Below are 144,179 nucleotides of genomic sequence, written 5' to 3' on the forward strand. Positions count from 1 at the left end.
TCACTGTTGCAAATGTCACTCACCATCACATATACATTTGGACAGCTCCTCAACATGTAAGCTATGTGGCGCATGCAATAACTCCATAGATGTGTAATAATAATACATAGTCAGTCAGGGGTTTGATACCCTGTACTGGTAGGTGTGTGACACAAACATGCTTAGGTTTTACTCTCCCACCCCCTCCCTGACTTACTTTGTCTCTGTCTGCCTCTCTACCTCCCTCACTGATGGATGTAGAGAACTGCACCTGCTTTGTTTAGGCAGCAGCATGTGTTTTGTAAGTGATGCTCATGATCAGCTGATGGCCTCTGCATGAATTGCAGCCCTCCTCTAGCTGATTGCATGTGGAACAGCTGTGGTAATACCCCCATAGCCAATTGCAAGGAAACACACTCCGATATCTAGGAGCATCATGTTGGTATTGGGCCTTTTCATTCACTGTGAGCAAGACCTAGATCTGGTGTTTGGCAAACAGCATCACAGATGGATTGGGGATTTACCTCTAACAACATACACTGTGGAAACAGGCCACCACACAGGAGGGGGATGTGCCTGACATGACTACAGAATGTAAGTGTTGCTATTCTGCATTTGGAGTAATGTCGGTTTAACAGGGTGTGTGTGGATATGGCTGGGCTGCATGTTTAATACCTGTCATGACAGTGCTATGTTTTTGAGGAAACCCCCATCTGTAGGGTCATCTGCAGACTGGACAGTGTGTGGTGCCTTTTGTTTCTTGTGTTACTCACAGACCACCTATCTGAGAACTGCAGAAGCATAGTCTGAGGATTGCAGTCAGTACATGGTGACAGCCATGAAAGTTACTGACTTCATATCCCTCATAGGACATATGTCACAACAAACCCTGTTACAACAGTAAATGTATGAGGTTATCACAGCAACATGTCAATATTGGCCATGTGTGCCTCCAGCAACAACTCTGTCAACCTTTGTACATATGTCATGCTGCAAGAGGTGCATATGTTCTGTACACCATTATTTATTCACATCATATCTGATAACAAGCCAGTGAGATATCAGACTGCTACACGTTATGTATAGTAGGGGTTATATTTGAGGACATAACCTGGGCATTCTGTGCTTGTGTGTACAGTACTGAGGTTTGTGTACTTATGGTGATTGTCAACAGTGTGTATATTGTAAAGATGTACCTTGGCCTGTGTACAGACTGTGGTAGATGTCATTGTTCTTGGTCATGTTCTATCTGATGTTACATGCTGCTCCAGTGTATGTTACCCTATCGGCTTACATGTTTGTAGGCCTAAACACACACATGTCCCATACCACAGACAGGCATCGGGCTACACTGTGTAGTGGCACAGTATATGTAGGGTTAGTGTGTGAGTGGTACATGTGAGGATGGTGTTGATCAGATAGACCATATACTGTAATATTAAGCTAGCTTACCATATGTGGCTGTGGCTGTGCTCACATTGGTTGTGGTTATGCGCTTTCTCACAGGTGTCTGTTACTCTGTGCTGTGACATGCCTGTAGAGCCTGCTATATATGCAGGTACATGTGTATTTCCCCATAAGAAATGTAGGCCAGTGTTGTGGCAGTCTACCTGTAGCCTGCACAGTGCTTTGTTACTTGCCTAGCAACTTAGTGTACTTACCGAGTGTGATCTTATGTCCAGATACTTGCCAGATGTACTGCTGCCTGGCCACCATAACAGTCATATTTCTGACAAAGCAGTGGGATGCTGTACGGGTGTATGTTACTAACTAGTGGGTAGTATGTGGCCATGTCTCCTCTGTACCAGCGGTTATGTGTCAGGACAGACAGGGGTGTGTGAATGCATAGCCTATGGGGGCAAATTTATACCAGTATTTACATGATATACCCATCTACATGGTTGTCAACATCCACATTGTCAGGCTTGGTTCACATGTCTTGCACTAAGGGGTTCTGTGCATACCTCTGGACTGGCCAGAGTGTGTCAGACTGTCCACATTTATTGGCCATATCTTTGCTGTAGTCCACAGAATCATTACTGTGCTAGCAGTGGTACTGTACTATGATGTCCTTAGGGTGCCTGTGAGTAGCCAATGGCGCACATGTTACAAGCAGATGTGACCTCCCACACACGTCTGTTAGGTCAACCCCTATTACAGTAGCAATAGTCTACATATATACCTGCAATACATACCTGACATCCCCTTGCCCTAAGAGGTTGGGACTACTGGGGCTGAGGTAGGACTCCACTCCATGTTCTGGACATATGGTGGACACATATTGACTTACATAGATGAATATGTATATGTATAAAGATATATATATATATATATATATATATATATATATATATATATATATATATATATATATATAAACACTCAGATATATACATATACACAGCAATATATGTCTACACATATACAGATAGAGATACATATGCACATATACTTATGGATATCTACATATATATTGACAGTAATAGGTATATCAGAATAGATATGTATGCACATATAGTTATAAATATCTACATATATATCTACATAAATAGGCATATCTGTACACATAGGATGTGCATACATATGTAGCAATATATATATATATATATATATATATATATATATATATATATATATATATATATATATATATATATATATATATATGAAGAGATCTACACATGGCCATATATATGATGCACTATACAGATGTGTATACAGACATATGTATGAATATACATGTGTATGTACATGCAGACATATATCAACATATTATATGTATATATCCATATTCCTGTCATGTGTAAACCTCACGGCTGTGTATACCCTCCCAGATGTATCTCACCATATGTATCTGATATGTGTACATTATGATAATACAACATATGTGATGCAACAGTCATATTAATAACCAGGACTACACAAGGACTACACAATTGTGGAAGTAAAGGCAAATTTTCAATATTAATCAATATGTGTATTGACAGATATAGTGGAAAAACAACAGCTGTCTTCACAGTGGTCATGGCATAGTGGTTAAGTGTTGTGACTGTAGTGTACAGGGCCCTGGGTTAAGGACTTACAAGGGCTGTTCATTTTGTTGCTGGGCAGAATAAGGGCTGTTGGATACAGAGTGGTTAAGGTAGTTCTGAGCAGCTTTAAGCACGTTTGCATGGGTTTGCACGATGGTAAGTGCTGCTAAGCTATGGGTAAGCATATGGGCACTTACACAGTGCAGGCTTCACTTACCAGTGTGCATATCAGCTTAGCTGTTATATTGGAGCAGTGTTGATACCTGCTAAGCATGGCTTAGCCATGGTAACCAGTTCACACCACCCAGTTTGATAACATAGCAGGGTAATGACATCTGTAATAAGTGTATGTAACGCCATGTACAATACATGCACCTATGTGCTGTCATTACAGTAGCAAGGGGTGTGAGAGTCATGTCTGGGACACAGATGTATATGAGGCCTGTGCAGCACTGTTATCTATGTGAATGTGTTACATACAAGGGTAGCATCCCAGGGTATGTGCTGTCACACTGGCATGTAGTGTATCATGGCGGTACTACTGTCAACTGTACTTTCCCAGGCAAGAGTAGAGTGCTAAATGTAGTACTGAAAAAGGCACACCAGCAGGCATAGCTAGACTCTGAGGCCTCACTGTTTTATCCCTGGTGTGTGAGCTGTGTCACAGTATGTATCCCCTACTGGATAATGATCCGACATGTGGAATGTAACTGTAGACTACTGTTTGTACAGCACATGTTAGTGAGGGCTTCCAACATATAGTTATGGCATACATATTGTTGGCAAACATTTGTCATCACATTCATCCTACTGCATAGCTACTTGCCAAGCTGATGCCTGTCAGTCCCTGTACAGATGTGCAGATGGCAGGTATCCAGCTGGGATATGTACAGGCAACCTATGCTTGATTGACACTTACATATCTGCCCAGCTGTGTAAGAACTGGCACATATATGAGACAACACCCTGTATGCACCACATGCCACGGGTACCTACACTACACTTCCACAGTCAACAGAACATGCTTGGGTACAGGTCTCCATCACAGACACTAACCATGTGTTGTAATACATGCTGCATACATGTCAACTTGATCATCTCAGTGGCCATGTGCAGGAGGCAACCAGAGGATTGGCTGATGCATGTCACTCTCTCCCTGAGGGTCACCACAGTGGTATCTGTTGATAGATTGCCTGCTACCACATGGCAAGTGGCAGGATACCACTGTACACACATCCCCTACACAACCCATCTCTCCATGGACAATAGCTAGGTACACAGCTATGACCACCTGCAGCAATGCACCCCAGTACTGACACATGTGTATGTGTGCATTACTGAATATAGCAGTGTCTGTGTGTTAGCACACCTGTACTTGGGAATTCCATGAGGGCCTTCACAACCACCGCAACACTCATTGCCATAGTCAGTTCTGGCTGCTGCTGTATGGGACATTACATGTACCCCATTACACTCCTCTCCATACCGGCTACATGAGCCTTGCAGTACCAGCACAACAGTGTTGTACAAATGGGTCGATAGGCATGGGATAACCATTGAGTTTTGGCAAGTGTGTGTATATGTGCATGTCCATATATTTGTACGGTACAGCAATCCGAGGCAACATACTCCTATTAGACTACTCATTGCCACACAGTAGTACAGATAGTGTTGTTGCTGTCCATAGGTGAGGCATGACAATGCAACACCCTACTATGCCTGTGACATGTGCATTAGATGCATATCCCTGTAGTACCACTGTTGGGATATACAATGGGTTGTATCGCAGTCGTGGGCAATGTGTGATGGTGGGTATGTCGGAGTGTAATCATGTGTTTCAGGGAGCACAATACCCACTGGGGGATGTGCGTATCGTGTACACTGTCATTACACCAAGGTAGACCTGGTATATGTCCCATGTACCACTTTATGGTTACCACTGTAACCATCAACGATACAGGTAACTGAAACCACAATTCAGCCAGTTATGCATGTGCTGTGTGCAGCCTTTCTGTAACACATTGGACACATGGTCAAATTAGTTAGCAGTAATAGGCCCAGGTCTCTTGGATGTGTGTCTGCTTGTTAGGTGTCTGTTAATGTGTATATGAAGGTATGTCACACTATGTATTGTTCATATACACCCATTACATCCCCCATTAGCATACTGTAAATGTCTGGGGATGTTCTGCATGTAACATGTAACCTGGAACACACCCCACCCTAAACGCTGTGTGGTGTGTACAATGAAAGCCACACACTTCAGTAGCACTACCTACCTAGGTAGAGGTCTAGTCCCAGTGTTGCCAAATAAGAGTGTGCGTGTATGTGAATGAGTCTACATCAGGTTGCAGATTATACATGTCCCAGCGGGTCACCTGTCTATGTGGAACAGGCAATAACTGTTATACAAACCTGTGACATGTGTTCAACTGTACCCCAGATATGTCACAGCCATGGTGTCACCACAGTGCCATACCCCATTGTGGAATATGACTGCAGACCATCCTCATGCTGACTCATGTACACCTATAACACAAATGTTTAATATTATGGAGACGACAATCAACCAGTGTTACTAACAGCTATAATGCATCATTGCTGGACAGCTACACTACCTGACATATATACATTAAACTTTACTCCTGACAACATGTTACTCTGCAGTACTTTGGTACACTGTAGTTCAGTTACCATGGGCATCAGAACCATATTAGCCTGTCCCTGTATCGATGTTATGGATGACACGGATGAAGCACAGGTATCACCATATACACAGGGTGTGTTGTTGGTTTGCCAGAGCCCAAGGGTGGGCCATACATTTGACACCATGTGTGTGGGTGAGGGGTGTAATGTGGTGAACTGGGTGTGGTGATGTGGTGTGTGTAGGTATGGCGTTACCCTAGGTGTGTTTGTATAGTGTGTGGGTAAGCATGCGCACAGTTCTGACATGTGGCTGCCCTACACAGGTGTTTATGGACAGCTGTAGACCATACCTGGCAGAGTGTGCAGTTCACTGCCTCTGGCCATGGACATGTGGACTGTGCCTGCCAGGGGTTCCATGGGCACGTCCAGGTACAGGCCTTGATGTGCTACTCTCCCCTGATGTTGACAGATGTCCGCTGGATCCAGGTCTCTCCTGGGACTGGCCTGCTGTGGTGTGGTGTGGTGTGGACAGTGCCGGGGCTGGTACTGCCATTACGGGAGCCCCTTGGTGTCCTAGCATGTCCATGTTGACTGCCAGCTGTTGGCGTCGCTGGCCTACATCCACGTGGCCATCGCCACACTCCCACAACACGTTCAAGCACAGGACAAACCACGGTCGGTGAGGGCCATCATCTCACCAGACCATCTACCCAACCCAACACCCTGATAATTGGCGATTTCAACTACACCACCATTAACTGGGAAAACTACTCATGTACCAACTCTTTTGCTCAACATTTTCTGGAATTCATAAATTCCAATGCCTTAGATCAACTTATCCACACTCCCCACCAGGGGCAGCAATATCCTAGACCTGGTCATTACCAACATGGGTGACTGGTGTTCCACACCAGAGGTCAATTCTTCATTGGTCAGATCCAACCACAAGATTATCAGCCTAGACATCCACATCCCGCCCCCACCCCCCATTAGGGAAACCACCGTAGAAAATTTCTCCAAAACCAACTTCATGCTTCTTAAGACAGAAGTGTCAAACTTCATGACACCCATGCAGACGGATAATAGATGTACGACTGCTGAATCCTACACAAATGCACTTTCTAAGCACTTACATGAGTGCATGGATCGTGCTATCCCTAACAGAACCAAGATGCTATCCTCCAAAAAAAGGAAGCCAATCTGGTGGTCCCCTTCCATAAACAAACTCTACAACAGAAGAAAGAAACTGTTGCAAAAAAGAGCAAAATCCCATGACTGGAAGAACTCCCTGGTCAGCCTCAGTAAGAAGCAGAGATCTCTCATAAAATCTTCCAAAGCTAGTTATGAAAACAAAATCGCCACTGATTCTAAAGACAACCACAGATCATTCTATAACTATGTCAAGAATATCAATGGCAACACTCAGTTCTGCTCTGTTACAGCACAATGGCACTAAATATACAGAACCAACTAATATTGCCAACATCCTGGCAGATAGGTTCGGTGTTAACTTTACCCCCCACGCCCTAAAGGGCCCATCTCTATACCGGAAGAATGCAAAGTTCCTGTAATCACGGCTGCACAGGTAAAAACCACACTCACCAAAGCCAAGAACACAGCATCCATAGGACCTGACAACATCCCAGGCTGCATTCTACATGAACTACAGAATGAACTAGCACCCCACCTAAGCACCATGTTTAATCATAGCCTCACCTCAGGCTTTGTGTCCACTGAATGGCACACAGTGACAGTTATCCCACTCTACAAAGGGGGAGCCACCATGGACCCTGGGAACTACCGTCCCATTAGCCTAATGAGCCTGGTCTGCAAAGGCCATGGAATGCATCATCATGGAACTTATAAACAAAGACATTGGTAATCTCCATACTCTGGACCCCACCCAGTTTGGGTTTGGAAAAGGCAGATCATGTCTCCTAAACCTGATTGATTTTATTGAAGCAGTCACCAAAGCCGTAGATGAGGGTAAGGTGGTTTGCACAGCCTATCTAGATCTCGCTAAGGCTTTTGACACCATCCCCCACTCTGGAATTATAGATAAACTCACTAAACTAGGTATAAATCCCTATGTCACAAGATGGGTTGCCAGCTGGCTCACTGACAGAACCCACACTGTGAAGGTAGCAGACTCTAAATCCAACTTCAGACCAGTGACAAGGGGAGTACCACAGGGTTCAGTCCTAGGTCCTCTCCTGTTTGGTATCTACTTCTTTGAAGTACAGGCTAACACAGAATGTCTTTGGCTAACAAAGTTTGCAGATGACTGCAAACTAGGAGCCATAATTGAAACTCCTAATGATGTGGACATCCTACAAAAGGGCCTCACTGAGACAGATACCTGGTGTCAACGTCATGGCCTCAAGCTCAATGCCAAAAAGTGCATTGTCATCCCCTTTGGTAAAAACTCTGTACCCATAGGCTACCACATAGGTGGTAGTCTACTTAACACTGAAAGTGTGATAAGAGACCTTGGGACACAGGTGGACAGTAGTCTCTCCTTTGATAATCACATTGCCACAGTAGTCAGGAAATCCTTCTACATGGCACACCTCATCACAAAAGGTTTCCCATCCAGGAAAAAAGAGGTCATTGTTCTCCTCTACTAATCACTCATTTAACGCATTATAGAGTACAACGTCCCTTTTGGTATGTGCCTCACAAGACATCTACAACAACTAGAAAGGCCGAAGAAATACCTCACAAAGAGGTTTACTGGTCTCAAACAGATGCTCTACGCAGACTGTCTCAAAAAACTCCAGCTTTACTCCGTTGCATATCGCCTACTCAGAGGTGACCTCTGCCTAACATACAAAGCTATGTCAAACCCAGAGCTGTTGGGCATGCTCCACTTAAAGAAATCCCAATCCCTCTGAGCTACACGCTCTAGGGACCTAAACCTTGCCACCACAATAAACAAAACATGCTGGAGGGTTAGATTCCTGTCTCAGAGACTTCCCATACTCTGGAACAAATTACCTATTTATATCAAAGCTCCTCATAAGCACTCTTCAAGAAAAATCATGATGACTGGATGGGAAATAGGAAATTCACCCCGGGGATCACCTCTGCGGCTCTGCTTGACAGGGGCACAGGAAAATAATTTTCTTGGGTGGTGAAAGCCAGGGTACCTTTTTGGCTAGGCTTGTATAGGTCCTAGGGCCTATAGCCTAGTACCTACCTATGAACCTATGAACCTATGAGCTCGGTATAAGCACGGATGGCACCAGACAGCTCAAGGAAGTTGTCACTTGCAGATGTGAGAGCAGCCCTCTGCAGCTTCAGGCCTTGTCTGGTGTAACATTCCATATGTGCCTGCACCGCTAAGACAGCCTGAAACATGTGCCTGGTGGTACCAGTTGTGGTGTGTCTGCCAGGGGCATGATGACCAGCGGCCCTACCACGAGCACCCTGGACATCTGTCTATGTGGTGCCCTGCTGGACATCCGGCTATGCCTGGTGTGACCAGACACAGTAGGCATAGTTACCACACTCTCCTTTGCACTGCCACCAAATGCCATCTGTCACTCCGCTATGGCCACTGGTGATGGGGTATGTATAGGCACTGAAACTGTGTGCAGGGGTTGGGGTGATGGTGCTGTTTTTTCCCCTGACAGCCCCACCTCTGCCTCAACAGTACTATCATCATCTTTGATGTCTGTATGGACACTAACATCAGATTGCTTGCAGGAGGGACCCTGACCCACCTCGCCACCTGTGGGGGAAAACAATAAATGCACTTTAAGACCTGTACAGCATTGCATAACAGTACACACAGCCACACACACACACACACACACACACACACACACACACACACACACACACACACACACACACACACACACACACACACACACACACACACCATCTTAATACCTACCTATTCGTGACATTACAGACAGTCCCACGTATATTCCCATGCTTTCTCCACCCTGCATCACACTTGGTAACATACACTCATTAATACTACTCATTAATGTTTTATTCCTCTAAATGCCTAGACAAGTGATCACAACAAAAGGCCTGTTACTCCATTACCTCCCTGACCTGAGTGGAGTGGTTTTACATGGCCTCACTGCTGTCATTCAGTGTTCACCCTGTGTATGTCCGGACATCATGAGCATGGCCCCATATGTGAGGGGCTACTATGTTCACTCCATAATATCACACACTGCAGTGTCATGTGTATGTATTGCTCTGTGCATGCTAGATATGCTGCTCAATCAGCCTATCATGTGACAACTGTAATATATGGATACACTCTGTATTGCTCAGTACAAGCCAGATATGCTGCTCAATCAGCCTATCATGTGACAACTCTAATATATGGATACACTCCCTGGTGTTGTCTAGTAATTCCTCAATGCATCTGTAGTGCTGCATACATGGGTTGTCAGTCACCTCTCTGCTGAATGCGATATTAAGAGTATACCTGGTGTCTACCTTCCCTCCCAATGCCTGTTCCATGCTACAGACCTTATTATACTATCAGCTGTCCTGTGATTACATACATGACAAGTATTCCTGGTGTGTCATCTGTCAGTCCATGTCTATGTACTCCATAATCCCAAAGGGAAGTACTGCTGTATGAACAACCCCACAATCACACATGTGCATACATGGACACCCATACAAACACACACAAACATGCACACATGCATCCTACATGCATCAACCTCCCTCCACTTCACCAGAGTGACCCTACAGACAAACTAACCACCCACCGAGACACACACACACACACACACACACACACACACACACACACACACACACACACACACACACACACACACACAGGTGAGGTTGCACAATGATAGCGCACACAGTCCTCCTATTACCCATCTGTCAACATGCATAACATATGGTACACAACAGCATGCAATGCAGCTATAGTCAAGCCATGCTAGCAACAGTATACATGTGTGTGATGCATGTGCTGTGCTACTAGGTGATGCCCCTTCCCCTGGATACCACTGCACCCATGTACACAGTATTGCTGTGCACCTGTTCTGCACTCTGCCGTGTACTGTGCACCACACCTCACAGGTGTAAAACCCATTGCTGAATGTGTAGTACTGTGTCAGTTATGTCAGCTTTAATGCTCACAGCCCCTATGTTTCTCAGCAACACATAGCTGGGATGATATGTGGACAGATGTAATTTGTGAATGCCTGATGTCTGGTTTACAGCTCTCAACATCAGCGGGCCATGGTTGACCAATCCAGTACTATTACACTGACAACTGTCAGAGCACACCGTGGCTATGGGGAGTGTACACCCCCTTATTGATATGCTGCACCCTTCCTTGATCTGCCATGGGACCACATCACCACATATATTAACAGTACGAGTCCGATATGTGACATATGTTCTGTACATTCACATGCAGTGTCTACAGAATGTGTTAGGTGTGTGGATGCTGACCGTGATGCATACACTCCGTGTGTGCATATGTGTGCAGACTCTTATCATGATGGTTTGTTGCACCTATTGTTATGTGTACTACAGCAGTCACTACTCCTGGCAGGGGTATACTACCATGGACCATCTGCATTTGCCAGTATATGTTCAGTCTGCCCTATACATGTCCCCCTAATCTGCATTATTGCAAGGTCTACTCATGTGCACATCCCTTGGTGTTCACTCACTGCTGTCACTTTTGCTGTGGGGATAGGGTTATGTCTGCCACAGTTCCTGAACATGACTGTGTGCAGATATAGCAATTCTTAGCATCCTTAGGATCCCTGCTGCAGCGCACTGGTGTGTCATGCTAACATCCCCCCCACCTTCAGCCTTTTTGCAAATGCTTGACAAGTAAGGCCTACATATGTCTGTCAGTTTGCAGTGTCCCATACACTGAACACCACATGTTACAGCCTAGTCCCAGCTGATAATGTAGACCACAGTAATATGTTATGCCATAGTGTAATTCTGCAACAGTTGCCATTGTATTACTGGTATATACACTGGTGTTGCACTGTATATGGGTGATGTTTCAAACATGTTCCTACTGTAGGCCATGTCTCCCACCATTATGTTACTCCCTGTAGACATATTCTGCAATGACAGGATGTTAGTTATCTTACAGGTGTCTGACATACCCTTCCAGTACCACATCATAGTCACCACTGTGATGCCATGCATTCAACAGCAACCATACATGCACATGTACAGCATGCATTCTGGCTAGGTGTGTTAGATGTGTGCATGGAATATACCATAGCCATTACATGCCCAGTGTATTGGCAAGCATCAACATAACCCATACTCACCAGCTACAGGCTGTTGCCTTGGTGGTATACCGGAGGGACCTACATAACAGGGTGAGAGATGCAAAGTTAGTGTACACACCTGTGGAATTGCTACCTGGTGGGTGCAGCATTACAATACATCAACAGTACATGTCCACAATACTACCACATATGCACATATGTTTATCGCTACTATGCAGCAACAAACTATATCTATGACATGTCAGATATGCATGATCTACCTGTACAGATGCAGATGCATATGCAACAGTGGTCTACTGATGTGCCCTGTGGCCTTACCTGCATGCTCCTCAGCCAGTGTTTGGGTAGCACCCACCTCCATAATGTTGTCTGGCAGTTGTTGGCTATGTGGACAGGCAGGTGCCACAAGGCTGGCTAGGAGCTCCTCAACACATGTCGGGGAGTGGTTGGCATGGCCCCCCCCTGTTGTGAGATGATCCCCCTGGACTGCAGCAACATGCCGACGGGCATTGAGAAGCAGGTCAGAACAATGATGCTGGACCTGCTCATAACTGTGGTTGTACAGTCTGATATCACTGACCCTGTGGACTAGGTCGTTCCACAGGGCAGTCCACTCATGCTGCTCATGGGCAGCTCAGCCAAACAAGACAGGGTAGTGCTGGATTAGGTGGTTTACCACAATTTCATTCTCAGCAGCTGAGTAAGCCGGGAGCCTTCCATGTGACATCTTGCCTGAAAGACATAAAGATGGAAACAGGTGTGAGCAAGTCATACAGCAAGGTTACCACAGTTCTTAATACACATCACTGTCACCCCTCCACCATATCAGTGACAACAAACTGTACACACAACTCAATAGGTATGGCTACAGCTTACCTACCAGTGGGACAGATACTGTATTGTACCACACTTTGTGTGATGTGTTTGTAGCCATGTTCCCTGTGTGGACATTATCATTGCTGGCCTGTTACAGACTATTCACCTGCATGCCATTGTCAGGACCACTATAGTTCCATATATGCCTGTGGTAGGCTTGCTATGTGATTGCTGCACATCTGACATTCTGTGTTATTGGGGATATCTATGCATGCTGTTGGACATGTTCCAGGATTGTATAGACTATTGTTACCCACATATGTTCTATAACAGTGACACAATAGCATGTTTATGGACTATTGGCCAGCAGAACCACCACTCCAAACTCATCTGCCCATGTTACCAGGCCATATCACATGTGGGACCCACCCTGAGGCCTCCTCATATACTGGTCCAGCAATTCCTTCAAGTGGAACCAACTTAGGGAATGTTGTCTCCCCCCCATGGGGGCACACACATACATGATCTTGTCACCCAAGGTCAGGTCCAGGGTCTGTTCCATAGTGGGCTCCACAGACACATGTGGGATGTGCTACATCATCTTGAGGCAACAGTACCCATTCACAGGGTCCACATGCTCCTCCTGCTCAGCCTCCAGGCCAAGCACCTTCAAGACATGGACTGCTGTTGTGAGGAGCAGTGGGTGGGAGGCTTTTTCCCATTGTGTCCATACTGGGCCCATGGGGCTTCCAGATCACAGACCACACACACCATCCAGGGTGTTTGCCAACCACATGTGTTACATACTACCCCTGTAGGCTGTCCTCTATATCTACCAACCCTGTCCACCTCCACAACTATACCTGCCATGCTTCCCCATATTCCCATTCCATACTTCACAGACAAGGGCAATGTTGTCCCAACAAGGGGTTCACATGTCACATACCTGTCCATATTGCACACACTGACAGCTGTAGATATCTGTGTGTATCGCTATGTGTGCTGTTCCCTCACACATAGCATGGAGCACTGTGGTGGTAATATAGGGGACATGTATTTACATACATATATGCTTGTGTGTGTGCTTGTATATATGTAAACATGTGCATATAGGTACATATCTATATATGTGTAGATATATATGATATATATATATATATATATATATATATATATATATATATATATATATATATATATATGTGTGTTTATATATATATATATGTCTACACATGAGTATCTGTATATTTGTGGACATACATGTATATATGTATATATATATATATATATATATATATATGTATATATATATATATATATATATATATATATATATATATATATATATGTATATATGTGTGTGTGTGCGTGTGTGTGTGTACACATATACATACCTATATATGAGGTACATTCAGACATCAGGTCCACAATCTCACAACACCTTCCTGCACAGCTGCACTGTTCTTCCTTGCTACAACACAGACAGGTGCCACATATGGACACAGCCTGGCATTAGGGGGGGTATTTGTGCGGCCAGATTGCAGGCAACTGTATCACACACCTATGGCATTCCATCATGCTACAGTACAGGTTAACCTGAGTATCCTGCAAGTGGTGGGCTGTGGAACCCATGTATTCATCATTATGGCATTACATCCACCACCAGCTATTGGCCACAGTAATATACATGCTTCCCATTACACAACACACACTATGATGGCTTACATCTTATCAGTCAGTGCTGCTCTGCACAGTTGATGGGTATGGCCCACTACCCACAGGGACAGACTCTATTGTCCTTAGCAGTTGTTCAGCTGAACATCATTACAACAACAACACCTGATGGCACATATAAATCATTCCACATCATCTATCCCATTAATATGGATCAAGTACTACAGTCAGTTACATGCATATATACTTCACATACCTGTTGTGGGAATGATGTCCCTCCTCGATAGTTTGCTGGATGGATGTTTTTTCTTTTCTGTTGTTTTTTTTTTTTTTGTTGCCTTTCACTTTCTCTCTCTCTCTATCTCTATCTTGGTCTCTCTCTAGTAAATGGATTGAGCTGCTTTGGATAGATTGCAGCATGGCTTTTGTAGGTGATGCACATGATCATGTGATGGCCTATGCACCAATCTGTGTCCTCCACTTGCTACCTGTATGCAGCATTCTGTGTAGTACTTCCAATTACCACTGTCATGGCAACCCACTACTATAAATCCCTATATCATGTGGGCGTGGTCCCTTTACTTTTCCTGTATGGTGGACATCCTTCCTGTGTGTGGGCAGCAGTGTTACAGACAGCAGGTAGCAATACCTCTTACAAGAGAACTTGCACACTCAGGCCAGCTACATATTTGTATGAGGTTCCAGAAATACAGACAGAGTGTGAGTAGTGTTGTTGTATGCATTGTATAGCACTGGTGTTACAGGGTTTGTGTGTACATACTAGTTTAACATGGAATGCAGTCTGTCTGCATAGCTCTCAAATGTCGGCCTATCCACTTGATGGCTAGAGGTGTGCCTGTTATGTTTTGTCTGTCCACCACACAGATCTTGTGTCAGATATATCACTGGCAGTGTGTGTATTGAGTGCTATCAGTACATGGCTACATCCATTTGTGTTTCTAACTTCATATTCCTGCTAAGGATATGTTGCAGCCTATCCTGTAACACCAGTTTCTTGCTTAGTGTATGACAACAGTATTTCACATATGGGCCTGTGTTCCAGCCTCTGTCCTCCACCTACATTCCAGGCTTTGTCCATATGACATGCTGTCAGGGGTTATATAGTGCTGTGAGTATGTCATGCTGCCATTCCTGCCATCAGTCCACTGTTGTTGTGGCCCCCACACATATTGTGGGGTTGGGTCTATATATGTGCAGCTTTCATCTACACAATACATGTGTGCCCATATGCACTCCAGAGGCCAGTGTATGTAACAGTGATATATGGCCCTGTACATTATATTATATGCTGTTTTTTTTATATATTGCCTTGAATTAAATTTTGTGTTTTTTGAGTGTATTTGCATTTTGAATGTACTTGTTCTTTTAACTCATTTAATTAATTAATTGGTCATAGTCATGTGACACAGGATTCAAGGCCTTTAAAGCTTGGGATGCAGTTTTTTTGTAATCTTTGGTCTGAGGAAGCAACCAGGGCTGGTTGCAAAAGCGCTTACCTACAATAAAGGGCATTGGATTTATACCGGATTTTACAGTGGATTTTTGCTCCTTCAGTGTGGTTTTAGCAGTATTAGGAGTTTACATTTTTTCTGGACATTTGCCTTGGTGTGTTTACTCATACTATACTATACTTCATTAATGGGCCTCTTCTTCTTTTTTACTGCACATTTCTTGTACTGTTGAATTACTGTGCTGGATGATATGTTTGTGAAAACATCAGGGTTATGTATATCTGACAGAGCTTAGTGGTAAATCACTATGGCGTGCAGGGTCATGGGTTCTAGCCTTGCATAGGGTGTTTATTTTGTTGCTGGTCAGAACAAGGACTGTTGGATACAGAGTGATTAAGGCACCTTTAAGCAGTTGTAAGCAGGTTTGCATGGGATTGCACAGTGGTAAGCACTGTTAACCTCCGGTTACAATTTCTTATACTGATTTGTCTTCCCAATTGCTTAAACTGTGTAGGCGTTGCTTACCTCTGTGCAATCAGGCTTAAACCTGCTTATTGCTGCTTAAAAGTGCTTACTCCCACTTACCCCTGCACTAATTTCTTTAAAAGAAAAGAAAAAAGGGTTTATAGGAAAGTGGTGAAAAAGGGGCAGAAAGAGGGAAAGACAGTAGGGAAAATAGCTAGGGATGTGCAGGAAGAGTGTAGGGAAGGTCCATAGCTGTCCATTTCTTCTACAGCAACAGCTGTGCATATACACTGAATTTGGAGGTAGATTTGGACACTCAAACCCCTGAGAGAGGGGTGAGGACAACAATAATATGTTGTGATGCCAATTAGACCAGATTATATGTGTCCAGTGGACACGTGTGCGAAATTGACAGTTATGTATGGGGCATGATTTTTTTTGGGAACAGATTGCCCTTTTTTTTCAGGTGAGAGTGGGATGTTGGGGAGGGATAGTAGGTATATTTGGGGAGGTAGGATGGGTAGGTTAACAGACAAGACAGACAAGATGCATACAGGAGTGGTATATGACACATGTGGGGGGGTAAACACCTTGATGGAGAGGGGTGTTTGGAAATTGGAAGCCCATGAGCCCCCTAGTGGAAACAGTGGGACTGAGGTGCCCACCCATGGGCAGTCAACACTGCACCTTCACAGCCCCGAAGGTGGCTGTGCTGGGGGCTGAGTCGGAGAGCCAGGCCAACCATCTAGTTGTGACATGTGGCCCTAGAGCTGGCGTAGCAGATCTCCGACCTCCCGATGGAGGTCGCTACACACAATGACCCGGATCTGGTGACAGGTGACAGGTTTCTGTCACAGGACCAATGGATGAGGAGGTCCCGGGTTGGGCCCCAGATGTGCTGGTGCCAGGTGCCATGGCCAGCTGAGGTTGGACAGGTTGGGACCCGCATTCCCATACGTGCTATGGTGTTTATTTTTTATCAACATATGTGGGTTAGTAATAGTCAGCACATTCCAGGATTAGGCATAACAGCATGCATAGATATTCCCATTAACCCAGACACCAGATATGAAACAGTTGCATAGCAAACAGAACACATGCATATATGGGACCACAGTGGTAATAACAACAGCATGCAGGTACATTGATGGCACCATGCCACCAGTGTTGGAGTATTTCAACATAGCACATGTATAGAAACAGATTTAAATAATTATCAGACAATAGGACATATGTCCCAACGTTGCAGTGAAGTCATCACATACCAGTTGAGTTGGGTATTTAGTGTATTGTTGGAGATATGGTGGGGGGGAGAGAAAGATGTCAATTAACAACTAGTATATTCCTATAGTTTGCATTACTTTCCTAGTAAGTGCTGTTATCTGTACCTTACAAGTATTACTAAACTACCCTATTGCCTAAGTTTGGACAGTGATATGGCTGTCAACAAATATATACATGAACTAGTTTTACCTGCAGTATACACCTCTTACCTGGTATACCTGTGGAGGAATTGTTTGTTAACACTGACTAACTGTTTCTACACATGCTCCCAGATTCCAAGTTGATGTTATGCACATACCTGTCCATCTCTTTTTGCACAGACTCTGGCCATGTCTTGACCACATGCAGGTGAACTGGGACATATGTAGACTATTGCCCTCTTCAACCTTTAGTGACTTACAACACTCTTATACAGGATTTCCTAGACAGTTATATTATGTAGCACAGTGTGGGTGACAGTGATGAGTAAACCTTATTATTCAGAGCAACTGCAACACTAACAATGCCATACAATACCAAAGTAAACAGTGCCAGTACAGGGTATCACTCTTTTATTTCTGGGGACAGTGTTTGTTTCTGACGGACCTGTGGAAGCAATGTTTGCTAGCACTACCTGAATGTTGCCACACAAAGTACCAGATTTCACATTAGTATTATGCACTTACTTCTCACTCTGTTACTGTACACACTCTGGTCACAGCTTGACAACATGGGAGTGTAGATGGGACATACTTAGCTTATTATTCTCATAACAGTTTGGGGAGTTGCTACAGTGACAGGTTTGTTCTTATAGTGTGTGACAATCAGTTGTATTTCTTGTTTGCAGCCTATACATCTGGAATCATCCCACTGATTTCCCAGGGGGACACAGTGACAGGCAGCAGATATGGGCCAATATACTGGACATTCTCGACATATCTGTACAGTTGTGGGGTATAATTCTGTATGCAGACCACTACTGACTGTGTGTGCTCAAAATACAACAGTTCACGTCTCAGTTGCGTGTGCTATTTGGATTTTATTGTCTGTTTTTTCACTGTTTTCTGTATATGTCTCTCTTAGTTGTACTAGCTGACCTCTGGGGATTACACCAGTCATATACAGACATTCCTAAGCATTTTTTATTTATGTTGCACAGTGTGGGTAACAGTGCTTAATACAACAGTACTATTAAGTGATTGCAAATCTACATTACCATATGATACCAGAGAAAACACATGCAGTATAGCAGTTAGACCTTCATTGTCAGGCTGTTATGCTTTTATTTACATACAACCTATATGAGACTCCTCCTGCCATATTCTCTAGAGTATGCAGTACTTGCCTTAAACAATACAAGTTTTATACAGGCAATTAACTTACTAATACTGTTAGATTTATTTCCTATGACAGTATATGCCTCGGGTCGCAACCTCTCCATGTGACATCCATGGGCCTCCTGGTTCACAGCCCGCTCACTTGCTGCTGTAAAGGACATAAGAGGAATATTTAGCCACACCTATCCATAATATCCATGAGCTGGCAATTATTAAACAGGTAGTGGAGTGATACTTACACACTACTGGGGCCTCCCCTGTCATCCTAGCCTCTTGGATCCACTGATCCAAGAGATGCCCCTTTCGCTGCTTCAGGTCAGCATAGTGATGCCTGACCTGCTCACTAGTTTGGGGTATGCCACTGGCTCTGGTGAAGTCACAGGCGAGATGGTCCCAGGCTTCTGCTTTATATTGGGAACCCTAGTACTCATCCTGCAGCAGTCTCCACTCATGGTCTTTGACATGGAGTCCTGCCATAACTCTGGACTCCTGGATGCCCCAGCACTGCACCCGAAAGCGCACTTCCTCTCCCATTCCAGACATGGTGCCTGCAAGGGGAAGCTACAACCAGTTATGAGATGTATTCCCACCTGTTGGGTTTAAATAGGGCCAATTTCCCACACTTTGCAGTGATTGGACAGTTTTGAAAAGGCTAAGCTATGGGCAAACCTGCTTACCTAAGGTTGGCATTACTTAAAGGGGTATACCAATGGGCAAATTGAGTTAGCTGGCCTACACATTGCTTACACCTACTAATCTGGCCTGTGCAATGCTTAGCCTTGATTACTATTTACTTTGCATTATATTTGCTTTTTGGCATTGATTTATTATTCATTACATGTTATATATATGACTGGTATCCATGATTCATGTGTACGTAGACTGTATAGGGTCCTTGTGTTTATTAGGGGACTTCAACACTTTATTACAATTACACCTCACATCTGGGCTTACTGCAGTACTCCAGTTCACATATTTATGTTATGTAGTAGGTTATAGAACATAACACTGTATATAGATTCCTTTCGCATGTTCAGTTTGATTTTACTATAGTGAGGGTTTGTTTGGTGATACCTCAGTCTTATGTACTGCTGTGATGGCTTAGTGGTTAACCACTATGACTATAGTGTACAGGGTTCTGGGTTCAAGACCTGCACAAGCTGTTTATTTTGTTTCTGGCCAGAAAACCGGCTGTTGCATACAGAGTGATTAAGGCACTTTTAAGCACTTATAAGCAGGTTTGCGTCAGTTTGCATGAATGTAAGCATTGCTAACCTCTGGTTGCATATGCCTACAGAGAGTTAGCTTCAATATTGCTTAACCTGTGTGTGCATTGCTTACCCCCACACAAACAGGCTTAAACCCCCTTACTAGTGCTTATATATGCTTACTACTACTTAATTATGCTTACACTTGCTTACTTGTGCTTACTCCCGCTTACCACTGCACTAATTTAGATAATAATGTCTAATGGTTCTTGGGAAGGTGGGGGATTTGGAAGCTGTATGGAGTTATCATTCATTACACATTTTACCTTACATTTGTAACCCTGATTCCTGTGTACATATACTGTATGGGGCACATATGATTATCTGTGGACATTGTAACATTATGACACTGACACATCACATCTGCATTTAATGCAGTACTCCAGTTCACAAATATATGTTATTTTGTAGGTTATGCAACTAAAAATATTGGTCATAAAGTGATTTGACATGGAAAATGGAATGTGCTGCAGTGGGACTCAAACCAGGAATGACTGCTCGTAAGGCGAATGCTCTGTCCAATACACTACTGCTGTACTTCTTCATTTGCATATATCTTGCTTTTTATCCTCTTGTGCCATTTCAGCTATATTAATCGTAGCTAAGCAATGGGCAAACCCGCGCACCTATTGTTAAATTTCACCTGTTTCATAAAAAAATCTTTCTATTTGTTGTTTTAACTATTGCTCTTGCACATGTGGGGGGATGTTGCTGCTGGGGCTATGCATACACCTATGAATGGTCTCACTCATTCTTTTTGGACTTGAATGCTGATTTTCATTGCAGGGGCATGTATATTCTGAGAGCTCTGTTCTCAGACATGCCCCCTGCACTCTTACATGCTCCGTGTAAGATTAAGAGCTCGGGCAGCACGCCTTCATTAATATGCATGGCATGCTTACATCATGCTCATAAACTACCACTTCCATGTAGGACTAAGCTAGTCCTGCATGGAAGGACAGTAAATTTGAGGGAAGATGTCAGAATGGTGGAATAAGGTAGTTAATAGAGCACTGATCCTCAGATGAAAACTAGAATACTTTTTAAGACAGCCAACACCACATCATACACAGTCAGTGGGTCAAAAAATTACCTTTAAATAATTCTGTACCTGTAACATGAACTCTAGTCTGTCATTGTTATGAAAAATATTAGAGGACAATACTGGTGCAGACCAATTCAAGATAACGGCATGTACAGTCATATGGCTGCTGACTTGGAAATGTTGAACATTTATTGACTATTGCCAGATGTGAATGATTTTCAAGTCTACAGCTAAAACAGCTAACTTGTTTATGGGATAAGTTTCTGAGGAAGAAGAGATACAGATGTGTGTTATCAGCACAGTAATAATATTGCAAACATCCTCCCCATAGAACAGTTCCCAGTCAACCCAAAATGGAACCCTTTTGCACTCTAGAGGTCATAAAGTAGGAGAAAAAAAGAGTGAACTGCTGAAACCACTTTTTGAGTTCATCCAGATAAATAGAGGGAAAACAGTCCTGGAAATCTACTAGCCAAAAACCTTGCTGTGATTACATGGCAACATACATAGATACTCCTCATCTCAGTATGGTTAATCCTCATCTCGGTATGGTTAACTTTCTAATCATACCCTAAAACTCCTAAGTGCCCTTCTTTGGGACACACCAGTAGATATTTTAGTATTGGTATATGCCAATGTGTTGAAATGCCCTGTACCTAGGGCTTCTAGACTTAAATGTTGATAACTTTCAGTGAGTATAGACGTATGCAGATTGGCTATTAATGAAGATATGTCAACACTGTCAAAATGTGTCAATTCAGAATTATCTACGATATCTCCCACTTTTGTCACACCTCATATAAAATTCTGATCTGGGTTTATTTAACCATACCTGACCTTCACCCCCCCCCCCTTAGTTTAAGGAGCTACAGGCTTAGTATCAGCTGCCTGTGCCATAAGGTTATCTAGCTTGGTTCTGCTAGAAGTTCTAAAGATGTGTTACATCTTTGTAAGCTTTACTGAGATGATTAAGAATATCCTTGCTGCTTACTAGTATTAAATTGTCAATTAAAACTTAGCTTGTTTAATCTGCTTTTGAGCTTTGATCTTTTCCTACAATATAGCATGGCATTATTGTTTTAAGTAGTTTTACCTTGTTAGTTTATTGTATTATTATTGCATCTATTGATTATTTTGTTTGAAATATTTACAGTTCTTTTACTGTACTATTGCTTAAGCACCCACATATGTTTGAAATTTTAGAGAAAACATATTTTTAAATTAGGTTTAGTAAGCAAGAATAGTTGTTTACTCTTGTTCTTTCATTTAATTGACCAGGACATAATAGATAGGCTATTGAAACATAAGGTCAGTTTCTGTGTGACGTCCTCACTCTGGGCCAATAATCAAGGAGGCTGAATCCTCACCACTGACACTGGAGAGGGACATTCACTTGGAATACAAATGGATACACTCAGTATTTCCAGAGGCAGACCTCTATGCATCAAGCACAATTTCCCTTAAGAGCACACAGGGAACATAGGCAGCCTGGGGTCTGGATTTCTCTCTCTGTCTTTCTCCAGGTCCCCAGTAAGACTCCCCACTGGCACAGCTGTAGGTTAAGTCCTCAGCTGGGTAGCTAAGCCAAGTCTCTATGAAAACAGTGCTTTGTATTCCTGCTCCAAGTAGCTGACACACACGCTATTTGAGATTTAATTTTCACATGCACACACAAAGCTGGGAAAGGCTGGCACAGATTTATTAGCTATGCCCCCTTCTGCCCAGACTATAAGGTAGATTCACTGCCACCAGTAAATTACTATAAGGTTCTTAAAAGGGTATCCAATTATATTGAGTAAACTTAATATTAATACAAACAGCCAGGCTTTCAAGAGTGACCACAGTTATCACCAAATAAATATATGAAAATACTCTCAAAACTTAAATATTTTTCTAAAAGGACCAGCCATAATGAGAAGTTTAAATATATTTAATAATAAACAATAAAATAACATGAAAATACTACATATCTATTTACAGTAAATACCAGAATTTCAGTCGCAGGAAATATTAAAATAACACAGATGAATAGATTCAGACAGCTACAGGAAAACAGTATTTCTAATCTCACTATATTTTCCTTACTAATCTAAAGAGTATTACTGTTCCTACTTATTGAATAGAGCAAGGCAATATGATGTGGTGTTGAGTGGTCCTTGTCAGAGCCAAGACAAAATACATACTACTGAGAGCAATCTCCTACTAATATCTAAATATCATTTCTGGCTTACAGAATGACATCACATACATCTGGTCATCTGACTCTGTTTCCTGCACTATCCCCCATCACTAGAAGCTGCCAGGATTTTAGCACCTACATTTAACCATACACACTGATAGAGTTTTGCTCAGATCTGCTGCTTCACCTGCAAATCATAAAAAACATTTTAACACTTCTACTCCTCCTACAGAGCAACTATTCTCTAGCACAGGCATTGCGTCTCTGCCTCTATTCAAAACTGTGGGATAACATTTTTATGGCTTAGCCCATAAAGTAATTTAATTTCAGATATATTTTAAAATTTGCTGCACCTGGATTGTGATTAACCTCTGCTTTTCCGGTGTCCTCTGTTGAAACATATACATTTAATTCAGTTACAATAATGTATGTACATTTCTTTTCTTTCCAGCAGGGCACACTGTTTATACATTTTAACATAAGCAGCTTTATAGATATATTTTCAAACACAAGCATCTGTGCAAATCAGTTTAATACACAAATGACATATAATTATTTACTAAATTCTAGCTATATTTGCTGGCATATGTTACACATCCACTGCCCTACTTTTCCTAGCATGGCTGGCAATAACTCCTATCATCACACTGTGCATAAAGAGCACATGATTTTCTGAGCCAGTGACACAGTTACAGTTTTTTTTGGTGAGATATATGCAAAAAAGTAATGGAATCAATATGTGTTGGCAATATGTGTTGGCAAAGAGAATAGGTAAAGTATGACAATACAAGAACAGCTATATTTTTTCTTACATGATATGCTATGTTGTGGCTATACATATTAAACTATTAAGATGAACTGTTAGTTATGGATTATACTTAGAAGTAAATGACATATCTGGGTCAATGTGAGGAGATGCATAGGGACATCTCTAGACTTGAATGAGAAGTGAAAGGAATGTTGCAAATCCTGTTAACAATAAAAGTAATAATGATCCTATGGTGGCTGGGTAGTATGGAACCACAATAAGAATTGCAGTATAAGTGGAAGTCAGTCAGGCTCCATGTCATTGCATACCACAGATTGTACAACAACAGGCAATGCTGTAGAGGAATGAAAAACAAGCTATGCTATGCACTCTGCAATGCTAAAAGGTAAGTTTAGGTCTAACATGGTAACTTCTTGTTATCACTGGAAAATAATGACAGCATGTTCAGTGATGTAAAGATGACATTGATGCACAGCTGTTCACCATTGCTGTCAGAGAACAAACCATGGTACAACCATCACTAAGGAAAGCATGAAGGGCTTATGTGAGGGCCTACTACATCACCCCCTGTGGGTGTTGACTTTCTTGCACATGCCAGATGAGGAGTGCGTATCAAAAGCAGTTTTGCAGAGTTGACCATGTGGTCAGCCCCTACTGGTGTATGCCATGCAACTCTTTCTGGTAGGTATGGGCAACACTGCAAACTAAACAGCCTTCCTCCCCAAGAATGAGTAAGTCAATGTCAACTATAACTCCCACCATCCTTTGCCTAGATCCTTCAGCAACTGAGACACTAATTCATCTCAGTTCATCTGGCATGTATTCAGTGCTTCATCTCTCTATGCCATAAAATGCATCATTCAACAGAATGTGGAGTACAGGAAGGACTCTACCATCACAGGTTTAGAGAGCCAGCACCGCAGAATAAGAGAGGAAGGTGCAGTAGAAAGTGGGTACTGTGTACAGTCCTGAAGAGCATGCAAGAAAAGGGACATCAGGATTGTGGAAGGAGAGCAAAGGAAAGCCAAAGGAGAAATGCATGAGACCCAGGGTGAGGAGATATGACCAGAGCTAAGAGGAGCTATAGCTTTTCTCAGACAAGACAGGATATACAAATTAGTGTACAAAATCTGACAGGGAGATATCAAAGAGCTATTTTTAAATACCAAGGCAGAGGATGGAGTAGGGAGTTCAGGTGGAAGATTGCAGTGACTGATTATTCCCTAGATTTTCAAAAGTAACTTGTGAGAGATGTGGTTGTGGACTTATGAAATCAGCTTCCAGGGTAAGTGGTGGAGAGAAAATCCACATAACTTTTTAAGAGGGCATTGAGAAGTAAAAAAGGGGGGATAGGGATGACCAGCTTGTAGAATTTTAAATTCACTTAAAAGGTAAACTCTATAGATAAGTATATCAAAAACACATCCACTATATCCACCACACATAGTGTCCACCACACACATAGACCAACTTATACTGAAACACTAAGAAGCAATATTTTCAAATCTCAAAAATCTCCTAAGCCTATAAATGGCAATGTCTATCCTCAGCAGTCTTTAAGGCACTCACCAAAAGCTATATCAAACACCACACATATTGCTTCACCCATTGAAGCCCCAAGAGCAAAGTTCATAAGGCAAGCAACCACATTACCTAGGACTCTTGTCATAGAGAACTTCATTGTATAACACATAGATGCCCCACTCAGCAGAATGAACAAGGAGAAGATAGCAGTTAGTTGCTGGAGCCAGGATTCACCACGTTATGCATGTACTAAAGTCACTGCACCACAGGTACCAGTATGATTCTGTCATAGTCCATGTGGCCATTAATGACTAGAGAGGTACTACTCTGGACTACATGAAGAGTGACATTGTTGATTTCTCTGTACATGTGTTTCAGGTAGGTATGTGCCTTGCACTGAGCAGTATTCTACCTTCACCCAGGATAATGCCACAGTCCAAACAAAATACAATTGGCTTCAATAATTGGCTTATTTTCTGGTGTCTATCCAGGGGAATTCAATATTTATCAGCATGAGAGGACATGGTTAACAAAACATGTTGCTTTGCAAAGGATGGTCTGCACCTGTCTCCTCTAGGCTTCTGAATATTGGCTAAAACTTTATCCTCCCCTTACAGCCATTTTAGGCAATGCCAACTTGACAAGTGTACTGACAGCAAATAAAACTCAAAGAAGCCTAAAGGTGCTATTGTTCAGTGCTAGGAGTCTAAACAAGAAACTCTATACCCTACAAGCTCTCCTCATGCTAGAGAATATAAACATCTATGCCTTTACTGAGACATGGTTTAAATTTATTTTATTTTTATTTATTTGCAGTTTGTTAATCGGGAAAGTCAATTGGGCCGATGTGAGCCCATTTTCAGTGGAAGCCCAGGGAGAAAAGCTCCTTAATACAGTAACTCTTTGCCTACATTAAAACTCAAAATGCAGCATTATTTTATTTACAGTAATGACAAGGAAGAAATGAAAATACATTTCAAATAATACACAGTGTGAAGAAGACATAAATCAATAGTTCAACTTGAAATATGCAAGCAACAGTTTTTTTGTGAAATATGAGAAGTAAATATATTGAGCAGGAGTAGGTTTTAGGATGATTTAGAGGTAGGAAGTTGCGAAAAATGTTGGAAAGTATCAGGTGGGGCGGGAGCAGGAGCATTCCCAGAAAGAGGAGAGGTAAGTGTGGAGTAAGGTCTTAAAGGTAAACAGATTGTGGGTGGTTCTAATATGGGTGGGGGGGGGGTGAATTCCATGACCTGGCAAGGGGAAGGATAGTAAAGTTGCCCTGGAGTATGTAAGGGTTTGTAAAGTTCGAGCAGATTTTGATTGTTGGATCTGAGTACTCTATGAGACTGATGCATTTTTAGGGTGGAGGAAAGGCCAGTTAGATGGTTTGAAAATGAGCTTATGGGCTGTTGTTAGTTGAAGATATGTCAGATAGTTTGGGAGCTCTAACCAATTTAGAGAATGGAGGGAGTTACAGTGATGAGAAGAGGATTTGGATCCGGTGGCAAATGTTGATATTTTATTATAGCAGGAAGATAGTTTGGTTTTGAGGGTTCATTGAAGATTAGTAAGGAGAGGGGCTCCATATAGGAGAAAGGGAATGAGGTAAGTGGTGGATAGAAGCTGTTTTGATGCAGGAGTAAGGTTCCCACTATGGCGGTATAGCATTCCAGGCTTTTGATGTTTTTTTTAATATTTGTTTGTAGATGTACGTCAAATTTTAATTGGTCATCAATAAGGACACCCATCAGTTTTGTATGGGGGACTATTCTGATGGAGGTCTTGTTATGACTGAAAATAGAGAATGATGCTTTGTCAATTTTGGTGTGTCTAGAGGGGGTGAATATCATAATTTTAGATTTTGATGCATTAAGAGCTAGATGATTATCAAGCATCCAAGACTTGGTACAGGAGAAAGCTTCTTGAGTTAAGTTCATAAGTTTGGGGAGAGATTTGGCGGAGCAGATTATGGTTGAGTCATCTGCATATTGGATGAGTTTAGCATTACGGATGTATTGGTGGAAGTCATTAATAAAAATGTTGAATAATAAGGGGCCCAATATAGAGCCTTGTGGAACTTGAGGAAGGAAGAAATACAGTTGTTCCACTATACGTCTTGTTCCCTGTCTGAGAGCTAGCTGGTGAACCAGTTGATGGAAGACGAGGAAAGGTTGAAATGAGAGAGCTTCTACACGAGAAGAGTATGAACTACAGTATCTAAGGCCTTAGATAAGTCGAGAAGGAGAGTAGATACTATCTTGCCAGTATCATGAGCAGAGTTAATGATTTCGAGAAAGGAGAGCAGGGCAGTAGTGCTGCTGTGACCAGGTCTGAAGCCATGTTGAATAGGGGTAAATAAATGATTATCTAACTGGTAGGGTAAGAGTTGGAGATGGATACATTTTTCAAGAATTTTAGAGATAGGTGGCAGGATAGCTATTGGGTGAAAATTGGAGATGGTAAAGTTGTTACTCCCTTGGTGGAGGAGAATGATGAAGGCTTTTTTCCAAAGGAGGGGTATGTAAGACTCTTGGATGGAGCGATTTATTGGGATGCATATGGGAAGAGTTATGCCATCAGCGGCTAGCTTTAGGAAGTTAGTTCGGATATTGTCAGGGGCATTAGAACATGTTTTTTATTTTATTTAAGTAAGAGTTTTTTTATGGTATGCATAGGAATAGGCGAGACTAAAAGGAGGGAGGTGAGTATTATTGGAGGATGAGGGGGCAGGATTTGGTGTGATGGGTGTTTATTGTTTGGGAAAAATTAGGCGAGTTTGGCTATGGAGTCAGTGAAGAAAGAATTGAATTGAGTAGCTAGGTCATGGTCAGGAGAGTTTGGGTGAGGGCAGGGGATATCTTTTTTTCCAGGACAGAGGACTGAGGAGATACTAGTCCAGGACTTTTGGGGTTGGATTTATGGTTATTTTGAAGTTTAAAATAGTAGGATTTATGGTCAATGGCTATTTGTTTTTTCACCTGATTACGAAGTTGCTTGTATTCGGTCAGGGAGTTGGGTGTTTTGAATCTTTGATAGTATTTCCATGATTTGTCTCAGAGATGCATAAGGGTTTTGGTCTGTTTGGTTAGCCAGGGGGGAGTTTTGAATTTGACTCTTTTAGTTCTGGAGGGTGCAAAGCAGTTGAGTAGATTAGTGAATACTGTGTTGAAATAAGAGACAGCAGTATCCAGAGGAAGGGTTTTTAGAGGGTTCCAGTTAGTCTATTTTAAAGAGTCAGAGAAGGTTTGAGGGTTGAAATTTTTTTAAAGTGCAGGTAGAGATGCATTTGTGCTGTAGATATATGGGAGAAGGACAGTGGTATGCAAAAGAAGGAAGATGATTGCTGAGGGAGTCAGGGAGGGTACCACTATCAGAAATAGTGTTTGGGTGGGAGACTAGTATCCAATCTAGGATACTACCTGTGGTGTTATCTTTGTTTAGTCTGGTAGGGGTGTTGATTAGCTAGGTAAAATTATATAAGTTGATAGACTGAGGCACAGGTGAGTGTATGGAAGACCAGTTAATATTAACATCACCTAGAATAATTGTTTCATTATTTATGTTGTTGGTGATCCATGATAGGATGTCCTCTAGACTAGAGATATTGTTACCTGGAAGTATGTAAAGAGTGGCTATGCATATACTTTTATGGTTATTAACTTTTAGGTGGGCCAAGGTTAGCTCAGCAGTAGCAAATTGGGGTAAGGGTTTAGTATAGGGTGTTACTGTTAAGGAGGAGAAGAGTAGGGCTACTCCACCACCTTTCTTCCGGACTCTATCATTTCTTATGAGTCTATAGTTGGGTGGGGTTATTTCAGTGTCTTATGTGTGGTTTTAGCCACGTTTCAGAGATGGCGAGAATTTTTGGGTTATTATGGGAGATCCAGGCATGAAAATCAGGAATTTTATTGCATAGGCTTCGAGTATTAATTGTAACAAAGAGTAGAGTTTTATTGCTTTCTGTGTAAATCCACAGAAAGTACTCCAGCTGTGCAAGTCTTCCATGCCTTCCACACATTTAGGCCATCAGCTGCACAGACAGGGGCAATAGTGGAAGAATCTCAGTCTATATTAGCAAAAAGCAAAACTCTACATTGGTTAAACAGGATGATGCCCTGGAACTTATCCACATGCAAATTACCAAAGACAAAATCCCATACCATATCCTAGCAAGCTATAGGTCACCCTTTATATCCATAGAATCCCATACCTCATATCTATACCAACTGAAGGCACTCACCATTAAACCAAATATCCAATTCATGGGAGACTTTAATTACCCCTATATATACTAGGAAGTATAGACTGTCTCATACTCACAGACACAATGATTCCTGGACTTTATTAACACATTTATTACCCTTGAGCAGATAGTGTGCACACCCAACAGAGGTTCAAACATACTGAACCTGGTACTCACCAATATGGAGAGCGCTGCACCCCCTCACCAGTGTCATGTCCTCACTGATGAGATCACACCACAAAGCTGTCTCCTTCAAGATAAAAATCAAGTCAGTAAGCACCAGTAAAACCCTGTGACATTTAGGAGCTACTACAAAGCAAACTACATCCCATTAAGTGACAGTTTGCCAAAATTCAGTGACCCACCCAACCCCCACAGCAACCTATGCAGCATTGTTTACAGAGACCCTGTACAATAATGTAAATGGCTTTTTAGAGGCTTCTGTACCTACTAAGCCAAACTCTAAAAAACACTAGTGGAATCCTAACCTTAATAGGGTATATAACAAAAGGAAAAAAGTAATGGCTAAAATCAGTAAGAGCAACTCTCATAATGATAAGAGCTCTCTAATTAAATTAAACAGGAAACTAAGAGGACCAATTAAGTCCAACAAAGCCAGTTATAAGGTCAAGATAGCCTCACAGGCTAAAGACATATACAAGTCATTCTACAGCTATGTAAAAAACTTCAAAGGCAGTGCACATCAGTGTGCCAAACACATGGTCAATGGTGCCACCTACAATAAGCAGAGTGACTTAGCAAATTTGCTGGCTGACAAATTTATCTCAAACTTTACCACCCACTCTCCCAGCCTCCCCCAGTGTAATACATATTTGCATACCCCCAACTGTTATCAGGGAGCAGATCCTGGTGGCTCTTGCTAAGGCCAAAAACACAGCCTCAGTGGGCCCCAACAATATCCCAGGATGCCTCCTAAATAGCTTGAAACATGATCTATCAGGATCACTTCAGTCACTTTTTAATTATAGCCTCAAAACAGGCCTTGTGCCATGAGAATAGAGGACTGTAAAGGTTATCCCACTTCACAAGGGTGGACCATCAACTGACCCTAGGAACTGCAGACCTATTAGCCAGGCTAGCCTAATATGAAAGCCATGGAACAAATTATCATGGAAATGATCGATGAAGACAGTGGCAACCTTTAGACACTGGACCCAACTCAGATTGGCTTTGTTAAGGGAAGGTCATGCCTACTAAACCTGGAGGACTTCTTTGAAAAGGTCACCAAGGTAATGGATGAGGGAAAAACAGTGTATACTACCTACCTGGACTTGACTAAGGGATCTGATGTAATACACCACTGTAGTATAGTTGCCATACACCCCAAACTGGGCATAAACCCCTACAATAGATCACTGGATTGCCAGCTGGCTCACAGACAGGTCTAAGGAAGTCAGGACTGGTGATACCACCACCACTAAAAGACAGGTCACCAATAGGGCATCTCAGGGCTCTGTGCTGGGACTGCTTCTATTTGGCATCTACTTCTCGGCAGTAAAGGATTGTGTCAAGGGGCTTTGGCTAACCAAGTTTGCAGATGACTGCAAATTGGGAACTGTCATGGATTCTCCCATGACAGAATAATCTTACAAGAGGCTCTAACACAGACAAATGACTGGAGCCAAAGTCACAGATTAGTGCTCAATGCCAAGAAATACTTTATAGTGCCTTTGGGGAAAACAGCTACTCAGGCTAATTAATCCATCAATAAGACACACCTAAGACTTGACTCAGGACTCAGGGATGTAGGAACATATGTAGACAGTAATATGGCCTTTAACCAACTTTTGGCCAAGGTAGTAAGAAAATCATTCTATGTTGCCCAACTTATAATTAAGGGCATGGCATCTAGGTCCAAGGAAGTCATAGTGCTACTTTATTCGTCCCTTATCAGACCCATCATTCACTATAATGCCCCTTTTGGCATGTACCCGACTAGACATATGCAACAGTTGGAATGCCCACAAAGATTCCTGGGAGAATTCAGGGTATAATCACATTATCCTATATGGATTGCCTTAAGGCTCTATCTCTATACTCTTATCTCCTACAGGTTACTGAGAGGTGACATATGCCTGGCATACAAGGTGTCCCCGGATCCAGTTCTGCTGGACCTTTAGCACATTGGTAAAATGAGCAGCATCAGAACCACTAGATTAAAGGATTTAAATTTTGCTTGTGACATAAATAAGACATGTTGGCAAGACTGATATGTGTCTCAGTGAATGCTCATGCTCTATAACAGGCTCTGCATCCATGTGAATCCGAGTCCACTCCAACCCCATGTAAGGGTAACCTTGACCAGTGGATGGGAAATTGGAGCTTCACCTTGGGTCTCGTCTCATGTCTCTGATACACAGAGGCAGACAGTAATGCCCAAACTAACACACCCCCATAACCTCTAGGAGCATTCTAACTAGCATAACCCCTCCTAATAAACTCCCCATGATACATAGGGACACACTTGAGTGAGACTGCACAGCTAGCCTTATAAAGGCTGTGGTAGTCATTAGCCTAATATATATATCTATGAACCAACAGACGTATGTTATCAAGCAAATATAATGCAATGTGTTGCTAAGAGAATGAATGAAAAGGTGACAGTGAAATGACAGAAAAGACAGATGAGTGGGATGCTCTCTAGAGAGGTAAATGCAGAAAAATAGTTGGGAAACATCAGAGGGAGAGAGAGAGAGAGAGAGAGATTGTAAAGTAAAGGAGAGGGATAAATGGAAAATATTTCTATAGTGGTGGCATACAAAAGGGGAGGAGGGTGAAAGTGAAAGAGGCCCACGGGAATCCATCTGAAATGTGTATGCAGAAGAAAGACTTCTATGTTTGTGCAGCATACACAATGATGCCTGAATGATTTTGTTTTCAACTATAATGGACTGGTAAGTAAATGGGTCTTTGGAGAAGTTTCTGGTCCACTCCCTATATTCTTTGTGAAGTTCTTAGTGACACTTTATTGAGCTTTTGCAATAGCAACTGTGGTGTTTTGAAAGGATTCACAACAGGAGGAGAGCATATTTTCTCCTTAATTTCCAATTACGTGCACAAACTCAGAACTCACATTTATTCTTTATAGCTCACAAAATTACCTTTAAGGCTGGAAGAGGAGACTTCATATCAGTATCTTATGTACCCTGTAATTCATTTCCTACCTATTTATAATATTTAATGTACCTCTGAACTTTAGTAGAAGTATCTAGGGTCAGTTTTCAAAAACATTCTAAAATTTGATGAGTGGTATAATTGCACAATCCTGTACTCCAAACTGTCCATTAATTAATTTATTTTTGTAATTTCTCTTTCACCCTATCACCTTTGTGTATTTCATAGCCTTGGGACCTTACCTCTAATACAAAGCCAGTTCTGCATGGTGCTATTAATTTTGAAAATTAATGTTTTAATATTATTTTATTTGTATTGCTGGTGAAAGTCAGGCTACTTGTTAATTAACTTTTCCCAGATTTCCCTTCTAACGACTGGGTACCTCAAAGCTGTTATGTTAACAAATTATGTTACTATAGATTGTAGTGCTGCCTAAAATTCGTAGCAAGTATGATCACTTTACAGTGAGTTTTTAATTTAATAGGTAGACAAGTAACATTTGAATTGTATAATGTTGCCACTCATTTATTGAGATACAAATAGTTATATTTATGTATTTATTTTACCAGGGAAAATGAAAGCAGTATTTTGGCAGTCATAATATATGGAAGCAAATCAACTGTTTGCTGTCAAAAGCAAGACATAACATAGATATCAGTCTAGTAACTGTCACTGCTTTTTTAACTTCATTCTTTTTCTTAGATAGTAAGTAGACTGATCAGGAAAGATGAAATAGTTACAAGTGCCTCTTTCCAGGAGTGATTCAGGAGGTTTGTCTGGTAAAAAAAAAGTATTTTGACAGTCATACTATATGGAAGCGAAGAATGAAATAATAAAATACAAGCCCAATGGATATAACTCAGTGATATAATCCTAGAGGTATAATATGTAAACTGATCACAAAATATACCTTTCATTATTTTTTTGGCCTGCTTTACACTTGCCAGTCATATTGCAAGTTGCTACAGCCTCAGCCTTTAGGATGAGAGCTGGTTCAGGCTGGACTGTCATGCACGCAGCCACCAGGGGATTTTCTTGTGCAGCCCTACTGCCATCTTTGCACATTGCATAAGTGCTCAGGGAAGTGGCATTCATTGGGTGTGGTGTGAGGATGTCATATACTTCCATGAACGACACACCCCCTCAGGCAACCCCACCTTCTCATTTCAACAGATAGATTTTAACAGGTCACCAGTCCCCATAAGAGATTTGTTAGTGAGAAACTAGCTCTGTGATGTGACCCTGAACCTTTTTTTCTGGATTATTCATTCAGGCAGTACTTAATTACGTCTCTCCTTCCCATGCTGTTTCTTCCAGTTTCAGAATCACTATCCAAACCTAAGTTACATAGATCATACTCAGGGATCCATCTGTTTATGTTACAAATTTTACTACTGAGTTAACAAATATATGTGTAGCTATATGACAATAACATTTATTTTATTTTGTCAAAGCCTCATTTCTGCTAATCAGTTTGTGCCAAATTAGGATTGAACAGAAGCAGCCATAATGAATTGACCTGTAATCCTATAGACATTTGTATCTACATATATACAGCTATCAATATCTAGCCACCTGTGGGGATCATTTCTTTTGTCATTAGGTTTCTTCACTCTAACAGGAAACAATCAATTTTTTCATAAATTCCCGTTACATAAATAACTTTTCTTAGCTGCAAAGCTAAGACTGTGACATTGCTGGTTTAAAATGAGCATGCGTTTGAGTGAAAAAATGGTGTCAATGTGTTGTCTTGAGTGTTAGATAGCGTGAAGTTAGGTACTGTATGTGATAGTGAGATTAATTTTTGTGTGAATGTATGAGAGATTGTGTTGAAATGTGTGTGTTTGTTTGCACAATTGTTTGGCAGTGAGTAAATATCAGTTCAGTGTCTTAGTGCAAGACTGTTGGGCCATGTGGTTAAGGATGTTTTTCCTTTTTCTCTCTGTTTTACAGGTCAGAATTATTATATATTGATTTGGGGAGGTGTAGATAGTTTAGTTTCCTTTTGATGGAAGATGCATCCATTGGCCTTTTATGATTATCGTGATTTTGAATTAATGACTTTCATTGATTTCAAACACACACACACACACACACACACACACACACACACACACACACACACACACACACACACACACACACACACACACACACACACACACACGCGCGCGCACACACACACTCTCACACACACACACACACACACACACACACACACACACACACACACACACACACACACACACACACACACACACACACACACACAAACACACTTGCCTATATGGAGTCTGTACTGTATCTGTATTTGTTTCATAGTCTGGCACTTAGCACAGAGGATTGCAGTTATGAAGAGTTAATGAGCTTTATCCTATAATGCAGGGTCTGATACCCTCTGCCACTATATTTCCTACTTTGGGATTCAGATCAAGTCATTTCACTGCACAATAGTCCCAGGGTCTGGCTGACATAGGTCCCTGTCGATCAGTCCACCACCTGAGTAAAAAGAAAAAGTAAGATACATAAAATATTTTATATTCATCTTGCTTCTGAGGTGCAGAGGGGTATAGCCCTAACTATGACTTAGATGATCCACGTATGATTAGCAGGTATGGGAGCTGGGGGAATGGGACAGGAAGATAGGAGTGAGCAGCATACAACTTGCCCATCATGGGCTGAGGAAGGTGGCTTGGACAGCCACTTAAGTGACATTCAGTCAGAGCTCTGGGTGGTGCAGTCTGTGAAGTTGGGACCAAAGGCACATACTCCTGAGGTTAGAAAGCTGTTGTGCTGGAAAGCTTGCATGCTCCTCCCTCAAGTCTGGCAGTACTAGCATCCCTTGGCAGCTGTAGAGGGGATGTTAGGAGCTTTTGTGGACAGAACAAAGACTCTGATATCTGTATAGTCTCATTACTATCTTTCATTTCATAGAAAAATGAATGTTCCCATGATGGCTCTTACCGCATGAAGAATAAATAGGCCATATAAGTTGCAGCGGGCTAGTGATTAGCAGGTAGAAGAGTTAAAAAAAGTATATTTCATACTGCAGGTTTAGGCATCAAGTTCCGAGTACCCCAGTCCTATAATACAGACATTTAGATACTGTATGACTCTGTGCAAGTCACTTAACCAGACACCTAGTTTGAAAAAGGTGCATGGAAACCACTGCTCAATCCCGGAAAACAAATGCAAACAAATAATAAATAAATAAACTACTGGAGAATGAGCAGGGTTTTAGTGTACAGCTATCACCCAGTAAAAATACAAGTGTGCTACTTCATGTCAGCATGTTAAGCTGCCATGAAACACAGATTGAATAAAAGCAAATGGCTGACATCTTGTTTATATTGTTTAAACATGGCTATGCTGTTTAGCAAGCTTAAAGTAAAAGAAAAATAAATTAAAAGGAAAAGAAGAAAAAAGAAAAAAAAAATCAACTAACAAAAGTAACTGCAGCAATAGCAGTTGCAAGGAATACAAGGACTTGTTGCTTTACTATGGGCAATTTAAAAAGCCGCATTTAGCAAGTTGGCAAAAACAAAAAAAAGTAATGCAATTTTGTGTCTATGTGTGTTTCTGTGTGTGTGTGTGTGTGTGTATGTGTGTGTGTGTGTGTGTGTGTGTGTGTGTGTGTGTGTGTGTAATGGAGACAGAGAAAGACACACAGAGAATGTGAGAGAGAAAGACAGGAGGGGAGTCGACGAGCATACCATTCAACTACTTTGCTCCATAATTCTGGACAAAGTCAACAATAATGCATGAGGAAAACCTAAACTCAATTTTTAAATATGGAACTAAAACACTTGAAAAGGAAATTGAGCAAAAGGCTTTCCATCAACATGTATTGCTGAGCAATAAAACGTATGAACCTCTAATGTCTGGCGTTATTTACTAACTATAATCCTCAGTGATTTTCAATTGGAATTATATGTTTTTGAGGGGCAAAGGAAAAGTATGTGGCAAAATCAGGGGTGTTCTGCAAAACAAGGGAATGTTGAGAGGCATGGGGGGGTTGCAATTTCTTGCACTGTATGAATTGTTTTTCATTTATTTGATCACAATAAAACATCTGAGGTGTATTCAGTCAAGAAAGTGGTGTAATTGTTGGGCGCATCGCACGCGCAAGCTTGTGTGTGAGTTGACCTGTGTGTGTGTGTGTGTGTGTGTGTGTGTGTGTGTGTGTGTGTGTGTGTGTGTGTGTGTGTGTGTGTGTGTGTGTGCACGTGTGTGCATGTGTGTGTATGTGTGTGTGTGGGGGGGATGTGTATGTGAGAGTGTGTGTGAGTGAGTGTATGTGTGCATTGAATATTTACATAACTTATATTTTGGATGTGAGATGCTTTCTTCTATAACAATTACTTATTCAACAGCAACTTTGAAACATTAGGCAGAGGAGCTATTTGCATCAAAAATATAATGAAGATATACACTAATAAAACAAATGCTGGTCAGGTACATGCTGAAGGGTGCATTGCAATTGATTATTGGTCTAATGAGGGATGAGCATGTTGGGACTATGATCTCCTTAAACCTGGATGCCATGCCCTTACTTATAAGTTGTGCCATACAGAAGGATTTTATCACCACCATGGACAGTTACTGAGCAAAGTTGAGGTTACTGTTAACCTGAGTTGTCAAGTCCCTTAACAGTCCCATAAGAGCAGATCTAGTGGTATCAATGTTGGAATTTGCGGGCATGGTTATCTTTCCAAAGGGTATAATTATACATTTTTTGTACTAAGGTTTAGGCCATGGCTCTGGCATCAGTTATCTGTCTATGTCAGACCAACATAGAGGATATCTACATCTCAGGGGATTCAGTGATTTCACCGAGCTTTAAGTCATGAACAAATCTGGTAAGCCAAAGCCCTCTACATTTGCCTTGACCTTAGAGTAGTATATTCCAAACAGGAGATGGCCCAGTGCCAATCCCTGTGAGACACCACTGGTAACAGACATCTTTGTGGAGGTGAATTTCCCCAACCTAACTTCATGTGTCCTATTCATGACCCATTTGGCTATCCATCGTGTGACATAAGAACGTATGCCTAACTTTGTGAATCTGTCTATTAGTGAAGTAATGTGTTAAATTGCCTTTGCCAGGTCAAGGTAAGCAGTATGACAGCTTTGTCCTGATCCATGGGACTAGTGACTTTCTTAAAGAAGTCCATCCAGTTTGATAGGTGAGTCCTGCCCTTAATGAAACTGAACTGGGATGGGTCCACTGTTTGAAGATATTATATGTCTTTGTTTATCAGGTCCACAATATTTTTTTTTCTTGGCCTTGCATAAAAATTAGTCAAACTTATGGGTCTGTAGTTCCCTTGATCTGAAAGTGAGCCCAGATGGTGGCCCTCCTTTGTGCAGAGGGTTGACCATTGCTGTCCTACATTCCCTAGGGATGAAATCTGTCTGGAGGCTGTGGTTGAAAAGAGATTTTAGTTGGCCTGACAGGTCATGTTTTAATCTATTTAGAAGGCCTCCTGGGATATTATTAGGACCTATTAATGCAGTGTTTTTAGCTTTGCAGAATGCCACGAGGGCCTGTTCTTTAGTAATAGTGGGAGTATAAATGGTAGAGGGTATTTCCTGGTGGGTAACCGGGGTTACAGTTAAGTGAACCTGGAGCTAAGTTTATCATCTAGCTAATTTTCTATATCCTTCATTTTGATATAGGAAGTTCCATTTACTATTAGTTCACCACATTCTTGGGTGATCCCCTTAAGGCTGCATGCATAACTGAAAAATGCCTTATTTGTTCTTTGTCTAGGAGATATTTTTCCCTTTAATTTAGATTTGGTGGATATGATTATTCCCCAGAGTTGCTTTTTGAGATGGAGGAGGGAGTTGTTTGCCTGCTGGGCATAGCCCTTCCTGTTTTTGGACAGGCTTTTCTTTCTTTTGATGTACCACCTATTTATTGTGAGGGTCTGCCAAGGGATTTGTTTTTGGAGTTTGTCCTAAGTTTATTTTGTTTTGATATTGCTGTTTCTATGCAGCTATGTACATACTTGTACAGGGTATCTGTGGACACTTCTGCATAGGCCACAGTATTCTCTGAGTTTGGAGAGCTTGGAATTTAGCTATGCCATCACTTAACAGTAGTTCATTAGCCTTGGAAAAGTTCTACAGGTTCTATGGTTTGCTGGGAGTGCAGGCTTTATTTTTATTTTAAGGATGAGTTTGTCTGATCTGACCAGTGAGGACATTGCACTGGGGGGGGGGGGGTGTGTGTGTGCAACATTCCTCCATATTTGTAGGTACCAGGTCTAGGATATATGCTACCCTAGTAGGTGTGCATACTAGCTCTTTCAGGGTGTTTGCGTTGACAAAATCCAAGAATTTTTGAACCTGCATTTCAGTAATTATGTATGTATCCCAGTTTATGATGGGATAGTTGAAATTACCCATGAATATGATGTTGGGCTGAATTGTGAGTGACTCCAGTACATTCAAGTATGTGGTATGGTTATCATGCATCATAGACCGGAACCAATAGCTAGCAAGGATATGCTATTGGACTTTACCTAAGGTTAGCTGGACATGGAATAGCTCAAGCATGATATATTGTTTGAATAACCTTGATGTGTGCCTACTTTGTATGTAGATTGATATACATCCAGCTGTTAAGTGCAATAATGCTCTCTGTGGTGGGTGTTATAGGAGAACTCACTGACCTTCCATGAGTGGAGTGGTCTGACACCTGAGTTGTGTGTGCAAATGTTCCCAATTTAGGGTTAGAGCTAAGGTTAGGTGATAGTTTTGTTGCATATTTGTGGTGGTGTGTATGTAGTGTGTGTGCATATGTATTTACTTATTCTGTTTATTGATACTGTTAAGGAAAGAGCTTTTGTTAAAGTGATGTGTAATGTGTTAGACTGTGGTTGGGGCAGCAGCAGGGTTATAGTTAGGGTTAACATACATGAGTAAGGTGAGTTAAGGGACAAAGGCATTTGCAGGTTCTGTATCAACAGAAATGATTGTGTAGTTATAACTTAGACTTTGCCTTCATAATGTAAATGCATTATGCATACATGAACATGCTATAGAAAAGAAGGAGATAAGGGAGATACAGTTTTATGGCCTTATACACAATGGTAGTGGCAGCCCAAGGTGTACTGAGAGGGAGATGAACATCATCATGATATCCAAAGATGACACTGTATACATCTGGATCTGCACTTTATAAGGATACTTTGGAAGAATGTAGGTGTGTGATGACCCACCACTGGGCCAGTAATCAAGAAGCCTCAATCATCACCACTAGCACCTGTGGGGAATGTTCACTGGGAGGATAACAGGTACACACACAGTATGTCTAGATGCAGCTCTCTGCATCAAGTGCAAGTTCCCTTAAGAGCAGAGACCACAGTCAGCCCGGGGCTGGTTTCTCCCTCTTTCTTCAGATCCCCAATGGCACAGCTATAGATCTGAGTCCTTAACCAGGGTTCCAAACCAAGTCCTCCAACACTCTATCTGTCCAACCAGTGCTTCATGTCTCTGCCCTAGTAGCTGACACACATGGTCTTGGAGATTTGTTTTACACAGACATACACCTGGGAAAGGCTGGCGTATGTTTATTAGCTATGCCGCCTTCTGCCCAGACTATAAGGTAGTTACCACTGCCACCAGAACTCCTTGCCAGCTACTTTAAGGCTCTTAACAAAGGGTGTCCAATTTTACTGTGTAATGTTATAGAAATGGTAGTTTGACCAAGAGCAAGTCTATTAGGAGTGGCCCACACAGTGTCACCAAATAAATATGCAAGTACTCTCATAACCTAAATATCTTTACAAAGATCAGCCACAACAAAAGGTTTAAATATATTTAATAATAAATAATAAAGAACAAGACAATACAATATATATATTCACAGTGACAGCAGAGTTTAAAACCACAGGAAATATTTAAAATAACATTGCAGGGCAGGCTCAGACAAATAAAGAAAAACAATATCTGAACTAAGCTTCACTATTCCTAACTGAATTTAAGCGAATTATACTATTCCCTAATAACTTAATTATCAGAGCAAGGCAGATGATGTAGTGAATGGTCCTTCTTGTTGTCAGGCCCAAGACAGAATACAGAATGACCTGTCTCACTAAGAGACTTCGCAAAATAACATCTAAAATATTTCTGCTGGGATAGCTTGCAGAATGACATAATTTCTGGTAATCTGACTTGTATTCCTATGCAAAACCCTCATTGCTGGAAGCTGGCTGGACTTAGTACCTACCCATAAGATCTTTGGCAGGTGCTGGAAGTCATAAAACAATTACATACCGCTGTGCTCCCAGATCTGTGATTAGTTCATCCCAGAGACAATGCAGAAAGCTTCCTAGTACAGAATTTGTGTCTCTGGTTGCATTGAAACCTGTGAGATAGCATCTTTATGGCCTAGCCTATAAAGTGATTTAATTTCAGATATTTTTCGAAAGTTTTCTGGACTGAGGTTAACCCTCCAGTTTCCTCTGTTAAAACATATACATATAAACAGTTACAATAGCTATGGAGAGCACCCCAGCCTTACCAGGTTACTTGTCCTACCATACATTCAGACCTGAAACAGAGGGCTACAAAGCCAAAGGGGGTGGAGTTTCAATATTTATCAAAGACATACACATCTCCAGACTGGTCAAACAGTATGATGCACAGGAGACACTCAAGGTGCAGTTAACTATTGCCAAAACACCTATTGAAATCATAGCTAGCTACAGGCCCCAACCATGACTCAGGCACACTCCACCTGTCTGGGCTTACTTGAATTCATCAAGATTCAACCCTCTACCCTGATCCTGGGTGACTTTAACTACCCAACCATAGAGTGGAAGACCCATTCTAGCTCAAACAAGAATGCCCAAAGATTTCTTGACTTCGTCACTGCCAATGCATTGGATCAGCTGGTTGACACCCCCACAAAAGGTGAAAATATCCTGGAAGTTGTACTAACCAACATGAGTAGCCACTGTAACACCCCTACAGTGTCATCCTCCTTGGTAAGATCCGACTATAAAGCAATCACTTTCAAAATCACCATCTACCCTGACCCCCCCCCCCCATGTCAGGGTCAAACAAAAAAACTTTTCCAAAGCTGACTACAACCTCCTGAGAGCAGGTATAAGCAGCTTCACAGCCACCATCCCTTTAGTTGAATCAAGCACTAATGTCCAAGCCCACACCAAAAAACTATATAAGCACCTATATAACTGCATGAACTCAGCAATACCTGACAGGACCAAATCATCTTCCTCAAGGAAGAATAAACCTGTCTGGTAAACAGCAGCAATAAGCAGGCTCTATAATAAAAGGAAAAAAAATTGCTGCCCAGGACCAAAAAGGAGCATGTGCCAAGGTGGAAGCAATCTCTCCTTTGTCTGAACAGGCAAATAAGGTCACTGGTGAAACCTTCTAAGGCTAACTTCGAGTCCAAATTGGCCACATCCACTAAGGACAATCACAAGGCCTTCTTCACATACGTCCACAATCAAATAGATAACTCCCAAATCTGCTCTGAACTGGTGGTGAAGAATACCACATACACAAATGCCATACATATAGCCAACCTGCTGGCAGACAAGTTCAGTGAAAATTTCACCCTTCCTGTCCCTCCATCAGTAAACCAGGACATCCCTGCACCTGACCCTCCCCTCCCCTCATCACCAGGGAGCAGGTTATTAATGCCCTCTCAAAGGCAAACAATGCAGCCTCCATGGGACCCAGCAACATCTTTGCCTGTGTCCTACATGAACTCAGGCAAGAGCTCTCAGCACCACTAGGCACCCTGTTCCACCAAAGCCTGTGAACTGGCTTCATCCCAGCAGAATGGAGGACAGCCACTGTTATCCCCCTGCACAAAGGTGGACCATCTACTGACCCAGGCAATTATAAGCCCATCAGCCTAACTAGCCTGATCTGCAAGGCCATGGAATGCATTATCACGGCCCTTATAAACAAGGACACTGGCAACCTCCAAACACTTGATCCCACACAGTTTGGTTTTGTCAGAGGGAGATCATGCCTGTTAAACTTGGTCGACTTCTTCAAAACAGTCACCAAAGCCATGGATGAGGGCAAGACATTGCACACTGCCTACCATGACCTAGCCAAAGCCTTCAACACTATTCCCCACTCGAGCATAATAGATAAACTCTCCCAGCTAGGCATCAGCCCATATGTTACCAGATGGGTAGCTAACTGGCTCACTGATAGAACCCACTCAGTCAAAATAGGGGAAGCCACCTCTAGTAGTAGACCCATAACAAGAGGCATACCCCAAGGATCGGTCTTGGGGCCTCTACTGTTTGGGATATACTTTTCTAAGGTGCAAGCCAAAACCAGTGGTCTGTTGCTGACTAAGTTTGTAGATGACTGCAAGCTGGGCATTGTCATAAATTCCCCTAGTGATGTGAACATATTCCAACAGGGCCTTAACCAAACTAATGACTGGTGCCAGAAGCATGGCCTCAAACTGAATTCCAAGAAATGCGTCATTATCCTCTTTGGGGAAAATGGTGTCCCCACTAATTATCACATTAATAACAATGTACTAAGCACACAATCAGTCATGAGAGACTTGGGGACCCAGGCTGATAGCAACCCGACTTTTGACCACCATGTTGCCTCCGTTGTACAGAAGACTTTCTACATGGCCCACCTCATAAGTAAGGATATTTCATCCAGGAACAAGGAGGTCATAACATCCCTGTACTCCTCCCTCATCAGACCCATTAGTAAGTACAATGCCCCCTTCAGCATGTACCTTGCCAAGCACATGCAGCAGTTGGAGAGACCACAGAGGATCCTGACCAAGAAAATAAAGGGTTTCAAACATCTATCCTATACAGATAGGCTAAAAACCCTGTCCCTCTACTCAGTCTCATACAGACTGCTCAGAGGTGACCTGTGTCTGGCATACAAGGCCATCTCAGACTCAACCTTGATGGAGTTGCTGCATGTCCGTAAGCCAAACTCCACTCGTGCAACCCACACGCAAGGTCTCAACCTGGTCTGTGACATTAATAGAACTTGTTGGTGGGATAGATTTGTGACCCATTGACTCCCCCATCTGTGGAATAGACTTCCTCTCCATATCAAGTAGAGTACCCCACTAGCCCTCTTTAGGAGGAACCTGGATGACTGGATGGGAAACAGAAAATGTACCCCTGGGATCCCACCTGTGTTCCTGCTGGACAGGTAAAACAGGTGCTGACTTTGTGGGAACATGGGTTAAATTCTTGGCTAGGCTTATAAGGGCCTCTGGGCCAATAGAGTAGTATCATCTTATGAACCTATGAACCTATGTACTTTTCTGTTCTCTCCAGTAAGGCACATTGTGCATACATTTCAAACAAAAGCTCTTTACAAATTTCTTTTCAACACAAATATCTGTACAAATCAGTTTGATATACACATGGCATACAGTTCTAATACATTTGCAGCACCAGCATCTTGCATGAATCAGTTTGATATCCACAAATGACATATAATTATCTACAAAATTCAGGCTAGCTGTGCTGGCGGTACCTCCTTTCATCACAAGGTGTTTCACAAACAGTTGTGAAATACTATGGGCTGTGAAACTGTTAAAAGGCAAAGGAGCTTGCATATAGAAACATGAATAGAAATCAGTAGGAATGTATGTACTGTACTTGCCTATCAGACCACAAATAAGGAGATTGGCACCATTGTCTCACTGTGGTATATGGGTTTTGCTGTACTGCTCCTCACACTTTTCCAAACTTTGTTATATGGGTCAGTCAAGATAGCTCCTATTGGGCCTTCTGCATAGGATGACTGAAGTGCCAGGTGTATTCCACCAGTTTATATGTTTAATATGGATATGACTCAGTGTTCAGATTCAATTGTATGGAATCAGGCATAAGAACTCTGGCTAGTCACAAAAGATTGTCATGTTCCTTATTTGAAAGCCATACTTTAGTATTGTAGCCATCCTTAAATGTCACATAAACTCAAAACAGTGTCCTTTCTCAGGCATACATTAGCCTGGCATATGGCTAATGTCTGAATGACCCATCTCTATGAATGAAGAAAACATGATTTTTTTAATAGTCACACTTTTGTCCAGAGATATATTTTCTTAAAAATGTGACAGACCCTCTTGAGCAGAAATTTAGTTAATAGTGTGTTTTAAAGAACTAGATTCACTTTGAGTTCTGGGTCTGAGTATCCAAAACCACTGAAGCAGTAAAGCTGCAGTTGCTGGAGCTTTCTATGTATGTTATAGATGCAGGTAAGACACTGGTCCTGAATGGCATCCATCCTTTTCCTTAAATGATGCCCATATACAAAGAAAAGAAAATCAGTTTCAGTAGGTTGTTAAAAGGCTTGCATCATTCCAGGAGGCTCTAGTATGTGTCATCAAGGGATGAGATGCTGGATAGTTTAACTCACTTTACTGAGCATGGCCTGTAGCTCTCATTCAAAGACTTCCGCATACTGGCTAAAATTTTTGCTGTTCCCTAGTATCTTTTTAGGTAGAGTCCAGCTGCCATTCCAATGTGTAACTAACAAATGACTTCATAAATTGGAATACATTAGTATGGCTGTTCTCAAACCAGATGTCTAAACAATAAATTGCCTAATCTTGTGACACTCCTGCATTTGGAAAAAAAAGCATGTCTGTGTGCTGAGACTTAAAGGCTGAAAAGGTCACACAGACAAACCAATTAGTAAAAAAAACTACAAGAAAAACCTAGCCAAGCTAGAGTTTTCACCGTATGATACCTTACACCTCCTGTAATAGAGGCTCATGGGATAAATGCAAATGACCCCTTAAGGATATCAACTGTTTCAGCTATATGGCTTCTGAATGTCCATGACTTTTTTTTCCTTTTTCCTTTTTAAGTCTTTATTGACACATTCAAACCAATAAAGCCAAACCCCACTAGTTGTTTACATGCATGTTTCAGCCTTCTTATGACCTTGTTAGCACAGCATAAGTGAACTATTTGGCTATACTCTAGAAACATAAGGTCTTTATACCCAGCTGATGTCCATAACCATTAAGGTGCTTGAAAAGTATCCCAACTAACAACTAAATCAATAAATAGAAAGGTCACACAGTGATTATTTGCTAGTTGAGATATCTTACACACACACACACACACACACACATATATATATATATATATATATATATATATATATATATATATATATATATATATATGTGTCATTTGTGAGAGGGAAATCATTACAGCAGCAGAGAGAAATGACTAGTTATCATTGATAAAATAAGTAGTTTGGTGTCATGTAATAACTATGCACACATATGTCTTTTAATTGTGAAATACTGAAGTAGTAAGGATGTGTTGTTGGCTAAATGTACATGTCCTTACCTGAAGATTTATGAGTGTCACTGAAGAATGAAAAATTACAGTACCAGAAAATTATAGGGGCTAGGGGAAGAAATCTGTTAAATAGTGATTGCTTTACTCTGAATGATGCAGCAGACATTAGTAAAGCACAACTTTACTTTGTTAGAGTGAGATTTTACATATGGCCATTTTTATGTGCAGTAGTGATACAAAACAAGGGATTAAGGCAGAGAAAGGACGACTTCATCCCTGAGAAAAATTGCATCGTCGTGGCAATCCTTAGGCTATAAGAGAAACATCTGTTTGGTAAAGGGAGGCCCAGACAAGCTGATATAAATAAATAATAATAAATAATTATACCACCTGAGGACATTTAGTACATGCATACATAGGTACATCACCTCAGCAGAATGTATTGTGCTAAACACTTAAAACTGCATTATTTATAAGATGGATCACCACATCACTGAACAGGAATCAGTGAGTACTCAGGAATGTCTTTTACAAACAATAATATTAGTAATGTCTGAAAAAAAATATATATTTTTAAGATGAGAGAAAATGTCAGATGAACAGTGACAGCAGACCATGCACAACACAGCACAGTGCACAGATATCACTGCATGCATCAGCTATACTCTATGTGTTTTTTACAAGAAAGGAGACATTAACCTGAATGTCATGGTCCATAGTTCAGGTCTACATGCTGCCTCTTTATCTGCACAGCCACAAGCCTCACACATGAAGTTCTTAGTACTGCTTCTGGCTGCCCATCATTACTCATATTTGGAGTGGAAACAGGAGCTTCAGTGAGAGCATGGGTCACTTCACCACCAGACCATTGCATGATCATGTTATACAGAATGCAACATGCAGTAAACATCCTGCACACAGTAGGTAGGTCATACTGAAGGGTACCCCCAGAGTTATCCAGGCACCTGAAATGGCTCTTCAGGAGGCTAAAGACCCTTTCGATGACAACATGAGTCTGGGACAGGCATGTATTATACATCTTTTCTGCAGCTCTACTTGGATTTCTCACTGGTGTCATCAGCCATGGCTCCAGTAGATATCCAGGATACAGGAAATATAGTTTGTATTCAGCAATATATTTACTATGAATAACTATTTAAATAAAATAAAAAATATATATTGTTCTACTTACCAGCAAGATGACCACTGTGCATTTTACCATGTAGGAAGATGTGGTAGCGTGAGCTGGTAGGCCAGATATAAAATTGTGTGCACTGCCAGGATGCTGAGCAGAGACATTAGTGATACATCCACATACACTACAAACCACCTGGCAATTGTTGGGATGATAGCCCTTCCTACTGGGGTACCACTCACCCCATGGACCAGAAGGGGCACTAATTGCAATGTGTTGTACTGAGCACCTCAGGGATGTGTGCTGCCCCATACAAGACATGCATAGTCCTGGCTTGGTCCTAATGTGATGCCAGGAAATAGATGTACTTGATCCACATGTGCCAAGAGTACGTCCTGGAACTGCTGCAGTATCCTTGAGGTAGAAGCCTGTGAGATCTTCCACTTGTCCCCAGTCTGTCTCTGGCAGGTCCCTGTGACAAGTATAGGGAAGACTAAACATATATTAGTATCCACAGGGGTAGGAAGTACACCCTTTCCTTCAGTACTTCTACAGGGGTCAAACATATTCACTAACACCCTTATAATATCCCTCTCCAGTCTGAACCTGACAAGTATTTCCTTATTATTAAAGTTATAGTGAGTTACCCTCTGCCTATATCTCCGCATTCTTGGCAGAACCAAAACAGCTTGCTCCAAGTGGGCTGAGCCAAGACAAGCAACTCACAACTGAAAATAGCAAGTGACAGCATTTTTGCAGATTGCTAAGTCGACAGGGTTGGTGAGATTCCTTTTATATAATGTATCTGTAGATAGCATGGAAAAGTGTGAAAATTGACATTTGATTACTGTGAAAGTCTGACTGGGTAGAAGCCCATTTTCAGCAGAGGTCTGGGGAAAATTCCACTTTGAATTGTGTATAGGCTATAGAATTCTCCATTAGCATATGCTGGGTTGCAGCATTTGTCATTTACATCTTATTTCATTTGCTTATGCTCATTCAAGGCCATTGTACAACAGCATAAGTTGCTTCTATGAATTGTGGCTTAAGTGCGCTCATTCTCAAATAAAGTGGCTAGTCATAATATATGCATAATGACTATAAATACCACCACACATGTTGAATTGATTAGTCTCTCCTCTTTTTCTAATGAGGGACAATCACTGTTTGCTGTCTTTTCCCAGTATGCATCCATTTATTAGCAACGTTTCAATGTATTGTAAGGGAAAGAACCAACACAGATCTTTCTGTAACATATTAGAAAGTATTGTCAGAGAACTGGCACTAATAGGAAATTTGCCTGTTGAATAATCATTTAAAAAGTATTTTAAGAGAGAGAGAGAGTCACACATAGAAAATCCCCTCCTTTCAGTCATATGTTGTAAAAGTATTGTAAAGTAGTTGGCATTGACAAGAAATCCTCTGGCATGTTACAGAATGCCATACAACCTGCTGCTTTTATTAGAGGCTGTTTGTACATCTTTTCATATCCTTAAGTTCTCAATGTATCTTTCATTCTTTCTTTATTTTAAGCTATTTTAATACAGTTGCTAAATCTGATAGAAGGCATACAAGAAATAATCTCTAATGTCAGAAACTATTCTGTTGCTTTGGACCAATACATCGCATTCCTGATTGTTATGGTTCACTTTTCAGATGCAGCTGAAGAAAACTATATTAATATCCTTGAGCAGGGTTATTTCTATGTTTATTTTTGACATTTCTGGAACACTCAAAAGCTCTTCTGTTTTGCTTAGTCGTGCTTAATATCTGTTGAGTTTTTTTTAGGCTATGTGGTGCCTTATTCTTCTCTTGTAAATGTGTATTAAATTTATGCTATACCAGAAGGGTCTGGTTTTGAATTTTGCAATATATTGTGGCTTACTGTTTGCTTAAACCAATTTGAATTTACATTCTTTCATCATTTTATTGTGTCATACAATATCACAGCTGGAATAGCATATGTTTATGCTGTCATTTTATTATGTCACTTGTGTTTTTCTTTTGGGTTGCAGGGGAAGAGGGAAAAGGTGAGTTTTATTTTTATCTTATGCCTTCCTTCTTTTCCTTGATGCTATGTGGCCTCAGATTTAGGGGTCTATATCAAAATCACGAAGAGGCATTTCAGCGAACGCCTCTTCATTGACACATACTGAACAAACTCACTAAACTGCGAACGTTCACAACAGTGTTTCCTTTCCCTGGGAAAGAAATTGCTTGGCTTTCTGTTTTAGTTTTGCATTTTCTCCACTGTAGTGCGATCTCACAATTGGTATATTTAGTTAGGGGGTGTCTGGGGGCACAGTCCCCCACGTTGGGGGATGTGGGGGGCGAAGCCCCCCACTTTTTCTTTTAAGTGGTGTGTTTGTGGTTTGAGGGCAAATGATTTCTTTTCCAGGGAGAGAAATCATTGCAGTGAACAATTGTGGTTTAGTTTTGTTCGTTCAATATGTGCCGATGAAGAGGCATTCACTGAAATGCCTCTTCAAGATTTTAATACAGACCCAGATTTAGTATATATAGAAACTGGGGGTTGAGAGGAGCAGGGGAACATCATCCGTGTAAAAATAATCGCTATAGACTAAATGGTATTCCATCTGTGGTGATACTTTGGGTGCATGAATAATCTTATTGTTAGATAGTTTAGCTACAAATTATCACATCTCAACTGAGATACAAATAATTGTATTTAGTCCAAAATGTATCAGTTACCTCAATTGCTGTTTATTTTTCTATCCATGGGAAATAAGAGAGGGTTAAACCTCAGACAACTGAAGATCTAGCATTCAATCTTCGTCCGCAGGAAGGGTAACAATTTCATTATTATTACCATTTGGTTTATAATATAGTAATCTAGTAATCATATTTTTTGTCTAAGGATAAATGTTACTGTTTAATAGACTGACACTCTAGTGGAAGTAACAATTTCTGTTGTGAACCAGAAAAAAATATATTTATGCGTAAGATGGGAAATATTATTGCCTTATACTGGGTTTGTTGTTATCTGTTCTAATGTTTTTGTTATTAGTGCCTATTAATATCTGAGTGTGTACATTATTCAAACAGCATTTTAACCAGTCACTAAATGGTGGTGAATCCTCTTGTATTTGAGTTATCAGTCATGTAACTGCTCTACAACTTGCTTAGAATGCCTCAAGTTAGTTTGATCTCATGAAAGGTATGCTACCCATAAAACTCGATAAGCCTTTTTCTGATATTAACTGTAACATTGCAAAATTCTATTCTTGTTTGTGCAGGTTCTAGACTAGATATGAGATCACATTTTATGAGGCTAGATCCTGTCTGTGCAAGTTCTACAATACACTTGAGACTACCTTTTTGAAGAGAAAGAGAGATTCTACCACTCTTTACGTGTTGTGAGCTACACTGATAGGCACTATTCTCTATAATGTGTAGAATAATAAGAATTTCTTAAACCACTGCTGATTTTAATCTCCTCTAAGAAACTCTTTTCAAGACAGACTGCATTCTTTGTTAAGACATCTACCATTCAAGATTGCTATCCCTACTTTATTTTGTTTGAACTTGTTTACTTTTCATGTTGCTATATCTCACTCCTGAATTCTTCCTTGTAAAATAATATCTCAACAGTGGCACAGGAAAATAACTTTCTTGGGTGGCGTAAGCCAGGGAAACATGTTGACTAGGCTTACTTAGGCCCTTGGGCCGACAGCCTAGTACCTACCTATGAACCTATGAATTTGTCCATGTTGATATATGTTATACCTGAGTTGTTACTTATAAAATAATATTATATATTTGATTATCAAAATGAAGTCCACACTCCAATGATATCTCCAAAGCAATGGATGAGGGAAAAATGGTTCACACTGCCTACCTTGCATTTGACACAGTACCCTACCCAGACATTGTTGACAAACTCAAGAGATTAGGTACAAGCCCATATGTCACCCAGTAGATAGCCAACTGGCTCACAGACAGGACCCAGGAAGTTAGAATTGGTGAGTCCACCTCTACAAAGATTCTAGTCAGAAGCGATGTCCCTAAGGTATCTGACCTTGAAACGCTCCATTTTTGGCATTTACTTCTCTGAAGTCAAGGCCAATGTCAGTGGTCTCTGGTTAACTAAATTTGCAGATTATTGCAAATTAAGAGCTGTCATTGAATTACCACACTGACACAGATGTTCTCCAGGAAGGACTGACATAGACATAGAACTGGTGTCAGAGCCATGGACTAAAACCAAATGCTAAGAAATGCATAATAGTATCCTTTGGGAAGTCATCCACCCATGGTAACTATCATATTGACAACACACCCCTTAGAGCTGACCCAGTAATCAGAGACTTAGGGACACACATAGTAATCTAGCCTTTGACTAACATGTGTCTACAGTAGTGAGGAAATCATTCTATGATGCGCAACTTATAAATAAAGGTATGGCATGTAGGTCCAAGGAAGTCATTGTTCAACTGTTTTTGGCATTCATCATATCTATCACTAAGTACAATACCCCCTTTGGTATGTACCTAACCAGACATATCTAACAGTTGGATTGTCTACAGAGGTTCCTCACCAAAAGAATACAGGGCATAAGTAAAATGTCCTATGCAGACCACATCAAGGCCCTATCCCTGTATTCTATCTCCTACAGGCTTTTGAGGGGAGATCTTATGCTTGGTATACAGGTCATTGTCAGACCCCATTCTGATGGACCTCCTGTATATCTGCCAAACAAACAGCACCAGAATTACCATTCTAAAGACTTAAACCATGTCTGTGATATAAATAAGTCCCGCTGGAGAGACAGGTATATATCCCAGAGACTACCCCATCTATGGAATGAGCTCCTCATCCATGTGAAGCAGAATTCCTCCCTAATCCAATTCAAGTGCAATTTGGACAATTGGATGGGCAACAGGAAATTCATCTCTTGTTTGGCACCTATGTCTCTAATGGACAGAGGGAACCTGCAAATGGTTCATCTCCCATGCCCTGCTTGTAAATGTTTCATCTCCCAAGTCCCTGCTTACACTTATCAAGGGTACCAGAACTTGTCAGAGATTTGGGATGCATGGCTAGGATTAAAAAGGCCCTTGTGGTCATTAGCCTAGTAAACACCTATGAACCTATGAACCTATGATGGAAAGTAGCTTCCTCTTATGACTAATTCTTATAGTATTTAGTTTACTGATGTCTCATTTGGACCCAGAAGTGGTAATTATTTTGTTTAAAAATGGTGCATTTGCTTTATGTATTAGGTGGATCAAGTTCAGATATGACAATTACATTTGAAAGACATTACAAAATATGGATTATGTGAAGTAATTTCTGAGCTTTTGTATTTGTTGTAAGGCTTTACATTTTATAGCATACTCAGTCATCGGTTCAGTCATGCCATTCACAACACTGTTTTAGTTTACATGATGTGAAGGAAGCACAGTTGTGTAAGCTGAACTTACCATAACAGCAGATGTTCAAATGATCACTGCTGCAGTAGCCTTAGCTATATGGGTATATCCTGCTAAGGATATAATGGCCAGCCAGTTTACAAAGATTCAGGATACCTTCCATACACCCAAACTGTCAAGCAACATGAGTTGAACTAACTAAAAGTTTGGGCACAAAGCCCTTCAGAGCTTTCCCGACAGCAAAAAAGAGGGAGGCTAAACCCTGAAAGGATTACGCTAGGAACAACAAACCATAAATGGCTTGCATCCTGGAATAAAAACACACTAAAAAAAAAAAAACAAAACAAAAAAAAACAAAAAAAAACAAGGGGGGTGGAGGGAGGGAGCTGCTACTGCAGCAATGATCATTCAAACATCTATTGTTAATGCTCAGTTTAATTTACAAAACTGCACTATGTTCATCATATTGATCACTGCTGCAGTAGCCTCAGTTATATGGACAGTTTATCTTATCTAAGTATGTTTGCAAAGTGGAAGGAGAAGAGTCCAGGAGCCCCTTGGGAATGGCCCTAGCAAAGCTTGATCTGGACCTGGAGAAGGAATCAAGATTAAAGTGCCTTGCAAAAGAATGAAAAGAGGAACATGTCTAGAATATTTATAGAATCCAACCCTTTCCAAAAAGCCATAGATAAATCCCATGCCTTGGTAGAAAGGGCCTTGACCCTGCCTGGAATAGATTTGTTATGGTGGGAATAACAAAAAGTAATAACCTTAAACAACCATTTGGAAATAGTCTGTTTTGAGACAGGTTGCCTCTTCTTCACACCTGAAGATCTGAGAGATGTAGTTCTGTCAAGATAGTATCTGCGCTTTCTGTGGACATCTAAGGCATGGTCTATCCTTTCTCCCTTGCTTTTAGATTCAGTAAAGAAAGCAGCTAGATCGATAGTTTGGCTTAAACTAAACTGGGATACCACTTTAAGCATAAAAGAATAATTGGTTCTTAAAGAAGCACTTTCCCTTTGGGTTAACTCCCCATAAAAGCTTGCAACTCAAGATACCCTTCTTGCAGAGGTAAAAGCAATCAGTAAAACTGTTTTCTATGTTAAGAACCTCATGTCAGCCAGATTAGCTGGTTCAAATGGAGCAAGTGTTAACATCTCTAGCACAAAGTTAAGATTCCAAGGATGGGTCATCAGTTTTCTTGGTGGCCTCTTATGCAACACCCCTTTCAAGAACAGATTAACATGAGGCTGCCTTGAAACAGTAGGATCTATGGGTAGACATGCTGAAATGGCTAATAAAGGAGCCTTGGTAGAGGAATAAGAAAGACCATAGGATAATAACTCACACAAATATTGTGAAACCAGAGAACAACTAACCCTGAATGGGTGATTGTTATGTTGTTGGCACCAACTAGAAAACCGTTTCCCTTTCCTAATATATGATTTTCTAGTAGCAGGCTTTCTTGGCTCCATTGGTACCTGTTGCACCTCCTCAGTAAACAGAAGCCTAAAAAGAATTAAGACCTTATCATTCAGGCAGTCAATTGAAATTGATGTCAAAGTGTATATCAAACACCCTTGTTCTTGTATGAGTAGATCCAGTATGTGAGGAAGCTTGTGGTAATTGCCCCTGGCCATTTCCAAAAGAAGGGATAATCACAGTTACCTAGGCCAGAAGAGAGGCACCACAACAATCTTGGTGAATTCCTTCTCAATCTTCAGAATTAGCCTGGAAATTAATGAAAAAGGTGGAAAATTATAGCAGAACATTCCTGTCCAAAGAAAAGAAAACATATGTGTCTTCCAAGCCTTCTTGCATAGAGTCCTGGAACAGAATCTTGACAGTTGATTGAGGAGATAAAAAGGTCTAGTTGAAGAACTCCCCACAGATCAATCAAATGTTTGAAGTCTCCCTGATCAAGTTTCCATTTGCGAGGGTCTGTCCTGGTCCTCTTCAGCTTGTCTCCTACACAGTTTTGCTCTAACAGAATATAAGATGACTGTAGAATGTGAGAATGTGCTGTGAAGTTAGATCCTAAGCGAGCATGGCAAGTCTTCAAATGGGTATGACCTGATTCCCCCTTGTTTGTTGATGAACCACATGACTGTGGTATTGTCTGAAACCACTTGAAGAGGTCCCGGGAAGTCAAAGATTGTTCAGACAGTTTAGTGCCTTGATCAGAACATGTACCTCCTAGATATTTATGTACTTGCATTTGTTCCACACCCCTGCACTTTTATTCCTCCTGAAACTGCTCCCCAAGTAAAGTCTGAAGCATCTGTGATGACTGTTTGCTTTGGAGCAGGGAAGGAGAAGGGGAGACTAGGATTTAAGGATATCTGCTATCTCCACCAAAAAGATTTATCTTCTGACAACCCCCCACATTTGGATATGAAAAGATAAAGGGTGTTGATGCTGGGCCCGAAGAGCTTACAGATACTACTGTATCTTTCTGTGGAGTCTTGCCAGGTGTATCATGAGAATCATAAATGCCATGAGACCAAACATTCTGAAATATTCCCTCCTAGTGACCAAAGTCTAAGTAGAAATCCTTAGAAACAGATCTAAATAAGGATTTATTTTTTCCTGTGGAAGAAAGGTTCTTTGAACTGAGCTGTCTAGTTGACATCCCAGGAGCACAATCCTATGTGAGGGAGCAAAGAACGACTTTTGAATGTCCACTTGGAATCCCAGCTTGTGTAAGAGATCTCTCACCCAAGACAAAGATTCCTCACACTTTGAAAAAGACTATGGAAAAATGTGGATACCCTGTAGCCTGTAATGAGCTATAACTGGAGCTAGACACTGTGACCACTCTTGGTGCAGTGGATAGTCCAAAGGTTATGGTAAAGAACTGATAATGTGACCCAGACACACAAAACCTTAAGAAATGTCTGAAGTCTGGATGAATAAGGATGTGATGATAAGCATCTTCTAAGTCTAGTGTTACCAGGAAACTTGAAAGAGGAAGAAGAGGCAACAGGTTGTGAAGTGACATCATTTTGAATTGGGGCACCATCACAAACAGCTTTGGAAAAGGAAGATCCAGAACTGGTTTCCAAGCATTCTCTTTCTTTGTTTTTTGGAACTTGGTACATTCTTGAATAAAACCCCTTCTCCACTTGAAAAGGAAGAACTGGTTATATCACTCCTCGGGACTGCATGTGAGGAAGAATAGCTAGAAACAAAAGATTCTAATCTGGAGGATGAGGAATGACCTCCTACAAAAGAGGAATTTCCTCCCAAAGCCATCAGCAACCTTGATGAATGATATTCAGATCCTGTTTGTCTGAAGCAATCTTTGTCAAAGAGAAAAATGGAAATAAATGGGGCCAGAGTGGGAGGTGGGAGTAGGTCACAAGGTCTCTTTAATAGTTAGTCATGCATACTTGACTTTCCTTGTTTTGGGAGGTTAGAGACTTCTTTCTGGAACTCCCTTACCATTCCTTTTAAACGTCTGTTTACCTGAATTGCATTGAGACTGTTTATTCTGTTTTCTGCTAAAAATGAAAGAGGAGAAAGAAAATTTGGAAAAGGAGAGCTGAAAAATCTTTGAGATTCCCTGGATTAGCTTGTTCCTTTCATCATACTTTTTGATCACCTCTGCAGCAAAGGGGGGCAAACACTAAAATCTCTATCTAAGGAAGAATTTAAAATCACATTTTTAACATCATCTGTAATGTTCTGAGAATGCAGCCAAGCAAACCTCCTTAAACCAGTAGCAGTGGCCATAGCCCTGGAAAAAGTATCAACAGATTCATATAAAGACTGCAAAAAAATGAGCAGTGGCCTGTACACTTGTAATAGGTGACTCTATCGTCAGGCACACTGACGTCCCGCTCACCAGGCTGAACAAGGAGAGGGTCACAGTGAGCAGCCTGTCGGGTGCTAGGATCCGCCACATAACACAAGCACTCAGGTCACTCCAAGGCAAGTACAAATATGACTCAGTCATTGTCCATGCTGGTGTGAATGACCTGAGACGTACCTCCCTGGACTACATGAAAAGAGACATAAAGGAGCTCTCTGAGCATGTAGCCCAGGCCGGTATGACCCTGGCCTTGAGTAGCATCTTACCCTCACCAAGAATGATGCCACAATATGAAGACAAGATGATCAATTTCAACAATTGGCTTAAGTACTGGTGTCACTCAAAGGGGATCCAATGCCTGTCAGCTTGGGATGATATGCTCGACAAGTCATGATGCTTCACTAGGGACGGCTTGCACCTGTCACCCCTGGGCTTTCGGATATTGGCAAAGGCTCTTGCTACCCCCATAGTGCCTTTTTTAGGCAAGGCTCAAAAGATAAACCCACCTCCATAGGTATCACAAGGGATAAGAAACTAAGAGTAATGCTACTCAACGCCAGAAGTCTAAACCTCAAGATGCACGCACTCAAAACTCTCCTTAGCATGGAGAACATCGATATCTGTGCAGTAACAGAAACCTGGTTCAGGGCTCCCGAGAGCACCCCAGCACTACCAGGTTATACCTCATACCATGCTTTTCGGCCCCAAAACATGGACCGAACCACAAAAGGAGGGGGAGTATCGATATTCATCAAAGATACCCACACCTCCAGGTTGGTGGCAAAGCATGAAGCATCAGAGACTATCCATGTGCAACTAACAGTGGGTAAAACTGCCTTCCAGTTTATAGCCTGCTACAGACCACCTCCCAAACCCAGGAACCCCACTCGGCCTTCCTGAGAACACTGGAAAATATGAAGGTCTCTCCAAACACCATTATATTGGGCGACTTCAACTACCCAAACATAGACTGGGAGCATTACTCTAGCTCCAACACCCTAGCCCAAAGGTTCCTAGAATTTATAAACTCAAATGCTATGGAACAACTTGTTACCACTCCCACAAGAGGGGAAAACATACTGGACCTGATCATCACCAACATGGGGACTCTATGCTCCAGACCAGAAGTGTATCCCTCACTGGTAAGATCAGACCATAAACTAATCTCACTGGATATTCACATCCCGACCCCACCCCCTGCCCAGAAAACCACAGTGAAAAACTTCTCTAAAGCAAATTGTACACTCCTCAAAACTGAGGTGGAATCCTTCAAAGCCCCGGGCCTGTGGAAAATACAGCCCAGACCGCAGAATCCTTTATAAACGCATTCTATGAACACCTTCAGGAATGCATGGATCATGCGATCCCAAATAAAACCAAGACCCAATCCTCCAAAGGCAGACGTCCTGTCTGGTGGACCCCAGCCATAAACAAACTATACAATAGAAGGAGGAAGCTACTAAATGATAAAGCAAAATCCCAAAAAGGGAAGGCATCACTGATCAGTATTAGGAAAAAACTATGGGCACACATAAAATTGTCTAAGGCCAGCTTCAGGAGAAAAATTGCACAGGACACTAAGGATAATCACAAGGCTTTCTTTAGTTATGTTAGGAACCTGGGTGGTAATTCCCAGATATGCTCAGAATTAGTCCAAAATGACAAAAAATACACCGAACCCACAGACATTGCCAACATCCTAGCTGACAGGTTCAGCGCAAACTCCCCCCCCTCCCCACCAAAAGGGCAAATATCTATCCCAGCACAGTGCTGCCCCCCTGACATCTCAGATGCTCAGGTAAGAGCCGCCCTCTCCAAAGCAAAAAACACAGCATCAATGGGACCAGATGGTGTCCCGGGCTGCGTCCTACATGAACTCAAAGAAGAGCTAAACCCAAACATAAAACTACTGTTCAATCTCAGCCTTATTACAGGATATGTGCCCAAAGAGTGGCGTACAGCAACAGTGGTCCCTCTCCATAAAGGTGGTTCCTCAACGGATCCTGGAAACTATTGCCCCATAAGCCTGCCTAGCTTGGTCTGCAAAGCTATGGAAAGGATCATCATGGACCTCATAAATAAAGATATTGGGGACCTACAAACACTGGATCCTACCCAGTTCGGCTTTGTTAAGGGCAGATCCTGCCTCTTAAACCTGGTTGATTTCTTTGAAACAGTCACCAAGGCCATTGAAGAGGGGAAGGTGGTCCACACAGCCTACCTGGACCTCGCAAAAGCCTTCGATACAATACCCCACTCGGGCATTATAGATAAGCTCACCAGCTTAAATATAAACCCCTATGTCACTAGATGGATTGCAAACTGGCTCAAGGACAGAACCCACATGGTTAGAATTGCTGGAGCCATGTCAGACTCCAAACCAGTTACAAGTGGTGTCCCACAAGGCTCAGTCCTGGGACCTCTCTTGTTCGGTATATATTTCTCGGAGGTACAGGCCAACACGGAAGGACTGTGGCTGACCAAGTTCGCAGATGACTGCAAACTGGGTGCCATAATCGACTCTCCAGCCGACACAAGCATCCTCCAAAAGGGCCTCATAGAAACAGACAACTGGTGCCAGTGCCATGGCCTCAAGCTAAATGCCAAAAAGTGTATAGTCATCCCCTTTGGCAAAAACAAAGTGCCCACAAATTACCAAATAGGTGGAAATCCATTAAGTACAGAAGAAGTAATTAGGGACCTGGGGACCCAAGTTGATAGCAATCTCTCATTTGACAACCACGTGGCCAAAGTGGTTAGAAAAACATTTTTTATAGCCCACCTAATCATGAAGGGATTCACATCTAGATCAGGGGAGGTCATCGTGCCTCTTTACTCATCCCTCATCAGGCCCATAATTGAGTACAATGCCCCTTTTGGGATGTACCTTACCAGACACCTGCAGCAATTGGAAAGACCCCAAAAGTACCTCACCAAGAGGATCAAAGGGCTCAAACAGATGCCATATGCTGCCCGGTTAAAGAAACTCCAGCTCTACTCAGTGGCATACCGCCTGTTCAGAGGCGATCTGTGCCTGACGTATAAAGCCATGTCCAACCCGGAATTAATGGACATGCTGCACCTCAGAAAATCCAAATCCCATCGAGCTACGCCGAGAGACTTGAACCTCAGCACTGAAATAAATAGGACATGCTGGAGGGACAGATTCATAACCCAGAGGCTCCCTTCACTCTGGAATAAAATTCCAGTCCAGGTTAGGCAGAGTCCCTCATTGACTCTCTTCAAGAGGAATCTTGATGAGTGGATGGGAGATCGTAGGTTTACCCCAGGTATCACTTCTGTGTCACTGTTAGATAGAGGCACAGTATACTAACCTCGAAAAAGGGCATAGCAAAATAAATTTAAAATGGGTGGCGAAAGCCAAACACATTCTGGCTAGGCTTATAAATGCCCTAGGGCAGATAGCCTAGTATGAACCTTATGAGGTCCATGATGATCCTTTCCATAGCTTTGCAGACCAAGCTAGTCAGGCTTATGGGGCGATAGTTTCCAGGATCCGTTGAGGCACCACCTTTATGGAGAGGGACCACTGTTGCTGTACGCCACTCTTTGGGCACATATCCTGTAGTAAGGCTGAGATTGAACAGTAGTTTTATGTTTGGGTTTAGCTCTTCTTGGAGTTTATGTAGGATGCAGCCCGGGACACCGTCTGGTCCCATTGATGCTGTGTTTTTTGCTTTGGAGAGGGCGGCTCTTACCTGAGCATCTGAGATGTCAGGGGGGCAGCACTCTGCTGGGATAGATATTTGCCCTTTTGGTGGGGGGGGGAGTTTGCGCTGAACCTGTCAGCTAGGATGTTGGCAATGTCTGTGGGTTCAGTGTATTTTTTGTCATTTTGGACTAATTCTGAGCATATCTGGGAATTACCACCCAGGTTCCTAACATAACTAAAGAAAGCCTTGTGATTATCCTTAGTGTCCTGTGCAATTTTTCTCTCGAAGTTTAGATTAGTTTGGGAATAATGTATAAAAATTTAAAAGTCTGAGGAATCGTATACATCCTATCCATCTTTTAGGGGAAGCTGGCTGACTAACAGCAAAATTGCAGGAAGTAAGACACACACACACACACACACACACACACACACACACACACACACACACACACACACACACCCTGTAAAGCTGACAGAACAGGTGGAATGGGTGTAAGTTTTGAAAAATTCTTTTGTAACAACTCATAGTATTTTCTGAGGGACTGAAAAACCTCAGTGTTGTCCCACTGAAAACATTGGTACATTCTACATAATAGTCTCAAATAAAAAGAAGCCCCCACAAGAAGAATCAGAAACTTACCTCTCTTCCGAGTCTGAATCAGAAATCTGAGGGAAAAAAACAGGAATCTGTCCCTGCATCTTCCAGTTAAGATTCAGAATCTTGAATTTCTTCAGGAAAAAGAATCCCTTTTTCTTTTAGCAGAACCTACTTTACAAGAAGGATCAATAGCCGGAATTAAACCATGAGCCAGACCCATTAAACTACTCCTGTTTAAAGAAATTTGAGGAGCTGTAGATATATGCTCGATTTTCTGTTTTATTTTTTCACAGGAAAAATGGGGCCAACAATGTTACTAATTGCAGTGACTGCTTTTCCAGAGATGGCACAGCATTCTGGCAGAACAGGGAAACCTTCCCTGTTCTGCCCCCCCCCCCACAAGACTGACAACTATGGCTCTCCCTTGCCTACTGAGGAGACTCCAGCAGCTGCAGAGGATATGGCTAACCCCAGTCCATAGTGACTATAGGTGCTAAACCATGGGGATCTAATGTAAAAGATGAGTAGTCTGTGGTACAACAAATGGCCATAGCAGTCACCCACCTGCCACTGAGGCAATTTGCTAGCCTGATGTGGTGGCAAAAAGTGTTTGCTTAACTTTATCTTTTTGTGGCTAGAAGAAGGCCTGACCATGGAACTGCTAATCTGTTCAATGGCAAAGTCAAAAATGACATGTCTTTCCCAAGGAAAGACAAACAGCAAATGCAAGTAAAACTACCAGTCGACAAAAGTTACTTTTTTGTTTTACAGAAAAAAAACAATAAAAATCACTTTTATACATTATGCCATCCCCGTCAAGGAAAAATAAACACATTTTTCCCACAGAAAGTATGTTTTCAGTTGCTTAACACTACTTTTAAACTGACAAAAAAAACAAATGCTCCATTTAGATGCACATTACAGTCCCTTGACAGTCAGTTAAAACCCAAGACTCCAAGCTTTACAGTAACTTTCTTGAAGTGGAAAGTAATTAAGCATCAATAAATGTAAGAAAATTTAAGTTTTTTTTCCTCAAAGGGAACTTATCTACCCAGCAAAGGAAAGCACAAGTCAATTGTCGATCCTCAAAAGTCTCAGAGGAACGTACTCTTTGGTGGCAGTAAAACTCTGAAGGGCTTCACCCCCAAAGTTTTCTTTTAGTCAGCTCAGCTTGAGCTGCTTGACAGTTTGGACATCTGGAAGGCATCCTGAAACTTTGGAAGCTGTCTGGCCATTATATCCTTGGCGTGATATAACCTGTATAGCTAAGGCTACTGCAGCAGTGATCAATATGAAGAACTATCCTCTTAAGTTGATCAGTTATTCCCTTTAAGTTCTACATTGTCTATCTGCAATACTCAGACATATTTTTTGCAAGAAATAACATGAGGGACCATATTAAACTGAAACATACAAGAATCAACTTCAAGTGCAAGATAATACATTCATATAGTACACGGTTGAGTAACAAACATGAGTACAGCAATGCATTTCTCTCTTGTAAATATTTTAACCATTCTTACTAGTCTATTTATATTTTATAACAATCACCCCGAATATAAATTTGAAATTACTTACTTTTTATTTTTTTACAAGGAATATGAAAATGATTGCTTTTTCAACTAAATGTTTTGCTTACTCTGATAGCTAGCTAGCTTGAAACTACACAGCAGTAATGAAAAAAAAGTGATGCCTGTCAGCACTTGTCAGGCAGTGAGCTCATAGCTCCATGTCTGTATACAGCCAGACCAAAAATGGAAAAAAAGAAGAAATCGTCCATCAGGCCAGTAGTTGGGTTTCTGTCAGTAATGGCTGTGAATTGAGTCTGGATTTGAGTGTCTAAATAAATAGCAAGAGCAGGACAGACTGAATTCCTAATGACAGCACTTTTTCATTTGAAGATGGCATCAGAAAAGTGTCACACTTATGAGAAACAGTGGTTGAGACACATACTATATATACTGGTGCTTACAGATACAAAAAAAAAACAAACAAACAAACAAAAACAAGCAGACATATGATATATCAGTGTATTCAAATCTCCCATGAAGACAAAATAACCAGCAACTGTCTGAGACTAGTATCTGCTCTTTTGTTCACTGAAAAACCACACACAACTGTTGAGAAAATATTCTGTTCCCTCACTGGCTGGAATATATATCTCTGTGATTACAGCAGAGGAGACAAAAAGCAACAAATTATTGTTATATGCTATCCACCTTTCATAAAGAATAAAAAAAAGAAACATTCAAAACTAGAAAAATGGACATGCATAATTACAAAGAATATAAGGTTAATGACATATGTTTGATCAGAAACACAATTTTAAACACTTTTCTTAGTATTCACAGTAACCATTTAGTGCATTTTTAAACTGAAAATGTTTTCAAACCACAGCCACCTTTAGCTATGTTTGCTTATAATGTCTGTTGAAGATTTCAGAACTGTAGCAAAACTTTCAGTGAAATAAATCTTTTTTTTTTCTTTCAGAAACACACTCAGACAGATAGATTGTGTCAGAGCTAAAGAAATGTTAGCCAGTTGGCTGATATGTCACATGAATCAATACAGCATCTAATCTGTGTCGGAAGGACTTATTGCCAGCAGCAATGTTGTGAAGTAATGCGCCAGCTTATGTAGCCGGTGTCTGCATCACAAAACAAATCTCCTGCCTACTGCTATAGTAATGCTGCCTGGATGAAAATAACGGAAGCAGAGCTGATTTTTTTAATTCCTGTGTTATCATTGGTAGTATTTCTGTCATATTGTCACACAGCTTTCTTTTCTTTTCTGAATATCCTGAAGCACAATATCTAATCTAGGACAGGGGCTGTGAAGCTACAAGCTGTCACTGACAATATAAAACCCTTTTTGTTACTTCAATTCAGAAAACAAGTATCAGTTTCGTTTGGCATTTTCTGTAATCATGCTTTCCTGCGCACTGTTATTTATCATATACTGTACATTGTCTGTCAGAACTAGCACAACTAATCCCTACAAACGTAGATTACTCGCTGTTTTATTTTACGTGCGATGTAATCCTGTGGGATACCATTTTTCAACTATGTCAAAAACTAGCTATATGATAATTATCTAAAATTGTCTGGAAATCCAGCTCCTTTGTTTCCTAACATATTACATATTTGTAGATGAAATCAAATAAAAAAAATAGAAAGGAAAACAGAAAAAAAATCCCTTTCATAATCATCCATCCTTTTTTTTCAAATATGACAGAATAGAAACCTGACATTTTAGACTGGCATTTATTCAAATTCTAGACAGCCTAAGAATTGCAATATTGTTTCAGATCTAATGTCTTTGTTTTGATCACATTTAAAAATGTACCATCTTTAGAAATTGTTGTGATGGTGTGATGTATTAAATATCACAGAAAGGAATCCAACATCTCTTTCAGCACATTTTATACTTACATTAAGTAGCCATACGCTTGCATCTGGGAAGTTAATGTGGGGAATTATAGCTTCCAAGTTCCCTTCATTTTATTATAAAATGTGACACTAGTTTGTTAATAGGATGAATAATAGCATCACCTAGGAAGATCTATTTATGATTTATGATGCACAGATATAACTTCTTTAACTTGAAATGGAAGAAGCTGTTTCTGCGTATGACAGAGAATTGCCTTGTTTTCTTACTTCATGTAGTGCTGGAGAGTAGGACAAGAGAGTTGAAAACAAAGCATGCAAAATACACATTTGTTCAAAACTGGCTGTTCAAATGAAGTTACAGTGCATAGGAGAACCCCGCCTCCCGCAGAAGATACAGTGAAATCAGAGTTGATGATATTAAGTCGAATGGTGTATGAGGTAAAGTCCATAGATGGGGTGGGGTTGTTCCCATAGAAAACACAAGCTTTAAAAATTTAGTGAGAATGATATTTGGAATATTTACACTGTAATGGTATTCACAGTCATTTCATTTGCACTGTTACTCTAAACCGCTAAATGTCTCAGTTTTTCTTCATTAAAACACATTTTTAACAACAGTGAGAATAACACTTTACTCATTCTTTATTATGTCATTGCATGATTATTTTAACGTACAGCTATAAACTGTAAATACATCTATATCTATCTGTATATATATATATATATATATATATATATATATATATATATATGTGTGTGTGTGTGTGTGTGTGTGTGTGTGTATATGGATCTACTTTCAATCAACGAAAGTACAATCCATCGAATTTAACTTACCTGCTCACTATCCACAGAAACTGCATGTCAATGAAACAACAAACTCCCGAATTCCTTTCCTGGGGAAATGAATCACTGGACCACCATGCAAACGACACACAATGGAAAGACTCAGAGCCCACCATAAAGGGCGGCTTCTCCCCCCACAGCCCCCCACACACCCCTACTTAAATATACCAACTCCGAGATTTCACTACATGGGGAGAGGGCACAGTTCACCATGGTGGTCCAGTGGGTCCTTTCCCTGGGAAAGGAATTCGGCATTTCGTTGTCTCATTAAAATACAGTTTTGATGGATGAAGATCATGTAAGTAAGATTCGATGGATCATACTTTCGTTGATTAAAAGTAGATCCATATATATATATATATATATATATATATATATATATATATACATATATATATATACATATATTTATGTATGTGTATATATATATATATATATATATATATATATATATATATATATATATATATATATATATATATATAAAATATGTTAAACCTAATAAACTGGCATTAAGACTAAATGGTGCAAGTACATGTTCTTAAAATTTATGGAATTTGTGTAGATTTAATCACAATTTAAAATACAAAATCAGTTGCTGCTTTTCTTGTTAAAGTTCCAGCAATGCATTTTATTTAGCATTCAGTCATTTTCACTGCTGTATAGTAAAATCTTTATGAGTATGCAACACCAAAATAATTAGTAGTGTGTACATCAAGTCGTCCCAATTTCCTTGCATTTTTATGCAGAACTCTTCATTTTTTGCAAGGCCTCTCCTATACCTGGTTCATGCTGTCCTGAAAATTATCACATTCTTTGTCTCAGAATGATTGTTGCTAATTTATTGCATGTAACCACTATCTATGCAGTAAAGGATTTAATCTTTATATTACTCTCAGCACTATCAAATTGTTTTAACTGTTCACATCATGTTCTTTGGTCCTAAATTGCTTCTATGTTTGCTTGTATAACTAATCAGTTATGATCATAAATTTCTGCTGGAGAGCTTGTTCTCTCAAGATCTACCTCAGAAATAAACATGCCATTCAGGAGAAACTTCATAATAATCAATCAACATAAAGAAGGTAGCCCCAAAGATATTCAAAGAGAAATATAGGCAAAGGCATCTGGGTATGGAAAATTTCACTGTAAAAAAATAATGTCACAATGATGGAATGTAGAAAAGAAGATCAGTAAAGTAGAAATAAAAAAAAATAGAAGTTGAAGTTATTGAGTGCCTTTCAAGTGAAGGATTTGGTGTAGAAAGTCTAATACAGTTTACATCACAATATGATGGAGTGAGTCAACAAAGTAAGGAGAAGCAGGAAGATCAGGAGACATCTGAAGAAGAAATATGGGCATGGGAAAGAAAAAGAGATTTAATATGGTGTAATATTTATGCAAAGGAGAAAGCAAAACTAACCAAAACAAAAAGAGCAGCACCAAAGATATTCAAAGAGAAATACAGGCAAAAGAATCCAGACATAGAAAACTTTTCAATACAAAAAAAATAAGAAAACAAAGAGAAAAAGTAGAAAAGGAGATTAGTAATGGAGAAATTAAAGAAATAGAAGTTGAGGTTATGCAGTACCTGTGAAGTGAAGGAGTCAGTGTAGAAAATCTAATTCAGAAAGCACCACAACAGAATAGAGCAATGGATATCCAAATTAAAGGGAAACCAGTGGAACAGGAAGCAATTGGTCAGGTGCCATATGAAGATGTTTTGGGACCTTCCAGAGGAAACCAGTATAAATGTTCACTTGATGTTAAACAGCAAGGGATGGAACAAGAAACCGTGGAAACTCTGATGCAGTCAATGTTGAGGAGTGATAAGCCAGTGAGTTCCCATATGACAGAGCAACTGATAAACAGGATGAAATTGAAGAGAATGGAAGGCAGGAAGATGCTATAGAACTTTCTATAGAATGCCCACAGGAAATGGAAACCAAAGGATGTGCCCTCAGTTTGGAAGAAAATGAGCTAAGAGAAGAATTGCTTGAGTTAATAGACATAGATATATTAAGATCAATGAAAGAAATAGACTGCAGAAGGTCAATGAAACCTAAAAAGTCAGAAGTCTGATAAAACAAATGAACACAGTAATTAGAACTGTTCCTAGAGATCCACGCACTATAACAGAAGTAAACAGGATATATTACTGTACAGCTAAATTAATAACTGAAAAAGTTCTACCACAAGAACACAGGATAGTGAGGGAAAGGAAGGTGAGAAATCGAATACCATCATGGAAATATAGAATATGGAAAACTATAAAGCAATTAAGACAAGAAGTGTCACTGTTAGAAGACTATAGAAGAGGGAATAGATCAACAAAAATACTAAGAAAGATAGAAGTGATAAAAGCAACGCTTAGTAGGGTTACCACCTGTCCCACTTTGTGAGGGACAGTCCCTCTTTGGGCATTTGTGTCCTGCAAAATATTGTGAGAAAAATGGCAAATGTCCTGAGATTTTAGGACAAAAGTATTTTCTATATTGTATGTAATAGTTGCATAAAACAGTTATTCTGTATCTGAAACACCTACATGCTATAGGAAACAGAATAAGGAACAAAAATGCTACAAGAATAAACTTTTATTCAGGCAAACAACTGAAGTTCTGTCCTTTGTACTGGCCGTGGGTATGTTTTGCCCTGCAAAATCTGATGTTTGTAGCACAAATGTCCCACTTTGGCCATTTGGAAAGGTGGCAACCCTAATGCTTAGTATTAGAACAGACCAGGATCTATTATGTACTATCGCAAATGACAATCTAAAAATTTCAGCACAGGCAGAAAAACTTAGAAGATACGAAGATAAATATAAAGGAAAAGTGCAAAATAAGCAATTTATTGATGGCTCAAAAAGGTTTTATAGAGAACTGGGAAACAAGGTAAAAGGAGTTGAAAGACCGTCAGACAAAGAAGAAATAGATACATTGTTAAGTTGCCAGATGATTAATATAGACAGGCTTCAAGTTCAGTATTAATGACTTTAATCCAACCATTCGAAGCTACAGCAGATACAGACCAACATGAGTACAACAGGAACAGAAACATCCAGTCCTTCTCATATCCACAAACTCGGTCTCCCTCTTTCTGCCTTCCTCTATCTCCACCTAGTGGCACAAGATCAGAACACAATATATTCCCCCTTACTTAAGAACCACACTACACTTAATATTTAAATTAAACATCACAAACATTGCAATGAACACTGAATTACATTAATCTTTATATTTATATGTATGTAACATAGTCCTTAAGCCAAAGAGGTCTCCTTCTCACATGAGCTGGAGGAATGTGAGGAGATTCAGGCACTGCTGTCACTGTAGATTGAAGTGGGAATTCCGTTGGAGCATCCCGTGAAGCATCACTTGTTTCGGGTGCATTTGACTTAAATAAATGGGAAGAATGCCACTTTTTTCCACCTGCCAACAAGTACGTACATGGGCCAATTTCCTTTTGAATTTCTACAGGTTGTGAAGATTTTGGTAGTGCTTTTGGAACATGCAGTGGATTCCGAATATGCATCTTGTCCCCCTTTTGAAAATGAGGAAGCTGTGCTCCACATCTAGTATCAGAATACTGTTTCATTTTCTCTTGAAGAGAGGAGACCCTTTTACCAACAGTATCAGCATTAACCGGGCAGGAAACAAGAGGGGGAAGGACACTGAGGTGTGTTTGCATTTTCCAGACAAGAAACAATTCAAAAGGGGAGACTCCTGTAGTAATGTGTGGTGTTGGACGATATACCTTAAGGAATTCTGAGACAACTGGTTTTCAGGGTTTTGCTTGTAAGACAGCAGATTGTATGCAACCTTTTAGAACATGATGAAGTCTTTCAATGGCACCATTTGCAGCTGGGTGGTACACTGACGTACGTATGTGTTGTATATCTATTTCTGCCAGAAATGCTGCAAAATCTAAAAAAGGTAAATTGACATCCATTATCTGATACAATGATACATGGATATCCAAACTGGCTAAAAACTGAAATGAGGAAGTCTATAGCTTTTTGAGTAGTGACAGAGGCAATGAGGGCAACTTCTGGCCACTTGCTTTGGTAATCAGTGATGGTTAGGGCATAATGACAATTCCAGATAGGTATGTCAAATGGACCCACTACATCTATGTACAGCTTTTGCCAAGGTTTGGATGGAAATGGAACATGTTGTAAAGGTGCCACTGAAGGATTGGCAGTCTTATCAGAAAATTGGCAGAGTTGACAATTTTTAATTTGAGTTTCAACCATATCATCCATACCTGGCCACCAGTATAGGTCACGCAGCTGCTGTTTGATTCTCATCATGCCTTCATGGCGTTCATGTGCAAGTGTCACTAGTGGGGCAGAGAAACAGGAGCAATGACATGAGTGCCACGGAACACAAACTCATCTTGTGCACTGAGTTCATCTCTTAATCAGAAATATGGATGGATGTTTGTGTCCACTGCATTAAGAGAAGAAGGCCAACCACTGGTAAGCTGGGTTCACACAGCAGACAACTCACTGCAGGAGGCAGAAGCAGAGGCAAATTCACCAGGTGACAGGGCAGTTAAAGCAGCAGACAACATCACCACAAACTCAGATTCAGGTACAGAAATGTCTTCAGCAGTAGCAGGAAATGGCAAGCAAGAGAGACAATCAGCAATGTAATTCTGTGATCCAGAACAACAAGCAGCAGTATAGTTGAAAGACAGCAGTAGTACTGGCCAGTGTGCAATCCACTTGCCTGCCCGATTAGAGCCTTTTGAGGACAATAGTGTGGTCAACAGTTGCTGATCAGTACGGAGAGTAAATTTACGACCCCACAAGTAAGTTCTCCATTTTTTAACAGCCCACACACATCTAAGAGCCTCTTTTTCAATTGTAGAATATTTCCTTTCAGCAGCAGTAAGAGTCCTAAATGCAAAGGCGACAGTCCATTCTGTATAGTCAGGGCGAACTTGAGCAAGGACAGCTTCAAGCCCATAATTGGACACATCAGTAGACACTACAGTAGGCAAACCAGGGTCAAATAAAGCCAAGGTTGGACTGTAAATCTGCCACTGTTTCACTGACATAAAACTGCGCTGAGCTTCCTCAAACAAGGAAAATGGCATATCTTGGCGCGACAGGCACATAGGGGTTCGACAAAGGTGGCAAAGTATGGAATAAAATTATTATACCAAGATGCAAGTCCAAGTAAGGAACATAACTTGGAAACATCGGTGGGAGGTGTGACACAGAGAATACCCTCAAGATGTGCCTGATTAGGCTGTATCCCTTTTGCTGTAACAGTATGGCCCAGAAAAAGCAAACTAGCCTAATTGAAATGACATTTTGATTCATTTAGCTGTAATCCTGCATCTTTTATACATTTAAAAGGGATCACTTCTGCGGCACTGCTAACAGGGGCACAGGAAAATAATTTTCTTGGGTGGCAAAAGCCAGGGAACCTTTTTGGTTAGGCTTATAGAGGTTCCAGGGCTGATAGCCTAGCACCTACCTATGAACCTATGAACATATTAAGAACTGCTTGAAGTGTCTGATCATGGTCAGCCTGTGTGCATCCCCACACAATTATATCTAAGTAGTTTGGCAACCCCTGCAAAACTGTAGTAAGCATCTTTTGGAAAGCAGATGGAATAGATTGTAACTTGTATGGAACCTGGCAAAATCAGAACAAGCCATCATGAGTAATAAAGGCAATCAAGTCAAGGCTGTCTTCACGAAGCACAAGCTGAAAGTATGCACTTTCGCAATCAATGGTAGAGAAAAATGTTGCTCCTTTCAGTAAGGACAGCATTTCATCAATGTGAGGAAGAGGAAAACTGTCTGTAATGATAGCTTTATTAGGTTCGCTCCAATCAATGCATAGGCGAATACCACCTCTTTTGAACCACCATAATGGGCGAGACCCAGGGAGAAGCATCAATTCTTTCAATAATCCCTGTTTGAAGAAGACAATTGAGCTCTGCACTTACATCCTGCCGAACTGACAGAGGTAAGTGACATAATTTTTGTTGTACTGGAGTAACGGAATCTAATACTTTAACTTTGTGTATAAAGCCTTTTGCACAACCCAGGGTCAGAAGAGGTAATGGAGATGTAGAAAGACACATGACAGGAACCATGTTCGTAGTAGCACATGGTAAGACAGTACTGCCATTAAAGCACAGATGTAGACCCTTTATTAAATCCATACCCAACAAAGCAGTTCCAGACTCCACAATGAAAACAGATGTAGAGCATGTAACATCATCTTTGGACACAGTAACTGGTAAGCAGCCGAGTACAGGAAGCAGAGCATGGGAATAAGTCACTAACTTAACTGAAGATGGCAATAAAGGTTCCCCTTGAAAGTGTGCATCATATATACATTTAGGCAGTAAGGATACTGATGAGCCAGAATCCACAATGACATCCACAAGTGCAGTAGCAGTTGAAGTTTTCATTGTGACACTGCAACAGATTCTCTCAGATGATGCATGGTCACTTAAGTAAAGGATCTGAAACTCAGGTATGGCAACTTCCTGCACAGTTCATGTATGCAAAGAATGATAACATGTGCAAAATGACCAGTCTTTCGGTAGTTGTTACATTTAACAGAAGCAGCAGGACAGTATTTATCATTGGCAAGATGCTTATCAGATCCACAATGATAACAAGCTCAAAAAGAGGCTGCAGAAGGCATAGCAGCTGTAGACAGTGAAACAGGCGGGAACTTGGAAGAAGGCCTGTGGCAGTGGTGACCAGCAGCAGACACCGGTTGAGTATGTAAAGTCTTTACCGAGACTGGTCTATCAACCGAAATAAACCTTGCCTGCTCACCCACAGCTTCAATTTGTGTAGCAATCATAATAGCTTTATCCAAAGTCAAGTCAGGTTCTAAAAGTAATTGTTCACATATGTGATGACTAGACACATGTTCCTCCACCTGATCATGTAACATTTCATCCAGTTTAGTATCAAATTCACATTTAACTGCTAAGTCTAATAATGCAGCCACATACTGAGGAATAGTTTCATGGGCAGCCTGAGCACATTTTCTAAAAGCATGCCGCTCAGGAACAACATTTCTCTGTGGAGCAAAATGAGCTTGTAAAGCCCTAATGGCATCCTCCATTGACATACCTTGGTTTGGAAGTGTGCAAAACAGTCTCTGACCTTCTGTTCCTAGACAATGAAGGAGAAGTGTCTTTTTGCATGCTTCCGGCTATTCATCTCCTGATGCAGCAACAACCGACATGTAGTTATTAAACATTTTCAGCCACATATCAAATGGTGTAGCTGGTTCACCCGAGCATGGCAAAAATGGTGGAGGAAAAGGAGTAGCAGCAACAGACATTGTAAACAAGCAGAAACAAGTAATTACCTTGTTGCCCAATTGTTAAGTTGCCAGATGATTAATATAGACAGACTCCAAGTTCAGTATTAAAGATTTTAATTCAACCATTTGAAGCTACAGCAGGAACAGACCAACATGAGTACAACAGGAACAGAAACATCCAGTCCTTCTCACATCCACAACTTCTGTCTCCCTCCTTCTACCTTCCTCTATCTCCATCTAGTGGCACAAGATCAGAACACAGCATACATTTTGGAGAAGTATATCTGAAGATCCTGTGGAACATAACTTTCTTCTTCTTTTCCGGGTTAGGAGTCACCACAGCGGATCACCTGTTCGCTCATGATTGGCAGTGGAGTTTTACGGTGTCAAGTTGCCAGCCCGGTGCCCAACCCTCCACAGAAGGCACACACACGCACACACACACACACACACACACACACACACACACACACACACACACACACACACACACACACACACACACCCCTAGGGCCAATTTAGAGTGTCCAATCCACCTACAGCATGTCTTTGGGATGTGGGAGGAAACCAGGGCACCTGGAGGAAACCCACATGACCACAGGGAGGACATGCAGACTCCGGACAGAAGGCACCCCAGCCGAGGATCGAACCAGAGAACCTCTTGCTGTCAGGTGGCAACATTAACTGCTGCACCATCGTGGCCGCCCATCCTGTGGAACATAACAAAGATGCTAAATGGACAGAAGAAGTAAAATAAAGAATAAGAAGTTTAATTGTACAGGATATGAAATGGGATGAAGTAACAGCCAGACAGATTGAAACAAAGTTAAGAAAAGCCTCTTATTGGAAAACCCCAGGCTCAGATGCAGTATCTAACTTTTGGTTAAAAGTATTAACATCTTTGCACAAAGATTTAGCCATGAGTAAGAACTATTTATATGCGCAGCCCGAACAGACACCAGCCTGGCTAACAATAGGAAAAACAATGCTCCTACTTAAGAGAGAACCTGCAAGCTACCCTAAAAATGACAGACCAATAACTTACCTTCCGTCGACATATAAACTATGCATGGGAATTGATGCCGACAGAGTTTATAGTCATTTAGAAGAAAACTCAATTATGACAGTACAACAAAAGGGCAATAAAAGAAAGTCATATGGAACAAAGGATCATTTGTTGTTAAATAAAGTCATAGTGGAGAAATGTAAAAAGGGAAAGAATGTAATTATGGTATGGATTGAGTACAAAAAAGCATTTGATAGTATCCCACATTCATGGATAAAAGAGTGCTTAAAATGTATAAGATATGCCCTACACTCATCAACTACATTACAGTGACGATGAAACAGTGACAGACCACTTTGCAATTAAGCCATGATAGTGGACAAATTATTATCCCAGGGATAAATATTCAAAGGGGGATATTTCAGGGTGACTCTCTTGTCACCGTTGCTATTCTGCCTTGCCCTTAACCCATTAAGCTGTTTACTTAACAGCTTAGGCCATGACTATAATTTGGCTCCTAGAAAACAACAAAGTGTAAAGACTTCTCTCTTCTCTTTGTCAATGATTTAAAAATGTATAGCTCATCAGATAAGGAACTGAAAAGACAACTGCAGGTTGTTAAAACTTATTCAGATGATATTAGAATAACATTTGGTCTTGATAAATGTGCAAAAGCAACCTTTAAAGCAGGAAAATGGCAGCACCAGGAAAACATCAGTTTGGGACAAGAATGTGATATAAAAGAACTTGAGCAAGGAGTGTATAAATATTTGGGAACTGATGAAGGATCAACAATAAAACATGAACAAATGTGAATAATACTTAGTAAGAAATACTTTAGAAGACTTAATTTAATCCTGAAAACAGAGCTGACATCTAGGAATAAAATCCAAACTATAAACCAATTTGCTCTTCCTGTCTTAACTTACAGTTTTGGAGTCATTGACTGGCCCCAAAACATGTTGGATAGATTAGATAGGAAAACAAGAAGGATGCTTCATGCTCACCAAATGATTTATAAAAATTAGTGCATACCAAGATTATATATTCCCTGTTCTGAAGGAGGGATGGGACTCCTTGAAATTGATTACATGTACAGATCTGCAATCGTGGGACTCCACACATAACTGCTGACCTCACAAGACCCAAATTTAGTGAAAGTTTTAAAACATGAGGAGAATAAATCTAAGATGACCTCCCTGCTTAGGCTAGCAGAAGCATATAGGCATCAAGCAGGAATGGAAATCAAACCACAAGTGGATAAAAAGCAGGCAGCAACTGAATGTGCCAAAAAACAAAAGAAAGAATATAAGGTGAAGGAACAGATGAGAAGGCAAGAAATGTGGAAAATGGATAAATATAGTTGCAAGTATAGAAAACTCCTGGAAGAACCTCATGTTGATCAGGAATGAATGCAGGAATGGTTAAGGAGAGGCAAATTCAAAGCAAGAGATGAAAGGTTAATATTGGTGGCACAAGATAGTGGGCTACATACACGTTGCTTTACAAAGTCCATTGAACATGTGGGAGAACCAGACAAATGTAGGTTTTGTAAAACAGAACTGGAAACAGTTGCACACCTTGTTGCTGGTTGTGATATACTAATGGTAGCAGGACTGTATACTGAAAGGAATAATAATGTGGAGAGACTGTTGCACTGGGGATTGTGCAAACATTATTGTATTGTATTGAAATGGCTGAAAAACACTGGAAACATGAACCACAAAGCATCATAGAAAATACTGAAGTTTATATCATATGGGATCATCCATTGCCAACAGCTCAAAAGACAGATGCTAGAAAACCAGATATAATGGTCCAAGAAAAGAAGACAGAAGTAGCATTGATCATTGAAATCGCCACACCCAGTGACTGCAGTATCCTATGTACAGAGAGACACAAACCCCCGTATTTACTAATCTTCTGTGCAGGACTAGCTTGGAAGCACCCATTTAGGAGCAGGACAGCAGCGCACCATGCATATTAATAAGGCGCACTGCCCAAGCTCTGAGGCTTGCACAGAACGTGTACGAGTGCAGGGGGTGTGTCTGAGAGCAGAGCTCTCAGAATAAACATGCCCCTGTAATGTAGAACAGCAGAAAGTGGTAAGAAATGAGCAAGACCGCTCATAGGTGTCTGCATATCCCCACCAACAGTCCCCCATGTGTACAACAGCAACAGTACATATAAATTAAATGAAGAATCCCTTTTATTATTATTTTTTTTAAATCCGAGTACAGCTAACCATAGGTGCACAGGAGTGCCCATCGCTTAGCTATGGTTAAAGCAGCTTAAAAGGCTGAAGAGGATAACAAGGAAGATATATGCAAATGAAGCAGCACAGCAGTAGTGTAGTGGGCAGAGCATTCGTCTAATGAACAGGCATTCCCGATTCGAGTCCCACTGCAACACAGTCTATTTTACATGGCAAAGCACATTATAACCAATATTTTTGTTGCAAACCCCACTAAATAACATATGTTTATGAAATGGAGTACTGCAGGAAATGCACATGTGAAGTGTCAGTGTCATAATGAATAAGGCACTAGTAAGCAGGTTTAAGCACAAATAACCAGTAGTAAGCATATTTAAGCACTAGTAAGTGTGTTTAAGTGTGTTTGCATGGGAGAAAGCACTGCCTGCAGAGATTCAGCAGTTTAGAAGCTAAATGAGTATAAGAAACTGTAACCAGAAGTTAGCAGTGCTTACCTCTGCGCAAACCTGCTTACAACTGCTTTAAAGTGCCTTAATCACTCAGTATCCAATAGCCCGTGTTCTGCCCAGCAACAAAATAAACAGCCTCTGCACTGCTCGAACCCTGTACACTACAGTCACAGTAGTTAACCACTAAGCCATCATAGCAATACATAAGATTGAGGTTTCAACAAACAAATCCTCACCATAGGAAAATCAAACTGAACATGTGAAAGGAATCTATGTACAGTGTGATGATGTATAACCTGCTACATAACATAAATATGAGAAGTGGAGTACTGCAGTAAGGTCAGATGTGAGGTGTTATTGTAATAAAGTTTTGAAGTCCCCAGGACCCCATACAGTGTACGTACACATGACTCACGAATACCAGACACATATATAAGATGTAACGAATAATAAATCAATGCCAAAAGGAAAATATAATGCAAATAAAATATTAAGCAATGCTAAGCATTGCACAGCTCAGCTTAGTTGGTGTAAACAATGTGTATGCTGGCTAACTCAATCTGCCCAGTGGTATACCCCTATAAGCAATGCCAACATTAGGTAAGCAGGTGTGCCAATAGCTTAGCCTTTTCAAAACTGTCCAATCATGGAAAAGTGTGGGAAATTGGGTGGATTTAAACCCCACAGGTGCAAATACTTCCCATAACTGGCTGCAGCTCCCTACTGTAGGCAGAATGGCTGGAGTTGGGGAAGGTACTCGATTTAGAGCACAGTGCTGGGGCACCCAGGAGTCCAGATTCATGGTATGGCTCCTGGTAAAACACCATGAGCAGAAACTACTGCAGGGCCAGTACCAGGGGTCTCAGTATAAAGTGGAAGCTTGGGATAGTCACGCCCGTGACCTCACCAGTGCCACTGGTATCCCCTGGACTGGTGAGCAGGTCAGGCATCACCATGCTGACCTGAAGTGGTGGAGGGGGGGTCTCTTGGAGCAGTGGATCCAAGAATCAAGCGGGATGGCTGATGCACCAGCACTGAGTAAGTACTCATTCTACTACGTAGATAATGATTGCCTAGCTTGTGTATACTATGGATAGATAATGGCTAAATATCACTGTATCTCTCTTACAGCTGCAGATGAGTGGGCTGCAAACCAGCAAGCCCATGCTACTAGGCTGCAAAGGCTGTGTCGTGAGGCAGGTTAGTAATAATCTTGCATGTACTGTCATACCAAATAAATATAACAGTTCTAGAAAGTGTTGTACCAGTATAAAAATTTATGGTTTATGGGATGTACTGAATAAACTAGACAATATGGCAGGAAAACTGTCATATAGGTTGTGTGTAAATAAAGGTGTAATATCTTGTGAATAAAAGTGTAACCCCTGGAGAGCTTGGGTACATTCTGCTTTCATATGTTGTTGTAGTGTTGCGTTCTATAAATAGTACTGTTGTATTAAGCAGTGTTATCCACACTGTTGAACGCAGATAAAATGTGATATAAGAAACCAGAGACAAAAATCGGGAGTGTGCTGGAGCAGGCAGCAAGTTCTTGCATAGATATATGTATATCAGTAGATTGTAATATCGTCTCTGAAGAACTGATATACCAAACGCTTTTCAGCTCAAAACTATAACACTTTTCACTTCAAAAGTATAAGTGTCCACATATAGTTTTACTTCACCAAACCAAAGTTTCACTTCACCAAAACATTCCAGATGCTTAATCCACAGTACAAATACAAATAACCAAGCAGTTTCAAATAATCACGATGGCTTTATTAACATGAATAAAATAGGCTAGCGCTTTCACCCGTAGGCTTCCTCAGGCCAATAACATTCAACACGTGCAAGCTCTTTATATACATATTCTACTCCTCCTCATTTTGATGTCACATCCTGTATATATTAATTAATTCAATTAATACATTTATACACATTTCTATAATGTATCTATCTTATACATGAATATATTAAGCGCTATAAACACCTAAGTAAAACATATAAAAGTTATTATTATTTTATTTTATTCTTATCCCTGAAGGTTTTAAAAATAAATATATAAAAATGAATATATAAAAATGTATATAAGAACATATATAAATACTTATATAAAAAACATATACAAAAAATGTATATATATGTATATGTAAAAAAATCCTAAATTCCATTTGTATATATTTCATTTCATATATATAATTGTATATGGAACATTTCTAAAAACAAAATGTATATGAATGCACATAAGTATAAAATATATGTATGAGCATCTAATATATATAGCAACCAGTAAAACCACAGTAAACATTATCCATTTTCAAATAAATTAATACTTCCAGTTGTCACAACTTCCTAGCCTTTAACACTGGTTTGATAGGAACTCTATCATTTAGCCCAGATGGCTGATCAGCTCTAAATCTAATTATCCATTTCATCTCATTCTGTTCTGTTTTATTTGATATATCCCCACGTCTAATGGTAACATTATTAATTTGAATAACCATAAACTTAAACATGTGTTCTGTAGATGTTTCATGTACATGTTTAGAGAGTGCATTATTGCAAGATTTTATTCTTATATTATATACATGTTCTCTCATTCGGTCCCTCAATCTCCGATCTGTCTTGCCCACGTAAAATGCAAAACAGCTTGTACATATGGCAAGATAGACCACGTGGGTCGTATTACATGTAGCTTGTATAGGAAATGTATAACATTGTTGTGTGGTGGGATGTATAAATATAGCTGTTTCATTAATCAATGAACAGTATCTGCATTTATTACATGGTTTAGTTGTTCCAGCTGTAATATATTGATTTTCATTTCCCACCCTGTTAGAGCCACATAACATCCTGTATAAGTTCAATTTATTTTTATATAGAAACGTAGGGTAACTGCCTGCTATATCTGATATACTAGAATCTGTGGTTAATATATCCCATTACTTCCTATATGCATCTTTTATGCCTTTTACATCTTGTGTATGGTATATGGATACCTTTACTTCATTCACCATATGGTTTGCAGCAATTTCAGTATCCATGTCCCTAAGATTCCTTCTATCCGCAAAATATGGATGTGCTACATTTTCTCTCATAATATCTATATCCTGTAAGCCTGCATCTATTTCTTCCGGTCTGTATGATCTATCCAAAAATTTTTGTTTCAACTCATTTATTTCACTCCTATATCCAATACTAGTTGAGTTCAATCGTGAGGCCCTCATTGCTTGTCCTTTAACTATATTTGTGAAAATAAATTTCGGGTGCATACTAGTTCTATGTAAAAATGAGTTCCTATAGCAATTCTTTCTATATACACCAGTATTAAGGAGCCCATTAGATAACCTCTCCACATATACATCTAGATAAGATATTATTTCTCTAGATGCTGCCATCGTAATCTTTAAGTATTGTGTAATTGAATTTACCTTTTCTAGAAAGTCATAAAGTTCTATCTGTTTAGTTTTCCAAATAAGGAAGAGATCATCCACGAATCGTGTATAGAATTGAACTTTCTCTTTAAATTCTATCATTTCAAATAGACATTTCTCTTCCCAATATGCCATTACCAGATTGGCGTAGCTATTGGCACAAGAAGTGCCCATAGCTACGCTATCTTTTTGTATATATGCCTGGCCATTAAATGTAAAAACATTATTATATAGAACTATTTCCATCAAATCACACATTACTTCAATATGAGCATGTGTATAAGTCTTATCCCTGTACAAGCATCTGCGAATGCATTCTATTCCCTCTTTATTGGGTATCATAGTGAAGAGGGACTGAACATCTAACGTAACCAACCAATTACTTTCATTTTCATGAGTTTTTGAAGTTTCATCATATAACATCATCAAGAAATTCCCAAAATTCATAAACACCCTACGAACCCCCCATGCGACCAATAGTGGCGGGTAGAGGATGGGTAACGGAAGCCATCTCCCTGTATTTAGAGTCTCTTCTGACACCAGTAGTGAACAAACACACTCATATATTGAGGGATACGAAACAGTTCTTGATGATGTTATATGATGAAACTTCAAAAACTCATGAAAATGAAAGTAATTGGTTGGTTACGTTACATGTTCAGTCGCTCTTCACTATGATACCCAATAAAGAGGGAATAGAATGCATTCGCAGATGCTTGTACAGGGATAAGACTTATACACATGCTCATATTGAAGTAATATGTGATTTGATGGAAATAGTTCTATATAATAATGTTTTTACATTTAATGGCCAGGCATATATATACAAAAAGATGGCGTAGCTATGGGCACTTCTTGTGCCAATAGCTACGCCAATCTGGTAATGGCAGATTGGGAAGAGAAATGTCTATTTGAAATTATAGAATTTAAAGAGAAGGTTCAATTCTATACACGATTCGTGGATGATCTCTTCCTTATTTGGAAAACTGAACAGATAGAACTTTATGACTTTCTAGAAAAGGTAAATTCAATTACACAATACTTAAAGTTTACCATGGCAGCATCTAGAGAAATAATATCTTATCTAGATGTATATGTGGAGAGGTTATCTAATGGGCTCCTTAATACTGGTGTATATAGAAAGAATTGCTATAGGAACTCATTTTTACATAGAACTAGTATGCACCCGAAATTTATTTTCACAAATATAGTTAAAGGTCAAGCAATGAGGGCCTCACGATTGAACTCAACTAGTATTGGATATAGGAGTGAAATAAATGAGTTGAAACAAAAATTTTTGGATAGATCATACAGACCGGAAGGAATAGATGCAGGCTTACAGGATATAGATATTATGAGAGAAAATGTAGCACACTCATATTTTGCAGATAGAAGGAATCTTAGGGACATGGATACTGAAATTGCTGCAAACCATATGGTGAATGAAGTAAAGGTATCCATATACCATACACAAGATGTAAAAGGCATAAAAGATGCATATAGGAAGTATTGGGATATATTAACCACAGATTCTAGTATATCAGATATAGCAGGCAGTTACCCTAAGTTTCTATATAAAAATAAATTGAGCTTATACAGGATGTTATGTGGCTCTAACAGGGTGGGAAATGAAAATCAATATATTACAGCTGGAACAACTAAACCATGTAATAAATGCAGATACTGTTCATTGATTAATGAAACAGCTATATTTATACATCCCATCACACAACAATGTTAAACATTTCCTATACAAGCTACATGTAATACGACCCATGTGGTCTATCTTGCAACATGTACAAGCTGCTTTGCATTTTACGTGGGCAAGACAGATCGGAGATTGAGGGACCGAATGAGAGAACATGTATATAATATAAGAATAAAATCTTGCAATAATGCACTCTCTAAACATGTACATGAAACATCTACAGAACACGTTTAAGTTTATGGTTATTCAAATTAATAATGTTACTGTTAGACGTGGGGATATATCAAATAAAACAGAACAGAATGAGATGAAATGGATAATTAGATTTAGAGCTGATCAGCTATCTGGGCTAAATGATAGAGTTCCTATCAAACCAGTGTTAAAGGCTAGGAAGTTGTGACAACTGGAATTATTTATTTATTTAAAAATGGATAATGTTTACTGTGGTTTTACTGGTTGCTATAGATATTAGATGCTCATACATATATTTTATACTTATGTGCATTCATATACATTTTGTTTTTAGAAATGTTCCATATACAATTATATATATGAAATGAAATATATACAAATGGAATTTAGGATTTTTTACATATACATATATATACATTTTTTATATATGTTTTTTATATAAGTATTTATATATGTTCTTATATACATTTTTATATATTCATTTTTATATATTTATTTTTAAAACCTTCAGGGATAAGAATAAAAAAAAATAATAATAACTTTTATATGTTTTACTTAGGTGTTTATAGCGCTTAATATATTCATGTATAAGATAGCTACATTATAGAAATGTGTATAAATGTATTAATTGAATTAAGTAATATATACAGGATGTGACATCAAAATGAGGGAGAGTAGAATATGTATATAAAGAGCTCGCACTTGTTGAATGTTATTGGCCTGAGGAAGCCTACGGGTGAAAGCGCTAGCCTATTTTATTCATGTTAATAAAGCCATCGTGATTATTTGAAACTGCTTGGTTGTGTGTATTTGTACTGTGGATTAAGCATCTGGAATGTTTTGGTGAAGTGAAACTTTGGTTTGGTGAATTAAAACTATCTGTGGACACTTATACTTTTGAAGTGAAAAGTGTTATAGTATTGAGCTGAAAAGCGTTTGGTATATCAGTTCTTCAGAGACGATATTACAATATACTGATATACATATATCTATGCAAGAACTTGTTGCCTGCTCCAGCACACTCCCGATTTTTGTCTTTGGTTTCTTATATCAGATTTACTCAGGGAGTGGCTTTCACTGTGTTGTGGTAATATTTTTACGCAGATAAAATGTGTAGGAAGTTCAGTATAACAATGTTGGAAGTCCCAAGAGGTCAGTCATATTGTACAACTGAGGGAGACTTAGACAGAAAACACTGGAATGCTTCACATCACTTCCCTGAGAGCACAGTGTACTGTGATGTCAACTGTAATATTTTTATCACACACAGCAGGGGGATGAATCCCGGGAGTGGTAGTAAATTGTATACATAATCATACCCCACAACTGTACAGAGTTTGTGAGAATGTTCAGATAAAAAGCTGTATGCATAATTAGACCCAACAACTGTACAGAATTTTCTAGAATGTTCAGATAGTAAGCTGTAAGCATAATCATAACCATCAACTGTACAGACTGTGGCAGAACATTCAGGTAGTAAGCTGTATGTGTAGTCATACCCCACAACTGTTCTGATCTGTCCAGCATGTCCAGATAAATGGCCAAAATCTGCTGCCTGGTAACTTGTTCCCCTAACAAATCAGTGTGATGATCCAAGAAATGTAGGCAGCTTTTACTGACATATAACTGATAGTCAAACCTGTACATAGTCAGAGAATGTATATGAAAACAAACCTGTTATTGTAGCATCTCACCAAAAGTGTATGACAGCAATTCTCAAAATATGTCACATTAATACCTGCATCCTGTCAAGCCTTGACCAGAGTGTGTGCAATAACAGATTGTTAGGTATGTGTATAACATCAACATGGAATCTGGGAGTATGTGTAGAATTTCTCATGTAGTGTTAACAAAGATTTTCTCCACAGCTATAACAGGTAAGAGGTGTAGACTGTAGGTACAACACAGCTCACTTATATACTTGCCTACAAGCATGGAATCTGGGAGTATGTGTAGAAATTGTCAGGTAGTGTTAACAATGATTTTCTCAATAGCTGTGCCAGGTAGGAGGTGTAGACTGTAGGTACAACACAGTTCACTTCTATACCTGTTTACAAGCATGGAATCTGGGAGCATGTGTAGAAATCATCAGGTAGTGTTAACAAGGATGTTCTCAACAGGTATAACAGGTAAGAGGTGTAGCCTATACATGAGACACAGTCCACATATATGCTAATCTACAAACATACCATTGTACAAAGTGAGGACATTGGGTAGTGTAATAATACATGTTAGGGACAGATCACTGCAGTGAATAAGAAAGTTGTGAAAACTACAGAGATATATTAGTTGTTAACTGACGTCTCTTTCTCACCCCCACCATATGTGCAGCAATAACCTAATTACACACCTCAATGGGTACGTGTACACTCCAAACTTTTGTTGGGACATATGTCCTATTGGTTTATAAATATTCACATTTGGTTCCATTCATATGCCTTGTTAAAATGCTCCCATATTGGTGGCCTGTTGCCATCAATGAAACCTGCATGCTGTTGTAATGGCCACAGTTGTCCCATATATGCATGTGTTCTGCTTGCTCTTCAACTGTTGTAAATCTGGTGTCTTGGGTTAATGGGAATACCTATGCATGCTGTTATAACTAATCCTGAATGCTGTTGACTATTACTAACTGATATATTTTTTAAAACTGCAACACCATAGCTTATATGGGAAGGTCAGTCCCAGCGGACCCACCTGTCCCAACTCAGCTGGCCATGGCACCGGGCTTCAGCACATCTGCGGCCCAGCCTGGAACCTCCTCCTCTACTGGCCCTGCACCACATTTGGGTGGCAATGCCACAGGGGATGAGGCTTGCCCCCCAGGAGCGGGGGCGGAGAGGTACCTGTCACCCACCGTCAGGTCCATGCTGTGGTGCATAGTGAGCTTGACAAGGAGATTTGAGACAAGCTACTCCAGCTTGAGGGCTGCGTGGAGCATTTAGATGGTGAGCCTGCCCCTCCTACCCAGCCCGCAGCACAGCCACCTTTGGGGCCGTGAAGGTGCAGTGGAGACTGCCCATGGATGAGGACCTCAGTCCCACTGTTTCCATTTGAGGGCTCATGTGCTTGTGACTTCCAAACACCCCTACCCGTCTAAGGTGTTTACTCCCCCAAATGTGTCATGTACCACCCCTGTATGCGTCTTGTTTGTCTTGTTTGTTAACCTACCCAGCCTACCTTCCCAAATATACCTACTACCCCGCCCCAACATCCCACTCTCACCTGAAAATAAAAAAGGGCAATCTGTTCCCACAAAAAATCTCACCCCATACATAGCTGTCCATTTCACACATGTGCCCACTGGACACATGTAATCTGGTCTAATTGGCATCACAACCAATTATTGTTGTCTTCACCCCTACCCAGGGGTTTGAGTGTCCAAATCTACCTCCAAATTCAGTGTATATGCACAGCTGTTGCTATAGAGTTATGGACCTTCCCTACACCGTTCCTGCACATCCCTGGCTAATTTCCCCACTGTCTTTCCCTCTTTGTGCCCCTTTTTTCACCACTTTCCTATCAACCCCTTTTTCTTTTCTTTTAAAGAAATTAGAGCAGGGGGTAAGTGGGAGTAAGCACTTTTAAGCAGCAATAAGCGGGTTTAAGCCTGTTTGCACGGGGGTAAGCACTGCCTACACAGAATAAGCAATTTAGAAGCTAACTGAGTGTAAGAAACTGTAACCGGAAGTTAGCAGTGCTTATCTCTGTGCAAACACGTGCAAGCCCGCTTACAACTGCTTTAAAGTGCCTTAATCACTCTGTATCCAACGGCCTGTGTTCTGCCCAGCAACAAAATAAACAACTGCTGTAAGGCTCAAACCCAGGAGCCTGCAAACCATAGACAAAGTGATTTACCACTAAGCGATGCCAGATATACAAAAATCTGATGTTTTCAGAAACATAACATCCAGCCCAGTCATGTAACAGTACAGAGAATGTATACCAATATCTAGATGTATGTGTGTAAATATATTAATATCTAAACAGACACAACATATCTATATATGTAGATATATATATAAATATATATATATATATATATATATATATACATGTATATATAGATATATATATATATATATATATATATATATAATTAGAAATATATACATATATATAAATATATATGAACATATATACATGCAAATGCCTACATTGACATATATGTCTACACCTATATGTCTACATGAGTCTACTTCAGAAGGTTGACAGACCATCTGATCGACACTCATTTGGTCGACAGCTCATTTGGTCGACAACCAGTATTCAAGGCACTTAACAGGGATTTGCCCCCTCCCCAATGTTGTGCGACCCCGGAGTTGTTATATATAGTTGGGGGGTGTGGGGGGCACAGCCCCCGCATTGGGGGTGTGGGAGGTTTCATTTAAAAGCATGAAAATACAAGAAAAACTACACATTTTAAATGAAAATAGGTGGGGGGCTTCCCCCCCCCCATTGTGGGGGGCTGTGCCCACCACACCCCCCAACTATATATAACAACTCCAGGGTTGCACAACATTGGGGAGGGGGGCAAATCCCTGTTAAGTGCCTTGAGTACTGGTTGTCGACCAAATGAGCTGTTGACCAAATGAGTTTCGATCAAATGGTCTGTCGATCTTCTGAAGTAGACCCATCTACATATACACAGCAAGTTACATATATGTACGCAAATACATATCTATGTAGGTATATATGGGCATAGTTTTATATATATATATATATATATATATATATATATATATATATATGTAAGCAGATAGATAGATAGATAGATAGATAGATATAGCCACGCATCTGTAGATAGCAATGGTAGATTAACAAAAACAAATATGTCCACATGCACCGTTAATGGGGTTGAGACGCCCCAAACAATATGCATCTTGTACGAATAGGCATACCCCCCCCACAGCCAAACACGTCCGCCCTGTAATACACTACCAAGTGTTACAGTTCCCATAACCAGGACCTGACATGACATGGGCACAAGTTGTTAACAGTACTACAACCCACCTGTATGATGTCAGGCTGGTATTGGTAACATATCATGCAGTACAGTCTGGCTCCCATAGGAAATGCAAAATGTGGAAGCTATCAACATCCCCAGGATACATATACACAGACACATATATGCAGATACAGATATACACACACATATATATATATATATATATATATATATATATATATATATATATATATATATATATACATATATACATATATATATAGATACACGTGACTACACATACACAGAGATATGTACAGTAAGATATATATGTAGAAGGTGCACACAATATGGAACAGCCACTATGCCTATAATTCACACCTGAACAACTGGACACTGTATGGGCCATCCATACAAATTACAGTTGTTGCCTGCAACATATACCCACAAAGAGGTCATAGGAAAAAACACCACACACAGGTTTGCAGAAATGGAAAACATTTATTTGTGTACTATTGCAGTTCTATATGCCATTTCATATAGCTGTTCAGACACTGACATCCATATAAACAGAGTAATGCAACTGTGAAACAGTTATACTAATACAGTAGTCTGGAAAGGTTCACAACTGTTGCTGTCCAGGCCAAGGCCTTCAAATTGTATAATAGTAAAGACAGATTGGGCCACAGGATACCAAACAATCAACAGTATGTAATGCAGGTGTATAGTTCAGCAGCCTCTATCTACCCTCTGTACAAAATCACTAGGTGGTAAAGACTTCAGCTGACCAAATGGGATGCAACTGTTACATAACAAGGCATAACTGCCACCATCACATGCACACTGACAAACAGAACAGTCTGTATGGCAGGAGGCAGTAGGCCTGCATTAACCCAATTTATGTGAGTAATGTAAATATAGGTGAAGTATATGGTACCGTACATCCAGACACCTTAAGGCAGCTCACCCCTGATATCCCACATTTTGTAACAGCCTAGGTCATTTATGGTGCATCGCCCCCCCAGACTTAATAATACAGCGCCATATACCACTGTTACATACAATGGCCTCTGGAGTGCATAAGGGCACACATGTATTGTGTAGGTGGAGCCCACACATATATGGCCCCAGCCCAACCGTATGTGTGGGGTATATAACAGCAGTGGACTGATGGCAGCAATGGCAGTGTGATACTGATATACACACGGCCCACTAAAGAACAACCCCTGACAGCATGTCATATGTGCAAAGCTTGGTATGTAGGTGGAGGACAGAGACTGGAACGCAGGCCCATATGTGGAAAACTGTTGCCATACATTAAGCAAATCACTGGTGTTACAGGATAGTCTGCAACATACCCTTAGCCAAGGAATTGAGGTTAGAAATATAAATTGATGTAGCCATGTACTGATAGCACTCAACACACACACTGTCAGTGAAATATCTGACACAGGACCTGTGTGGTAGACAGACAAAACATGATAGGCACACCTCTGGCCATCAAGAGGATAGACTCACAGTTGAGAGCTATGCAGACAGAATGCATTCCAAGGTAAACTAGTATGTACACACACACTGTAACACCAGTACTATACAAAGCATAACACAACTCTACTCACACTCTGTCTGTAATTCTGGAACCTCCTACAAATATGTAGCTGGCCTGAGTGTGCCAGTTACCCTGGAAGAGGTATTGCTACCTGCTGTCTGTAACACTGATGTCCACACACAGGAAGGATGTCCATCACACAGGAAAGGTAAAGGGACCATGCCCACATGATGTAGGGATTTACAGTAGGTGGTTGCCATGACAGTGGTTATTGGAAGTACCACACAGCAAGCTGCATGCAGTTAGCAAGTGTAGGACACTGATTGGTGCAGAGGCCATCACCTGATCATGTGCATCACCTACTAAAGCCAGGCTGCAATCTACTCATAGCAGCTCAATCCATTCAAGAGAGAGAGGGAGAGAGAGAGAAAGAGAGAGATACATATATAGATATATATATATATGCACATCTACATATGTACAATCACACACACAAACATATATGTATGTAAAGACATGTCCCCTATATCACTACCACAGTAATGTGTGCTATGTATGAGGCAGTAGCACACATAGCAATACACACAGATATTTACAGCTGGCAGTGTGTGCACCATGGATGGGTATATCACATGTTTCTCCCTTTTTAGCACCACATTGCCCCTGTCTGTGAAGTATGCAATGGGAATACGGGGAAACATGGCAGATACACACATGGAGGTGGTCAGGATTGGTAGATATAGAAGACAGTCTACATGGGTGGTATGTGACACATGTGGTGGGTAAACACCGTGGTTGGTGTGTGTGGTCTGTGATGTGGACACCCCATGGTCCCCAATATGGGCACAATGGGAACAAGGCTCTCACCAACTGCCACTCACAACAGCAGTCCATGTCCTGAAGGTGCCTGGTTTGGAGGCTGAGCAGGAGGAGCATGTTGGTCATGTGAATGTGTACTGGGTGCCTCAGACTGATGTAGCACATCCCTCATGTGTCTGTGGAGCCTGGTATGGAACAAAACCTAGACCTGAGCTCAGGGGACAGGAACATGTTGCTGTGTGCCCTGGGGGGGCCAACACCCCCTGGTTGGTTCCATCTGATGGTATCACTGTAACAGTACATGAGGAGGCCCCAGATTGGCACACACATGATGTGGCCAGGTATCCTCTTCAGATGGGTGTGGGGAGGTAGATCAGCTGGCCAATAGAACATATACATGTTAATGTGTCACTATTATAGAACATTTGTTGGTAGTAATAGTCTACACAATCCTGGCACGTGTCCAACAGCATGCATAGATCTCCCCAATAACACAGACTGTCAGATGTGCAGCAATCTCAGAGCAGCCATACCACTGGCATATATAGGTTCCTAGGTTCATAGGTTCATACTAGGCTATCTGCCCTAGGGCATTTATAAGCCTAGCCAGAGTGTGTTTGGCTTTCACCACCCATTTTAAATTAATTTTGCTATGCCCTTTTTCGAGGTTAGTATACTGCGCATCTGTCTAACAGTGACACAGAAGTGATACCCAGGGTAAACCTATGATCTCCCACCCACTCATCAAGATTCCTCTTGAAGAGAGTCAATGAGGGACTCTGCCTAACCTGGATTGGGATTTTATTCCAGAGTGAAGGTAGCTTCTGGGTTATGAATCTGTCCCTCCAGCATGTCCTATTTATTTCAGTGCTGAGGTTCAAGTCTCTCGAGTGTGTAGCTTGATGGGATTTGGATTTTCTGAGGTGCAGCATGTGCATTAATTCCAGGTTGGACATGGCTTTATACGTCAGGCACAGATTGCCTCTGAGCAGGTGATATGCCACTGAGTAGAGCTGGAGTTTCTTTAACCGGGCAGCATATGGCATCTGTTTGAGCCATTTGATCCTCTTGGTGAAGTACTTTTGGGGTCTTTCCATTTGCTGCAGGTGTCTGGTTAGGTACATCCCAAAAGGGGCATTGTACTCAGTTATGGGCCTGATGAGGGATGAGTAAAGAGGCACGATGACCTCCCCTGATTTAGATGTGAATCCCTTCATAATTAGGTGGGCTATATAAAATGTTTTTCTAACCACTTTGGCCACGTGGTTGTCAAATGAGAGATTGCTATCAACTTGGGTCCCCAGGTCCCTAATTACTTATTCTGTACTTAATGGATTACCACCTATGTGGTAATTTGTGGGCACTTTGTTTTTGCCAAAGGGGATGACTATACACTTTTTGGTGTTTAGCTTGAGGCCATGGCTCTGGCACCAGTTGTCTGTTTCTATGAGGCCCTTTGGGAGGATGCTTGTGTCGGCTGGAGAGTCGATTATGGTGCCCAGTTTACAGTTATCTGCGAACTTGGTCAGCCACAGTCCTTCCGTGTTGGCCTGTACCTCCGAGAAATATATACCGAACAAGAGAGGTCCCAGGACTGAGCCTTGTGGGACGCCACTTGTAACTGGTTTGGAGTCTGACATGGCTCCAGCAATTCTAACCATGTGGGTTCTGTCCTTGAGCCAGTTTGCAACCCATCTAGTGACATAGGGGTTTATATTTAAGCTGGTGAGCTTATCTATAATGCCTGAGTGGGGTATTGTATCGAAGGCTTTTGCGAGGTCCAGGTAGGCTGTGTGGACCACCTTCCAATGGCCTTGGTGACTGTTTCAAAGAAATCGACCAGGTTTAAGAGGCAGGATCTGCCCTTAACAAAGCCGAACTGGGTAGGATCCAGTGTCTGTAGTGGCCCTGACAATGCCATGCAAGTGAATAGTCTGTAACAGGCCAGCAATGTTAGTGTTCACACAGGGGGCATGGCTACAATCACAATGTGTAGTACAATACACAATCTGTCCAAACGATAGTTAAATTGAAGCCATACCTAATGAGTTGTGTGCACAGTCTGTTGAATCTGATATGGTGATGGGTGACAGAGATGTGTATTACAAACTGTGGTAACCTTGCCATATGAGTTGCTCAGGCCTGTTTCCATCTTTATGTCTTTCAGGCAAGATGTCACACAGCAGGATACCTGTGTATTCAGCGGATGAAAATGAGGTCATCATCAACCACCTGGTACAGCACTACCAGGTTCTCTTTGGCAGGACAGCCCATGACCAGCAGGAGTGGACCGCCCTAGCCCACAGGGTCAATAATGTCAGCCTGCATAACTGCAGTTATGAGCAGGTCCAGCATCATTGCAGTGACCTGCTTTGCAATGCCCATTGGTGTGCTGCTGCAGTCCAGGGGGATTACTTCGCCACAAGGGGGGGCATGCCATCCATCCCCCCTGACACGTGTGGAGGAGCTCCTGGCCAGCCTCGTGGCACCTGCCCATCCAGAACACCAACAACCACTGGACCCCTTCATGGAGGTGGGTGTCACCCACACACCAGCCAAGGAGCATGCAGGTAAAGACACAGGGCACACCAGTAGACCACTGTTGTGCAAATATCTGCAGTGGTACAGGTACATCATGCATATCTGACATGTCATAGATATATTGTGTTGTTGCATTGTAGTGATAAATAGATGTCTAGATGTTGTAGTATTGTAGGACTTTACCGTTGATGTATGGTAGTACTGCACTCAGCTTGTAGCAGTGCCACAGGTGTGGCCACTGGCATTGCATCTCTCACCCTCTTATATAGGTCCCGCCAGGGTAACAACAAGGCAGCAGCCTGTAGCTGGTGAGTATGTCTTATGTAGATGCATGCCAACAAACCAGACATGTAATGGTGATGGTATATTCCATGCAGACATCTAACACACCTACCCTGAATGCATGCTGAACATGTGCATGTATTGTTGCTGTGAAATGCATGGTCTCACAGGGGTGAACCTGATGGGGTATTGAAAGGGTATGTCACACACCTGCATGACAACTAACATCCTGTCATTGTGGAATGTGTCAACAGGGAGTAACATACTGTTGGTAGACATGGTCTACAGTAGTGACATGTTCTGAACAACACCCATATACAGTGCAACACCAGTGTATATACCTGTATGACAATGCCAACTGCTGCAGAGATAAACTATGGCATAAGGCATTACAGTTGTCCACATTATCAGCTGGGTCTAGGCTGCAACATGTGGTGTTCAGTGTATGGGACACTGCAAGTTGACACACATGTGTAGGGCTTACCTGTCATGCATCTGCAAAAAAGCTGAGGGAAGGGGGTCTCAACACGACACACCAGTGCACTGCAGCAGGGATCTTAAGGATGGTAGGAATGGCTCAATCTGCATATAGTCAGGTTGAGGACCTGTGCCAGCCATAACCCTACTCACACTGCAATAATGACGGCATTGTGTGAACACCATGGGATGTGCACATGAGTAGACATTGAAATCATGCAGAACAGGGGGACATGGGTAGGGTAGACTGAACATACACTGGCAGTTGCAGAGGGCCCATGCTGGTATACCCCTGTCATGAGCAGTGACTGCTGTAGTACACACAAAAAGAGGTGTGATAAACCATCATGATAAGTGTGTGCACACATATGCCTACATGGTGTGTATGCATTGTGGTCAGCAGCCACACACCTAACACAATCTGTAGACACTGCATGTGAAAGTACAGGACATACATTACATACCAGGCTTGTGCACTGCTAAGATATGCGTGATGTGGTCCCATGGCAGATCAAGGATGTGTGTGTAAAATCAATAAAGGTGTGTACACCCCCCATAGCCATGGTATACTCTGATGGATGTCAGTGTAAGCATTTCTGCAGTGGTCATACATGGTCTGTTGATGTTAACAGCTGTCAATCAGGCATCAGGCATTCACCAATGACAACAGTCCATATATCATCCCAGGTATGTGTTGCTGAAACACATAGGAGCTGTGAGAGGTACAGCTGACATAACTGACACAGTACTACACATTCTGCAATGGGTTGTACACCTGTGAGTTGTGGTGCACAGTACATGGCAGGGTGCAGAATAGGTGCACAGCAATACTGTGTACATGGGTGCAGTGGTATCCAGGGGAAGAGGCATCACCTAGTCACAGCACATGCATCATACACATGTATACTGTTGCTAGTATGGATTGACTATAGATGAACTGCATGCTGTTTTGTACCATATGTTCTGCATGTTGGCAGATGGGTAATAGGAGGACTGTGTGTACGATCATTGTGCAACCTCACCTGTACATATGTGTGTGTGTGTGTGTGTGTGTGTGTGTGTGTGTGTGTGTGTGTGTGTGTGTGTGTGTGTGCATTCTGGTGGTTAGTTAGTTTGCCTGCAGGGTCACTCTGGTGAATTGATGAGAGGTAGATGCATGTATGTTGAATGTGTGCATGTGTGTGTTTGTGTGTGTGGCCATGTATGCACATGTGTGATTATGAGGTGTTCATACAGCTGTACCCCCCTTTGGGACTGTGCAGTACATGGGCATGAACTGCCACATAACACACCAGGAATACCTGTCATGTAATCACAGGACAGCAAATAGTACAACATGATCTGTAGCATGGAACAGGCATCCAGAGGGAAGGTAGACTCCAGATACACACTTAATAGTGCAGTCAGCAGAGAGGTCACCTACAACCCACGTATGCAGCTCTACAGATGCATTGGGGAAGTAATAGTCAACACCAGGGAGTGTTTCCAAATATTACAGCTGACACATGATGTGCTGACTGAGCAGCATATCTGCCATGTACTGAGCGTTACATGCACATGACACACCAATGGGAGCTATTATGGATACAACATAGTAGCCCACACATATAGGGACCATGTACATCATTCTGGCCATACAGAGGGTGCATACCGAATGACAGCATTGAAGCCATGCAAATCCACTACACACAGGTCAGGCAGGTAAAGTCGCAACAGGCCTTGTGTTGTGGCTGCTTGTGTGGGCATTTGGAGGACTGTGATGTTAATGAGTGGTCTCAATGTGTGTATGTTAACAAGTGTGATGCAGGATGGGTTAACACATGGGCATATACGTGGGACTGTCTGTAAAGCCATGTACAGGTAGGTATTACAGAGATGTGTGTGTGTGTGTGTGTGTGTGTGTGTGTGTGTGTGTGTGTGTGTGTGTGTGTGTGTGTGTGTGTGTGTGTGTGTGTGTGTGTGTGTGTGTGTGTGTACTGTTAGGCAATGCTGTGCAGGTTTTAAAGTGCATTTATTGTTTTCCCCCATAGGTGGCAAGGTGGGTCAGGGTCCCTCCTGCATCCAATCTGATGTAGGTGTCCATACAGACACCAATGGTGATGATGATAATAATGTTGAGGCACAGGTGGGCTTGTCAGGGGCCGACACTGCTCCAACATTTGACATCCCCCTTTTAGCCACCCCACCTCTGCACACAGTTACAGTGCCTATACACACCCCATCACCAGTGGCCATAGCAGAGGGACAACTGGCGTTCAGTGGCAGTGCACAGAAAATTGTGGTAACCATGCCTACTGTGTCTGGTTGTAGTGGGCATAACCAGATGTCTGGCAGGCTGCCACATAGACGGATGTCCCAGGGCGCTTGTGGTAGGGCCACTGGACATCATGCCCCTGGCATAGATGACATAGCTGCAACCAGCAGAAGCATGTTTCAGACTGTAATAGTGGCACAGGCACGTACTGAGCATTACACCAGACAGGGCCTTAGGCTGCAGAGGGCTGCTCTCGCATCTGTAAGCTACAACCTCTGTGAACTGTCAGGTGCCATCCGTGCTTCTACCAAGCAAGCGGATAGACGGCATGATGAGAAGATAGCCCTCATCAGCCGTGGTGTGTCCATGCTTCATTGTGTGGTGGGGATGCGGCGACACCCACGTGGACATGGGCCAGCAACACCAACAGCTGGCAGTCAACATGGGCATGCTAGGAAACCAAGGGGCTCCCTAAGTGGCAGTAGCAGCCCTGGCAGTACAGGGGGGGCTGTCCACACCACACCACAGCAAGCCACATGCATATGGTCCTGGCCAGTCCCAAAAGGGACCTGGTACTAGCAGACAAATGTCATCAGCAGGTGAGAGTAGCACATCAACACCTGTACCTGGACGTGCCCACATAACCCATAGCAGGCACAGTCCACATGTCTGTGGCTGGAGGCAGTGAACTGCACACACTGCCAGGTATGGTCTGCAGCTGTCCATAAACACCTGTGCAGGGCAGCCACATGGCAGAACTGTGTGCATGCATACTCACACACTATGCAAACACACCTAGGGCAACCTCATACCTACACACATCACATTACCTCAGCCAGCTTCCCAGAGTACACCCCTCACCCACACACATGGTGTCAAATGTATGGCCCACCCTCAGCCTCTGACAAACCAACACTACACCCTGTGCATATGATGATACATGTGTCCCATTCCTGTCATTCATACCATCGATGCAGGGACAGGCTGATATGGTTCTGATGCACACGGTGACTGTGCACCAGTATACCACTGTCCTGCAGTGTAACATGTTGTAGGGAGTAGAGTGTGAGGCATATTTGGCAGGTAGTGTAGCCATCCAGCAATGATACCTTCTAGCTGTTAGTAACACTGCTTGGTTGTGGTCTCTCAAATGATATGCAGTTGTGTTGTAGGTGTACATGTGTCAGCACAAGGATGCCCTGTGCATATGATGATACCTGTGCCCCATCCCTGTCATCCATACCATAGATGCAGGGACATGCTGATATAGTTCTGATGCACATGGTGACTGTACACCAGTGTACCACAGTCCTGCAGTGCAACATGTTGTAGGGAGTAGAGTGTGAGGCATATTTGGCAGGTAGTGTAGCTGTCCAGCAATGATGCCTTCCAGCTGTTAGTAACACTGCTTGGTTGTGGTCTTTAAAATGTTATCCATGTGTGTTGTAGCTGTACATGTGTCAGCACGAAGATGGTCTGCAGTCATATTGCACAACGGGGTATGTCACTGTGCTGATACCATTGCAGTGACAATTATGGGGTACAGTCGAACACATTTCACAGGTTACTATACTGGGTATTGCCTGTGCCACATGGGCAGATGGCCCGCTGAGGCATGTATACCCTGCAACCTGATGTAGACCCATCTACATGCACATACACTGTTACTTGCCAACACTGGGACTAGACCCCTACCTAGCAATGTTGTGATACTGACGTATGTGGCTTACATTGCACAAAAACTGCTTTAACCACTCTGTATCTAACAGCCCTTGTTCTGCCCAGCAACAAAATGAACAGCCCTTGCAGGTCTTGAACTCAGGACCCTTTACACTGAAATCACAACACTTAATCACTACGCCATGGCCACTGTGGCAACAGCTGTTGTTTTACCAATATAGCTGTCATTACACATATTGAGTAGTATTGAACAATTGCCTTTACTTCCTAGATTGTGTAGTCCTTATTATTAATATGACTGTTGCATCACATATGTTGTTTTATCATAATGTACACATAGCTGATACATACGGTGAGATACATGTGGGAGGGTATACATAACCATGATGTTTACTCACGACAGGAATATGGTTGTATACATATCATAGGTGTATAGATGTCTATATGTACATACACATGTATACTCATACATATGTCTGTATACACATCTGTATAGTGCTACATATATATTGCCATGTGTACATCTCTTCGTATGTACATATGTATACATATGTATACATATATGTTTATATACATATATGTATATATAGGTATACATATATGTACATATAGATATATGTGTATATAGCTATATATGTATGCACATCCTATGTGTACAGATATGCCTAGTTATGTTTGTATATATATATATATATATATATATATATATATATATGTATATAGAGAGAGAGAGATAACTATATGTGCATACATGTCTATTCTGATATACCTACTACTGTCGATATATCTGTAGATATCCATACGTATATGTGCATATGTATCACAATATGTATATGTGTAGACATATATTGCTCTGTATATGTATATATCTGGGTGTGTATATGTGTATATATATATATATATATATATATGTACATATACATACCCATTTATATATGTCACTATGTATATGTGTAATCATATATATATATATATATATATATATATATATATATATATATATATATATATATATATATGTATATGTATAGATAGATATTTGGATAATTATATGTACATATATTTCACCATATGTCCTGGCATGGAGTGTAGCCCTACCCCAGCCCCTATAGTCCCAACTTCGTAGTGCAAGGGGATGTCAGGTATGTATAGCAGGTATATTAGTAGACTAGTGCTACTGTAACTGGGATTGTCTTCACAGGCATTGTGTGTGCGGGAGGTCACATCTGCTTTTCACATCTGTGCCATTGGCTACTGACAGACATCCTAAGGACATCATAGTAAAGTACCACTGCTAGCACTTAATGCCCCTGTGGACTGCAGCAGAGATATTGGCCAATATATGTGGACATTCTGAAACACTCTGTACAGTCCACAGTCCAGAGGTATACACAGTACCCCTTAGTGCAAAACATGTGTACCATGCCTGACAATATGGATGTTAACAGTCATGTAGATGGGTATAACACATAACGACTGGTATACCTATACCACCATAGGGTATGCATTCACACACCCCTGTCTGGCCTGACACATAATAACCACTGGTACAGGGATGCCATGGCCACATACTACCCACTAGATTTGACCTACATCTGTACAGCATCCCACTGCTCTGTCTGACATACATGACTGTTAAGGGAGGCCCGGCAGCAGTACATCTGGCAAGTATCTGCACATGACATCTCACTGGGTAAGTACACTAAGCTGCTAGGCATGTAACAATGCACTGTGCAGGCTACAGGCAGACTGGCTCAACACTGGCCTACATCTCCTGTGGGGGAATGCACATGTACCTGCATATATAGCAGACTCTGCAGGCATGTCACAGCACAGGGTAAGATACACCTGTGTGAACGTGCATAACCACAACCAATGTGAACACAGCCACATATGATAAGCTAGTATAATATTACAGTATATGGACTATCTGTTCAACACCACCCTCATATGTGCCACTCACAGACTAACCCTACATATACTGGGCTGCTACATGTTTTGGCCTGCTGGCTGGCTGTGGTATGGGATGTGTGTGTATGACCCTACAAACATGTAAGCAATACGGTAACATACAGTGGAGCAGCATGTAACATCAGATAGGACAGAACCTATAACAATGACATCTACCACAGTCTGTACACAGGCTAAAATACATATTAAAAATACACACACTGTCGACATTCACCATAGGTACACAGGCCTCAGTACTGTACAAACGACCACAGAATGTCCAGGTTATGTCATCAAATATAACCCCTACTGTACATAACATGTAGCGGTCTGATATCTCACTGGCTTGTTATCAGATATGATGACACTAATGATGGTGTACAGCACATATGCACCTCTTAATGCACGACATATGTACAAAGGTTAAAAAACAGTAAAGTGGTGTAAAAGTGCTTACCAAAAAAACAAATAAACTAAAAAATTGTATAAACTGTATTAAAATAATCAGAGTAGGAAAAACCATTAGGTCAATATTATTCACTTGTTATATTAGTAAAACAATTACCACTTTGTTTTTCAGGAAAGGAAACTGTTTTTCCAGCAAACTAGTATATCTTGCGAAATGTAGTACTTGCATTTCATTTTATGTTGGAAAGACTGAGTGGCTTTTTAAATCCAGAATATATGAGCATCTATATGATGTAAAAAATAAAAGAGAAACTAATGTCCTGTTTAGACATAGTTTACAGTGTGATGGCTTTTCTGGGTTTAAGTTTGCCATTCTGGATACTGTGCAAGTAGATTCAAGGAGGGGGGATTGGCAAAATGTATTGTGTAAAAAAGAGCTGTTATGGCAGTTAAGGTTGGCAAATGTACATCCAGGGTTAAATGATTGCTTGACTATCCTGCCAGTATTGAAAAAAAAAGCAGGACACGTCTAAGTCCCTTCATTTGTTTTATTGTTTTATTAATATGACAAGTGAATAATATTGACCTAATGTTTTTTCTACTCTGATTATTTTAATACAATTTATACAATAAAATGGACTGGAGACTGGTGACTGACTACCAGGATGTTTATTTTTTGGTTTATATGTACAAAGGTTGACAGAGTTGTGGCTGGAAGCACAGACACAGGGTTAATATTGACATGTTGCTCTGATAACCTCATACATTTACTGTTGTAACAGGGTTTGTTGCAACATATGTCCTATGAGGGATATGAAATCAGAAAACTACTTGAGTACAAACTCCCAGGCTCAGCGCTTCCTGGAATTTATCAGCTCAAATGCCCTGGATCAGCTGGTAAACTCCTCTACCAGAGGTCACAACATATTGGACCTGGTCATCACCAACATGGGTGACTGGTGTTCTGCCCCGGAGGTCAACCCGTCATTGGTTAGATCAGACCATAAACTAATCACTCTGGATGTCCACATTCCACCACCAACCCCAACCAAGGAAATCACAGTAAAAAACTTTTCTAAAGCAAACTTCACCTTACTTAACACAGAGGTGATAAGTTTCACAGCCTCCACGCTAAAGGATAACACTGCCCAAGATGCAGAATCCTTTACAATTGCACTCTATGAACACCTACAAGGATGCATGGATCATGCCATCCATAGCAAAAGCAAGACTCACTCCCCTAAGAGAAGGAAACCAGTCTGGTGGACCCCTGCCATAAACAGGTTATACAACAAAAGGAGGAAACTAGTTCAGAAAAAAAGCAAATCCCAAGAAGGAAAGACATCCCTGATCAGTATCAGTAAGAAACTAGGGTCACTCATAAAATCATCCAAGGCTAACTTCAAAAGAAAAATAGCCAAGGATTCAAAAGATAACCACAAAGCCTTCTTTAGCTATGCCAAGAAACTAAGTGGCAACTCATAGATATGCTCTGAGCTAGTGCAAAATAGCACAAAATATACTGAACCTACTGATATGCCAACAACCTGGCAGATAGATTTAGTGCAAACTTCACCTCACTCTCTCCTTCAAAAGAGCCCACAACAATACTGGAAAAGTGTAGTGTCCCAGAAATGACAGAAGCACAGGTGAAAACAGCCCTTTCAAAAGCCAAAAACACAGCATCAATGGGGCCAGATGGTGTCCCAGGCTGCGTCTTACACAAACTACAGAATGAACTAACCCCCCACCTAAACATGCTGTTCAACCTCAGCCTCTCCACAGGCCCATAGAATGTTGCACAGTAACAGTTACTCCGGCCACAAAGGAGGGGCCACGACTGACCCTGGTAACTATCGCCCCATAAGCCTGACTAGCCTGGTCTGCAAAGCTATGGAACCCATCATCATGGAACTCATTAACAAAGACATTGGGAACCTCCAAACACTTGACCTGACCCAGTTTGGCTTTGTTAAGGGCAGATCATGCCTACTAAACCTGATTGACTTCTTCGAGACAGTCACCAAGGCCATAGACGAGGGAAAGGTGGTTCACACAGCCTACCTTGATCTTGCCAAGGCATTCAACACCATTCCTAACTCGGGTATTACAGAAAAACTTACCAGCCTGAACATAAATCCCTATATCACAAGATGAGTTGCCAACTGGCTTACAGACAGAACTCACACGGTAAAAATAGCGGGCTCCAGGTCCGACTCTAAACCACTCACATGTGGTGCCCCACAAGGCTCTGTCCTGGGACTCCTACTGTTCGGCATATACTTCTCAGAAGTGCAGGCAAACACAAGAGGACTATGACTAACCAAGTTTGCCGATGACTGCAAACTGGGAGCCATAATTAACTCTCCGGCTGACACGGACATCCTTCAAAAAGGCCTTACTGAGACAGACACCTGATGTCAAAGTCATGGCCTCAAGCTAAATGCCAAAAAATGCATAGTCATCCCATTTGGGAAAAACAAAACACCTATGAATTGCCACATAGGCGGCAGCCCCCTTAATACAGAAGAGGTAATAAGAGATTTGGGGGTCCAGGTAGATAGTAATCTCTCCTTTGACAATCATATTGCCAAAGTAGTTAGGAAATCCTTCTATGTGGCCCATCTAATTACTAAAGGGTTTGCATCTAGAAATAAAGAGGTTATAGTGCCCCTCTACTCATCACTCATCAGACCCATCGTAGAGTACAATGCCCCATTTGGGATGTACCTCATAAGACACTTCCAACAGCTGGAAAGACCACAAAAGCACCTCACCAAGAGGATTACTGGCCTCAAACATACGTCCTATGCAGCCCGACTGAAAAAACTTTGGCTGTACTCAGTGGCATATCGCTTACTCAGAGGTGATCTCTGCCTGACTTACAAAAATGTCCAACTCAGAATTGATGGACATGCTCCACCTAAAGAAATCCAAGTCACTGCGAGCCACGCACTGTAGTGAGCTAAACCTCGCCCCAAGAATAAATAGAACATGCTGGAGGGATAGATTCCTGTCACAGAGACTCCCCATACTTTGGAACAAAATTCCTAACTACATTAGGCAGAGCCCCTCACTAACACTCTTCAAGAGAAACCTTGACCAGTGGATGGGTAACAGAAAATACACCCCTGGGATCACTTCATTGGCTCTGCTTGACAGTGTCTCAGTTAATTAATCAATGGGGTGGCGAAAGCCAACACACTCTGGCTAGGCTTATAAATGCCCTCAGGCAGATAACTTAGTACCTACCTATGAACCTATAAACCTATGAACTGTCACGGCTTTCACCATCTACAGACTGCAATCCTCACACTACCTTCTGAAGTTCACAGATACATGCTCTGTGGGTAACACATGAAACCAAGAGCACAACACACTGCCCAGTCTGCAGATGACCCTAAATATGGGGCTCATAAATATAGAACTGACATGGCAGGTATTAAAAAATGTAGGACAGCCATATCCACACACACACTGTTAAACCAGCATTACTCTTCAAGTAGTATAGCAGCACTTACAGCCTGTAGTCAGGTGAGGCACATCCCACTCCTGTGTTTTGCCCTATTTCCACAGTGTATGTTGTTAGAGGTAAATCCCCAGTCTATCTGAGATGCTGTTTGCCAGACAACAGATCTAGTTCCTGCTCACAGTGAATGAAAAGGGCCAACACCAACATGATGTTCCTAGATATTGGAGTGTGTTTTCATGCAATTGGCTATGGGAATGTTACCACAGCTGTTCCACATGCAATCAGCTAGGGAAGGGCTGCAATTTGTGTAGAGGCTATCAGCTGATTATGAGCTTCACTTAAAATACACATGCCGCTGCCTAAGCAAAGCAGTTATAGGTCTCCACATCCACCAGAGAGAGAGTGAGAGAGGCAGACAAAGGCAAAGACAAGTCAGGGAGGGGTGGGAGAGTAAAACCTAAGCATGTTTGTGTCACACACCTACCAGCACTGGGTATCAAGCCCCTAACGACTATGTAGTGCTATCACATTTCTATGCAGTTATTGAATACACTACATAGGTTACATGTTGTGGAGCCCTCAGAACATATATGTGATGGTGAGTGACATCTTCAACAGGGATATGGTAGCTATATGGTAGGTGTAGTACACATGCCTGTCTGCATGTACAGGTGCCAGCATCAACACAGCCACATTCTCACAGGGACGCACGCACATTGACACACTTGGCAGGGCCAGAAATACAACCCATCACTAGTGAGATTGCCACATCACATTACTGTGCAGGTATCACATGCACCACAGGGGTCATACAGAGGTGATATGCGCAAAGGGTATGGAGAGGTGTATGACATCAGACAGCATGCTTCAGTATGCTAATGGGGGTTGCAGTGAATGTGGATGTGATCATATGCATCATACAACACACACACAGGGTGCCAGTACTGACATGCATGGGTGCATTTCTGCATGGGTATGTGGTGCTGACTGAGCCAGGCAGCTATACAAGGCTAGGTGATGGGTATATCTTGGCATCAGGCCACATGACAATGGTCAGCATTGTGGCTCAGGGGTGAGGTTTCTGCATTTGCCCACACAGGTGGGTATTGTATCTCCATCCAGTCACCTGGGTGACTATTGTGTGTGGCCAATTCTGTGCATCACTTGCCATGTATGTGTTCCTTAGTTCATGATAGGGATGGCGTCTGGGATGTGCACACCTCCCACATGCATGTACAGTGACATGTGGAATTGTACCTGGGGTGTCTGGCCCATGTTGTATACACTGATTATCCTCAGATGTATGAGTCTTGGCCACCTGTGGCAGGAACTGGTAATGGACCACAAGTTTACCCTGCACCTACATTGATAGCATGCTAACAGCATTCCTTGGTGTCAGTGGCATCTGCCCATACATGGCATATTTCAGGCATGGTATGTCCTTTGTGGGTCACATGTGATGGCACCACAAGTGTTGCAGGTGTCCAGTGGGGAACATGGGGAAGGTGCACTGTCTGCATGTACATGTCTATTGGACAGATGGACAGGGTGCCATGCCCTCTGTAGCCCACTGCAATCACTCCATAGTTACTATCAGTGGCCAATATGCAGTGTACTACCCACATATTGGCTGTTGCCTAGGCATATGTGTGTGTGTGTGTGTGTGTGTGTGTGTGTGTGTGTGTGTGTGTGTGTGTATGTGTGTGTGTGTTTGGGACATGGGTTGAGAGTGTGCTCTGGGTAATACTGGGGTGGCTAACTGTGATTGCCTGGCCTTGATGTCATGTAAGGGTATGGATTTGTACCCCAGCCTCTCGGCTATTTCACATCTGTTATCCCTGTATGGTGGACATTGTGATATATACTAGGGCCACCACATAAGAAATTTGCAAAATCCACTCCTCATTGGGCCCAGGTATCACACACTCACCTCCACACAGGATACAAGTTACATACATACACACCTGTCATGTCTGGGAGTAGAACTCCTACCTAACAAGTTTGTTACACTACAGCACTACGCAGTTAAAGTACATGCCATGGAGATTACTGGAGTACTTCTTCGACTTGTAGAGAGTCTGGCTAGGCGAAAATGCATTGCTCCCTACACAGACAGTGACACACACACAAAACATCCACAACCAACATGTGTGGGTATAGAACCCCTAACACGTGTCTACATCACACTACAGCTGATATAAGATGCACTACATGGATTACTGGTGACCTCCTTCCCCAAAGGTGTATTTCACAATGAATGACATCAGCAGGATTGCCAAAGGAGGGCATTTGAAATGTATTGAGTGTGACTACCCCAAAATGCATTGCTCCCTGCACAGACATTGAAACGCACACAAAACATCCACAACTGACATGTGTGGGTATAGAACCCCTAACAGGGGTCCATATCACACTACAGCATGGAGTTGTTATGGGACATAACCACATGGATTTTTGGAAAACTCCTCCCCCAAAGATGTATATCACATTGGCTGACATCAGCAGGATTGCCAAAGTAGGACATTTGACATGTACTGAGTGTGACTAGCTTAAAATGCATTGCTCCCTGCACAGACATTGAAACACACACAAAATATCCACAACCAACATGCATGGGTGTAGAACCCGTTACAGAGGTCCATATCACACTACAGCATGGAGCTGTTATGGGACACACCACATGGATTACTGGAAAACTTACTCCCCAAAGGTGTATTTCACAATGAATGACATCAGCAGGATTGCCAAAGTAGGACATTTGAAATGTACTGAGTGTGACTAGCCTAAAATGCATTACTCCCTACACAGACATTGAAACGCACACAAAACATCCAGAACTGCCATGAGTGGGTATAGAACCCTACCACGGTTCTATATCATACTACAGCAGTATGCATTTACAGGATGCACGATGGAGATTACTGGACTGTAGTTTCCCAGAGGTGTATTTCTAGGTGGATGACATCAGCAGCCTTGCCAAAGATGAGCATTGGAATTGTAGGGAGTGTGACTACCCTAAAAAGCTTTGTTCTCTACACAGACACACACTTGCCATGTCTGGGATTAGAACAGCGACTTAATTAATTTATCATACTACAACAGTATGCAGTTACAGGATGTGCTATTGAGATTTCTGAGCTGTAGCTTCCCAGAGGTGTATTTCTAGGTGGATGACATCAACAGTCTTGCCAAAGATGAGCATTTGAATTGTAGGGAGTGTGACTACCCTAAAAAGCATTGCTCTCCACACATACAGACACACACACAAACTTGCCATCTCTGGGATTAGAACAACTATCTACTTGATTTACCACACTACAGCAGTATGCAGTTAAATGATGCAATATGGAGATTACTGGACTACAGTTTCCCAGAGGTGTATTTCTAGGTAGATTACATCAGCAGCCTTGCCAAAGATGAGCATTTGAATTGTAGGGAGTGTGTCTACCCTAAAAAGCATTGCTCTCTACACAGACAAGACACACACACTTGCCATGTCTGGGATTAGTACAGTTACTTCACTGATTTAGCACACTACAGCAGTACATGTTTACAAGATGCACTATGGAGATTAATGGGCTGCAGCTTTCCAGAGGTGTAGTTCTAGGTGCCTGACATCAGCAGCCTTGTCAAAGATAAGCATTGGAATTGTAATGAGTGTGACTACCCTAAAAAGTGTTGCGCTCTATACAGACGCATACTTTTGCTATGTCTAGGATTAGAACAACTACCTAACTGATTTATCACACTATAGCAGTTACAGGACACACTACGGAGATTACAGGGCTGCACCTTCCCAGAGGTGTATTTCTAGGTGGATGACATCAGCAGCCTTGCCAAAGATAAGCATTTAAATTGTTGGGAGTGTGACTACCCTAAAAGGCATTGCTCTCTACACAAACAGACACACTTGCCATGTCTGGAATTAGAATAGCTACCTAACTAATTTATCATACGACAGCAGTATGCAGTTACAGGATGCACTACAGAGATTACTGGGTTGCAGGTTCTCAGAGGTGTATTTCTAGGTGGATGACATCAGCAGCCTTGCCAAAGATGAGTATTTGAATTGCAGAGAGTGTGATTACCCTAAAAAGCATTGCTGTTTACACAGACAGACAAACTTGCGATATCTGGGAGTAGAACAGTTACCTAACTAAGGTTGTCATACTAGGGCAGTGCATGATTACAGGACACGCTACGGAAATTACTGAGCTGCAGTTTCCCAGAGGTGTATTTCTAGGTGGAGGACATTAGCAGCCTTGCCAAAGATGAGCATTGGAATTGTAGGGAGTGTGACTACCCTAAAAAGCACTGCTGTTTTCACAGACAGACAAACTCGCGATATCTGGGATTAGAACATTTACCTAACTAAGGTTGTCATACTAGGGCAGTACATGATTACAGGACACGCTGTGGAGATTACTGAGCTGCAGTTTCCCAGAGGTATATTTCTAGGTGGATGACATCAGCAGCCTTGCCAAAGATTATCATTTGAATTGTAGGGAGTGTGACTACCCTAAAAAGCATTGGTCTCTACACAGACACACACACACTTGCCATGTCTGGGATTAGAACAGCTACCTAACTAATTGATCACACTCTAGCAGTATGCAGTCATAGAACACGCTACTGAGACTACTGGTCTATAGCTTCACAGAGGTGTATTACTAGGTGGATGACATCAGCAGCCTTGCCAATGTCGAGCATTTGAATTGTAGGGAGTGTGACTACCCTAAATAGCATTGTTCTCTACACAGACAGACACACACAGCTGCCACGTCTGGGAATTAAACTCCTACCTAAATATTTTATCACACTATAGCAGTATGAAGTTATGGCACACACCACAGAGATTACAAAGCTACAGCTCTCCCAAAGGTGTATTTCACAGTGGATGACCTCAGCAAGCTTGTCATAGTAGGGCTATGGGGAGGGCAGTGTGTGCATGGGCCATAACCCATTCATCTAAAGGTTGACACGCCACATGCGGGCACACACAGTGTCATATTTCACAATTACGTGTATACATTGCTAGATGACTACTTCCTTGTACAGTCATGTTTCACAGCTGGCATGTGCACCAATAGTCTGTAATGCTGACATATATTGGTGGCTAGTATCTGAAGTGAGTGACATCTGAACCTCATGTGGTTGGGGCCCTTTGGCTGTGTGCTGGGTGGGACAGGCCTGGATGACTCTTTGTCACAGTCACCCTCTTTCACACATCTATGTATGTCTACCTTTGGCTTATTATAGTATGTTGACCTTACATATATGTTTGTATTCCTATCCACTGTGTGTGCAAGTCATGAGTGGTGCATACTGACGAGTGTCTGCACTAACAACTGCAACTGCCAGATATGTCTGGTTCAGTTGTGTTTGCAGCCATGGCCTTCATGTGTTTCTGTGTAAGCATGCCCAGTATGGCCCAGTATGGCCTTCTGTATTTAATGTGCAGATCGAGTCCAGGTAGTTTGTACTGCAGTGCTGACCTTGGTGTTGTACACCGACAGGTGGCATGCTGTTTCTGCAGGGTATCCATCAAGCATTTGGCATTGACTGTTCCTACATTTCTTCATAGGATAGGGGAGGGGCTCAGCCAACTATTTCTACATTTCTACACAGGATGGGGGGCATACCTGACTATTTCTACGTTTCTACACAAGGTTGGGGGGTACACTTGACTGTTATTACATTACTATGTAGGGTGGGGAAGCTCACCTGAGTATTTCTACATTTCTACACAGGATGGGGGGCACACCTGACTGTTATTACATTACTACACAGGGGGGCACACCTGTCTATTTCTGCAGTTCTACACAGGATTGGGGGGCACACCTGACTGTTATTTATTTATTTATTTATTTTACATTTGTTGACTGGGCTAGTCTAACTGGATACATGTCCATTTTCAGTAGAGGCCTGGGGAGAAAAGCTCCAGGAAAACATACAAAATTAATAGAGGATATAACAGAAACAATGTAAACAGCAGTAACTGTTACATAAAAACATTATACCAAAAAATTGATTACATTTTTTTTAACAGAAGATGAACTACTCTTAGTAAATATAGCATAATCAAAATATTTTAAGGGTAGTATACTAAAGAAAGTATAATATACTTGTAAACATTGAATTTATATGTATATAGAAGCATTATAGGAAGGTTGTAGTAGATGTAGGTTGAAAATTAGAGTCAAGAAAAAATGTTAGTCTGGGTTGGTACAGGAGCATAACCAGTGGTTATTGAGAAATAGTTTTAGATTTCTTTTTAAAAGTGGGAGTGAGGTCTGAGATGTGAGGTCAGGCAGTAGTTGATTCCATACTTTTCCGACAGAGTTAGAGAACAAGGGGTCACCTGCTGAGTTTTTTGATTTGGTAGTATTCATCAGCATTTTGTTTGAGGAGCGTAGATTCTTAAGATTATTATATGGTTTAATGAGGCTAGAGAGTATAGGAGTGTTGCCGGGTTTATAAAGGGTTTTATGGGTTATAGTAAGTTGGTGGAATTGAATCTGATTAAGAAATTCTAACCAGCCTAGTTGTTTTAGATTCAGACAGTGATGAGTTCTGAAAGGAGAGCCTGTAGCAAATCTGGCAATACTATTATAGGATATAGCTAGTTTGTTAAGGTTATTTTTAGAGAGGTTGGTGTATATAGAAGAGGCATAGAGTAGGGTTGAGATTAAGTGAGTTCAGGCTATAGCAATCCTAGCTACTGGTGTAAGAAAGGGTTTGATTCTGTAGAGGGATCCTAGTTTTCTGTTAACTAATTTTATTGTGGTATTTATGTGAGTATCAAAGTTGAGATAATTGCCAATTGTAATTCCTAAGAGTTCAGTGGTTGGGTCAGGAGAAATAAGAGTACCATTATTGGATGTGAGAGTGAAATGTAGAGGGGTGGACTTTTGGGTTGGTGTGAAGAATAATAGTTTAGTTTTTTGGGGGTTTAGTAGGAGGCAGTGGTTAGAGAACCAATGTTCTACAGTATTGAAAGCTTTTTGTGTAAGAGACTGAAGTTTGGCCTGGGTAGTGGCTGAACAGATTATAGTAGAGTCGTCTGCATATTGAATGCAAGTGGAAAGTGGAATGGCTAAATGGAGGTCGTTGATATAAATGGAAAACAAGAGAGAGCCTAATATGGAGCCCTGTAGAACACCTAGTGAGATAGGAAGGTGATTAGATAGTTTATTTTGCCAGAGTACAGCCTGCTGTCGGTTTTCAAGGTAAGATATGAACCAATTCATAGATAGAGGGTCAATTGAAAGGGACCTCAGTATATGTAGAAGAAGTTGGTGATTAACCATGTCAAAAGCTTTAGATAAATCGACAAAGACTGCAGAGGAAAGAATATTTTTGCTACGGTTTTCGTTGATACAGTTTTTGAAGGATAGCAGGGCAGTAGTGGCACTGTGGAAAGGTCTGAATCCGTGTTGACAGTTAGCCAGTAGGTTGTTATGGAGAAGGTGGTTAAGTAGTTTGTGGATGCACTTTTTCATTATTTTTGCAAATGGGGAGAGTAGAGCTATGGGATGAAAGTTGGAAAAGTCATTGGAGTTCCCACCTTTATGTATTGGGATGATATGAGAAATTTTCTAGATAGATGGGATCGTACCTTTCTTTATGGTTCTATTTATAATTATGGAGATGGGATAAGCTATAGATTTATCTCCTTTTTGCAGGAATTCAGCTGGGAGTTTATCAGTTGAGGGGGTAGTTGGTTTTAGCATTTGGAGAAGGGAGCAGATATAGGATGTGGGCACTGGTTCTAAGTGAAATAATGGGGGTGGCTTGGTAGTGGGAGTTGGCAGATTGGAGATATCGGGGGATAGATGGCTAGCAAGAGTTTGGATAGTGTTAGTGAAGAAAGAATTGAAGGCATTAGCTGTTTGTGTTAGATTTTCAGGGATAGAGCCTAGAGGGTTGGGGGTAATAGTTTCACCTGGGTAAAGAAGTTTTTTAATACTAGTCCAAAATTTTTGTGGTTCCTTGAGCGAGGATTGTTGTAGTTGGAGATAGTAATTCTTTTTGTCTAGTAGGATGGCTTTTTTTGTATTATTTCTATGTTGTCTAAAGGTTTGGTGATCTATAGGATTCTTAGTAGTATGCCATTTTGCCCAGGATTTGTTTCTGCGAAGGATTAGTTGCCTAGTATTGTTAGAGAGCCAAGGAGCAGGTTTAGCTTTATTTCTAGTAGAACGTGTTGGGGTGTGATGGTCCAGGATTGTTAAAAATGTGGAATTAAAGTATTCAACTGCTTTATTTATAGGGAGGGATTTTAATGCTGACCAATTACATTGTTTAAGTTCTGTTTGGAACAGCTCAGGGTTAAAATGCTTTTTGGTGCGTACTGTTCTGAAAGTGTTATGGAAAGTTGGGTTGGTTTCATGTCTGATTATATATATTAGCGAATGGTCACTTAGGTCGTCTGGGAGAGTTCCTGTTGTGTAAGTTTGGTGAGGACTATTCGTGAGTATCCAATCCAAGGTACTTTCTTTATTGTTAAGTCTATTAATTCTGGTGGGGGAGTTTATAGCTTGTGAGAAACCATAAAGGTTAATATGGTTGTTCGGGTTTGTACTGCTATATGAATTCCAATCTATATTAAAGTCTCCTAGGACTATGGTTTCTTGTGGGAGATTAGAAGAAAGCCAATTTAGGTTGTATTCAAGTATGCAGATGTTATTTCCTGGGGGAAGATATGCACAGATGATGTTTATGGCTTTATGTGTGCTAAGCTGGAATTTGGAGATAATTATTTCGGCACTGTTGTCTAAAGATAGGTTAAGATTTACAGTGCTGAGTTGTATTTTTGCTTTATAGAGAATTGCTACCCCTCCTCCTTTTTTGGATGTGCGGTCTAGTCGAATGATGCTATATCCTGGAGGGGTGATTTCATTGTCTTTTATTGTGGGTTTTAGCCATGTTTCTGATAAGCAAAGGATGTCAAATTGGTGGACATCTAGAGGGGCATGAACTTGAGTGATTTTATTGCAGATATTGCGTATATTAAGATGAACAATAGAGAGTGAATTAGAAGGTTTGATAGGAGGCAGGGTGCTAGTTTTGTATTGGTTAGTTTGCAGTGGGTGGGATATAGTTTGGGCCAGGGTTAGGATGAATGTCCCTGTCTGTTAAGGAGTGGAGGAATATAAAGTGCTTAGGTTGGAGAGGCTTACAATAGTAATCAATTTTTTTTTTTAGTTTTTAGGTCGCTATATTTGATGTGTACTAGTCTGAGATCTTTAGCTAGTAGGTAACTGGGTTTGCAAATGAAATTTAGGAAGTTTGGAGATATGGTTAATGTTGGCATTAAAGTGTGTTTGGAAGGGATGAGGAGGGTATAGTAAAGAGGCTGTTCATAGGAGGTTAAGAGATAGGTTGTGGTTAGAACAGGTAGGAGTGAGACCAGTATTAATAGTTCTAATTGGTATGGCATGGTTGAGTTGGACTTATTGATAGTGAGGTGTGAGTTTAAAGTTGAGGTAGGTTTTATAGGCATATTAGGAGGTGTGCCAGTAGGTGGTATTTATTACTAAGGTGTATGAGAGGTAAGGTATCAGTGGGTGTGTTGTGAGAAATTGAGGCTGGGTGAGGTAATGATGTGATTTGTGTGATTGGAGTAGGTGTAATGGGGGTGTGTCTATAGAGGAATAAATCTAGGACCACTGGGGCAGGTGGGAATTGGGGGCAGGGTAGGGGAGCGGAGTGAGCCCGAAGGGCGAACGGAGCAGGTAGAAACAAGAGAGTGGACTTTCAAGGAAGGCAGTCTGTTAAGTGGGTGAATTCTGCAGGTACGTCTGAAAGTGAGAGAATGTAGAAGTAAGTTGTGAGGCTAGTAAGAGGAAAGTAAGGATTTCAATGGAGTAGAATGTGGTTAAAGAAACCCTAGGACAAGGGTGAGAAGGTAAAAGAGTGAGTTAGTGAAAAGCAGAAGCTAAAAAAACGGGATAGGGAGGTATAGTAAAGAAATAGGTGTAAGAATTGATATGCAGAAAGCTTATGGTAAGGCGCCACCTAGTGGCTAGGCACTTAATTGCAGTAAATGCTTCACTTACAAGGTAGCAGGCTATGGGAGAGAGGGAGTTAGGCTACTAATTAAAAGAGAGTGAGTAGGCTGGATATAAGGATTTGCTTAAAAAGTAAAGAGGTAATTGGGGTGGTTGTTGGCTGCTGGCTAACCTGCGTGAGATGCTTGCCTAACCTAGCAGAGTCATTAAACATTAAAATTAGCACAAAGTTCTAGTAGCTGTTGCAGCACATGCTTTCACTGTCTTATAACAAGTTGGTCTCTCAGGGAGCTGGTAGTTAAATTCCTAGTTCGAACTAGTTTTCAGAGGCGTCCAGGAGGGTGAATTCTGGTGATTTAGTACAGGGATGTACTGGGTCACAAGGCTGGTAAATGAAGGAGGAGAGAAAAAGGTAGTGAGGCAGACAGTACTAGAATTAGAAAGCAAAGAAAAGAGCCTTTCCACACACAGTTACATGTAATTGCCACATTAAACATCCAAAATCCTCTATTTGTATTGAAACGCCTAAAGAGTACAGTATATATCAGGTACAACTATGACTCTATGAACTCTGCAAAAATACATACAGGTAGCTAGGATGGAAAGAGCTACATAAGCTTATTCTTTAAAAATAAGTACACCAACAGTAGCAATTAAAGTAATATTGTATCAACAACCTTTCAGGACTAGGACACAATGTTGCTAGAGTTACGTCATCCAAGAATAGTCACAATACTTGGCCTAAGTAATCGGGTAGTACTGCAATGTTCCTTGCTTAGACACATTTAATCATGCAGAATAACAGTGGCAACTCCTTTTGTAGCTATAAATGTAAACTCCTATACATAAGAACTAACAGAGACCACTTTTAGTAGGTGCCTAAGTATTTAGTGCAGGCTTTTTCTATTTTTTGAGTGTAGGGAAAGGAAACAAGAGTAACTTTGGCGCCTAAAATAATTAATTAATAGTACAAGGTAGATAGGCCACTAACAACAGCCCCCATGGACACAGTGTTTACTGTGTTTAAGCATGAAAGGAACATCCAATCTATTTTGAAGTGATTATAGGGATAAAACATAAAAAACCCTGTGTATATCTGTAGAGCATTTAGAAGGCTACTCCAGGCTGAGTAAAATTAATAATTACAGGTAGAGTTAGAGAAAAAGTTAGTGGTAGAATGGATTCTACATGAGTAAGTATGTATTTACAATACTAGTCATTTAAGCTGCTTATGTCAGATCCACATGCACAATGCTATCTATGTTTAAGCACGTATAAATCTCTAAGCTATGTTTCATAGGTTATCAAAACACCTACTGAATAAACACCCTTTTCATGTTATTGTACAGACAATGTTGAAGCGAGCATGAGTATTTAGCTATTTATCATTGATTAACAGAGTGCTATTGAGTTAAACACCTTATATGTGTCTAAGACAGTTTAAAGAAACAGGGCTAACTGTATTAAAATGAGGGTGAATATCAGGTTAGAAATACATTGATTAGCAGAGCGCTATTCAGCTAAACACCCTATTTGTCTCCGAAGAGCATTTAAAAAGTAACAGGGCAAAACAAGTAAATTAACAGATAGCTATTCACTCCCTATTTGTCTCAGAAGAGTATTTAAAGTACCAGGGCAATAAACAAGTAAATTAACAGATCGCTATTCATTTAATCACCCTATTTGTATTTAAGAAAGTTTAAAAGTAACAGGGCTAGCTGCGTTGAAGCGAGCATGCATGCCAGGTTATATTTCATTGTTTAGCAGAGAGCTATGCAGCTAAACTCCATATTTGTCAGAAAAGAGCATTTCAAAGGTTCCAAGGGCAATAAACAAGTAAATATGCTTCTACACTAGCCTGTCCTTTAGTAACATTCTCGCATGCACAACGCTGTATGGGTTTAAGCATTTGCAGCGAGAGCTTAAATCGTGGTCAAATATTTAACACAGCAGGCAGTTAGAAAACATAAAAGTAGATATATTGTAACTAAATAAACATATATATAGCATTTTCAGCGAGATCTCAAAGTGTGATCAAATAATTAACACAGCAGGCAGTTAGAAAACTTGAGAGTAGATGTATTGTAACTAAATAAGCAGATATAGAGTCTCCAGCTATGATCCCAGTTGCAAAACGCTATCTAGGAGTGAGTGTTTGCAGCGATAGCGGTGGTCTCAGTAAAATTGCTTTCACAGCAATCAGTTAAAGGGAGAAGGCAGGTAATTCTTTTAAAAAATAAACAGACATTCACAATACCACTTAAGAAAAACAAGTAATACACTTACTGTAGGTCAAGCGCACGGGCAGGGTGCGCAGCAGCTAGGTACAGGGCAGGAGAGGAAAGATGGCTTCCTCAATTATGGGGTATATTTATAAGATGCGAGAGGACATTGGGGCAGGGGAGAGGGGAGTAAACCATAAAAACAGGTGAGGGGCAGTAGTCACGAGATAAGCAGTGTTAGGTTTGGTTTCAGGTGGGAAGGGTTAGATTAAGGGGAGGAACATAGAGTTTTAGGTGTAGGAGTAGGGGATAGTAAACACAGCTAGAAGATGATCAAAGATGAGGAGAGGCTGGGCTGCATTAAGTGCTGCAGTAAGAGAGAAAAATACCAGAAGTTCAGAGAGCTGTAGGGGGTAAAAACAACTGGATAGTAGAGACAAGAGAGTGGACTTTCAAGGAAGACAGTCTGTTAAGTGGGTGAATTCTGCAGGTAAGTCTGAAAGTGAGAGAATGTAGAAGTAAGTTGTGAGGCTAGTAAGAGGAAAGTAAGGATTTCAATGGAGTAGACTGTGGTTAAAGAAACCCTAGGACAAGGGTGAGAAGGTAAAAGAGTGAGTTAGTGAAAAGCAGAAGCTAAAAACCTGGGATAGGGAGGTATAGTAAAGAAATAGGTGTAGGAATTGATATGCAGAAAACTTATAGTAAGGCGTCACCTAGTGGCTAGTCACTTAATTGCAGTGAATGCTTCACTTACAAGGGTAGCAGGCTATGGGAGAGAGGGAGTTAGGCTACTAATTAAAAGAGAGTGAGTAGGCTGGATATAAGGTTATTGCATTACTATGTAGGATGTGGGGGGCACATATGACACTTGTACACATTTGCTATGACTGTACTGGTATGTCAGGTACTCCATTTCATGCTGTATTGTTAACTATTATGCTGACTACAGGCATACCAGTGTACTACAGATCCTGGCTTTGGTTGCCCTACATATTATTGTCTGACTTCCTACCCTTCAGAACTAACATCCCACTGCCTGCCCTGCTGTAGTCTGTCTGTGTAGGCCTGGGGGGGAGGTTAACCATAGCCATCATTCAGGGGCCATGGCACAGACTCTTTTGGGGTTTGTCTACACCTGTCCTGCTGGCTGAGACTGTTGTTGAGTATATGAACTACCCTGACTGGCATGTGTGGGTCATATGGACACACATTTCACTCAGCACATTTCCTGCAGTGGGTTTTGTCACTCTGTGTAGTACTGGCTACTATGGTGACTACAGTATGTGTTACAGATGTCATGGTGCCACTGTGGGTGTCTACTGTCTGCTGCCATAACATTCAGCCACCCAATTCCCTTGCATGCTCACATCTACACCATAGATACAGGTAACAACACATTCTACTCCATTTGGGAATTGGTAGGTTGATTGCCTTACATTGAGGGTTTGCCAGACTTGCGGATGGTGCTGGAGGGATGCCTACATTGGATGCACATATTACACTCCCTATACATGGTTGAGCACAGGTAGTGTCATGTTTGGCATCCCTTTTACTGTATGTGCGAGTCAGAGAGAGATGTCATTCCCTGGGTCCCTACTGTGTCAGTGTATGTGCTATGCGTTTTCTCTTTGTCGCAGCCTTGGCATACTGGGCATGCCTCCATCTGCCTACTGGGCAGGCTCAGGTTGTTCCTCCTCTGAGCCACTCTGTGTCTGTGCAGGCCTTGGCACTGGTGGGGGCTGTGTGGCCCTGCCCCATGCTGTTCCTGCTGCAGCTGTTTTTGTAGGATCATATTGTGTAGCATTGCACATACCATAACAATTTGGGTACATGTAGCTGGTGAGTACTGCAGGACTCCACCGGATGTGTCCAGACACCGGAACCGTGACCTGATCATTTCAAACACACGCTCTATTATAAGTCTGGTCTGTGCATGTGCCTCATTATGGCGTTCTTGTTCAGGTGTGTGTGCATTTCTGATGAGTGTCATCAGCCACAGCTCCAGTGTGTAACCAGCATCCCCCCACTAGGTGACTGTAGGGGATGTCCCCATTGGCAAATCTCTGGTACAGCTGCGTCAGATGCCTTATGTGAGAATCGTCATAGCTTCCAGGTCAGCCAGCACACACATTTATTATAATGCCTTGGGCATCACATACAACTGGGCAGTTGATGGAGGAGATGCCCCTGTGGTCGATGTAGGCCCTACCCTGATCACCGGGTGGTGCTTTGATGCATATGTGCATGCAGTCTATAGCACCCACTACCTCAGGGTATTCTGATATTTGGTGGAAGAGTTGAATATTGCTGGTCAACAACTCACAGGTATTGAGGAAATATACATGCTCACTGGCATGTGCTGACATGGCATCCAGGTGCTGGTGGAATACTCTGGATGCTGATGCCTGTGAGATCCCCATGATATCCACAGTTGAGCTTTGGGAGGTACCTCTGGCTAGTATTCCTAGGCCTACACATACCTTGGTATCCACTGGGATGGGTTCCCTTTGGTCAGTTTGGTGTGTCAGGTGTGGCCGGCACAGCTCAACAATTTGCTGTAGGAGGTTTCTGTCCACCCTATAGTGCTCCACTATCTCCAGCTCATGTAGCCCCTGGTAGGTTACCCTGGTTCTGTGTAGTCATCTCTGTCTCCTCACTGTAGGTTGATTGGCAGCATTCATGTCCTTATCACCCTCAGCCTCTTGCACATGTTGTTCTATGTTGCCTGCTGCAGCCCTTCTCATTTTGTAGGTTTGTTTGTTAAAATTTCCCCGCTTGTATACACCGGTGGTGTAGAGTGTGGGAAAAACCAGAGGGGAAGGTGTTTGCTTAGTTTATAGTAATGTTCTAGGCTGGTCTGGTCTGCTGCCTATGTAATTGTCTGATTCTGATACATTTCATCTGCCAGCTAAGCTAGTTCTCCCTGATTACCTTCCTACTGCTGTTTTCCCTTCCAATTGCCTTCCTGTTTAAGCCTGTATGCGTGCCGCACAGAGTGCTCAAATGTGCACACTGCTGCTATTTCCTGGTTTAACTTATTTTTTCTTCCTGTAAAACCCAGTGCACAGTGCGCAGACCCGCTTAGGCTTTGTAAAGAGTACTAAGCAGGTTTAGACACACACCCCTAGCTTAGCTGTGCTAAGCTAAGAGCAAACCCGAGCCAATGGGCTCCAATCAGCTTACAGTATGCCTGACACCCCCCATGATGTCACCTAACTCCTAGGCTTGCACCAAGCTATTCCTACTCTTACACTGTTGAGACCTGACTCACATGCTGGGGAAAACTACGATTCACTATCCTTCCCTTCATTTGCATAGGATTGCCTTCATTTGCATAGTTACATGTCTCACACTGAGCCTCCCCCCCTTAGCAACCACTACTCACTGGCCGGGCCTGCCATTGACTTGCATGGCAGAATAGTGATTTTAGTTAGACTGCTTATTTTAGGTTTATTTTATTATCTCCCCCCCCCGATCCCATTTGAGTGCCGCTGCCCTAAGCTTAAACAGCCGAGATCAGCTAAAAATATAAAAGTTGATTTTTGTATTTTTTGTTTTGTTTGCAATGCCACTTGGCCATTGGCATGCTTACTACATGATATGCAGCCTTTATTTGGGGCTGTCACAGCTCTGTTTTGGAATTTGCAGAAATGTACTCAGTTACTAACCGAGTACATTTCTGCAGATAGCACTAGTCTTGCACGGACTGTTGCAAGCTTCCTGGATTGCAAAATCACCTCATTTGCATAGATTTCTCCTGCAAATGGGGTGATTAACATACCAGGGCTTTTTCCGTGCAGGATTAGTGCAGAAGCGCTCATGCACTCCCCTGCAGGCTGTTGCTAGATCACACAGCAGACATATTGCCTGCTTGAGCTCCTGCACCGATCTTGCACTCCATGCAAGCTTTTGAGAATCCGGGGGAGAGTCATAAAATACCAGAATTTGCAGGCAGAAATGAAAACAATGTGGAAGAAAGATACCCAGAAAGTTTCAGTAGTAGTAGGAGTCACTGGTCTTATAAAAAAGACTCTACAATCGTATTTAGATATGATATCAATCCATGTAACTCCGTGTGGATTGCAGAAGGGAGTCATTACTAAGCACATTGCAGGTGCTGTGAAGAGTGCTTTTGGCTGACATCAAAGATTGAAACAATACAAATTTCATGAACTTTAAACGTACTTTTACTTTGGAATGAGACCCATTCCTATCATGGTATTAGAAACCCAAAAGATTTGGAGAAATTAAAAAAAAAGAGAAAATTCATATATCTCATCCTGTCATAATTATTGGTATAATAAATACAGAGATATTTAGTACTACATGTAATCTCCCTTCAAGTACCTATTTCAGTTTTAGGTGCTAGGGATTTCTCCAAATGAGCATCACAATTGTTTTCAGAAAAAAATGGGTATGTATACTTCTTTAAGGTTTTAACAGCTGAAGTACATTCTTTTTCAAATTATCAAGTATTGGACACATCACAACAAACCGACAGCCTAGCATAAAGTTGAAGCAGATTTCTTTCTGTAACATTTACTTATTTATTTATTTATTGTTTGTTTGTTAACTGGGTAAGAGAACTGCTGATGGAACCCTTTGAGTCATGATTTGGGCCAAAATGATAAATACAATACAGCAAAAACATCAATTTCATTACAACATGAGCAAAAGTATGACAGGCTAAATAGCAAGAGGTTAAAATATACACTATAAACAGATTTTATAAAGTATACAGATAATTATCAAATAATTACAATAATGGAATTACAAAGTAGTCATATGTTATCATTAGTAAACTATATGGAATTATTGACAATGATAAATGAAGACAATGCACAGTGCAGAAGACAGCCAGAAAGGAGAATAAAATAGCAAAAACCGGAAAGTGGACAAACAGGAGTTCATATAAAAAGGAAATAAGCACAGTAGTTTGACGGCTTATAAAGTTAATGGTAACAGATGACAGATCTGAAAACAGACAGGTAAGTAAATAAGAAATAATAATAATATATACAGTGGCATTCAAACATGTGAAATGATGTAAATAGGATAAATGCTGTTTGACATTTCTTTACCAGGAAAGTCCGAGTAGAAGAATATCCCATTTTCATTGGAGGACTGGGGAGAAAGGCTCCACACTGACATAATGTGGTTCTAGAAAAATAAAGCTATTACAAAGCCTAATACAGAAGAATGACATATTAACTAAGTAAAACATTCAGATTCAGCTCATCCAGTGTGAACCTGTACATACATTGTGCAAATATTTAGACAGCTATAAGAAGTACTGCAATCAGTGTTAATATACATAGAAAGACAGGAAATGTAAAATTCCCAGCAAGGTAGAAATAATCAGAAAGCAGGATAAAGGTAGGTCGTTTATATGTATATATATATATATATATATATATATATATATATATATAAAATATGTATATGTGTGTGTGTGTGTGTGTGTGTGTGTGTGTGTGTGTGTATATGTGTGTGTAGCTTTAAAGAAATATGCATTGCTATTAGTTAAGTTATAGTGCTTTGAATTTGGGCATGGATAGAAATTTACTGAACAAGCCTACTTCATTTTATGTTTAACCTACTCTCACATCCAGTACCCTAACTCTCAGTTTTAATTATGCTTTAATTCTACCCCTGGTCAAAATCACCACCCTTTCCTCAATGACGTCAAATCTATCTCTAATCTTTTCCCCTCACCAACATTCTTGAAAAGATCACGTATGAGCACATAATACAGTATATCTCAAAATATAAAAAAATAACTGAGAAGGGCCACTTATGTTGACATCACAAATATTGCCTCAATACGGAAAATGCAAAGGTCAGTTTTATACACACAGTACCTGTATTCTGTTGTTAATGTCAGAGTGCAGTGTTCCACGCTGTTCAGCTTAAACCACCAACGATAGGCACACCTTGCTTTTCAAAGCAAAGTTAAAAAGATAATTCCAAAACACAGTTCCAGCTGTTCAGCTCCAAGCTCAAATGGGCAACCCAAGCTGCTCACAAATAAGTCCTGATAACTTTTAAAAGTAAAACTCCGTCTAACAATGCTTGTATAACATCAACTTCAAAAACAAGCATTAGGCGGATTCTAAAATGCAATACTTTTATTATAAAAAACGGCAAGCGCTTTCGACACAAGTCTTTTTCAAGCCAACAAACCATTTGTAGTACCATTACAACAATCTGCTCATTCACTGAACACACCTACTCTTACATGAGCAAGGCAAACTAAGTGCAGCTATTTTCCTGGCTTCTCTTCTTATGTCATACAGTGGTTTCAAAGCTATCTCTCCAACTCTACATTCATCCTTCTTGGACCAGATAAGACATAAATCTCTGGTACTACCCGCAAAGGTTTACTGCAAAGGTGTGTCCTTGATCCTCTACTGTTTTTTCTTAAATGATCTTCCTTGGGACCTCCCTCACAACAACTTTATTGTACATGTGGATGATCTTGTTTACATAAGAACCAAATGTAACCATCTCCATCTAATACATGAAGCTCAGAATGACCTCATTACCTTCAGAAGCTGTCTTCATAAAATAAGTTTAGTTTCAACACTCAGAAGACTTTAGTGATGTTATTTTGTACACCACAAAAGTTACAGTTTATACAAAATATCATTATAACTGACCCCTTCGGTTCACATCCTCTATGCATTAATGAACAAAACTATCTAGGACTCCTATTGACCAGCATATCTCCTTTCACAAATGACCAAGCACATAAAGTATTATCATAGCTCAAAACCTGTTAGAAAACCTCCTGATTGCTAAGTATGTAAGCTAGATTTTCTATAACTGTTAATGCACTAATTCCCAGATTAGAATATGGACTGTCAATCATCACCCTTTGCTATGGACAAAATACCACTTAGATGCAAATTACAGAAAACCAAATATTGATATTTTTTAGCTTTCTAGCAAAAATGAAAAAGGCATCTGGCTAACAATGTATTCAAATGGCTGCAAAGTAGGTGCTGTCATCATTGAATCCCCAGATACCCTTCAAGAGGACCTGATGTAGGCAAACATCTGATGCCAGAGCACTGGACTAAAAAAAAAAAAGCAAAGTGAAAAAATGCATAATCATACCCTTTGGAAAGGTGTCCACCCCTGAAAATGACCATATTGATAATATACCCTTAAAAAGTAGAATTGAAGCTCAAGGATCTGAGAAAGCATGCTGACAGTAATCTGACCTTTGACCACCATGTCTACTATGGTGAAAAAAAATATTATATATTGCACAGCTTAAAAGTAAGGGTGTAACATTCAGATCCAATGTCATTGTTTCACTGTACGTAGCTCTCATCAGACTATTCATTGAGTATAATGTACCCTTTGGCATTAGCTCATTCTAAGGACCTAAACCTCATCTGCGACATAAACAGGACATTATGGAGAGACAGATATATGTCTCAGAGATGACCCCTTCTCTAGAACAGGCTTCTCATCCATGTGAAGCGAAGCTCTTCCCTAACCCTGTTTAAATTTAGAGTTGACTTAGTTGTTTGGAATTTGTGAACTTATGTGGACAGTGACTTAACTTTCTACTAACACATGTTTATTGTTGTAAGAAAGTCCTTCTGTACTGCACAGATCACAACGGGATTGAGTCTAGATCTAGAGAGGTCATTGTCCTCCTTTACTCAGCCCTCTTTAGGCCAATCATTGAATATAATGCCCCCTTTGACATGCATCTGTCCAAACACATGCAACAACTGGAATGCCCACAGAGATACATTACTAAAAGGATACAATGCCTAAACAACATGCCTTTCATGGACCGACTCAAAGCCCTGTCACTATACTCAGTATCCTACAGACTGCTAAGAGGTGACTTGTCTCTGCCATATGAATTACTGTACATTGGCAAGTCAAATGGCATCAGAAATACTTGGTCTAGGCATCTAAACCTTTTCTGCAACAGGGAAAGGTATATTTTAAGAAGATACTGCTGCTATGAACCCTCTCCCCCAAAAATGATTTGCTGCAGGAACATCAGTTTTTAGTTAACTGTGCAAGCATATTAGTTAGATCAGTGCCTGTAGCAGTGGTGGTCTACAGTAGTATTTCTGGTGGTTTAAAAACAGTGGGGAAATTACCATATTTTTTTCTGGAAGAGGAAGTTATGGTATAATTTATATGAGAATGGAAGCTTCCTTATGATAATTTTGATAGGAATACTGCAACGGTATTTAATCAGAAAAATATAAGATAAGGAGAATTCAGGTTCTAAAAACAAGAACCTTAAATATTCATAAAGAGTTGGGTTAAGAAGTTGTGTTAGGTTTTGGGAATGGCAAATACTGATGTTAACAGAGAAGATCTAAGTTAAATAAAGACATTTTAAATGTCAGTCTTCATCGCAGTAAATAGATTGTGCTTGAAGTTTATTGGTCATGTTCTGAAGTAAGTGAAAATAACAAATGTCTGGAGTTGGATATAACCTCTTTACCATATACAATAACAAGTTGTATATTTTAATTGATAAGATGTATTTTTGGATTTTATTTTGCTGATAATGATGGCCCCCTGAAATTTTCCTTAAAGCTGAAATTTTCTGCCATGACATTATGAATGGCTGAATCAACAATGCTTCATTACCTAAACAAATCTATAAGCTACTGCACTTCCATGCTAAATGTGTCAATAGTAGCACCCTACTTCCTAAAAAGACAGATCATCAACTAGTTCTTGCAGGTGGAAAACCTCACATTGAAAATTAAGTCTTTCACTCAGCATACAATACTAACAAAATACAAACAGCCAAAAAATATGTACATTTTCTTCCTAGCAGATTTATAATTCCACTACTGTACTGTCCTTAATAATGCTAAATAGCTTTCAATACCAGACAGGGCCACCTTTCTGTTAAACACAGTAACTTTCAAAATCTTAAAACCAGGTTGCTGCCACCCAAAAAGAACACTTCTTATTCTAGAGACCATATGCTAACTAAGAAGGTCATCATCTCATCCTTATATGACAAAAATGTAAAACCTCACCAAAACCTCAGTAAGGGAAAAAGCTTTCTCCGGGCTACCTAGAACCATTTACCCACTGAATAAAAAAAACAGGAATTCATAAACGATTTCAAGAAATCACTGAAAATGAAACTAATAGATGAATCCTTCTGTTGATGCTTTAGGGACAATGGCTTTTACCAGAAACACAACATACCATCTTATACAGTGCTGTGTTTATAATTCGTAAACTGAAGAAATTAAATCAGTGTACTACTGTAAATATTAATTGATCTCATTTCAGGTGAATGCTTCCTACTGTTAAATAAATACTGAATATATGACACCAGCATACTGTTGAAATGATCCCTTTTTGTGTTTACTGTATGAAAATGAGTTAATAAAACTCATAATCCTGCTATGTGCAGATGAAAATATTCATTTAAACTTGTATTGTACTCTGTTATTTCACAATGAAATTTGTTACTGTTGAATTTGATGACATCACATTTCATTGTAAGTACCAGGCATACAACTCTGTTGTTTGGTAAAGTATAGATGAGCTGACATTTGATGCAAATACTCTACACTGAAGGATGTATTCTGTATGTATTAAATGTCTTCTGTTGTTCTATGCTCTTATAAGCCCAGTTCATAGGTTCATAGATTCATAGGTGATTACTAGGCTAATGACCCTAAAGGGCCTTTTTAAGACTAGCCATGTTTCCCAATTGTACTGGACATGACATGATACCATAGGTTTTTATCAGGAGTGTACATAGCTTGGGCATATAACTTGAACATGAGTGGTCGTTCATTTACAAGCTCTCTCTTTCTAATAGAGACATTGGTACCAAATCAAGAGTACATTTTCAATGCCCCATCCACTAGGCCAAGTTATGCTTGAACAAGTGCAGAGAAGAACTCTGCTTCACATGGACGGGGAAGCCTGTACCAAAGAATGGGAAATCTCTGAGACACATACCTATGCTTCCAATGTGTCTTATTTATGTTCCAGATGAGGTTTAGATCCCTTGATCAAGTACATCTGATGGTATTTGTTATGCAGATGCGCAGTAGGTCTATCAGAGGGAGATCAGAGGATGCTTTGTGGGCCAGACACCAATAGCCTCTCGTCAGTCTGTAGAAGACCCAGTATAGGAATAAGGTATTAGGCCGGTCCACATAAGACATGTTTTAACAACAGATTTTTTTGTGATAAACCTTTGTGGATGTACCATTTGCTGTATATGTCTGGTGAGGTACATACCAAATATGACATTGTACTCAACAAATAGTCAACGAGGGCTAAGTACAACAGAACAATGACATCTCTGGACCTAAGTGCCCTACTCTTGCTTTTAAGTTTTGCAGCATAGAATGATTTCCTTACTACAGTAGACACATGACTTGTGGGGGTCATCATGACTAATAAGAGTCAACTGACCAGCTCACCCACCCAGTCATCTAATGCTAAATAAATAAATAAATACTATTAACTCTGATGATGTAGTAATCGAATGACAATGCAAGTACAGAGCTACTCTTCTATAGAAGTACGTTGTTTTTCACTTACCCTTAATGCTCTACAGTTGTATGCAAATCAGCACCCTATGCCTACCATGACATCATTTCATGGGTGTGATTATACACAAAAAATGAGGAAACAATGTAACTGAAAAAAATCAAGCAACGCTCAATAATTTATATTGAGAAATCACTTGCAACTTTAACATGAGAAGTGTAATGAGAAATGAAATTAGTTTAAAAATAAAGATACTTCTGAAAGTGACCAATACATTTTAAATTGTGAGATGGGAATGTGCATTTCCTTAAGAGAAAAAAAAAATAGTAAACATTTGGGAATATCACAACCAGACACAGACATGACACAGATGCAAGTGATGTCTATGCACTGATTTCTTCTCCCTTCTTGAAGATAATACTATTGGAAGTAGCTGTTTTTATTTACTGGAATCACATCCTTAATAAGCAAGGAGAATGTGATTTTGGTCTGCACTTATGACTCCCTCATAAATTTCTTACTTACAGGTCCAGGATAAATATTTTCCATTAATTACCAGAATAAGCATAGCAAATTGGTGTCTGTGACTCATAAAATGGCTAAAAATGATGTTAAGGGAAATCTGGAGACAGCTGAAAGCTACAAAACAGACCACAATGTGCAGAGTTCTTTGAATTTAGGACCCTTCACATAAAGAAATAAGAACTATTGCTAAGGCATAAAGAATCCTTTATTGTAAATAAATAGATAAATAATATTATATAATGAGTGCTTCTGCTTCTTACAGTGCTCTCTAACAACAAAAAAAGAATAGACAAAGCATCTTTCCAAAACAATTCACTTATATATTTAAAGATTACTTAGATCACTTCTCTATCTCTCCTCAGCCTATCCAGTTAACTAAGGTTCTGCCATTCACTGAGTCACCCCTACAATTATTTTCTTTGCTGTACCAACTGAGCATTTACTTCAGGTCTGTTTCAGCTAGAACTATTAATAACCTCCTGTCTAAACTGCCAGATAAAATAAATTCAGTATTCATAGGTCTTTATTGATTTTTCCTTATAGTTTTTTTGGGGTCCCTTAACATGGCAGATGATCACCATCTACTAGGCGTATCCTTCTATAATGTTTGAACCTAAAAATGCATTTATAAAGTCTAATGATCAAAATTCTGAATATCTTAACACAAAGCAAAAAATGTTGAAACACCAAATACCAAACAGCTCAGCAAATTTTCTCTACAGGGGAGCAAGCTCCCTGAGTACCCCACACCCCCTCCTAATTATATATATGAAATCCAAGATTGCACAACAGAGGAGAAAAGGCAAATTCCCTGCCCCTGCTGTGCCATGATCTTGTCAACATTTCCTTTTTCGATGTTTTCCATTCTATGTACAGCCAGTCAGAGTTTCAGCCATTCAGCTTTATGTATAAATCCCTTAAACCTGCATCCTTAGTTAAACACTTTGGTTAGCACCATCACTCCTTAAGATGGAAAAGGGGCAGAAAGGGATTTTTTTATCTTCAGCTGCTGTATATATTAGGGCTCTTTTTATGCCCTAAATTGATGGGCTTTTTACTTAGGTGGGCATGAATAAGCATGATGAAAGAGCCATTTCACCCATGTGGTGATGTGCTCCTCAGTGCCCATCTTTCACCATGGCAAATGACACTTGTCATGGTTCCGGTTTCATTACTTGAATATGTGACATTTGGTGCATACCAGTGCACCCGTAAACCATCCCTCCTGAAAACGATTAGCGTACTTAACCTCATTATTCATCCTTGCCCTGTCATTAGCTCCTCCATCACCTGGGCTACCTCATTTGGGTCATAGCTAAGGCTTTATCTTACAGCACCCTGGAACTGACATTCTTCTTTCCTTGAACTGTCCTATTAGTGCCATGTCAATAGTCAATATGAGCATGTTATCATTAACCTCCAGAGTTGTGCCTAGTCATTGATAATCAACTCTAACCTTACCGGAAATAATGATTACTGACCCAGAGACTCCACCAAGCCCTAGTTAAAATGATACAGTGCATTATTTGCTTACAGGTACCTGATTATGTGAAAAAGTATGGCCTGATAAGATATACTCAGTATAGCTGCAAACCAGTTACATCACTCACATGGTGATATACTGCATCACTGATCAGATCCATAACAATAAGGAGAATGACTATTTAACATACGGTGTGTCTGGTAAATTAAAATGAATATTTGATCCTGCTGACCACTCAGTTTTACTAGAAAAGACAAAAAGAATAGATTTTGATTAGGGACATTTTACATTTTTAAAACTTATGTTGTTAGCTGTACCTTTCAGGTGATCCTAGGGTTGAGCTTTTTTTAATATTTGTACTTTTATGTGGGTATGTATGTTGAAGTTCTATTATAGGATCCATTATCTTCTTGCTGTTCAACAATGACCTCACATTAGAAAAAAGAATAGGAATTTTGTAATGATGATGCCTCAATACTTCTCAAAAGAGCACTACTTTTAGTTGGACACATTATCGGAATAATTGTTTTGGTATATTGGCAGGCTAGAAGGGCATTAATGCTTGTAGTTGAAATATCTGTATGTATGTATGCATGGATGTATGTATGATTGTATGCATCAAAGCAGGCTCAAAATATATGTTTTTAAGCTGTGCCACTGGTTTTACAAAATCAGATTGTTGCATACACCAGCAAGATTATCTTAGTGTTTTTTTTTTTTTTTACAGGGAAAATCTCTTAATGGAACTTCTCAACTAAAAATGTCTGACTCTAATAATGAAAACATTTCACAAACATAGGCCTGTAAATATCTCCTCAACTTCCCTGATGTCACAATCACCTTTAAAAACACACTGAGTCTCTGTTCAATGAAACCCAGATTCTGTTAAAAGAGGTTCAAAGGTTCGTAGGAGGTTACTAGGCTAATGGCCCTTGGGCCTTTATAAGTCTAGCCATGGAAAAAACCTGTGTACCCTAATTTACCATAGTTAGATGGACATTGTTAGCAGAGCAATTCTATGATAAGCATTGACTGATCTTGTCCACGATGGCTATAGGTGCCCTGCCCCCCTGGGCAAATTTATGGTCACCCACCCAATCATCAAGATTGTGCTTAAATAGGGTCATTGAGGAGCCCTGCTTCACATGAAGTGGGAGCCCACCTCACAGGAGTGGTAATCTCTGGGAGATATATCTGTCTCAACAGCATCCCCTATTAATGTCACAGGAAGGGTCAAGATCCCTGGAGCATCAGGGTAGGGTCAGGGACTGCTCTGTAGGCCAGGCACAGGTCGTCTCTCAGCAGCCTGCATGATACAGAGTACAGTGACAGGACCTTCGCTCTTTCCATGAAGGTCATGTTTTGGAGGCCCTGGATTCTCTTGGTTAGAAACCTCTGTGGTCCCTCCAGATGGTGCAGGTGTCTGGTGAGGTAGATACAGAAGGGAGCATTGTACTCAATTAGTGGCCCGATAAGGGTTGAGTACAACGGAGTTATAACCTCCTTAGTCTTGGATGCAATGCCCTCACTTATGAGATGCACAATGTAGAAGGCCTTCCTTACCACTATGGACGCATGGTGATCAAAGTTTAGATTGCTATAAACTTGTGTTCCCAAGTCTCATACCACTGGGTTTGAGCTTAGAGGGGGTGCTATCTAGGTCATATTTATCACAGGCTACTTCTTTGCCAAAGGGGATAATGAGGCATTTTTCTGAGTTTAGTTTTAGTCTGTGGCTCTGGCAGCAGTCACTTGTCTATGTCAACCCCTTCTGCAATATGTTAACATCATTGGGGGACTCCATGATTGCACCCGGTACACAGTCATCTGCTAAAATGGTAAGCCACAGACCATCTACTTTTGCCTGGACTTCAGAGAAATAGATTCCAAACAGTAGAGGGCCCAGCAGAGATCCCTGTGATGCCCTACTGGTAACTGGTCTAATGGTGGAAGTGGACTCCCCAACTCTGACAGTGTGCGTTCTGTCAGTGAGCCATTTGGCTACACATCTAGTGATGTATGGGGTAATCCCTAGCTGGGAGTGTTCCTCAATGATCCTTGAATGGGGATTGTGTCAAAAGCCCTGGCCAAATCAAGAAGTAGGTGGCATGCACTGCTTTGCCCTCATCCAGAGCCTTAGCGACATTCTCAAAGAAGCCCACCAGGTTTAGTAAGCAATATCTACCCTTGATGAAACCAAAATGGGTCATGTCAAGAGTATGAAGGTTGCCCATGTCCTTGTTGACAAGATCCATGATGATCCTTTCCATAACCTTGCAGATAAGGCTGGTTAAGCTAATGGGTCTATAGTTCCCAGGGTCGGTTGATAGACCCCCTTTGTGCAAGAGGATTACTGTTGATGTTCTCCACTCTGCTGGAATGAAGCCAGTGCTCAGGCTATGGTTAAAGAGAATGCCAATTGGTTCCACTAGGTCTTGTTTTAGATTGTTTAGTAAGCAGCCTGAGATGTTATCCGGTGCCATATAGGCCGTATTTTTGGCCTTGCAGAGTGCTTGTATGAACTGCCCTTTAGAGATATTCAGTAGAGGACTGGTGTCAGATATGCCTTGGCGTATACTTGGTGGGGATGGGGGGGGGTGAAGTAATCACCAAGTCTGTCAGCTAGCAGATTGGAAAATGTCCTCATGATCAGGGTGAATGGTACTGTCATGTGTAAGTTCAGCACACAGCTGGTCATTCCCTTTTAGGTTTTGGACATTGCTAAAGAATGACTTATGACTGTCTTTAGCTAGGAATGCTAATTTAGTCTTGTAACTAACTTTAGAGGACTTTACAAGATATATTATTTGGTTGTTTAGGCTGTGGAAGGTATTCTTCCTCTGTTGAGTAACTTCCCTCTTGTTCTTAGGTATCAGTTTCTTTCTTTTGTTTTATAACTTATTTATACAGGGTGGCTTATTGTTTTGAGAGGACCTGGTTTTGGTTCTGCCAGGTACAGCAGAGCCAATACATTGTTTTTAAATGGCTGTATAGGGAGTTTGTGCACTCCTCTGCAAAGGAGTTGGCTGTGTAAGCAGGGGCTTTGAAACTTTTTATACCATCACTTAGTAGGCTATACATAAACATTATTACAAAGTGCTATGTTTCTTTATTAAGAGCCAGGGAAAATTATAGCCATATTTTGTTTTCAGAAGAAGCCAGAGAAACTATATCCAGAAACATCTTAATACCCATATTATAATATGTCTTCTCAATCCTCACCATCATCACTTCCTATAACAGCTGTCTTCCACAAATTACACTGAATACAGTGCAAGTTCTTCAACCATTTACAGAGTTTCTTCCTATAAACACCCTACTTTCAGTCTAATCTCAATGTCTTATGGACTTCCTTTAAAGATAAGCTACAGGGCAACGTTGTAGCATGAGCATCTTATCTTTAAAATATCTCAATAACAAAAAGCAAGTGAGCTACTAGAAAAGAAAGGTAGATGGCAGAGAGATTTTGCTTAATTATAATCCTTCATTGGAAGAACAAAATAGAAACTTACAGACAGAACTTAATGTTGAATTTTCTTTTAAGTTAGCCTGGCTGGAAGTTAAGATGATGTAAAATTTGTCTGCATGGTCTCCCATGTCATCTAATTATTTGGTTACAGGAACTAAAATTCAAAACCTTTTTTGAAGTGTCCATCATTATGAGTATGAAGATCAAACAAGACAGAGTTGTTCCCATATGTACCCGCATCTCTTATGACCTTCTCTGTCTGAAGAGGAGAGCACTTATGAAGTAGGAGCAGCTGTTTTGCAAACCTTACTGTGCTGCACTTTTTTTGCATTTACCTTTAAACTGTTTCTAGTACAGCAGACGTGCACATTCCAACCCTTGCTGGAGCTGTTTAGCACTAGTAGATGAGTGGATAACAGCACCCAACTTGCAGAGATCATCAAAGAAGATGACCTGTACTTCTGGGATATTAGCTTGGATGCCTACAAAACAAATGCCAAATAGGAGAGGACCTAGAAAGAATCTCTGTTGCACACCACTCATTGCAATTTTATATTCATAGATTGTACCAACAACTTTCATGATCTGGGATCTGTTGGATGCCCAATTTGCAATCCTGTGGACAACTTCAGAATTTACATTAAGTTTGTCTATTTTTTCAATAATTCTGGTCTGATGAATAACATCAAATGCTTTGGCCAAGTCTATATAAGCCGCATGCACATAGTGACCACTGTCCACAGCCTCTGCAACCTTTTCAAAGATGTTTACTAGGTTCAGGAGAAAGAACCTGCCCTTCACAAAACCAAGCAGCTGATTTGGGTCTAGCTGAATTAAGCTATGTTTTCATAAATAAGTTCTGCTATAGTATGTTCCATGACTTTGCGTATCAGGCTAGTGAGACTGATAAGCCTATGATGACCTGGGTCTGTAGAGAGGCCACCCTTGTGTAAAGGAGTTACAATGGCAGGTCTGTAGGTATCAGGGATAAACCCTGTGGGTAGGCTGAGGCTGAATTGTTTAAGGAGAGGGTCAGATAGTGAATTCTTGGCACTGATGATAATGCAGCCATGTATGTTATCTGGTCTCACAGAAACATTATTTTTAGGTTTTCACAGGGATTCTAATACTTCTTCCAAGGTGATTACTGGGGAAAATACATTTTCAATGACAATGGTGTAGGGCTGTAGTATGTGAGGGTAAAGTTTGCAAAAAAAAAATGTCTTCCAAGATACTGGCTATATCCCTGGGTTTGGAATATGTGATACTTTTATGGACAAGCTCAATGCATTGTTGAGCATTATTCCTTAATTTTATGACATTATTGAAGAAAGAGCTATAGTTACTTTTAGAATATGTAGTTACCTTCTCTGCTTTACATTTTCTAATAGTACTCTTAAGTTCCTTGCTGACTTGTTTCAGTGTGGCCTTGAGATAGGGTCATGGGGATTTCTTACAAGTTGTCATTATTTACTTATTTTGTTAAACAGTTTATTGGTATTGATGTTTACGAGAAAGGTTTATTCCTCAACTTACTATTATGACACAGGTACAAACTTTTTGAATTTCCCCAAATGTTTTGGGTGTCTAATACCCTGACAGGAATGGACCACATTCCTGAATCAGGATACTGTTCGAGTTCATGAAATAAGTATTACTTCAGTATTTGGCATTTCTCAGAATTGCCTCATTCTGAAATTCATATGAGGTTACATGTACTGGTAAAATATTTAAATATGCTTTAAAAGTATTTCACTAGTCCTGTTGCTCATCCTCCTCCTACTACTATTGTAGCTGTCTGGTTGTCTTTTTCCTACATTGTGGTAGTTTTTGCATTTGGTCCCTGGTATTTTATGACTTTGGGTGAAGATATTTCAATGTTCAATGCTACTTTTGTCCTTTTTCTTAGACTATTATATCTGGCTTTCTTGGTTCTCTTTTCTGAACTGTTGGTATTTGATGATCTCATGTGATCAGAACTTTATCATTGCTATAATGCTTTGTGGTTCATATTTCCAATGCTCCTCAGCTCTTCAAGTATTGCAGTGTTTGTACAATTCCCAATAAACAATCTTGCCAATGTGTTGTGCCTTTCAGTATGCAAACCCACAGCCATAAGATGTGCAACAGTTTCCAGTTCTTTGCTACAGAACCTGCATTTGTCTGTTTATCTCACTTTTTCTACAGACTTTGTAAAATAATGTGTATGCAGCTCAGTATCTTGATTTGCCATTATTAGTATTTTATCCTTTGGCTTAAATTTATCTCCCTTTTACCATTCAATCATCAAATATTGGTCAACATGTGGTTGTTTCAGGAGTTCTCTATATGTGCTACTAGTAAGCTGTCCAATTTTCATTCCTTTTCTTCTGGTCTGGTAACCGTTCTTTGCATTCTTTCTTTTTTCTTCACACTTTCAGTTAATGGCTAATTTTTGTCTATTTCTGATATAATTTCCATTTCTTCTCCTTTCCAAAATGCTTCTCCTAAACTAAGCAAGGATGTCATCTTAGGCTTCTTAGCTTCATTTATGCTTTAGAACTTTCTCTATGTTTAGATTAGGTAATATCAACAAATGCTTATGAAGTTCCATGATTGCACACATATGCATATAGTTAATTTTGAGGAGGCCATACTTCCTTTGGAATGAGGAATATATAATCTTGCAATGCACTGGTTTTCATATATCATTTGATAAGCATAAAGCATTTTTATAGTGCTCATGTCTAAACAATTCAGTGCAGTTTGGGGCCAGTCAATAATACCAAAAGTTATTAAACAGAACAGAATGAGCAAATTGATTTATAGTTTGAACATTATTCTCAGATGTCAAACCAGTTTTTCACAGGTAAATATTAAGCTAGTTGCCTTTGAAGGCCATTTTCAGTCTATCCAATTTTCTTCTCAAAGGTGACAATCAAACCTTGTACCTTTTGTCTGTGAGATAAATACCGTAACCATTATATCAACCCCCAACCCCCCTTACTAAGCTTTGTTCTCATTTGTTTATGTTTTATTACCAACCCTTCATCTCTTCTCTAATATTTACGCAGACCTTCTCATTCAAGATACTTTAAATCATATTCCTGTCCCAAGTTGATATTTTTTAAAGACTTTTTATTGATTTTAATTGTAACATAATACAATCACATAAAATCATGAGAGATAAAGAAAAAGTGAAACTAAAATTTTAACATATATATATGTCGCACATTTTATATATATATATATATATATATATATATATATATATATATATCTACAGGAATTAACAAATTTATAAAAACTGACTTATATACAAAAACATCCAGTGAAATCATTTTTCTGTTTATATCATATATCACAAATAAGAAAGGAATGAATAAAATGCACTTATTATAAAAGTTAATACTTTTTCAACAAGTTTTGCAGATTGACCCACAAATCATGATCATATGTTTTTCTAGTTGTTCTAAAACTTATGTTTTTTAATTGTAAATTACATACATCATTTAATAGATTTTTGAACTCAGAAAATGTAGGAGGAGATCTAGATATCCAATTCTTTGTTATGGATTTCCTAGCCACCACTAGTATTGCCCAAAGTAAGGAGTACTTTATTTTTCTAACACATAGTGGAACAGGTATATTAAATATAACCAAGGATTTGCTTAAAATAAAGTTGTCATTGAAAAGTGCCTGTAGTAAATCATTTACATTTTCCCAAAAGATGTTTAAAGTTGGACAATTGTAAAACATGAGTCCAATTTATGTCTATATTTGATTTACATTTATTACATATATTTTGTTTTTTGTTAATTTTGTCCATTAATTGAGGAGTGTAAAATGACCTGTTCATGAATCTCCAGGTATATAGTTTCCATCTCAAAGAAAAACTTGTTTTTCCTGCTGATTTTAATATATTTGCCTTGTCTTGATCAGTCAGAGAATTATTATTAATTAAACTATAATAGTTCCAGTAGTTTTGTGGGCAACTAAATGTTTCTTCTCTTAAGATTCTATAAATGAAAGAAAGTTTGCCTGAGTAAGTATGATTACATAATAGAGTTGATTGAAGAAATTGTAATAAAATCCTAGGATCATGTTTGGTGGATGAAGAGATAATTTGTAGTTTATTACCTAGAGATAATATGAGTGTTTGAATGTCTAGCCACGTGGATTTGTCCAGTTGATATTCCTGTATTATGTGCTCAACAGATTTAGCCTTATGTTCAGAAGTCAATTGGAACCAGAACTTGAGCTCATTATGTTTAAAAATGGTGATTTTGTTTGAATCTGAAGTTAAAAGAATTTCTTGTGTGAATGCTATGGGGAATAATAAAAAAAACATTCTTTATATTTAAGATGTTTATATATAAAATTTCTAAAGTTAATTATGATAAAATCAATGTAACTAGCAGTATGACTAGGAGTTATATAGGTGGCAAAATAATCTTTTAAAATCCATAGTGTAGGATTGCTTATTATTTCTAACTTGTCTGTTGAGGGCCTCGTTAATAACTAGCTGATAATTCCCAAAGTAACTTCCATTTAGCTGAATATGAAGTGTCTAAAAGTTGTGTAATTGTTCTGATTATGGAGGAAATTGAGTAAAGATTTAAATCTGGAAATGCTATCCTGCCATTATTCCAGCTATTAAGATGTTGATTAAATGCTATTCTTGTTTTTTTGAGACCAGAAAAATTTTAGTATTAAAGTATTTAACTTATTAATAAACTTTTTTGAAGGAAGAAGTTGACTAGATTGTATAATATACAACATTTTAGGTAGAATTATCATTTTTATAAGGGGTAATCTTTCCTCTGTGGTGAATAATATCATATTCCATTTAGAAAGTAAATTTTGGATATTTTCAAAACATTTGTTATAGTTTAGTTGTACTATTGATTTAACATCTTTAGCAATAATGATTCCAAGATATGTAATTTGTATGTATTTGGAGTTTGTTGAACATAATAATTAGATTTGTTACTTCTTCTTGAGTATATGGGTAAAATTTTAGTTTTACTATCATTGAAAGATAACCCTTTTGAAAAGTTTTGATTGAATCAAATAAAGATAATATAGAAGAGTCATTTCCTTTTGTGGTGATAAGTACATCATCAGCAAACAACTGGATTTTAGCTGTTATATCTTTATCTACTTCTAAACCTTCTATATTGCTGTTATTTCTTATATTATTTGCCCATGGTTCCATTATTAGCGTGAACATTAATGGGGAAAGGGGGCAACCTTGTTTGTTACCTTTTATGACAGGAATTTTATTGGAGATGTATGAGCCGATTTTAATATAAGCAAAAGTTCCTTCATATAAATGTTTTAAGAGATTAATAAAGTTGTATGAGAAGTTTAAACACACTAGAAGTGTGAACAGGTAATCCCAATTAATTGAATCAAAAGCTGCATTTATGTCAGGACTAATTAATGTCAAGTTCTTTTTTCTCCTTTGAGAGAAATCAAAAAGGGCTAGTATTCACTTTATATTATCAAATGTGCTTCTATTGGTCACAAAGCCTGTTTGATCATCATCTATTAATTGAGGTAGAAACGTCTTTAGTCTTTCAGTGAATATATTCATAAACATCTTATAATTGACATTTAATAGGGATATGGGTCTGTATGAAGAACAATTTTTAGGATTATTGTTTGATTTTAGAATGGGTGATATGAAGGTATATTTCCATGAAGGAGGTAGTATGGTATCATTTTGGGTTGCATTATATACAGTATGTAAAAGGGACATAATCTTATATATTTTGGAAATAATGCCATAATTTCCTGGTGCTTTGTTAGGTTTAAGCTTATTAATTTGATTTTGTGCCTCTTCTAAAGTGATTTGTTTATCAAAAAGTTTATTTGTAGTTTATTTAGTTTATTATATAAGTTTTTATTAATAAAATCCTTTATTTTATCCTTTGGTTCTATTTGTTGTATGGTTTGATTGATTTCATGAAAATGAATTCTAAATTCTTCTATTATATCTTAAATACTGTATACTTCCTTTTTCTTCCTTTTAGAGTATATATCTTTAATGTAATTATGTTTGTTTAGTCTTTTGTTTTTGTTTTTGAGGTTGATTAAGTGTTTAGAATTTAAAGAGTAGGCAAGAAATTTATCTTTTTCGAGAGTGATCATCGTTTTATGATGAAGCATAGCCCTATATTCTTCATTTAGTTTATTTATCTCATCTCTTATAATTTTGGAAGTAAGATAATCTTTATTGTTGAGATGCAGTGTATCTAGTTTATCCTGTATTGTTCTGATATCTTTTTCCCAAACTTTCTTTTTATTGTAATACCATTTATTAATTTGCCCATATAAATAAGCTTTAAGGGCATTCCAGGCATATATGTCATGTGTATTGGAAGTTGAATTTACAGTTATAAAGTTTAATATTTCTTCTTTTAGGAATGATTGGAATTCTTTAAGTTGTATAAGGTATGCCGAAATTCTTTGTATTTGAACATTGGGAATATTGTTAATATTGAGCTTGAATGTAATAGAGTTATGATCTGAAATTGGGCAGGATATAATTTTATTATTAGCTAGATCATTTATTATCTGTGTAGAGAATAATATTCTATCTATTCTGGAGAACATTTTGTGTCTGTTAGAATAAAATGTATGTTGTAATGAGTTATGTTCTACAAAGTCATGGATTTCTTTGAGTAGGTATGTGTCCATGAATTTTATTAACTGCTTAGCTTGTGGTGTAATTTTTCTTTTCCATAGAGTAGTTGTATCTTTTAGATCTAAAATGCAATTAAAATCACCTGCCATTATAAGGTTTCCTTCGGAATGGGATATTATTTGATTTAAAAGTTGTCTGACAGTATTGGTACCAATACCTGGGAACCAATAATTGTTTATTAGAGTGTATAATTTTTTGTTTATTTCAATTATGGCCAAGCATAACAGTCCTCTGTTTTCTTGATATGTTTTAATTATTTTAGGTATAGAGGAAGATTTATTCCATAGGATGGCTACACCTCTTTTCTTTTTTACATGTTCTGAACTTGTAATAATTATGTATTTGTTTGTTTGTATCTAGAAACGTAATATTGTCTTTGATTAAGGGAGTTTCTTGTAAGAATATTATATTTGGTTTTTGTAATGCTAGATATTTGAACATACTACTTATTTTATAGGAGTTATTCAAACCATTTATGTTAATTGGTAAGCCTCTTAACATAGTCATATATAATAATGTGTATAGGATTGATTAGTAGCATATCAGTATCATGTATGTAGTTAGTGGATCTCACTCCAAAAAAAAAAAAACAGTTTGTTTAACCTGTGAATAATAAACCTTAAATCATTGTGAGAAATATGTATTTCATAAACTTTATATCTAATATTTCTCTGCATATAAGGTACACTGGATGTCAAAAAGAACTTTTTTGTAAAGATGGTGATATGTTTCATATTAAAAAAACACAATACAGCTCCCCCCCTGGAGTTATAAACTTCTTGTCTCAATGACATCAGCCACTGAGAACAAATACTTAAGCAGTAGCAGCAAAACACAGCCTTCACTAATAGTATATATTATGTAATTAAAATGTGAAATAGAGCTAGAAAGTATTAGCAATTAAGCATATAAGGCTATATTTTGAGTATCTCATCAAGTGCGAAAAGATAGCTAAGAAGAAAAAACATACTATATGTAGATTGTATATGTCCAAGGATAGAATCAGCTAATAGAACTGCCTTAATTAACTTGTAACATTTAAAGTAATAAATAAGACTGAGTAAACTGATCTATAACCTTATAGCTAGTGTTAAATAGTAGCTATTATTTATCTATATAACAATTTATATTAGTTGCTGAACATCAGGTAAGATAATATATGACCAGGATGATATCATAACAACTGTCATATTCATATAAATAATGCAATCAACCTTATTATATTCATATATTATAATACAATCTTTCCCTTAGAAGTATAAGTGTAGACGTGAAGAAAAAAAAAAAGGTATAATAGGTATTGATAAATGAATGTAATTATAAAAATGCAATTGATAACAATCTTTTGCAAGAAATGATTAGCCTGATGAAATATCAGTGAGAGTTGACCATGGTTCTAGGTTAAAAAAATTTAAGATGTTATTAAAACCAATTGGTATTAACTCTATATTTACATTTCACTATCCACTTATGAATAAGCTTGCTGATGCGTTAATGTTAAGCCCTTACAACACAATTATTATTGCATTTTAAGTCAAGAAAATACAGTAACTGTACTATACTAGGCAGATATTATTCTTACAATATGAATCTATAGATCAAGAGTGTAAAAACAGATATTCAAGGCTGCTATTTAACAAATCAGCAGATGACTAGTATGATTAATCTCACTACAAGATGTATTAATTGCATAGCTTAAAACTGACATAGATTAAATTATACCATAAAACATGAAATGACAAGGTAACATAAATAATATATGTAAAGTTACATTGCTGTGAGTGTTGTTGGTGAATATAGATGTACTTACAGTTACATCTTCATCTTATGTACTTTCTTTTTTCTCCTTATTCTTCTCTTTTTCCCTACAAGCTTTCTTGCCTCAGGAGATCGTGATTTATATATTCCACAATGAGGTATTCAAGAAACTGTCATGTAGCTTCCACACCAAGTAAAAAATTAAAACATATTGAGTATAGCATTAATTTAAGCTAATAAAGTTACTTCTCGGCAATTTCCAAGGTCAGTACTTCCTGGAGATGCATGTCTCTTAGCGTTGACATCATCAGTAGGTGTCGCGTTGTCGAAAATACGAAGCAAAGAAGTTAATAGTGTTTTCTGGTTGAATGGATGATTATGAAACAGTGGATGCTCATGGATAGTCTGCACGAGGTGCGTAAGATGCAGAAATTGTCTCTAGTTATTAAATCAGCGCGAAATCCATTTGGATAAAAGCAAACAGTTATTTTTAAGTATAGAGTACAGCATTCAGAGACAGCTAGGTTTCAAAGGTCCTATTACAACTGTTAGAGCAAAAAAGGAAGTAGCATGAGTCTTTTTCAATACTGTATTCAGAAGCAACAAATGAAGCAGGGAATCACAGCACCACAGCAGGTCAAGAACATCACAAGCACATTTCAATACATTTCACCAAATGAAAGATGCCCTTTTCCATCATAAAAAAAAAAAAAAAAAAAAAAAAAAAAAACACTTTTGCCAGCTTGTCATGTCTACCAACAACAAAGTGACTATATGGGTTAAAACAAATAAACAGCATGACTGTATAAGTTAAAATAAAATATGATATCAAAAACACATAATAAAAGGCACTGCAGCATATGAGACTGACAGACACAAACAACAAAGCTGGCTCTGTAGTCATAACTGACATGTAAACTGATGTGTAAGAAATGTTAATATATTAACCCAATACACATGTCTGCTAAGTATCTTTAGAATAAAGCCTGAAGCACAAAGGAAACATATGATGCATGGTGACTGTATATGGAAGAGAAGGGTAAACAATATTAACACTAAAAAAGTTTTACTTAAAGTGTGTATATAACTTGTATGAATAAGCATCATAAATGATGAAGAGAAAACCTTACCTTGAAAGCATATTACAACAAAAATGGGTTGGTTAATAACATAAAGTCCATATGACAAGTGAAACATATGTGTACATTAGAAACATGGTTCATTGATTTTTTTTGTCTTTTTGTTTTTCAGAAGTTTTCCAAGTGGAATTAGAAGCCATTCTTTTAAGAGAAGGATATCCCCATTCCATTTCTTCTGTTTTCTCCAGCAGTTTATGAGCTTTAATAAATGCCAGTGCAGATTCCAAGTCTTCCAATATCTTTGGTCCTTCAGGAAGGAAATCCTCAATCTTGCAGGGAACAAAAGGTGAGTCTTAATCTGTATTTTCTTTAATTAATTTACTAAAGGTAAAAATGTCTTTTTCTTGGCAATTACCATTGTTGAATAGTCATTGTCAAAATGAATTATAGAATCATTGTATTTCAAAGGAGATTTAGACCAGGCAGTCTTTAAAACTAATTCTTTGTCAGATGAAGAGAGAAACGTTACTATGACTGACCTTGGTTGTTTTTTATTAATGTTGCTGGTAGCTGTTAATGACCAATGAGCCCTTCCTATTCTGAAGGACATAGCCTCTGGGAGATCAAGTGTTTTTGGTAACCAGATGTTGAGAAAGTTTGTCATATATATCCTTCTATATTTTCAGGGAGACCAAAAATCCTCATATTATTTTGACGGGATCTGTTTTCAAGATCATCCAACTTGTCTTGTAGCATAGTGTTTTGTTTGAGTAAAAATTCTGTGCTGTTTTCATTCTCCATTAATCTGCCATCCATGTCATTCAATGATTCTTCAATACTGGTTATTTGAAATTTTTGTTGCTTCAGATCTTCATGTATCAGGTCCATCTGTTTAGTGTTTTTTTCCTTAAAGTTGTCTATATTAGAGTCAGTTTTATCAGTCTTAGTATTCAAGTCTTGAATGATAGCTATTAGAGTTTGTAGTTCTCTTTTAAGGCTGCAGTCATGATTACCTGTCTTAGTGAGACTCGTGCTGGAATTCTTTTTAGATGAGAAGAAATTTTCCTGATAGATTTTTGACTGGAAAATATGTCCACTTTTAGTTTTTTAGTAGATATTCCTGCAGTAGAAGTTAAGTATTAACAATATATGTAGAAAAAAATCCAAGTTTCCTTGTTAGAAAACAAAAATCCAGTATAAATAAATTTCCTTTAGTGGAGCTGAAGAATTCTGCTGCTACACTGTGTCCATGTTGGCCACACCCCCAAGTTGATATTTTCTTGATGTTACATCTTTCCAACTATAAATGTTGCCTTTATATATTTATCCAGACCAAATGTCATTCTTATATAATCTGAGAAAGTTTTAACCATCTGTAATTATTCTTTCAGATGTTCATTTGATGAGCTGTGAAAATTTAAATCGTTCACAAAAAGTTGATGAGATGTCTTTGAACAAGGTTGGTTTCTGGAAGTTAAGCTGCAACCATAGCTTAAGCTATTAAATGAACAACTTAATGAGTTAAGCACAAGACAAAACAGCAGTGTTGACAAAGAAAAACATAGAGTGTTCCCCTTTGAGTTTTTTTATCTGGGATAATAATTTGTCCTTTATTATGACTCAATGGTAAAGTGGTTTGCCAATGTTTCATAATAACTTCAACACAACTGACAAATGTACAGTGTATCTTATACATCTGCAAGTGCCCACAGTCCAAGATCACCCACAGGTGGGGACTCCAATCCACCCTGGCAGTAAACAGGGAGTATGTATTAGAACAAACAAAAATTTAAAAACAGAATTGTCAAGAGTCCAAGTATTTAGAGCAATCCCTTCATCTAAATAATTTTATTTGTAAAAGCAAAATAAATCCAGTTCTAAATCCTCATTCTTCAATAAAGAGACTGATTCCAGATCATTCCTTTTATAGGCTTTATTGGGATAAGTGTAGTCTTCTTTTGACCCTGTTCTTATATCTAAACCTAATATAATTATGATGCTACTATAAATACTGTTACAGAAGGGGCATAGAAAGTACACTGTGGGATAATCCAGTTCCACCTGATTGGCCTTTCAGCTGCTCAGAATGAAGGCATCTGATAGGATGTGAGATCCATCCATTTGAATGGGATGGTCACAAGAAGTGCTTGGTAAGCACATATGTCCAATCTTTGGAACTCTTATGTGTTGCCAAAACTCTATTACCTTAAAGGCTGTCCATTTTTTATGGATAAACTCATAATCAATCAATTTTACATGTGTGGCTACCAGACTGAATTTTACAAAATGGTTTACAGATGTTTTTGCAGCCAACAATCATCAATATGTTGTTTTAATAAATATTCACTATTTAAAATACTTAAGCTGCCAGAACACTGAAACAGCAATAACCTGCCTTATTATTTAGCAGTGACTGTTTATGGGTTCTGTTAGCCAAGTACTGCTTTTGCTTGCGCATTGCAAGCATCCTGAGATCCCAAGTTAAGCTATGAATTGTGCAGTGGTTAGATTGTGTAAAAGTATTAACTGTACTAAAATGAGTTCACAACATTGTACTGAAGAGAGATATCAATAATAATGTGATTTCAGGCTGTAGCAGGAAAATAAAACAACAATGAAGAAATAAAAAGTATGTGACTACTCTATTAGGTCATAATAAACTTGATTTTAATCTGATTTTCTAGTAGAAGTTTGACTTTTAGCATGAATCTCTAGCAGAATTCCAGAGAAGTCACCCAAACAGGTGCATAGAGGATTAACGAATAAAAAATGACTGGGAGAATTCTGGAGGAGTAACCTAAGCAGCTGTAGGGAAAATGATCCAATGATATAAGGTTAAAAAGTGATGATGTAAATCCACATATAGTAAACTTGAGTCTGAATTTTATACCCTTGTGGAAATTTGACTTAGAGTGTGGCTCTCTAGTGGATGCCAGGAGTGTTTTTCGTAGACAGTTTTTAGTTTAGGCTCAGCAATTATAGGACACCTTTAATGGAACAGCTGTTGTTTAGTCCAGGGGTGTTGCATGCGTTGAGTCAAACTTGCCATTCTAAATATCGTTTTTTCAGGAACACATTTTTGTTGCCATCCAGGAGCTCAAATTTAACACACACCAGGATATGGAAACTGACAATGGTGTCCTTCCTTATCCATGCTGTGTTTTTCAGGTGCATTCATGTGGATTTTCAGTTTATTATCTGACATACGGTGTAAAATGCATATTTTCAGTTTGTTAATAATTGTCCTCCCCACATAAAAATTTTTACATTTCAGACACTGTGCCCTGTAAGCCATTCTTTCAATATTGCAGTCATCCCTGATTTTGCTATGGTACTTCTGGCCTGTGTTAGGGTAGATAAAGTGGTGCATTCTACTCATCAGGCTGCAAAACCTGCATTTCTGGGCTCCGTACCCATATGTGCCATAAGCATCTCTCCTTTGTCCCTGGTCTTTTGATGTGAGGAAGGCACTGATGTTTCTTCCTTTCTTAAAGATAAAACATAGGCCTAGTTCATGGATCTTCACTATGGGTCTGTTGCTATTATTATCCAGTTCAAAGTGATGTCCCTGCAGATTTTTTTATGGTTTGTTGTAAATGTTAAGGCCATGCTTCTTTTTCTGGCCTCATCTTTAGGGTCAAGGTGGGTTATTCTGAAGTTGTGCCATCTGCTGACTGGGTCCAGCAGGAAGGAGTCCTCTGCTATTTTCATGTTTTTTATTGGTTCCCGTATGTTATTGATCATTCTGCTTTCATACCACCTAGCTAGGAAATTTTTTGTGAGCTTGTTTAGGTAGTGTAGGAAGTCTGATGCACATGCCCCGAGGCTTTATGACATTGTATTTGGTTATCTGAGGATACATACTGGAAGCATGCAGCAGTAGGTTTGACTTTGTGAGTTTGCTAGACTGTTGGAGATGAGCTATGATTCAATGTTCTTGTCTATTGAGATTTAGAAAACATACAGTATTCTGACTGTGGCTTGTAGTAAATTTCAGGAAGGATGTTAACTTATACCTCTTAAATGTACAGATTTTCACAGAATGTCTAGATTTTTGCCTCTTATTTGTGGTCTGTTTTCATAAAATTGTGGTTTTCTACTTTTCTGGCAAATTACTGGAAAATCATTAAAGACTGAAGTTAGAAAATAATAACAGACATTTGAGTTTTTGACTTCATACCCTTCAGCAAATGAATGTCAATGCGAAACCTGTTATTCTATCAACATCCCAAGTTTGTTAAGAGCAATATTTAAAAATTGTCCCTATTTTTGGGCCTTTGTCCCACTTTTATTTATGGCTTTGTCCAGATTTCTTGCTCTAAGATGTTGAGAGGTATGGTCAAGCTCCCTATATGGGAGCAGAATTATTTCAGCTGTTTTTCATTTCCATTCCAGACAATGAAAATGCCATCAATAAAACATAGGTAACAGGCCATGTGTTGTTTAAAATTTG

The sequence above is a fragment of the Protopterus annectens genome, chromosome 11.part0, assembly GCF_019279795.1.
Source record: "Protopterus annectens isolate FY-2018-M chromosome 11.part0, PAN1.0, whole genome shotgun sequence".
In the NCBI taxonomy this organism is placed as follows: domain Eukaryota; kingdom Metazoa; phylum Chordata; order Ceratodontiformes; family Protopteridae; genus Protopterus; species Protopterus annectens.